Source organism: Capra hircus, chromosome 22 (assembly GCF_001704415.2).
Source record: "Capra hircus breed San Clemente chromosome 22, ASM170441v1, whole genome shotgun sequence".
NCBI classification, from domain to species: Eukaryota; Metazoa; Chordata; class Mammalia; order Artiodactyla; family Bovidae; genus Capra; species Capra hircus.
Window position 1 is genome coordinate 49,033,127 of NC_030829.1, and position 136,127 is coordinate 49,169,253.

The following is a 136,127-nucleotide window of genomic DNA, read 5'->3' on the forward strand; positions in this document are numbered from 1 at the left end:
GTGCATAGCATGGCAGGCCAATGGCTCCCGATCATGGTTCCCTTTAGCCCCCAAAATGGTCCCCTCAGATCACAGCCCAAACTCTTCATCCTTGTCATTGGCTCCTCCCTTGCCCTTCAGCTGGGATTCTGCCCTGGACCCATCCCCACAGCAGCTCCATGGGTACTGCACGGCCGTCATCCACCTCTGAGTCTGCCTCCCCATCCGGCTATGGCTCCCTGCTCACTGCTCACTCTGCCAGTGTCAAAACAACCCGGCAACAAGTCCTCAGCGTGTGTCACTGATCACTTTCTAGGAGCTGTGAAAGCTACTGCCAGCTAAAGCCACACAGTGGGGCAGCCTGGTTCCTTTAAAGCTGTCACAGCCTCCTTTGCCAGCCCCTACCATGTGTGCTTCCCTTTCTCAAGGTGTGAGAGTCAAAAACCTTCTCTTCTAGGAATTCCCTGGCAGTCCAGTGCTTAAGACTCAGTGCTGAGGGTGTGGCTTCAATCCCGGGTCAGGGAATAAAGATCCCACAAGAGGTGCAGTTCAGTTCAGTTCAGTTCAGTCGCTCAGTCATGTCCGACTCTTTGCGACCCCATGAATCACAGCACGCCAAGCCTCCCTGTTCATCACCAACTCCTGGAGTTCACTGCACAAGAGGTGCAGTGTGACCAAAAAACCCCCCAAAACCAGAAAAACCCTTCCCCTCTTTGCCCCAACTTCTGGCCCCACCTCTCCCACACCCTGGGGCCTTGCACCACTCCCACCTCCTATCGTCCCCACCTCTTCCCACCAGCTCCGTCCGCCTGTTCTCAGCACCCCTCAAGGACTTAGCTGCTGTAGAGACACCTTTCTTCCTGGCCTCAACTGATTTTTTTTCTTTCTCTAAAAAAAAAAAAAAGTTTGGCCACACCATACAGCGTGTGAGATCTTAGTTCCCCAACCAGGGATTGAACCCGTGCCCCCTGCAGTGGAAGGGGGGGTCTCAACCACTGGACAGCTAGGAAAAACCCTCAATTGTTTCTTTGTTGGCACTCGGTCACCCCTGGAGCATCTGAGCCTGCTCTTCATTCCCCTAACTCAACCTGCCAGATTTCTCTCCCTTTTCTCAGGAATGCTTCAGTAAGGAGTCACCTGTGTGTCCAGCCCCCACACCCTCCTTTCCCTTTCACTCCCCAACTCTCTGCAACATGTGTCCATCAGTCTATGAACTTGCCTGCCAAGGAGTGCAAGGAGTATCCATTCAGGGTGGTGGTGGTGGGGGAACAGGGGTGGAGGGTTCTTAATCTCCTGTTCTACATCAAGTGCTGTGCCAGGCAATGGAAAATGACAGTGACCAAACTAGTCCTGAACTCATGGTGCTTGAGCCAATGAACACATACACAAGTAAATAAAACAGGTAATTAGAGGCTGGGCAAGTTCTATGAAGGAAGCAAACAGAATAAGACGACACAGCGTAACTGCGGAGATGGGGCAGAGATCTCTGTTCTAGGGGCAGTCTAGGACACCATCCAAAGAGCAGGAAGAAGGCAGTCCACGTGGAGTGGATAGCAAGTGCCAAGGCCCTGAAGCAGAAACAAGTATTTGTGCTTGGCAGGAAAGAAAGAAGTCCATAGGGGTGGAGAGAAGTGAATGATGAGTTGCCAGCATTAGGGGAGGTAAAGAATTCATCTCTAATGCAAGGGGAAGCGCTTGCAGACTTTAAGTGACAAGATCTGATTTGTATCTTAAAAAGTACACTCAGGGACTTCCCTGGCAGTCCGGCTAGGCCTCCATGCTCCCAGTACAGAGGACAGGGGTTCAACCCTTGGTTTGGGGGAAGATCCCACATGCCACATGGTGTGGCCAGAAAAAATAAAGAAAAGTGCCCTCAGACCCCACCGCTGTGTGGGAAAACAATAAAATGTAGGGGTAAGACTTTACAGGGCAATAGAGTTATCAGGAGGCAAGGTTTACTCATTTTGGGTATCAACAGACATATCACATTTAATGCATCTAAAAAGAAAACATCCAGGATAAACGTATAGGTATAGCTGAGTCACTTCGCTGGGCACCTGCAACTCTCACAAAACTGTTAATCAGCTGTACTCCAATATAAATTAAAAGTTTTTTTTTTTTTTTTTTTTAAGTAAAGAAACACCGGAGCCATTGGCTCCCTCAGAATAAAGCAACCAAGACCCCTATCTTCACCCGCTTGTTCAAGCCAGAAACTGAAGCGCTACACTGGCCTTCTTTCCTCCCCAACCTTCTGCATCCCAAGCCCAGTCTAGTGTGTTTCTTTATCCACTCCGATCCACCCCTCGTGTCCCCACTCAGCTCCAGGTCAAGTCCTGTCCCAGATTCCTCCCAGCTCTGCCTCCTCTCCTCTGCTCCCTACAGTTCACTCTCCACACAGTAGCCAGGGGTACTTTTTTCGGCACACTAATTTCCTGTCACTTCCCGCCTCACGTGTGTTCCTCAAGGACCCCCGTCGCCTTCAAGACCTTTAATGAGACCTGAGACTCAAGTCCAGGAAAAATAGGAGGCAAAACCTGAACGAGCCGGCCCGGCTTGTTAGCCTTGCCTTCCTGTCTGGATTGTATCCTCCGGGCTTAGGAACCTTTCTTCACAGCGTTGGGGGAAGCTTTTCCAGTAGTGCCTTCCTGCTGCGACGAGCCTATTTCCCGTGCTGCACCGCGGCCTTCCTCTTTCTTTTCCGGTCCCATGCGCTTCGGCATCTGAGGGCCCGGGTGAGTGCTACCCGCGCGGTATCCAGAGCCATCCGTGACTCCTGGATGGCTGTGGGGCGCGAGGCCTGGGAAGGACTGGGAGACCGGCGCCTGGCTGTGGGGAGCGGAGGCCGCGGGGCGGGGGCGGTGCTCATGGGTTTTCACCGGGTGGATACCAGTAGGGAGAATTCAGATTTAGGGGGAGAGCGCAATCTTGCGGCTGGGGGTTGGTTTCAAGGTACCCTAACCTGAGTTTGGAAGGGGGAGACTGGCGTCGGGTCTTGCAGAGTGAATCGAGGCACATGCCTCTGTTTCAGCCTCGTTCTGGCTGCACGATCTTCTAGATCAGGGCGAAAAGGTAGACCCAGTCTGGCGAGCCCCCAGCTCTGATCTCCGCTCTCGTTCTCCAGGTGCAGACATGGCCAAGTCCAAGAACCACACCACGCACAACCAGTGTAAGTTCCCTGGCCCAGCCTTCATCGAATGCTCCGGGTCCTAGCAAGGATTAGGGATACTTGCCAGGGAAGGAAGGCACATTTTCTACTATGGGCATGAGACTGATGTTACTTTCAGCATTACCTTTGGGGTTTAGATTTAATAAGCCTCGAGATACCCATTTGCATTCAGTGATAAAGGGTTTCTTAAACAAGTATTAAATAATGGGAAGTTATCGTTCTCCCCGGGTTGCCAGCTGTGATGGTTGTCATATTAGAGGAAATCTCTTTCTTTGGTCTAATTCCTTCCCTGTCCCGCAGCCCGAAAATGGCATAGAAACGGCATCAAGAAACCCCGATCACAACGATACGAATCTCTTAAGGGGGTGAGTGTGTGCACCAAATCACATGAGTGTGTTTGTTTGGCTCCAGTTGCATAGACAGGGTCTTTCATTCATTCATGTGCTTAACTGTCCTTCGCTTTACTTGGACTTCAAGCTTTGCCAGGCCTGTAATAAAGTTTTACTTGGCCTTTATCGGCTTGGAGTATAACCCCCTGGTCAAGTGGTAACCTGCTACCTGAGGGCAGTCTGATCATCTCCCTTGGTCACCCAGAGCCTTTCCAGGGAAAGGATGGCCTTGCCTGTGGGTACCTGGTACCTTGTGAGCACTCCATTCCACTTTGACCACCCATATGACTTGATCTGACTCTGTGCTAGGAAGGCTGATGCCATGGGGTCTGAGCAGAACTGTGCCCTCTCTCCACTTTGCTTCTCCCCTGTACCATTGGTCTCTCCCCCTCCCCCTTTTCCCTCCCTTAGTCTCTTACACCTTGTTTGCTGTGAATCTGTTGTACCAACCTTGGAATTTGACATTTTTTGAGGAGGAGGAGGGGGTGGGTGTCCCTGAAGGGGTTTTCAGGGAAGACTCAACCAAAATCCTGCTGTAGGAATTTCCTCTTTCTTTCTGCACCTGCATTTGAACTCTCCTGGGCTCTGGGCATGTAGCCCTGAAAATGTGTTTTGTGTATAGCATTAGCAGGGTGGCATTACTGACTTTTGGCGTGGTGGTACGCATTTGGCTGCCGGTAGTTTCTAAGGCTCAGGTTATTTCTGCATTTAAGGTTGACTTGATGCTGTCTCGACTCCCAATAGGCCTGATAGTCTCTAAGGTGCTGCTATAGAGAGGGGGACCAAGGGTGACTTGGCCCTTACATGCTGCACTCACAGCTCTCAGTACATTTCTTGCCTACCAGGTAGACCCCAAGTTCCTGAGGAACATGCGCTTTGCCAAGAAGCACAACAAGAGGGGCCTGAAGAAGATGCAGGCCAACAACGCGAAGGCCATGAGTGCACGTGCCGAGGCTGTCAAGGCCCTCGTCAAGCCCAAGGAGGTCAAGCCCAAGATGCCCACAGGCGGCAGCCGCAAGCTCAGCCGACTTGCCTACATCGCCCACCCCAAGCTCGGGAAGCGCGCCCGTGCTCGCATCGCCAAGGGCCTCAGGCTCTGCCGGCCAAAGTCCCAGGCCAAGGCTCCGGCCAAGGCTCCAGCCAAGGCCAAGCCACCTGCGGCTGCGGCTCCAGCTGCCAAGGGTGCCCAGGCCCCCACCAAAGCTCCGGAGTAGGGACCTTCATCTGCCGGTGTGAGGACAGAAGGACTGGTGTGACCCCCTGGGCTGCTGTCTGCGTGGGGCTGGTGTCCTCCTGTGCTATTTGTACAAATAAATCTGAGACAGGATCTGTCGGTCAGCCTGTGTCTGTGATCCCAGGGCTGGAACTAGGGTTTGGGTCAGGTGGGTACCAATGTTTTGTGGGGGAGTAGAGTTTTAGCCTTCCTGGATTGGTGCCGTGTGTGAGTCGGGAAATACGGCCTTGAAGTGCAAGAATGGGACCCGGTGAGTGAGTGGGTGGGTGCTTCTGGGATACTGGGACGCACAGGTTGCTGGACTGGGCAGGATGGTGAGGAGAGAAAAAAACCTGAACACCTTCGTCAGGTCTTCAGGCTTACCCAGAAGAAGGGAATTCTGCACTCTGGCCTGAGGATTTCCAGGTTCCTAGCAGGCTTGGGCAGCATTCACTACTCTGAGGTGAACGGGCCCCCAGGAGGCCAAGCAGTGGTGGCACTATCTTTCTTGTATGACAGTGCCGTCTTCTCTGCCCCCTGGATCAGCTGTTCAGCCCACTGTCTTAGTCCTCAGAGCAGCCAGTGAAGCACCATTCAGTCACACCAGATCCTCAAGACTGGCCTTTGAGTATGGTGGTCATTTGTAGTCCACCATTTGGGGCATTGGGAGGCTCAAAAGGAGTTAACTGATATACCGGGGCAACGGGTATGGTGTATGGTCCCTCATCTCTGAAGTAGTTATCTTTGAAACCGGTAAAGCATATCTTTGATGCTCCATGAACATCCTTGCTGTTAGTACTTCGGAAGTGGCCCTAGTCCACAGAACTTTATTGTAGGGCAGGAGGGAAGAGGGCTCCTTGGCAGTGGTCCAGGGTGGAGGTTGGACTGCACAGGGCTCAGCTCTCACTGGGCAGAACCGGCACACTGGCCAGGGCAGGCAGCAGCCGAGTGTATATGTCTACCCCACGGAGGAATACAGCCTCGTGCAGCCGTTCATCGTGGTCATGGAGCAGTATGGGTGTGCGGTTCATGGGTGAGAAGCCCAGAGCCGGGACCCCTACCTGCAGGGAATGAGGGGAGCTATTAGCGGGAAGGCCAGCACCCAGGAACCACTCCAGTGCCCACCCTCCTGCGAGCGGCTCACCGCGCGAAGATAGCGGCTGTCCGTGGCAGCGGGGAAGATCTCTGGCTCCAGAGTGAGGTTCCTGTAGAGGGCGAATGTGAATGTTCCTGGTCAATGTGGAAGCAGGGAGGGCAAGGGAAGGATTGAAGGAGCAAAGGAAGGTGGAAGAGAGGGGAAGGGGAGAGGAGGGCTGGCCAGCGTGCTCACATGTCTCTGCAGGCCCCGCTAAATGCTGCCCACCAAGGGTCTGAGTCATCAGTAGGTGTCACTTGGGGCTCTGTCCACTTCTGTGGGGAGAAGGATGGCAGGATTAGGACAGAGTCTGGGCATCTTGCCCTATTCATAGAGTAGGCTGTGCCTAGCACAGGACACACCCCTACCCACCTACCCAGACATCCAGCTGGCCAGTCTAGCAATAGGCCCTTTTTCAGTCCTTCAAAGGCCACAGGCCAAGGACCTCTGTCCTCCACTTCCCATCCGTCCTCAGATCCTAGCCCGAGTGCCCCTTCCTTAAGAAGGTGGTCCCAGACCTCAGTCTGGTTCAAGACTCCAATTACCAGTCCACACAGTATAAGGTCCCACCCTTTACTGGATCACGTGTGTTCATACTTATATAATTATTTGACTCATGTCTATTCCTCTCTTCATGCTGTAAGAACTGAGGGCAAAAATTGTTTAATTCCACTCCCCAGTGTTCCCCAGCACCCACAGTGGCCTCTACAACTAATGCTTGTTGGTTAATAAAACTCTCACAGCTAAAGAAATGTTAGGATGTATGCAGGCATACCAAGTATACAGCAACACGCAGCAAACCCAGTCTCCCCAGCTCCTATGACTCCCCCATTGTAGGCACCCCCGTCCATACCTGAGCAAACTCGAAGGTGACCCCCTCGCCAGCTGCCTGGCACCAGTCCTGCAGCTGCCCCTCGAAAGCCTAAGAGAAGGGAGGTGAGCTGACCCCGAGGACTGGGCTGAGGATCCAGGCTCCCTCCTCCAACCCAGGTGGAGGTGGCACCTTCAGGTCCACATCCGGGGCCACGCGGAAGTCAAAGCTGGCACTCATGGTGGCAGGTACCACGTTATAAGCCACGCCGCCCTCTAGGATAGTCAGGTTCACGGAGGTCACAGCCCCCTCCTTCAGTTGTGGGTCTGACTGCAGCCTGTGGTGAGGGGGCAGGGGCAGCCGGCAGCAAGGAGGAGGAACAGATGGAAAAAGATGGCTCAACCCCACCTCCTCCCTTGCATGCCCTCCCAGAGCCCCGTGCCCTTTTCCAGGCTGCCTCACCTCTGCCTCTCCTTCTCCCGAAAAGCCAGGATGGAGCTCACAACCTTGTGCTAGGAGAGTGTGAGATGACATGTGACAGGGGCCCCAGGACAGAGCCTCAGGAACCCCCACACTCCCTCCCCATGGGCCACACACCAGCTTCTCTGCTGCTGTGTCCTCGATGAATCGCGAGCCGTGGCCCGGCTTCCCAGTGCTGGTGACCCGCACCCCTGGGAGAGGCAGGGGGAAGGGGGTGGCTTCAGAATGGGACAGGTTGGAAAAGCAACCAGCCCCAAGATGGGCCCATGGCCTTCCCCTCCTTCCAAACTCCTCAGGCAGGGCTCTGCCACCCTCAGAATGCACAGGTTAGAGCTGGTTTCTGCCCACAGTTAGGGCCTCCACTCAAGCTAAGGAAAGACACGCCGGGGTAGGAAGGGGCTGGGAGGCAGAGGCCCTGGGTTCAAGGCCTACTCAGGCGCCAACGTGCTGGGGAGCCCTGGGTGGATGGACCCCATCCCTTCTGGCCCAGCCTCCCATCTGCACAGTGATCCCCACCCTCCAAGTGCATACTCACACCAGGGACTCCGCTCACTGTAAAAGACAGTGAAGGCGTCAGTGGGGTTGGCCAGGCCTGAGGAGGAAAAGGCGGTTCAGAGGGTGGAGTGGCCCAGCCTCCACTAGCAGCCTCCCTAACCTCTGCTGGCTGCCCAGTGGCCTGCCACCCTGCTCACCCTCATCCAGGGCGAAGCCAGCCCTCAGGGCCTGGAACTCAGGCCGCTTCACAAACAGCTCCATGCCTTGATGACCCCCAATCTCCTCATCTGTAAAGGCAGCAAGAATGTGAGACAGGGTGGGCCCCAACACACTCTCCCTGCCCCTGAAGGTGGCCCCCACCAGCCACTCCTACCTGGCACAAAGGTCAAGTGGATGGTTCTGGGGAAATGGTGGCCTTCAGCCTTCAGCCTCCTCACAGCCTCCAGGTATCTGAGGGGCAGGGAGAGGGTGTAAGCTGGGTGCTGGGGGGAGCCCTGAGATGCTTGAGCAGGCAGGCTGGAGCCTTGGGCCCTGCTCCGCCACAGCCTAGCAGGTGACTCCAGCAAGTCTCTGTCCCCATCTCCCCATCCAGGCAATGGTCACAGCAGGAATTCCTGCCCAAGGTAAGGGGTCAAGATGTTCCTTGGCCTTGAGGCTCCCCAGTCACGCCTGGGCCCTGCGAGGAAACCGGGAATGAAGGGCACTCACTGGATGCTGACACACTTCATGTCCTGGGCGCCCCTGCCATAGATGTAGCCGTCTGCATCCTTGAAGGCCTCAAAGGGATCGTGGCTCCAATATTCCTGGGGGCATGGGCAGGAAGGGGGACCCAAGCCCCAAATTAGCCTACTTTGCCCAACTGTGGTCCCGCCCTGAAGAGGGCTGCTGACAGCCGTCATCCCTCATCTCTGCCTCCCACCTCCACCACCCCCAACCCACCCTGGCATGGAATGGCTACTGGGCAGAGGCTGCCAGAGTGGAGTAATGCTCTATGCGGTCAAGTTTGTGCCAGGACCAGCACTGTGGGCACCCTGCAGTTGAACGGGAGGGTCTGTACTTTGCCCACAAGGGTTGCTCCATTGTGGGACATTGTGTTCCCACACCCCCAAGACACCTGGAAGACAGGAACCACATCCGTATGGGAGTTGAGCAAGACGGAGGAGAGTTTGGGGTTGGTGCCTGGCCAGGTTAACACAGTCACTACACGGCCAGGTGCCACCTAGAGAGGGCCAGGAGGAGGGGTCGTCAGTGCAGGGCGAGAAGCTGCTTCAGGTCCACCTCCCCCTTCCCATGCAGCGCCGCATGCTCACCTCCACTTTCTGACAGCCCAGGCCCAGCTGGAGGGCTCTCTCTTCAAAGAAGGCCACAGCTGCCCCTGGGGACACAGAGAGCCTAGCTGCCACTTCTGCCTCCCCACCCAGCCTCACCTCCCACGGGCCCAGGCAGAGATGGGGCGGACATCCAGAGAGGCGAGCAGACACCTGCCTCCACACAATTCCTCATCCATAAGAGACCTTTGCACCTCGGTCCCCAAGGAAGAAGATGTTTCTTGGCCAGTGACCCTTTGTGGAAGGCCAGGTGGCAAGTCCAGAGTGAGAAGCAGGTGTCATCGTTACCCTCCTTAAAGATGAGAAAACTGGGACTTTCCTGGTGGTCCAGTGGTTAAGACTCCAGGCTCCCAATGCAGGGGGCACGGATTCCATCCCTGGTAGGGGAACTAGATCCCCACATGCTGCAATGAAAGCTCCCACACATACCAAGTAAGACCTGGCACAGCTAAATAAATACTTTTTTTTTTTTTTTTAATTTGGGGAAACTGACTCCGAGACACAAGGCTCGCCAGCTGGGATTTGTACTGGACCTAGGTACACAGTTCTCTGGCACCAAGCCTGATTCCTTAAGGACTGTGGCCTTTGTTCAACCCCAGGAGACTTCTGGGAGCCTGTGCTTCCCCTCCCCAGCCGCAAGTCCTGGGGAGTGAGGGGGAAGATTTCCTTATCTAAACGCCGGTTGTAACTTTTGGAGCAGCACAGACTGGAGGGGCTGCTGAGAAGTCTGTTGGCCCAGGGAACGACGCAGAGCAGCGGAGGAGCCATCTGAGGCAGCAGATTAGGCTCAGCTGGGTGACAGAGGTTGCTGCCTGGTTTAGAGCACAGTCCCCGCCCCCGAAGCCCCGCCACACATCCTGAAACCGCCGAGTTCTCACCATAGTCCGGCTCGGGCTGGAGGGTGCGGATGCGCAGGTACTGACGGAAGAGCGTCACGGATGGGTGCTCGTCCTCGCTACCCTCGCTGGCCATGGCGCTGCCCTGCCGTGGTGAGCTGGGGGCAAATCGAGTGGCTGCCTACTCCTCCCCGCACCTGGCGCAGGTGGACTCCATCTGCATGCCGCCCCTCCCCAGGGCGGTTCCCCGGGCGTCCCCCGTTACAGAGCCCCCATTCTGTTTCAGGCGCTGTGCTGACCACTCCTTATTTTTAATCCCCCAAGGAGCCCCATGAAGTTCGTGCCTCTGAATGCATACATTACAGAGGAAAACGCAAAGAAGCTGAGACAGCTAGAAAGTAACTGAGCCACGTTTGAACCCACAAGTTGACTCCCGCCGCCCTTCCCCAAAAGAAATTTCCCCATTGCCTAGATTTCACTTCAGGGAGCTCCAGATCCCGCTACCCCTCACCAAGGCCCCCCACCTCGCTCTCGGCTGGTCTTGGCCCGCGCTCGCCGCTCGGCGTCCGCCCTGGACTCTGGGCGGGACTCGGGGTCCTGTGAGGTCTCAGGATCAAAACTGCCCTGGTCCGCCCACCACGTGGCCGGACCTCGCAGGGCGGAACCGAAGCCTGCGAATCAGGACCGTCCCAGACTCTAAGGCCCAGTCGGCGAGGGCGTCCCCGCCCGCCAGTGGTTGCAGCCTCCACCAGTTACCTGAGGCTGGGATTCAGGAGCCCGCCCAGGGGCAGCTGCCTCTGCCACCAGCTCCGCCCCGCACCCGGAGGCGAGCTTCTGGCTGACCCCGCCCCCGCAGGCCCAGTCCCGCCCAGCAGGGCACGCCCCCGGCCCCGCCCTTGGTTCTGGATAGCCCGTCCCACCTCCTGCAACCTCCCGATTGGGCGAGAAAAGAAGAGGGCGGGCACCGACTGGAAAAGTCGCGGCTGCCCGCTTGGGCGCCCCCTCGCTCTCAGGGTTCAGGCCCGCTAAATCCTGCTGGAGCTGGTCCCCACCTGCTCCACCACCCCCACCGGCGAGTCTCTACTTCTCCCCTTTTCACGCTTCAACTCCTTAGGGACGGCCTCCCTGACGGCTTCCACGCTCCCTGTGTGGAGAGGTTTACTGGTTAACAATCTGTGAGCGCCAGGAGGCTGGTCCAGGTACCCTCAGGATCTTGTTCCTGGCAGGGCACGGAGCAGACGGACGGCGTGCCAGGCACGGAGAAGTGAACGAATGAGCGCCTGTGTGATCGCGCCGCTGTGTGGGCAAAGCTGTGTGTCAGTGGGTGACTGTGTATGACCACGTGAGTGTGAGATGGATGTGACAGATGGCACGCTGAGAGGATGTAATCGTGACGCTGTAGACAGAAGGAGAGATAGGAGACTGCACAGAAGCATACGTGTGACACGTTCTTTGCTGATCCTGGGCCAGGTTCCTTGGCTCTTCTGCAGCCACCGGAGAAGGACGATAAGAGGCACAGGTGTCCCACTGGCCACCCACAGGCTGCACACAGTTATAGCTGCCCATTTGTGTGCCCGGCTGTCCTCTGTACTCTCAGCCAGTTCTACCCTCTGTTCCAGAGGGTGACTCAGCTTGGGGAGGGGCGGGGTTGAAGACTTCAACCTCTGGGCACAGGGGAGGCAGGCTAGGAAGGTAGGGTAAGGTCCATCCAACCCTTCTGGGGTTTAAGTTCAGCTGCTGACCCACATATTCCCAGACAGAAGCAGGCTTGCTGGTTCACCAGCAATGCTATTGTTGGCATGTTGATTATTTTGAATTAAAGTCACTTAAGAAATGTCCAATGCAGGAGGGACATTCAGACCCTCCTCTCTGTCTCCCTGAAAGCAGGAAAGAAATCTCTGTGAAAGGTACACTCCTTGAATCTGGAGATAGGACACCCTTATCTCCAGGGATAGGGAATGTAGGCCGAGAAGCCTCTATAAACCAGCTTTGTTACTTCTTTTAATTTACTACCCCCAAGCCCAAACTCTGTTTAATAGACTCTTTACTAATTGAGCATCCAAAATATGTTTTTGTCCTGTCAAGTCCTCACAAATTTATTCTTTGTCTAAAAAGTATAAAAGCTGCCTGCTTTGGTCACTTCTTAGGTCTCATTTCTATGAGACCTCCTTGCACACAGCTAAAATTTCTTTTTCTCCTGTTAATCTGTTTTGTGTCAGTTTTATTGTTAATCCAGCCAAGAACTCAAGATGGGGAGAGGGGGAAATTTCCCCCTCCCCAATACTATGTTACAAGATAAACCACATTCGCCATCCCCTCCTCTACACATCCCGCCCCTTTTGGCCATGGAACCTACATCCTGATTCACTCAGCTCAGCCACCAGACCCTGGATTTCCCATCAATCCCAGTGATCATTTAGCAGGAGTAATGACCCCTCTCAATGACAGTCCCACCTGCTGGCCCTGTGTGTCCAAGTGCTCTGCTTACCCAGACTCATTCAATCCTAAAACCAAGTGCTCTGCTTACCCAGACTCATTCAATCCTAAAACCACTTTCTGAACTAGGTGTTACATCGTGCCCATTTTACTGATGAGGAAACTGAGTCACAGATTAGCCACTCAGCGGCCATCTAGTAAGTAGCCTATGTCCTCAGCCTTCTCAGGCTGCTGGAGCACTCCCTCCAGCTCTCTGTCCCGAGCAGTCCCACACTTGGCTCCAACTCTCACCTCACCTGCAGCAATGCCAGCAAACAGGACCTGTCACTCCCCAGGTATGACAAAAATGCTTTTTTTTTTTTATTGTGCCTCTGAGATAAAATGAAAGGTCCCAACTGGGTCTAGCCCTCTGGCCTCTGCCCTCTAAGCACAGGGGCTGCTGCCCTGGTACGGATTTGTCCAGACTCTCCAAGTTCCAGCCAGGCCTGGGGCCTGGACAGTGGGTGAGCTCACAGTAGATGGTCAAGGAAAGCAAGAAGTTCGAGGTGGAAGTCTTGTGGCTTGTGGAGGTAGCAGGCGTGGCCTGCATTGCGCAACTTCACCGTGGAATGGTTGGGCAGATGGCGGAGCTGCCGCAGTGACTCCCGAGCCAGGGTGCGGTCCAGCTCCCCATACAGGATGAGAGTCGGGGTCTGCAGGGTAAGGCAAGGGGCCATGATCCTGGGGCCTGAGGGGGACTGACCCTCAAGCCACCTCCTTAGGATATCTTCCCGATACACCCCATCTCTTCCATCCAGATCAAGGATGGGGCCATGTGTCCTCCAAGTACAACCTATGTCTTTTCCCCCCATGACCCAAGCCAGGGACAGGAAGCCAGGACTTTCAGAGACCCTCCTCCCAATACCTTCACAGCCTGGAATTGTTCCTGGGTGTAGTTCTGGGTGGAGGCAGGTGCAATGGGCACAAATCCACGCAGCTGGTGGTGGCCTCGCATCAGGAAAGGCAGGGCATAGCGGCCACTCAGTGAAGGGCTCACCAACACGGCGTTCTGCACGTGTAGGTCCTGCAGCACTCGCTCCAACAGCTCTGCCCGCCCTGCCTCTGTGCTTGCCTCCTTTGAAGGTGCCGAGTTCCCAAAACCTGGGAACAGCAGAAGGCACCAGCTGAGGGAGGCTGGGAAGGTGGTCAGGACTTCCTGCTCACCATAGTGGTCAAAGAGATGGGGACCAGTGGCACATAACATCTGCTACCCCCAAATCCCCAGAAGTTATGTTTTTGTAAGGTGATAGGGCTGTTAAGAAAACCATCTTTCATTCATTATATTGGCAAAACTAAAGATTGATAGGGACCTCCCTGGTGGTCCAGTGGCTAAGACCTTATGCTCCCAATGTAAGGGGCCTGGGTTCAATGCCTGGTCAGAGAACTAGATCCTGTGTGCCGCAACTAAGACCCAGCACAGTCAAATTAAAAAAAAAAAAAAATTGATAATACAGTGTTAGAGAAGACGAGGGAAAATGGATACTTTCATGCATGACTGATTGGAGAGTAAATCCATATAGCATTTTTGGAGGGTAAGATAATATTTGTCAAGAAATTTTAAATGTGTGTCTTCTGACAAATCAATTGTCCCTGATGGCTACCCTACAGAAATTATTGCCCATATGCTCAAAGAAGCATGTTCAGGGGCCTCCCTGGTGATCCAGTGCTAAACACTCTGTGTTTCCAATGCAGGGGCATAGATTCCATCCCTGGTTAGGGACCTAAGATCCCACATGCTGTGTGGCGTGGTGAAAAAATAAAATAAGCAATGACAAAAAAAAAAAAGAAAAGAAGAGGCATGCGCAAAGATGCTTCAGCTTCCTTACTTGAGCATTTTGACTGACACTGAAAACTCTAAACCAGCCTACACAGCCACTGGTAGAGGAGTGGCTAAGTGAAATCTGTTCATCCCTCCAACAACACACATTAGGATAAGGGAGGGTTACAGTGCCTGGCATGACCCATGAGACACGGCAGAGGGGAAGAAAACCAGGTTGCGGAGAGATTCGCTAAGCAGGCAGGACACCAGTCATGTTTACAACCCCCTGCATCTCTAGGTCTAAAAGCCCCCCCCGAGGATCTGGCACCCTCAAACTGCTTAGAGAAGTGACAGGGAAAGAGAAGTGGCATGGGTCTCTGAGAAGGGTCACTCTTGGTTGATTTTTTAATGACAAGAATAACAGCAAGAAATCATTTGTATAGCTGAAAAAACATAAAGCTGCCTAGTTTGTCATAACAAATACAGTGAGATCTCCCCGTGTGATCTTTTGTGAGGCAGGTCATGTTTCTAAGTGCTCTGTGACATACAACAATCCACACTGTAGCTTTCAAGGTAGAAAATAAAAACAGCTTTTCGTGTTGCCCCTTTGTGTTGTGACTTGCCACTGCCTGTCTAGACCCTGGGGTGCAGATGCTCCCCAGCCACACCTTAGGGCTTTCCTACCCCTCCAGTTCTACCCTCTGACATTCTGTCCCTTTGTCCCTGCTGCATGTTACCTCCCTGGACCCAGGGGCGGGGGCTCACCTGGAAGGTCAAGGGCCACGGCCCGGTAGCCTCTCTGCGCCAGCAGCTGCAGTGTGCCCAGCTGCTCCCACGTCCGAGAGCTAAAGGCCTTTCCATGGAGCAGCACCACATCCGCCCTGTGGGCACACCAGGGAGTGCGTGTGTCCTGGGAGTTGTTTCTTCCAAGGTTTCTCCCACCGCCCTCCCAGGCCCTGAGCACTTTGAGTTGAGTCCCACACGGGGACTCTCCTTGGGCCTAGTCCTTCCACTACACCCTAGGGTAAGCACCTACCTGTGGGCCCGGTGGAATGGGAGCACCTCACGGTAAAAAATGGGGGAGCTGCCAGGGGTGAGACCAGCCAGGATTGTGACATTGGAGTCTCCCCAGAGCCAGGAGGTCTGCTCAGGGGGTCCTGGCAGCCCCACATATAGCAGCAGCATGAATAGCAGGCCCAGGCCCAGGCCCAGCAGGGCAACCTGGGACCGGCTCATGGAGGTCTGTACCGCAGTCTGGAGGAGAAGAGGAGATGGAGAAGAGGGTAGAGCTGAGTCCCCATAAAACCCCCTCAAACCCCACCCAGGAGTTTCCAGCAGAGGCAAAGCTCAGCCCTTGCCCTTTCCTCTGCTCTGGGCAAGTGTCTGCGGGTTCACACCCGAGTATTCCACATGCCAGGGTAAGGGCTCAGATACCCCATAAGTGTGAGGAGCATCTGAGATGTCCCCCTGGCATCAGTGGCCACCACCATCCTTGTGCCAGCTAAAACCACTTCCACTCATCAAGGACTTATGACAGCCAAGCCCTGTGCTAGGCCCTTCACATGTAATGACTCATGAATCCACACAAGAATGCTAGGGAACAGATATGATTATAGGTTTCTTGATAAATGAGCAAACTGAAGCTCAGAGAGGTAGATTCTCTTGCCCGATGTGCAGAGTAGCAAGTAGCAGAACTGATGCTTGAGCCCAGGGCCGGCCTCCCACTGCCAGGCCACACTAACTTTGCCAGGAAGGAAACTGGCGCTGGGAGGTGATGGATGAACTGGTGGTTGGAGGGGTGAGGGTCATCAAAGGCGAAAGAGCAAAGGGCAAAGCAATGTCCCACTAAGGGCATGTTTGCAAACAGTTCTGTTTATCAGACTGCATCCAATAATGCTAAAATCAGAATGTGATGGCAATATTTAATGTTCTACCCCAACTGATATTAAGTGGGAAGAGAACTCGTGGAGAATATCCCTGATGGAGAAAGTGCCTAGGCCTGAGTATGGGGCTAGCAGGAAGCATGGCACACTTACAAATGGAAAGGGCAGCAGGAGGCTGGAGCGACAAATGCCTCCTACCCCCCAGCTTTTACGCCAAGTGACCTGTTTCATGGACTCCTCCAGTCTGAGTCTTTGCCAGCCCAGAAGACAGGTCTCAGGACCCACACCCAGAGCAGTCAGCCCTGACTTTGAGACTCCTCTGCCAATTCCTGGCTGTGTACCTTGTTTGTCAGTAAAATGGAGAAAATGACCTTGCAGCTGCTCTCCCAAGCCTTCTATGAGGTTTCAGTAATACAGGGGGCCTGACCAAGGGCTAGCCTATCATCATTATTTGGGTCTAGGAATCCTTGTTCCTGGATTCCAGTGAACATGTCTTTGAGTGCCTGCTGGGCACTGGCCCTAGATCTGAGCTGGGGAATCGCCTTGGACCTTACCCACCTCTCCCAGAAGTTTTGGGGATGTTTCCCAAGCCCCCAGCCCCAGTCTCCAGGGTCAGGTGGTGACTGGGCAGTGGCAGCCCCTCTGGAGCAGAACCAGGAGCTTCGTGGAGGCAGAATACACTCCTCTCTTCTTTCTGCCCACCACCAGCCTCGGATGCAAGCATCCAACACATCAGCCTAGGTTCCCACCAAGCAGAGTATCCATGCTGAACCTCTCCTGTGGTGGGCCTGGGGCACCTCTCCAGGTAGGGAGGAATGGGACGGCAGCCGTTGCTATGGCAACGCAGGTAGCTGGGGCAATAAACAACAGTATGCTACACAGATGGAAGAGGGGGAGGGGAGGCACTGTACCCACATGAGGTCCTCGGCATCCGTTTCAACAATGACACACAGGTGTACAGACATGCACACAAACTCTTGTCCCCAAACACTTTTCCTTTGTACAGGCTAGTCTCTGCATGGACACACAGCCTCCTTGCACATGCACGGGCCTGTGTACAATCGATACCTTGAAATACACCCTCAAAATCACACATACATCAGTTATCAGGAAGGCAGACGCACAGGTACACACACACACACACACACACACACGCTTTTAAAACCATATGCAGACCCTCATATCTCAAGCACACAATCATACACACAATCCTAAAACTACACACGTACACAAGAACATGTATTTGGAGGTACAGGCAGGCAGACACCCAAACACAGAGCTTCAGAAATACACATACATACAGGTAGATATACACCCTTAAAGCCACACAGTAGACATACACAGACACAAGCGGGCAGACAGACTGACATACTGCCCCCCAGCGCAGACACACAGAGAAACGGACACACATCACACACACACCCCCAGGCCCACAAGAACACACTGCCAACAACTGAGCGGGTGCACACACGTGACAAAGGGACACAAACAAGCACACTGGCTGCCCTAGCGCGGCCCCTCCGGCAGGACTCTGCCCCAGGCTCCGCGGACAAGGGGCAAGGGGCGGGGCAAGAGTGGCCGCCCCGGGCAACCTGCTGGCCTCACTCGCCGGGGACACTTACCGGGCCAACCGGGATGACTGGACCCGCCACCGCTGGGCGGGCTCTGCTCGGATGCAACCAGCGGTCAAACGGCGCCGCGAGGTTGGCGCTGCTTCCACCACTCTGGGCCGCTGCGGTCACTAGGTGGCGGAGAGCCTCAGTGCGCTTGCGCAGTCCGCGCTCTCAGTCCCGCGCCTGGCAGCCAAGTTGTAAGGGACACTGGGGGGAGGCACCCCCAAAGCACAGAGGCCCGGCCCCACTTCCCACTGCCCAGATTTTCCAGGTTGTTTTTCGGCCTGAGAGCTGGGGCATAAAGAGAAGTCACCCGACTTCTTCCCGCCAGCGTGTCTCCACCCTTAGTCTCCGGTCTGTATGGCAGGATAAGGGTTGTCTTTAGGCCCACAAAGGGTTGTCACCCGCAGAGGGTTGTCTTAAGGACCTAACGTCTGGAATGAAAGCTTCACTGTGTAACTGCCAGATATTAGTATTGTTTTGAAGCAGCCCCGGGCCTCTCTGGTCAGCCACTTCCCTGACCCCTGCAACACACACACACACACACACACACACACACACACACACACACACACACACGCAGAGACACGCATGCACTCAGCCAGGGCCCTGGTGGCCTCTAGGCTCCTTCATGTCTCTATAAGTCATCTATCCTGGTTAGTGACATGTGACCAGCTCCGACCTGTCCCTAGCCTGTGTGGCCAGGCCTGGAACAGGGAGGATGGGAGGAACAGGCAGCATTCCCTCATTAGCACTCTGTGAAGCAGGCAGCACCACTCCCACTCTACAGGCAAGGAAATATGCTCAGGGCAGTTGGGAAATCGATCAAGGCCAGACATTGGCAAAACTTCGCATTCTAATCAGTCTGGCTTCCGCTGTGCTCCAGATTGAAAACTCTGGGCTTGGGCAGCTCAGTGAGGGGATGAGAGGGGGCGGGGGAGTGGGGAGGGAGCAGGAGCGATGAGACCCCAAAGGAACCCTTCTTCTCAAGATAAACCATATGCACCTGGGGCAGGTTGCTCAGGGTCTCTGGGTCCGACCCAGTCTGGGGTACATGGGGTCGAGGGGCATGGGGAAACCGAGACAGCTGTGAGAAGATGGGTCTAGCATAGCAGCACCCACCTCCCTGCGACGGATTGCCGCCACAAGCGGGCGCCCTGGAGCACGGCCCAGCCCCCGCCCTCTGGCGGGCCACCTCCCTCCTTCCCCGCACCAGCCCCTTCCCTGCTTCCCCGCCCCGGCCCCAGTCGCCGCCTTCTCGCCTGCCTCCTCGCGCAGCTCCCCAGGTACCTATCCTCCGCCCTCCGACCCTTTCTTCCTTTCTCTAGTTAGACCCCACCCGCACCCACCGCAAAGTTTCTCCCCTTCTTATCTTGGCTCCCGAGGCCCCCTTACTAGGGTCTGCCCTCCTCGGCTTTGGCGTGCACCTTACCAGACCCTGCGATCCACAGCCGAGGTCCTCGGAGGGGAGAGAGCCAGAGGTGGCGGTGCCGGAGAGCGCGCCTGGCCTCGGCGACAGTGTTTTGGGCCTCAGCGGGCAGCGCGCTGAGCACCTCGCGGGCTTCGTCGGCCGGAACTCCAAAGCTTTTCCCCGCTCAGCGCTCCGGTTTCCGCCTCCGGAAAATAGATTATTTTTTTTTTCCACTCCAGCCCCGACTCCTTTGGGACTGCGGTGCCAATCCATGACCTATAGCAATTCCTGGAGGAGGAAAATGCTGATAAGCAGAATAGTCAGCTACTTACTGTTGATACGTTTACTATGCTTACTGTGTGCTAGGCACAGGGAGTGTTTTACACGCCTGGCTTCATTTAATCCTTTCTACCACCTAGGAGCTAAGTTCTATTGTATTATCCCCAAAGGTAGGAAAGGATAATAACAATGGGAACAATAATTGTAATGGGAGCCCCATGTATTGAGTTCTTCCCAAAGGCAGGCCCAGTCAATTATCAGGTTTTTTTTTTTTTTTAGCTCATACATTCTTGAGGTGGACGTTCACGTCCCATAGTTCAGATGAGGAGACTAAGGCACTTAGGCAGTGGCAGAGGCAGAAATAACACCTATGTTTTCCTCACCCAAGGCGTGCGCCTAGAGTTCTGGGAGCCTCGTTTGCTGCTACAGGAGAGACCCCTGCCCTCTCTAGGGCAGCCTCCCTGCTCCACGTGGGCAGGGCGTTCTGTGGCACCAGCACAGCAGCAGGTATGGCGGGCGTGGAGCAGCGCGAGGGCGCCATCCAGGTGCAGGGCCAGAGCCTCTTCTTCCGAGAGGCTCTCCCCGGCGGTGGGCAGGCCGCCCGCTTCTCCGTGCTGCTGTTGCATGGCATACGCTTCTCCTCCGAAACCTGGCAGAACCTGGGCACGCTGCACAGGCTGGCCCAGGCTGGCTATCGGGCTGTGGCCATTGACCTGCCAGGTAACTCAGGGGGCGGGGGCAGGCTTCTGGACAGGGGTTGTGGGGGCCTCACTGGGCACCCGGGGCTGGGGGAGTGGGGGAATGTAGCCAGGCTGATCCCGGAGCTAGACAGGTCAGAGCGCACACTACAGGGCCTTCAAGCTTCTCTAGTCCATCCAGATGCGGTCTGGACACTACTCAGCTGCATCTGTGTTGCCTGGTACAGTGTCTCAGTGTCTCTGAGCCTGTTTCCTTATCTGTAATGAGGGATAACCACACCCATTCTGGAGGATGGTTTTAATGGGAAAGGACTGAGATGCTCCATGTGAGTATGTGACCAGTACATAACACAGAATAATTAGCAATCAGCAGATGGCAAGTAAAATGTTTTGAAAGAGCTGTAACCACCGGCCCTGTTGGAAGCCCTAAGAAGTGTCCACTGGCACCTTTGGGGGTGGCTAAGCCCATGGTCATGATCCCACCTACAAAGCCCTAAGTTAGGTCCCGAGGGAGGGAAGGGCAGCGCCAGACTGCCAGTCATAACCTCAACTGGCAGGCTCCAGCCCACAGTGCCAAGTATGAAAGGGGCAGCATGGCCGACCTGCTTCCATCTCTGGCCATGGCTGGTATGGTTTCAGTGCCCAAGGGCGGGCCTCCAGGACGGGACAGGATTGGTTCTGACAGTGGGTTGGGCCGAACTTCCAAGCCAAGGCCATGAACTAATCCTTCTGCAGAAGGTAGGGACTGACTAACCACAGGGGAGATATGTGTGCAGAGACCACCCCTCGTCCCCTGTCCTGGAGGGCATTTACCCTACCAGCCCTGGGACAGGTGCCTCTGAAGCAATTAACTCACTTAATTTTCACAACAATCTCAAACAGCAGATACTTTTGTTACCTCCCAGGTGGGGAAACTGAACAGTGGAGAGAGGGCTAAGGGCACTTTCCCAGGGTTACATAGTAAGTGGATCACCGGGACTTGGATCCAGCCATGTGGGGCTTCAGAGCCTGATTCTTTGAGGACACTGTTCTGGTGGAGGTGGGCACAAACATGGAGGGAAATGCCTTATGCTTGCCACAGGTACAACAGACCTAGGTTTCTGTAGGAATAACTACATGCATGTTGCAGGAACCTGACACAGAGCTTGACCCAGGAGGGCTTTCTGGAGGAAGGGACCATCTCTCTGCTGTCTTACTCACCACCTTTGTCTCTCCCACACCTGAATCCCTGCAGGTCTGGGGCGCTCCAAGGAAGCCAAAGCACCTGCCCCTATCGGGGAGCTGGTCCCCAGCAGCTTCCTGGCAGCTGTGGTGGATGCTTTGGATCTGGGCCCCCCGGTCGTGATCAGCCCATCGCTGAGTGGCATGTACTCCCTGCCCTTCCTCACGGCCCCAGGCTCCCAGCTCCGGGGCTATGTGCCAGTGGCCCCCATCTGCACTGACAAAATCAATGCTGCCGACTATGCCAGAGTGAAGGTACCCCTGTGTGGGAGGCTGAGATGCCCCTGCCAGGAGCAAGGATGAGTCCATCCTGGGGCCCTGGGGGGGACTGGGTAACCAAAGGGGTAGTTTCTGAGACGAGTTGAACCACCAATCTCTACCCTTGGGGTAAGCTGACAGCAGATTACTATGCCAAGCCCTATGCTGTGTACTGGGGCAGACACAAATTTATGCCTTTCCATACAACCCCTTCACTGGGCCAGCTTGTCTCCCATCATTTGCAGTGACCCCAGGGAGAGACCAAAGTGATGGGGAGGGCTGCAGTTGATCTCCAGGAGGCTGGGTCTGGAATGGTAGGTCCCTGTTGACTCTGCCTCCTTTTTCTTTCTCTAGGCATCAGTTCTTATCGTTTATGGAGACCAAGACCCCATGGGTCAAACCAGCTTTGAGCACCTGAAGCAGCTGCCCAACCACCGGGTGTTGGTCATGGAGGGGGCGGGGCACCCCTGTTACCTTGACAAACCCGAGGAGTGGCACACAGGGCTGCTAGATTTCCTGCGGGGGCTAGCATGAGGAGCAGCCCTGCTGATGGGGATGGGCCGCTTGCCTGCCCTGGTCTCGCTCTTGCTCATTCCCTCTCCTCTTTGTGGGTTCCTTCTCATCCTGTACATTGCCACAGGTATGTTTATCTGGGTTCTTTTCTTTTAGGGTCTGTCGTTTCCTCTTCCTTCTCTTGCAGGGACAGGCTGAAGAGGTGAAATCAAGAGGAAAAAATTTTCAGGAATCAAGGGACATAATCTGGTGGAGGGTAATCCATGAGATGAACTTCTATAAGTTTTCCTGCTCAGCTTTCATTCCTCTGCTCTGCCCAGCCTCTCCCCACCTACCACCTCCTCCTTTGGCTGCTCTGCTGGGTAGCACAGCCCCTAACTCCGCCTCTTAGGCCACAAAAATATACATACCCACATGCATGCTTACACATTAGAGTCATGTATGTTCCCAAATATGACCCTTCACTGGGCCATACACACAGCTCTGAGCTGACACTCACAGCAGCGTTGCACTGCACGCACAGACACACACTACTCTGCCACCACACAAGTACTTACACAGGCACATTCTGCCCTCCCCACCCAGGCAGCACCCCATGTCTGGGAAGGCAGGGATGCCATGAGACCAGGCCTTGCAGGAGACCCTCTACCAGGGTTAGGGTATGGCTAGCTCTGAACTTCACTAACCCACAGGTTGCAGCTGGCCCCAGATCACAAATGCTCCCAAAGGAGGGGGCTCACCACTTAACCCTCAGATCAGCTCCCCAGGCCTGGGTCTTCTCGGCCTCGCTAGTTTCCCGCTCTGACGTTTGCTTGGTGGGGAGACCGAGAGTGAAGGTCTGTGAAATAAAGTGATGCAACTAGACCCGCAGGCTCTCGCTGTCTCCAGAGCGCCGCCCCTCCCCCGTCCCTTGGGGACCGCCACTGCGAGCCCCTCCCCCACCCTGGCGGGACCAGATGGTCCCCCTGCCCTTTGTCCACCGGGCCAGATGGAGGGGAAGGGAGATTGGATTCCCCTCCCCACCCCCACACACCCAGGTGCCAAGAGACTCAGCTGTAGGGGAGGTGGAGGTCAGTGGGACCAGGCTGAGCCGATTACAGACAAGGGGAGGTAGATTTGAGTCCCAGGGGGCGCGTCGGCCTGGGGCGTCGTGCGGGGAAAGCGAGAGCTTGGGAACCGCCCAGCTCCCCCCGCCTACTCTTATCCCGTCCCTAGTCGAGTACTCAACTACGCCGCGACCCTGGCCCGAAAAGGAATTCCGGGGGTAGCTTTGGGGGGAGTCACGGGGCGGGCGCCCCGGGTCACACCGCTCTCAGGCCCCTCCTCCAGCTGGTCCGGTAACCTGTCCTGGACGCACGAGGGCCGGGCCTGGCGGAAGCTGGGGGTGGCTGAGGGGTGTGGGGCTTGGTGGTGGGCGAGAGCCCCGCGCGGGGATGGATGGCGCAGAAGCCAGGAGCGCCGGAAACTCGGCCCCGCAATGGGTCGAAACCTGAGCTCCGAGGGATCCGAGCGGGAGCTGGGCAGAGGCCGAGATGGGGGTGCAGGGGACTCGGGACGGAAGGACCAGCTGGCCGAGAGCGAAGGGACTGGGAGCGGGGCGCGGCGCGGGCAGAACCGTGACCGGGACCGCGCTTCAAGCCGGATGCCCCCTCGCTCCCCACTCCCGGGGCTGGAGGAGCTGCCGGGGGAGGGTCGCGCTAGCCCTCCCGGAAGCGGCCGCCGCTCGGGGCGCACCGCGGCGCGCGGGGCGGGGCGGGCGGCTGCGGCACTGGGGCGGCTGGGGCGGGCCCGCCGCGCTGTAATCGGATCCGGGGAGGGGGCGGGGAGGGGCCGGGCCGGGCGGGCCGGGGGTGGGGGGGGCGCGGAGCCGGGCTCCGGGCCGGCCGGGCTCCGCGCCTGTCAAACCCCTCATTGTTCGCAGCTGATGTCACTCGCAGTTGTGAGCGGCCGCCTCTCCCGGGGACAATGTGGGACTGAGCGGCCCAGCCGCCGCGCCGCCGCCGCCGCCGCCGCAGGACAGCCCCAGCGAGGTAGGGCGCGGGCCGGGCGGGGCACCACCGGTCGCGAAGTTTGGGGGTTCGGCCGGGGGGTGGGGAGCCCGCGCCAGAGTCCACAGGCCAGGGTCCCGGGTTTGGGAGACCGGGAGACTGCGAGGAACACGTTCCCTGTCCCACACGGGCCCAGGCCTGCACAGGTGGGGGGCGCTGGTCGGCCAGAGGAGCCCCCAGCTACCAGGGAGGGGCTTTCTGGACCCGACACCCCAGATTTGAGGCCCTCATCCCACCTGCTGTTTCTGTCCTTTGGACCTGTTCTCTAGACCTCCTGCCCTGGCTTCTGGTTCTGCTCCACCTCTGTCCCCATCAGCCACTCCCCTGCGGTTCCTGGCTCAGCACACACCCCTTCCCATTCTCTGCAGTCCCTGGGGGCGCCAGACACAGACCTCCAGGCCAGGGGTGTGTGGAGATGTCAGTTTGGTGGCTCAGAATGGTCCCTGGTGCCCTGTGGCTCTTGAGCCCCTCAGCTCTGACCTAGCTTCTTAGCTGGAGTCTTAGGAGGTGCCGGGGCTCTGGCTACTCACTTGAGCCTGGCCCTGGAGCCTGCCTGGCCAGGAGAGGGAGGTGCCCGCCTCCTCACTCCCCTATCCTAGGCCCGCCATCTTGGGACCTGTGGCACCCAGTGCCCCGCCCGGCTCCAGCGCCCTGGGGAGTGGTCTTCAAAGGGATGCACTTAGGACCAGGTGCATTCCCTCCTCCCAGAATTGGGCTCTTAGTCCCCCACCAAGCCCAGGATGATCACCTTCACGTGGGTCCAACAGAGCATGTGTCGCTAGGGGCTCTTCTTCTCCCACAAAGAGTTTTTAGACCCCAGGGACTCCCCAGGACCTTAAACATCAACTCCAGTCTTCACTCTTCCCTGGGATTACCCCCGCTGCTTCAGAGCCAGCACCTGGGACCCTATTGTTTTCCCATCAGACAGTCCCCTAGCCCCTTTGGGCCTTGGAACCCCCTCAAACTCCAAGGCGCCCCCATCCCTGCCCCCACCCCCTAGCCTTCATCAGCATGCAGGCTCAGGCCGCCCAAACACAAGGGGATTGTTCTTCTTGCATGCTCAGGGTGGGGGGCTGGGAGCAGGCGGCCCACACACCCTGGCAGGCCCAGGCCACAGGGAGGCTGGCTTTGCCCCGCCCTGTGTCCCCAGACAGGCTCTGTCCACCCTCCCTACTCCCATCAGCGCCCCCCCCACACACACACCCCCAGCCTCCATCACCGTTGCTTGGTGGCACTGACCTCTTGAGGAAAGAGCTCTGAGCCACACAGGTGGACCCCGGGGTTCCGCCAGCTCTGCCAGTTGCCTCATTCTCATGTAGCTTTGCAGACAAGCCCCTTTTTCTCAGGGCCTCAGGTTCCTGTCTGGCAAGGCCCTTTCAGCTAAGACAGGTTGAGCCCGACTTTGTGAAACCTATCCCACACCGCAGCTCTTCCTTCAGCCTCCCTTCTCCACGGGGAAACTCACTCAGGGCCCCCCAGAAGTCTCAAAGCAAAGCGCAAATCCCCCACCCCCCAGTGATATGCCCGGGGACCACCTAGACTCAAAGACAGTAGGAGCAAGGGCTGGGGTGCTGAGGAATGGGAACTAGGAGTCCTGCCCAGGCAGATCCTGATTCTCCCATGCGGCTGGTCCCCTGCACCCTGAGTCTTCTCACCCTGCTCTCACAGTTTTCTCTGGGATCCTTAGCCTCATCGCTGGTCTCGAATGCCTCCGAGCCCTGAGTCCTTTCTTCTCCCTTCATACTGAGCCTGGTCCTGACTCTTGGAACTCTGCAGAGTGGAAAGGCAGACTCAGAATTGCCCAAATGGGGCTCTTAGTGACAGGCATCTTTGAGGAGCAAAGAGGCCTGAGTGATTGGAAGCTTTGGGGAGGGCTTCATAGAGGAGGTGGCATTTGAGAAGGATTTGGACAGAGAGTGGGGAGGATGGGCAGTTGAAGCTGGGATCAGCCTGGGCAAAGGCCCAGAGGCCTGGAGGTGCTAGGCATGTTTTGTAGTCTGGTGTGTGTGGGGGATGGGGTAGAGATGAGACAAGAGAAGTTGGCAGAAGCCGGATCATGAAGGGCCTTGACGGGCTGTCTGGAGATCAGGCTTTATTCCTTGGAGACTGGGGAACCAAGGATGGTTGTTGGGCAGCAGAGTGACCCAGTCTTCAGCGTGGAGTAGAAGCTAGAGAGACCTTTCTCAACTGGGGTGAGACAGTGAGGGGATGGGTACCAGTGGGGCTGTACCATGAAGTTGTGCCCGTTCTCCTGGAGTCCAATCTGGCCCTGGGCCTGCCTTGCTTCCCTTGGCCCTGAGGACTCTTGGGAGCGGGTAGGGTGGGGTGCATTGCCTAATGGTGCTCTAAGGAAGACTGTAGCATTTCTGGTACCAGCCAGCTTGTCAGAGATTCCTTCTCTGCCTGGTACTGAGTCTACAGGACAGTTCTAGGTCAAGAAACCAGAGGCTGGAGCTCAAGGACCCCAGGCTGCTCCCCTGCAGGCCCCTCCTCCCTGGACTCTCCCATAAAGTAGGTATGAATGGCCATCCTGGGAGGCTGTAAGACTGAGAGGATGGGCGTGTGGATCCGAGGATGTTGGGGCAATTCTTGTAGAGGCCTAGCTAATCAGAAAGGCTGAGTGTGCCCAGAGAAAAGGATGGGCAGGGGAGTCAGGGTCCCTCAGTACTGATCCCCTCTAGGCCCAGTGTTGACCCCCCCCACCACACCCTGCTTCACCTGATGCCCCAAGCCATTCCCCAGCATCACTGGGTGTGGCCAGCATGGCTGCTTTTGGAGTGGGTATAGAAGAAGGCTGTTAGGTTGGGGGCTGGAAGGGGATGTTGGGATATGAAGTGGGGATGAACTTGGAGACTGAACCCTTCTCTCTCTTCCCAGCCCAGGTGGGTCTACAAGCCCCAGTTGGGACAGACACTCTGGCTAACACAGACAAGGGAATCCCCCAAGGGGCGGGCCAGTCCACTTGAGTTGCTTGGCCCCAGGAGCCCTCCCTTCCCCTGGATTGTTCTTGCTCCAGAACAAAGCCAGGGTGGACACTTGATCCCTGCATGTGAGGGGGGAGCTGGCTAAGCCCCCGGCCCTTTGATTGGGCAGCTGTCATGAGAGAGACAGCTGTGGGGGGAGGGGCAGGAAGGGGCAGCCGCCATGGCTTACACAGCTGTCACCCCCCGCTCCGCCCTCTGCAGCCTGAGTGGCAGGAAGCCAGGGACAGAAGGAGTGGGCACTGGATCTGGGGCGGGGGTCTGGGGAGCAGGAGGGAACGCCCAAGGTCAGAGGCCTGGTCTGAGCTTGGTATGTTCTGCCAGGGAGCCCTGCTGACCAGAGGGGGCTGGGCACCCCCAGAGGTGAGCTGGAGGTCAGTGTGGCATGGTGCGTAGCTGCCATGTGGGTGGCCCAGCAGGGACCTAGGGCCCACCAGGCTGGAGCAGCAAACAATTCCCTAGAGCCCCTGTAAGGGCAGAAGGGGAGCCAGTATGTAGCTGCTTGTTTTCAGAGCTCCTGGGAGAAGAATTAGAGACCTGTATCAAGACCCTTCTTCTCCCCAAAAGACAGGAAAGACCTTGAGGGTCCATCAGAGCAGGAAGGACACAGAGAGACCAGCCATTCCCCTGTCCCCCCAGCCCCCACAAACACACATGTAGCACAGATGGGTAAACTGAGGTCCGTCAGGTGCAGGCCTGGCCAAGGTCACTTGAACTTGGGGCAGTGGGGCTCTGCTGTAGACCCAGTATCTTTTTCAGGGCGAGAGCCCTAGTTTTGGCCACATCTCAGCCCTCCTGCCCTGTTTCCCCAGGAGCCTTTACTCACAAGAGGTGATGTGGAGATGTCAGGTCTCCCACTGGTTATCACCCCAAAGGGGTGCGTGAGCCCCAGAAAATTCTAGAGCTTAAGATGTGGCTCTGGACAAGTACAGTCTTTTTCAAACACAGCCCATGTCTACTAACCAGGCAGGGATCTCAGGGACTACTAAAGCCTGCTCCCCACCTTTGAAGAGCTGCCCCTGCAACCTTCCCCCAACCCCAAAGAGGACAGCCAGACAGAGGAGGCAGGCAGGACCCTGCTAGTCTCAGCAGACCCCACCTTTCTTGTGACCTTGGGCAGGTTACAGACCCTCTCTGGGCACCAAGCTCCCCTTCTGTTTGGTGAAGTCTTCCATTCAGATAACCAGTGTGTTCTGAGTAACTTCTCCGGCCTGCTCTGGAACACAAGGAGAAGGTGGCGGTCTTGGCTTCTGCTCTAAGGGGCTCCCAGGCTGGCCAGGGTAACCGAAACGAAGCACGTCATCACGAATGCTTTACTGGGGGAAGTGCTGGCAGCTGCGGGAGTGTTAGCAAGGGCAGCCAGCGTGATGCTGGCCAGGATGCTCAGAGAGCACCGGCCCTGCATCCACTGTTGCCCTCTGAACTCTGGAAAGCCTACTGACAGAACTCGAGCAGAGGAAGGAACAGGTTCTGGGGAGGCAACAGCTACTGGCTGTTTGGGGGGTCAGGGTATCACCCCCTTAGCACGGATGAAGAAACAGAGGTCTCGGCCATGCAGTGGCTTCCTGAGTCAGCCAGGCTGGGAGACCCACCCCTCCTCCTCCGTGCCCAACCTCAGGCTAGTGGTGTGTGGGGCGGAGGGCGGGTTTCTGAAGGGGACACTGGACAGAAGAGCTCTATACTCTTGATGCTGGAGGCAGGATAGGGCAGGAGGCTGGGGAGGAAGGTGCCTAGAGGTCTCTGGGGGCACTCGAGCCCCCGCCCCTCCTGGTGGCAGGGATTTTTAGGGTCAGGGCCTGCTCTTGGCTCAGACTGGGCACCAGGTGGTCCCCTCCCTGTCTTCCTGCTCGGGCTCTGGTCCCCCATGAGCTCCCCATCAAGGCTGAGCCTCGGCGGGAGACAGCCGCTGAAGGAGAGGGATTTCCAAGCAGGATTAAGGTCCAGGATTAAGTCGGGGCATGAAAAGGGGTCGGGTGGGGAGGGCTGGCGGCCGGGCTAATCCCAGCAGCTAATCTCTGGCTCCTCCTTCCTCCATCAGTTAACAGCCTTGACGTTCTCCCACCGGCCCCCAGTCCTGTTCTTACCCATCACCCAGTCCCACAGGGGAAGCCGTCCCTCCATTTTACGGGTGAGAACACTGAGACTTAGCGTCCAAGTAATTTGTTTCTGGAGCAAAAAGTGCTCCAGGCTGGGAACACCGCCAGCTTGGACACTTAACCTCCCCGGGACTTAGGAGAGGGCTCAGAAAGCCACTGTGCACGCTGCTGGTCCCCAGACACCCCACGCCCACCCCCAGTGCTGAGTGAACCCTGCTCACAGCTGTCGCAGAAGCCTCTGCTCTCGACTCCTAGCGGACAGGCACAGCCCACCCTCCCGGAGTCTTGCTACCTCCATTTCCACCCACCTTTGGAGACCGCCCATGGATGCTCCGGCTCCCTCTCCACCTGCTCCAACCAGGCTCTAGCCAGCGGGGGCTCTGCTTCCTGGACGCGAGTGCCTCTTGTTTGAAGTAACCTTTCAATCTGAACCCAACCTTCAAGGCCCAGTCCACAGGGGTCCCCTCTCCCAGGAGGTCAGGGAGGAGGCTACCTCTCTCTGGATTCCCACAGGCCTCCGAGTTCTTTTTTTTTTTTTTTCGATGTACCAGGAAAAGGGAAGAATACTTGTGGAGACACAGGCACCCAACTCATTTTAATTTTTGTGAACTCTGGGGGTTGGACTTGGTATCCCCTTTGTACAGTTGGGGAAGCTGAGGCTCAGAAGGGTTATAGACGCTGGCCAGGCTTACACAGCTGGTGAGTCGCATACAGCAAACTGGTCAGTGTGACACTTGAAATTTGTGGTCCACGCTGTCTCCCTGCTCTGGAAGTTTGTGTAGCTTGGCTTTGGGATTCCCATGTAAGGGCAGGGGACCTGAAAGAGAGTGGAGCTCTTCTCTAACCCTCTCCCACTGCCCCCGCAGAGCCGGCCAGGCCACAGTGTGGACGCATTCCCAGGCGGCCTCAGCCCCAGCCCCGCCTGACAGGATGAGCGGCTCAGATGCGGGGCTGGAGGAGGAGCCAGAGCTCAGCATCACCCTCACACTGCGGATGCTGATGCACGGGAAGGTGAGGCGGTGGGGGCGTGGTGAGGGGGCTTCCCTGTGGCTCAGGAGGGGGCAAAGGGGAAGGTGAAGCAAGAGCTGGCCAGCTTGTGGCGGGGAGTCTGATCTTGGGTATCCTGTCTCCTGTGGAGTCCAACCCACCACCACCCTCAGTGGGGGAAAGGGCGGTGCCTGGGGTGTGCGTATGCTGCTGACTGCACTCTTGTCTGGTTTGCAGGAGGTGGGCAGCATAATTGGGAAGGTAGGTGCCTCGTTCTATCCTGTGTGTCCCCTTCAACCCGAGACCTCAGCCTAGGAAAGGAAGCAACAACCGCTTGGCCTAAGAGCCATTCTCTGTTTTGTGTCCTGCAGAAAGGAGAGACTGTAAAGCGAATCCGGGAACAGGTGAGGATGCAGTTTGGGAGGGGAGCCCAGGGTACCTGGTTTGGAGGGGAGGGGAGATGCCTGCCCCACCCTGTCCCTGAATCCACCGTCTAGGACCACCACTCAGTGCCCCTAGAAGGTGGCCACTTCCAACCTTGGCTGGGGCCTGGTGAGTGGCGGGCAGGCAGGTTCCTGGCCAGGAAGCAGAGGAGCCCCGCTGCCCGGCGCTCGTCCTATACCCGCAGAGCAGCGCCCGGATCACCATCTCTGAGGGCTCCTGCCCTGAGCGCATCACCACCATCACTGGGTCTACAGCAGCCGTCTTCCACGCGGTCTCCATGATCGCCTTCAAGCTGGATGAGGTCTGTGGCTGGCTGGAGGGAGGCCCAGGGTGGTCCCCTAGGAGGAAGGGGACTCAGACCCACAGAGTGGCTACGGGCGGGATGGAAGGCCAAGTGGGATGTGGGTGGGCTCCCCTCCTTGGCCCCCTGGCAGGAAGGTGTCCCAGGGGTGGGGGAGCAGCAGAGGCACGCACGGCCAACCACGTCTTCCTGGCCAGGACCTCTGCGCTGCTCCTGCAAACGGAGGGAATGTCTCCAGGCCTCCAGTGACCCTGCGCCTTGTCATCCCTGCAAGCCAGTGTGGCTCGCTGATTGGGAAGGCGGGCACCAAGATCAAGGAGATCAGAGAGGTGAGGGGAGGGGGTCTCGAGGAGAGAGCTGGGCTTACGGCTTCCTATCCCCTGGGGAGCTAGGAGCCCGGGCACTCTGCTCTGGGTTATGGGAGTAGCCGGAAGTGGCCCCGTTCTTTGCCCACAGACTACAGGTGCCCAGGTGCAGGTGGCAGGGGACCTGCTCCCCAACTCCACAGAGCGCGCCGTCACCGTGTCCGGGGTGCCTGATGCCATCATCCTCTGTGTGCGCCAGATCTGTGCTGTCATCCTGGAGGTGGGCCCGGGAGCAGGGCGAGAGGGCAGGGGCTGGGCCCTGGGGCTGCCTTGTCATGCCCCCCAGACCTATGCCTGTGGCACCAGGTGGGGGTAGGGCGGGGCTGCGGGGGTGCATGTGAGACGCTCAAGGACATCGAGCTGTATTTATCTGGGGCTTATGGGGAGGGCCCTTGGGGAGGCCGGGGGGCCTGAGAAGGTCCTGACCGAGCCTCCCCATGTGTGCCTTCCAGTCCCCACCCAAAGGAGCCACTATCCCGTACCATCCAAGCCTCTCCTTAGGTACTGTGCTTCTCTCCACCAACCAGGTGAGGGGGAACAGCAGGAGTGGGACGTGTTACTGGAGAAGCAGGGGGGGGCGGAGGAAGGAATGGGGGGGTCCAGGGAGAGGTGGGGAGGGGTGACTCTGCCCACACTGCCCTATGACAGTGACCCCCTTTGACCCACTCTGTCCTCACAGGGGTTCTCTGTCCAGGGTCAGTATGGCGCTGTGACTCCAGCTGAGGTGAGTGCCCAAAGCCCACGGCACCCCTTCCAGAACAGAGCCCCCTCTGACTCCTGACCCCTCTTCTTGGCACAGGTCACCAAGCTCCAGCAGCTCTCGGGCCACGCAGTCCCCTTCGCCTCACCCAGCATGGTGCCAGGTGAGCGGTCCCTGCGGAAACAAGCAGGGGCAGATCCCAGGGGGCCGGGCAGCCCCCTCTGGAAAGGATGAGGGGAGGCAGGAAGGACCCAGACTCACGCCCAGTCCCTCTTCTTCCCGCCTGCAGGACTGGATCCTAGCACACAGACCAGCTCACAGGAGTTCTTGGTTCCCAACGACGTGAGCATGGGATTGGGGTGGTTTGAGGGGGAGAATAGGGGAGCCCAGCGGGGTGGGGGGGTCTGGGCCTCACCTAGGGTTGAATCCCACCCTCTCCCCAGCTGATCGGCTGCGTGATCGGGCGCCAGGGCAGCAAGATCAGTGAGATCCGGCAGATGTCAGGGGCACATATCAAGATCGGGAACCAAGCCGAGGGTGCTGGTGAGCGGCACGTGACCATCACTGGTTCACCCGTCTCCATCGCCCTGGCCCAGTACCTCATCACTGCCTGGTGAGTGTGGGGTGGGGGTGTCATAGGTCAGGGGGCGTCTCTGCCTGAGAAAGGCAGCGGTTGGGTGGAGAGAGTGGACTTCCCTTCTCCCGGGCCTGTCCTCTGCCTCCCTAACCCTGCTGCACTCATCCACGTTGCGCCATTCTCCCCTGCGTCTGTCCCTCGTGCCCTCTGTCCATCCCTGTCTCTCCTCCCTGGCACTTGGGTCTCCCCATTTCTCCCCTTACCCTATGCTGTCTGCTTGTCCTTATCTGCTGTGTCCCGTCCCCATCCTTCCGACCTGTCCCATCTTTTCCCCAAACACACCCATCCACGTCATTGTTTTCAATTCCTGTTTTTCATCTAATCTCATCCCTTGTATCTGCCCTCATTGCCCCCTGTCTCGCCGCCCCCACCTTCCCTTCATCTCCCCCCTCTGCCCCTCTTTCCAGTCTAGAAACGGCCAAGTCTACCTCTGGGGGAACACCCGGCTCGGCCCCCACAGACCTGCCTGCCCCTTTCTCGCCACCCCTGACGGCCCTGCCCACCGCTCCCCCAGGCCTGCTGGGCACACCCTATGCCATCTCCCTCTCCAACTTCATCGGCCTCAAGCCCGTACCCTTCTTGGCTCTACCACCTGCCTCCCCAGGGCCACCGCCGGGCTTGGCGGCCTACACTGCCAAGATGGCAGCGGCCAATGGGAGCAAGAAAGCTGAGCGGCAGAAATTCTCCCCCTACTGAGGCTGGCTGAGGCACAGGTGCGGGGGCAGGCAGGACCGCCGGCAGGGGGCTGCCTCTGCTACCTGCCCAAGGACTCCACCCCGGGAGGGGGTCCCAAACGCCGCTAATGCCCAGACGCATGGATGCACCCCCCCCCACCCTGACCCGGTCTGTGGGAGTTCCTGCTCTCAGAGTGGGGGTGGTTTCCGGCCCAGGGTTTTGGGAGCTGTGGCAGCCCCAGGATAGGGGGCTTGACCCCCCTCTAGTTCTGTGCTTGGATGCAGGGAGCATCCTAAGTGCCCCCACTTTGGGGGGGTCACTCATGCACTCCCCATCCCTCAGGGCTTCCCTTCTACTGTCCCCCGCGTGGGGATCGGGGGGAGGCCTGGGGGTGGCTGGGGGCCTTGCTTCTCTCCCCACCTCCCTGCAGATTCCTGCTGCTTCCACTGATACCCTTTTGACTGGAATGGACTGGCTGGGCTTGGCAGAGGGCAGCCTGAAGAGGGGGCACTGCCAGGCAGCTGGGGGAGTGGCATGGGGGCAGGGGCCGAGTTCTCAGCAGCAGATACTCTGTACAGTTTTTTCAATTCCTGTTTTTGAATAAATATTCTCAGAGACCAGGAAGCTGTGAAACATTGTGGGTGTTGGCAAAACCTACAGAATATGGGTGCAGCCGAGGCCCCAGAGGACCCCATCTATGACTCCATCAGCCCCCCTGGGTCTCAGCCCCTTCCACATGTCAGTTCTGGGGCTTTAGGGCTCTTTGGGGGTCATGTTGTCCAGCCTCCTGTCTCTGGCACCAAAATGATCCAGTTTTTTTCTGGGCATTTTTAGAAGCTGATGGAGGAGCCTCAGTAGTTCTGTCCAGCCTCTTCTTGGTGCATATGTCGCAGAGGTCTTTCCGAATGTCCCTCCACTCGTTCTTCCTGCTGTGGCTGTACCCCAGACCCTGCCCTGCTTGGCCCACTCCCTTTGGCTGTGAGCCCTTAGGGCCCTCTTCTCTGTGATCCTGCCCACCTCTGCTTCTTCCTTGGCCTGGGGACCATCTGTGAGCGTCCAGATCTATCCAGATCACTCAAGCTGGAGGGGCCCTTAGACACAGTCCCGGGTACAGCTGGGAAAACTGAGGCCTGGGGAAGGGTAGGTGTGTGTACAAGGCCATGCAGAGTTGGGCCCAGCACTCAGGATTGCTCCCAGAAAAACGTGGGCCTCACCAGGCTACAGGCCCCCTTCTTCCCATTCCAGGGTCAGAACTCCAGGCAGGGCACCGGGCGCAAGCTGTGCTGGAGGCTGGACGGGCCCTTTCCGATACCACCCTGCTTTCTCCAGTCCCGCTCACCTGGGAGACATCTCTCACGTGGCCTCTGACATGCTCAGGCTTTCCCTTTCTGTCAAATCCCGGCCTTGATCAGGTGCCTCAGAAGGGCCAAGGGCAGGGCCCTCCGGAGGTCTCCGGAGGTGCTGCAGGAGGGCCCGCGGGTGCCAGGCCCGTGAAGCGCAGGCTCGCGGGGACCGCGGCAGCGCTCGGCGGGCAAGGCGGCCCAGCGTCCGGCGTACAGGGCGCTGCAGCAGGCCGTACAGGAAGGGGTGAGCCGCGAAGGCCGAGTAGGCTATCCAGGTGACGGCCGCCTCGGCCGCTGCGGCCTGGGCAGCAGGCGCCAAGCACGCACAGCCATAAGGCAGCCAGCAGGCTGCGAACTGGCCCACGGCCAGCGCCGGAGCCAGGGCTGCTTTGCCCCAGGGCGGGCGAGGCCGGAGGGGCGGCAAGATGGAGAGGCGACTGTCCAGAGAGTCGGAGCGCGGCCGGGAGCCGCGTGCGGGTCGTGGGGGCCGCAGGGCGGCCCGGCGCGCTACGAGGAAGATGCTGCCGTAGGCGCCGAGCAGCAGGAGGGCGGGCAGCGCGAAGGCCAGCAGCGCCCAGAGCGGCCGGAAGGGCCCGAGCCCCCCCGCCAGGACCGAGCAGCGAGCCGGGGCCGGGGGCGGTGCGGGCGGCGGCCCGAGCAAGGAGAGCGCGCCCAGCAGCCCGGCGGCCGCCCACACGGCCGTGAGCACGAGGCTGGGCGGAGGCCGCGCGCCGGGCCGCAGCGGATGAACTATGAGGCGGTAGCGCGCCAGGCCGAGCGCCGCCACGCCGAGCGTGCAGGCGGGCAGCAGCGCCGCCGAGAGGAAGCGCGCCGCGCGGCAGGGTGCGGGGCCCAGGCGCACGCGGCCCAGCCCCGGCGGCGGAGCGGCCAGCAGGCCCAGCGGCATGATGGAGGCGGCCGCCAGCAGGTCCACGACGCACAGGTGCACGAGGTAGAGAGCGTCGCGCAGTCCCGGCGTGCGCAACACCAGCACCAGCAGCGCGCCGTTGCCCAGCAGTGCCGCCGCCTCCACGAGAGCCGCCAGGATCAGTCCCATCGAGGCTGCGACTTCTGGGGCGCTCAGCCCTGTGGCGTTGGCCATTCGAGCGCTTAGGCTTCGCCCTGTGCTGGGAGGCAGAGAGAGAGAGATGGAGCTTTCCCTTCCCCGTCCCCCATTACCTTCATTCCCATCGCCCACCATCCATCCCTCGCTCCCCTGGCCTCTCACCTCACAGGCTGCCCAGGCGCTGGCTCAGACGCCCGGGCTGCCATCCTTCTGGGGGCTTGCCTGGCCCCATGGAAGGGTGCAAGCCGGGGACTGTGGCTCTCTCTTCCACACCAGCGACTCAGCCCCTGCTGGAGATGGTACCGGCTGTCACTCTGATGCTGCCCTTTAGAGACACACAGAGCTGGCAAGGGAGGGGCAGGGCCTGGCACCGGCCCCCTGGGTCCTAGCAGCTGCCAGCTTGAGGCTGGAGACTGTGCTGTGGAAATGCTGGGGGTGCCTGGGGAAGGAGGCCCGGAGCAGCCATAGGCTTGAGTGCAGACTGAGGACGTTGGAGTGTAGGCTTTGGAGTCAGCCAGGTCCTATTCTGCTTTTTCCAGGCAGAAAGTCTGCTCTCTTATGCCATCCTCCTCAATGAGGGTAATTGGATCATTCAGCCTTGGTACTGAGGGGAACCTGAGGTACCAGGGACAAAAGAGCTGGGAGACCCCTAAGTACCCTCTGGTCCTCAGGAGGGCTAGTTCTGTAGGTAAAGTGAGGGGGGAAGCACAGGACTTGGCACATAGTAGGCTGCTTTGCTGGTATTAGCTTGGCACAGAATAGGTGCTTCAAGACACTGTGGAATTAATGAGAGGAAGCCTTAGAGGCAACTAAAGGCTTTTTTTGGTTGTTTTTGCTGTTAGCAAATGAGTCCACTTCTGCTAAGAACACCCTGAGTTTTCTTTAGGAAGCTACCTTCCCCAACTCTCAGGACATGTGGTTTGGGTAAGATCCTAACCTTTCATATCATACTCCAGGCACAAAAACCCAGCCCTAGCCATGATGTGGCACCTCCCGAACAAGGTATTGGCTCAGGGAAAGATGTGACTCCAATGGGGATATGTCGTCCAGTCCCATGGCAAAACCCCATCTATACCCTGATAGCTTGCTTTGAAGCTCCTTCCTCTCCTTGAAGCCCGGTCTGGATGCCCAGGTGCCTCTTCAACCTCACTCCCGTACAGAAACTACTGGGCATCTCAAAAGTTCTACACCCCAAAATAGGGCCTGACTCACGGCCCCAACCCCAACTTTCTCCACAGAATCTTCCCCTTCTAAGTAAATGCCGTCTCAGAAGTTTCCAACGACACCTCCCTTTCCCACTCACCCCACATCCAAATGATCAACCTGTCTAAATTCAGCCACGTCTCATCGCCATTATGTTCCCAGGCACTGCCAACCCTCACCTGGACCATTGCAGCGTCTTCCTCACTGATCTCCTGATCTTCGTTCCTGCACCTCATGATGGTCATTTGTCTGTTTGCCCTTAGATCCACTCCCATATTCCCCAGCACTCCTCTGCCTTCCAAGAAACTGATTTCCCAGGCTCCTCTGTCAGTTGGTTTTGGGGTAGATTCAGCCAATGGAAGTTACCAGCAGAACTGGAGGGTGGCAGGAGGGAAGAAGCCAGGGTATTTTTCCTCTCATGCTCAGCCTGGATCTGTCTCTGTGGAAGACTTCATCTCCCTCCATAGCCCTGGCTCCCTTCAGGCAGCCCCCTATGGGATTCTGGCACCTGCTGGAGGAGCCCAGTCTTGGGCATTGGAATTCCATTATCCTTCCAACCTAAGAATGGTAGCAACTTCCTGCTCTTGCTAATCCCGGGATTGACTCACCAGCCCCTCTGGTAGTTCAGCTCCTTCTTTGTATCAAATTCTTCTTGTCTGGAATACATAGAGTGATTTGTGTTTTGTTGATTGGATCTTGACTGACAACATAGATCCACCCTCTATGCAGCTGGCCAAAGTGGATCTCTTTAAAGACAAATCGGCTTTAAAAAAGAGATCAGGTGGTGATTCTGCACTCATCTCTCCAAGAGCTTCCTATCATCAAAACAGAATCTCAGCTCCTCTGTGCTGAGATTGCCTGCTCACCTTTCTGACCTCACCCGCCTCCTCCTTGCCTCCCATACTTCCAGCCATGCAGTCTTTGTGCTGGTCCCACATGTCAAACTCCTTTTCCCTTGAGGAAGTTTGCATGTGCTGTTTCTTCCGTCAGAACACCCTTCCCCCAGATCTCTTCATCGCTCGGTCTCTCACCTAATTCAGGTCTCTGCCTTCAGTGACCATCTTTCCTAAAATTGTTCCGCTTTCGCATCAATACTTCTTTAACCCAGTTTTATTTTTCTTACTGGCCCTTTTCCTACTTGAAATTGCATTTCATATCTACGCACATGCTGCTTACAGCCTGTTTTACTAGAATGCAAGCCCCTTGGTAGCAGGCACCTTATCTGTGCCTTGCTTGTGCCTGTGTCTTGCAGGCACACAGTCCGCACCGGCACAGATCTGGGTGGCAGACAACAGGGCATGGATCTCTGGGTTTAACTCACCTACTGCCGGAATTTGAAGGGCCCTGGTCCAGTTCTCTGTTAGTTGGATGAGACTGGTGCTCAGAGAGGGAAGGAGTGTGTTCTAGATTACCCAGCTGAGTTGTACCTGGAATCTGGGTCACCTGCTTCCTATGTTCCGTCCACACAGTCACTACTTCCCGTACCTGACCACAACTTTGATGTGCGTATTTGCCTCTAGGAGGTGAATCTGAGGACCTGGTTCAGAGGAAAGAGAGAGCATTGGCTTTCCCACTGCCCAGTTAGGCCTGTAGGGCCTAGGGAGGACTCAGCAGGACTAGATGGGAAAGAAAATGAGAACAGGTGCCTGGGGAAGGCAATAGGCAGGGATGGGGACTATGGTGGGTTAGGGAGTGCATTCTCCCTCCAAAATTGTTCAACTAAATTAACAGTGAAAACATTTGGTAGTTTATCATCTTTTTTTTTTTTTTTCAAAAAGAAATGCAGGGAGGATAAATCAGAAACTACAGTAGGTTGGTGGGCATGGAGCATGGAGTCAGAGGGCTAGGACAAGAACACTCTTCTGAGCACAGATTTGGACGTTGGAGGACCATATTAATGGTCTATGTGTTGAAAAAAAAATGAATAAAGATGAGAAAGCCCCCAAGTGAATATATACAGAAACAAATAAACCTGCCTGCATTTCAAATGAATAACCACCACGATGAAGGGAAATTAACTAATACAAGTAATATTTGAACCTGTGTTCAAATTGTTGCTTTGACCATTGACCTTCAGTCTAAAGGCAAAAAAGTTAGCTTGAATAAGGTTTGACAAATCTTGAACTCTACTTAGCAAGTTTGTTTTTCACAATGGTTATGGGTACAGCAATTCTGAAACTGCTTTTGTGTGGAATTAAGCCAGTAGGTAAATGATTTGAGGTTGATGTGAACCAAGGTTCTGACTATAGGAGAAGGGAGTATAATTATAGATTTGGGAAACAATGGAAGGACACATTGGAATTGGAGAAACAGAGATGATGTGTTTATTTACATGCACATATTTCCTAGTCCTCTTTGCTACCAGGACTTAAAAGCAATGGCACACAGTTCCAAAGAGCATACCTCTGCCTGGATCTTGGATTCTCAATATCATCTCCTGCTCTAGGGAACCCCTGTGGCCAGAGTGGATGGCCTGGGTGGATGTGGGACCCACCCACTCTCAGTTTGTGCCCCTCTAACTACACAGCCTTGAATAGGCTGCTGTATTCATGTTGCAGTCCATCACACCCATCACCTTAGGAGGTGAGACAGAGGCCACAGGCACGCCAGAACCAACAAGGATCAGAGGGAGAGGGAATCACTGGAACACAGGAGGGAGATGTGAGAGCCGGAGGTTGCTATGGGATTGAGGGTGATAGTCGAGCTCCTGCCCGGGGGTGGGAGGGTTGGGCGCGCAGCTCAGAGGTGAATCTCTAGCAGGTAGCGCAGGCGGCACTGGCTCTCCTGATAGATGAGATATTCGCTCTGGAGAAACCTGGAACTTCTGAACTCTGGGCGAAGCATGGGCTGGCCCTGGGGCACCACTACTCGCTGGCCATCTAGCTCCAGCTCGGTGTCCTGGGTTGGATCTGCAGGGCACAGCAAGGGCCATGGGTGACTCAAAGGCCACTGGTCCTTGGCTTTACCAGTTAGCCCTACCCCCTATGCTCTTCTGTCACAGGGAGTGCCCACTCATTCCCCCCTGGCCAACCTCCCAACTGCTGCACAGGGTGGGCCTTCTGCCTGGAATCTCCTCCCGCATTTCTCTGCCTGGGAAATGCTGGCTCATCTTTCCATGCTCAGCCAATGGACACCTCCTCTTTGAAGCCCTCCTGGATGCCCAGAAATGATTTGTTGAATCAGTGAGCATATGTTCAATGACAAAGTGAAGGACTACGGTGAGGAAGCCGGCTTCTTCTTATCCTTCTTCACAGTCCCTTTCCTGCTCACCTTCTCCCTGAAAGCGTCCTGCTTCATCTCAGCCTCACCTCTATGCTTAGGCCTGTCCAGCTTCCTGAGACTCACCAGGCTCTGTGTGGCCACGGGCAATGACACTGTCGAAGCCAGAGGGTGGCTGCTTCAAGCTGGGCTTGTCGACGGTGATCTGGTACTCTCTGCCCAGTGCCACCTCACCCAGGAACATGTAGCCAACGCAATGGGCCCCGCAGGACATGCCAGTAACTGGGGACACAGGAAGGCTCAGGGTAGGCAGACTGGCCTCTGCCTGACTCCTGAGGCCCCTCTCTGCTGCACTATCATCTCCTTTGGCTTTGCTGCCCGGGCCTTCTTCCATCCTTCCTCCCACCATTTCTCCAGGCTCCTTGTCCCTGCCTGCCTCTTTTCTCCTCTCAGCTCCCTGAGGCCAGGCCTCTGCCACCATCACCAAGGTCAGTAATGGCCTTTCAGTGACCCTATCTGGGGCGGGGGCTCTTCTGGCCTGCTCTGCTGATTTTGCCACTGGCTTCCTTCAGCCTCTATCCTGGGATCCTCTTGCAAAGATCTCCTGAGGCCACCCTCCTCTCCTTAGGTTCTTCTGCCCTCCTAGTGGGCTCCCAGGCCTTGAGCAACCTTCAGCCCCATCTGTTCTAAGACGACTCCTCTGACCTTGCTCTCCTGAGTGGGGGCAGGTGGTGGTCTCCAATAACACGGTCAACCTGGCCCAAGGAGCCAGGATAGGGAGATCACCTCAGTGAGGACACCTCTGGACAGAAACTTGGGGGGCATCAGAGACACCCTCCACCCTTTCCCACACGCTGCCCATCCCACCTCTCACATACTCATCTCCTGGCTTCTCTCCTCCTCCAGCTCCACTGCCCTGGACTGGGTGCCCATCATAGTTGGCCTGGATGGGAACACAGCCTCCCAGCAGCCTCTGACCTTAACCACCCTCCCTGTGGCTGCAGCCAGGTTCAACTGTACTCCCCATCTTTCTCTGAATAGGTTCCTTTGATCGTCCTGGGCCCCAAGCCCCCTTCCACACCAGGCATTTTCTCTAAGCTTTGTTTCAGGCTGTGCTCAGAGATGCTAACCTGCTGCAGCCTCCCAGGCTTTGTGCCACCCCCGGGCTACTTTACCTCAAAGGCTCCTCTTTCACCATCCCCCTCCCCAGAGCAGGTTGGCATCTTCATCTTATCCATATTGCCTCCCTCAGGAAGCTGTCCTGACCACCGGATGTCTCCTGAGTCCCCCAACCGCCAGGATTCCCCACTGCGCTCTCGTGTCAGTAAGCATCCAAGAGATCCTCTCCTGGGTCCACCACCAACTGGACAAGCACCAGGCCCCATTCTCCTTAGTGTCCCCATGCCCACCCAGGACTTGGCTCTGAGGGACGCCTCACCATAGCCAGCCGACTTGCTGTTCTCTGAGGCGAAGTAGATGCCCTTGCCGACCCGGCCTCCAGAATGTGGCATAATGTGGAGCCCACTGGTGAGGATGGCGGCCACCACAGCCACATTGGTGCCATGCCACAGTAGCTTCCGATTGCCCAGCTTAGCGTGGACCTGGAACTGATCTGCCTGGGGTCGGAGGAGGTGGGAACCAGGAGAGTCACGCCCCCAAGCTCAGGTGCTTCTGGCTGCCATCAGAGGAGATAACCAAGGCCAAGGGCCCCCTGGCCACTCACACACTCATGCACACAGGCACAAGGCCTAGGCCTGGTGGAAACCGGTCAGAGCGGCTCAGCCTGCTCCCTAAGGAGTGGGTAAGCCAAGGGCTTCTCCCTCAGGGAGAAGGTAGTGGTGATGGGGGAGCTCTCCCTTACCTCCCCTTCTCGGTCCACTTTCCAAACATGTTGAAGAGCAGGGGGCCTGTAGCTGTTGCTAGTGTTTTAAGTAGGCATGTATCACCTGCAGAGACAGCAGAAGTTGGGTGTCAAGAGCAAGAGGCATGTGGACCAACCTCCTCTCGTCCCCCAGTCCCAGGGCTCTCCTCAGGGTCTGGAGACAGTGAGATAAGGCCCAGGGCGAGGGACCCCTCTGGGCACCTGGAGGGCAGACAGGCAGAGGAACAGTGCCCACTGCTAGCCTGGCTCCGCTGTGGGGCCCGGCCCACCTTGTACTCAGGCGTCTCTGGGTCCAGCAGCTGGAGCTGGCACTTGAGGAGCTGGTATTCTCGGTCCAGTGGGTGCGGCACCTCCTCCACTTTCTTTGTCTCCTCGGGGGTGGCCTGCAGGGTCTGGGCCAGCTCGATGTCCGCCAGGACCTAAGGTGATGGGCACTGGCAGCTGGGCTGTCCCCTTGACCCTCCCGCCCCCTCCCATCTGACTAGGGCTGTGGCTCCCCACCTGTGTATCCACCTACTCAGCTGCACCCCATCTATCTGCCTGGCTTTCCCCTCCTCTGTCCTTTGGCCTGCTCGTCACAGTCCATCTCTCTGTCCCCCATCTCCCTTGCCCCGTCTGTCTGCTTTGTGACCTGCCAGCCCTCACCAGCAACATGTCCTTCTTGGCCTGCAGAAGCTTGGGGGAGTTGATGGGCAGGGGCCGGCTGTGGCTGAAGTTGTGGGGAATGACGGTGTAGAAGTGGGAGGACAGCTCCTCCAGGCTGTGCCCACTGTCTGCGGGGGCTTTCAAGGCCGCCTCCACTGCCTCCAAGGCCTCGAAACCCCGGGCGATCTGCTGCTTGCTCAGCTTCCCCAGGGGCATCTTCTTCACATCTGGGGGGATGGGGAGCGTGAGGAGACCATCCCGCAGCCTTGCCACCCCCAGGCCCCTGCTACCCTGCCCGCCCCCAACTCCTCACCCAGGTCCATGAGCGCCATGGCATTCTGGAACATGTCCTTGCTGAAGATGTTGGTGATGAGCTTCTGTGTGGCTGCGTCCAAGGAGCAGGGCCGCACCCGCTGAACCACAGCCCTCACTGGGCCTCCGTCCGCCTAGGGGTAGAGGACGCACATGGGCAGGAGTAGCTGGGCTGGGCACCTGCAGCCAGAGCAGGTCGAGGCTACAGAGTGAGGCCTGTCCTGAGGGCGCACAGCCAAGCAGTAGTGTCCCCTCTCGGCCCAGGCCCACCCTTCCTCCCTGGCCACTTCACCTGCACCACGGCTTCCTGGGCCTCGTCCTCTCTCTGCACTTCGATAAGTGTATACTTGCCGGGGTGGGCCACAAAGCGGTCCCGCTCTGCCCAGCTGTTCTTGGTCTTGTCCCGAAATTTCTTCTCAAAATCCTTCTTTGCATCCTCCAGTGACACGAAGCGGTTGAGCTTTGACTGGCCCACCTCTCCCTGTAAGCAACACAGACACAGTGCCTGCCATCAATGCTTGCTGGCCTCTGTTGTGCCAGCCTGTGCCAAGTGCTCCTGGGCATCAGAGATGGGGCAGGGCCACAGTCAGTGGCTGTGGACTTTCGGCCTGCATAAGCTGTGGGGACCCTTGGGGGCAGGAGGCATGCACTGAGCAGGGAGAGGTGGGGAGGAGGTGGGCACAGGATGGGTAGGTGGCACTCACCACACATCCCCAGCGGGTCCAGCAGAAGAAGCAGCCAGCTTCTTCCAGGAGCTGGATGATGTAGAACTTGTTGTTGTTGCTCCCAATGTTGGTTTGGTTCAGAGTACAGTCGTGGTCTTCATGCACCTGTGGCCAGAGGGGGTGCAGGGAGGGCAGGCTGGCTCAGGCCACCCCAGGGGTACCTGGCTGGACGCTGACAGAAACCAGACTGCACTGGGGCGTCAGAGACCAGACTGCACTGGGGCGTCAGGTTCCCTGTCTGGGAACCCTGCCTTAAATGTGGTAGGGGAATGCCTGAGCAGCTCAGGGGCTTGCCCTGTGGTCTGAAGATCAGACACTGCCTGGATCTGCCTGACCTGCCTGGATCTGATGGGCTATAGCCCTGCCTGACCTCTGGGGTCTCAGGAGAACACAGCTTTCTTGGGAGCCTGGAACCACCTGGCCAGAGCCAAGGCAGTGGGGAGCAGGTCTGAGTGTCCTTGTACCCAGGAGGGAACAGGCATTGGGACTGGCTGGGGACTACAGCTTACCTGGGTTCCAGGGTTGCAGCTGAGTGGACATGAGGGATCTACTCGGGCTATGAACTTCTCTGCGGGCGCGGCCTTAAGGGCCTCAGCAGTGGAACGAAAACTGTCCTCTTCTTCTGCTCCCTGTCGCCCTTTCTTCTCAGGACCCTCATGCTGCACTTGGAGCTTGCGCTTTGGAGCCATGGCTGTTCTGTGGCACAGAGGAGTCCCTCAGACCTCCACGGCCTTTGTACCTGACCAGGCTGGCACAGCACCAACTTGCCCCACCCTGAGTTTGCCTTTGGTAACCTCCCTCTGCCTCCATTTCCTCCCCTTGCCTCCATTTCCTCCCCTCTCCCATCAGTTCAGTTCAGTCGCTCAGTCGTGTCTGACTCTGCAACCCCATGAATCGCAGCACGCCAGGCCTCCCTGTCCATCACCATCTCCCGGAGTTCACTCAGACTCACGTTCATCGAGTCAGTGATGCCATCCAGCCATCTCATCCTCTGTCATCCCCTTCTCCTCCTGACCCCAATCCCTCCCACCATCAGAGTCTTTTCCAATGAGTCAACTCTTCCCATGAGGTGGCCAAAGTACTGGAGCTTCAGCTTTAGCATCATTCCTTCCAAAGAAATCCCAGGGTTGATCTCCTTCAGAATGGACTGGTTGGATCTCCTTGCAGTCCAAGGGACTCTCAAGAGTCTTCTCCAACACCACAGTTCAAAAGCATCAATTCTTCGCCACTCAGCTTCTTCACAGTCCAACTCTCACATCCATACATGACCACTGGAAAAACCATAGCCTTGACTAGACGGACCTTAGTCGGCAAAGTAATGTCTCTGCTTTTGAATATGCCATCTAGGTTGGTCATAACTTTTCTTCCAAGGACTAAGTGTCTTTTAATTTCATGGCTGCAATCACAATCTGCAGTGATTTTGGAGCCCCCCAAAATAAAGTCTGACACTGTTTCCACAGTTTCCCCATCTATTTCCCATGAAGTGATGGGACCAGATGCCATGATCTTCGTTTTCTGAATGTTGAGCTTTAAGCCAACTTTTTCACTCTCCTCTTTCACTTTCATTAAGAGGCTTTTTAGTTCCTCTTCACTTTCTACATAAGGGTGGTGTCATCTGCATATCTGAGGTTATTGATATTTCTCCTGGCAATCTTGATTCCAGCTTGTGTTTCTTCCAGCCCTGTGTTTCTCATGATGTACTCTGCATAGAAGTTAAATAAGCAGGGTGACAATACACAGCCTTGACATACTCCTTTTCCTATTTGGAACCAGTCTGTTGTTCCATGTCCAGTTCTAACTGTTGCTTCCTGACCTGCATATAGGTTTCTCAAGAGGCAGGTCAGGTGGTCTGGTATTCCCATCTCTTTCAGAATTGTCCACAGTTTATTGTGATCCACACAGTCAAAGGCTTTAGCATAGTCAAGAAAGCAGAAATAGATGTTTTTCTGGAACTCTCTTGCTTTTTCGATGATCCAGCGGATGTTGGCAATTTGATCTCTGGTTCCTCTGCCTTTTCTAAAACCAGCTTGAACATCAGGAATTTCATGGTTCATGTATTGCTGAAGCCTGGCTTGGAGAATTTTGAGCATTACTTTACTAGCATGTGAGATGAGTGCAATTGTGTGGTAGTTTGAGCATTCTTTGGCATTGCCTTTCTTTGGGATTGGAATGAAAACTGACCTTTTCCAGTCCTGTGGCCACTGCTGAGTTTTCCAAATTTGCTGGCATACTGAGTACAGCACTTTCACAGCATCATCGTTCAGGATTTGAAATAGCTCAACTGGAATTCCATTACCTTCACTAGCTTTGTTTGTAGTGATGCTAAGGCCCACTTGACTTCACATTCCAGGATGTCTGCCTCTAGATGAGTGATCACACCATCGTGATTATCTGGGTCATGAAGATCTTTTTTGTACAGTTCTTCCGTGTATTCTTGCCACCTCTTCTTAATATCTTCTGCTTCTGTTAGGTCCATACTATTTCTGTCCTTTATCGAGCCCATCTTTGCATGAAATGTTCCCTTGCTGCTGCTGCTGCTAAGTCGTTTCAGTCGTGTCCGACTCTGTGCGACCCCATAGACGGCAGCCCACCAGGCTCCCCTATCCCTGGGATTCTCCAGACAAGAACACTGGAGTGGGTTGCCATTTCCTTCTCCAATGCATGAAAGTGAAAAGTGAAAGTGAAATTGCTCAGTCATGTCCGACTCTTAGCGATCCCATGGACTGCAGCCCACCAGGCTTCTCCATCCATGGGATTTTCCAGGCAAGTACTCTTTCCAGGCAAGAGTACTGGAGTGGGGTGCCATTGCCTTCCCTTGGTAACTCTAATTTTCTTGAAGAGATCTCTAGTCTTTCCCATTTTGTTCTTTTCGTGTATTTCTTTGCATTGATCACTGAAGAAGGCTTTCTTATCTCTTCTTGCTATTCTTTGGAACTCTGCATTCAGATGCTTATATCTTTCCTTTTCTCCTTGGTTTTTCACCTCTCTTCTTTTCACAGCTATTTGTAAGGCCTCCCCAGACAGCCATTTTGCTTTTTTGCATTTCTTTTCCATGGGGATGGTCTTGATCTCTGTGTTCTGTACAATGTCACGAACCTCATTCCATAGTTCATCAAGCCCAGATCTCTGCACCCCGGACAGACCCCTTTCTCTAGTCACTGGGGCCAGGCCCGGCCTCTGAACAATTTTCCCAGTTTGGTTAAGGAAGAGGGGCTCTCCACCCTCCCTAGCTCTCCTGTGTGTACTGAGGTGGAAGGGAAAGTGAAAGGAAAATCTCCCCCCTCCCACTTCTGGGCTCCTCCTCACAGAGCACTCTCTGTTCCTCCCCTCTCTCAGCTGACTTGGACCTGGCATGGTTGCTGGGCTGAGTCACCCCAGCTATGGAGGAGAGAGGGCAGCGGCTCCCGGGGGCAGCACTCCTGAGGCCAACTCTATCTCTCCAGAGCTTGAGACCCAGTAGCACAGAAACTCTTCCCATCAGACTCAAGACTTCTGGGATGCCAGTCCAGGTTCTAGACCAGTGGCACTGAACTGCCAGAGGGTAAAAGCCAGTCACACCCACCCTGCCCTGCCTTGCCCTGTGGAGGGCTGTGGGCAGGGCCATAGGGCACTCACCTAAGAGAAGTGCGGACCTGGGAGACGTGGTGGCCACCGGGTCTACCTCCCAGGCAGTCAGTTCTAACAACCCTCTGTAAGCCTTAGGGGAGCAGGGATGAACTGGGTGTGGATAGGTTTCCCGTTATTTGGTCACCAGCCTGATGAGTCAGAGGCTGGGCAGGTCGAGCCGGGGCAGCCTGTCCCATGGATGGGTGGACACTTGATCTGGACACAGCTAAGGCCCAGGGGACTGACGCACCCTTAGCGGTGCACATCTCGCCTGAGGCATGCAATACGTGTCCACCGGTTTGTCAAGTGACCTTGGCCGCAGGTGCAGGCATTGCCTGCCTCTCCCAGGGACTGCCTGGCTCCCTCTCCCCGGGTTACTAGGGAGTCAGACTCTCACCCTGGTCCCCGCCCCTGACGGGGAGGAGTCACGGTCCAGGGAAAGGAACCCTGCATCTCTGTCGCCCCCCAGCGTCCAAGGGGCACAAACACAGAGAAGGCGTCGGAGTCCGACCCCTCTTCCGACGTCCGTCAGCGGCGGGGCGCATGCGCCACAGTCATTGGCCGGAAGCGCCGGGAAGAGGCTTGCTTCCTTTACCGTCTGAGCCAGGGCGCGGGAGCCTATAGGAGCTTTAGGAGGCGGGGCCACAGGCATTTACCCTATGGGAGCTTGGGGGCGAGGCAGAACCTATCCAAGGACCCAATAGAGCTGTGGGAGGCGGGACCTATAGGGCGGTGGGAGCCTATCACAGCGGGGAGTCTGGTGGGACTGCCAGGGTTTAGCCGCCACGTGAGTTCTCCGGTGCTGCGGCAACACGCACCAGGGACAGCATGTTGGCGATAGGGGCAGCTCGTAAGAGGGGAAAGCCGGCCTCAGGGGCCGGGGCTGGTGCGGGGGCCGGCAAGCGGCGGCGAAAGGTGAGCATGGCGCTTTGGCAGGCGGGGGTCTATCCCTCCTATTGGGACCACCCTAATCCCATCCGGGGGTCTCGCCCCCGGGACCCAGGTTGGAGTCAGCTTCGTCCCTTTCTCCGTGCGTCAAATCCTGAAAAGCCTTTCACTTGAGCCAGGGGCCACTGCCTTTCCCAGTGGCTCTCGAGGGACCCTAAGGGACTCTTGGTCAGAGCCCGAGTGGTCGGGACCCCTGACCAAAAACGTATTATGTAATTCCCAGGGCGACTCCTCTGGGGACAAGGTCAAGTCCAAGGGTGGCGGCAAGATGAATGAGGAGATCTCGAGCGACTCGGAGAGTGAGAGGTGAGCTCTTTTTTTCCACCTAGTGGAAAGGAACCCTGGAACCCATGGTGTATGGAAGGAATCCTCAGTTGAAGGGGTGCTAGAACTGGGCCAGAACCCAGGATCTCAGGTCTTAACTCTTTCCTCCACTTTCTGACCCTGAGAACTGTCATTTCCTTCTCTGCAGGGTCTCTGTGTGGGGAGGACCCCCAGTCCCAATGGGAGGCCTGCTGACCCTTCCTGGCTGGTGACAGGGAGTTGAACTCCAGGCAAGGGGAGGATGCAAGAAATGCTCGTTAGTTCTTCACAATTTCAGTTACGGAGAGTGTCAGGCACTAGTTTCATTGTTTTGAGAACAGAGATAAGCAGGCAGGTGAAGACAGAGTGTGTTGTGATGGGAGGCGTATCTTAGAGCTGTGTGTTGTGGGAACAGAGAACGGGAGTTTAAATAGGGCTTGGAGAGATCAGGAGGGCTTCCTTATGGAGAGGTAGGGAAGGCATTCAGGGATCAGAGAAAAGTCTAGGGGTTAAACGGGCCAGATGGAAGATGGAGAGGGTGGAAGGGCAGGTGGTGCGTGCATCCAGATTGTGAAGGGCTTTGTGTACCTCCTTCATTCCTCAGGTGATGGGGGTGGAACATACTGCGGAGTTCAAAGGGGGCTAAGCAAGGTGTCAAGCCTGACCTTGTGGAACGGAAGCTGTCACACCAGGAAATCCTGGTGCCTTCCTTCACAGTTGGCTTTAGAGGACTTTTCTGGCGGTCCAGTGGCTAAGAATCCACCTGCTAATATGGGTTCAATCCCTGGTCTGGGAAGATTACACATGCCACAGGGCAGCCATGCACCACAGCTAGAGAATAGTGCCAGCTTGCCACAAGTAGAAAAAGCCCGGGCACAGCAACAAAGACCTAGCAGAGCCAACAAATAAATAAATACAAATGTTAAATTGTTATTTTTTTAAAGTTGGCTTTAGAAATCCTGCCTCTAAATATTGAGTACGTGTTGGTCTTAACCTGCTTGCAGAAGGACTTAATGTACTTTTTGTAGTCCTGAGGTTACTGCGGGTGAGTGTGTGCCAGGCCCTGTGTGAAACACTTTTTAAATATTTTTAAAATGTGTTGTGGAATGTATTAGCTGCAGAAGAGTTAATGAAATGTAATTGTGCCATAGACAGTAATGATGAAATGATGGACCTCTGTGCACCCACCAGAACTAGACCTGTGCAGAAACGTGGAAGACCCAGCTGCCATTCCTGAGTTAATAGTTTCTTTGGTTTCCTTCCTTCCTTTTTATCTCTCTTTTTTTTTTTTTCTTTTCTGATTCAGGTGTAATTTACACACAGTGATATTTGTTTCCTGGTGTACCTTTCTGTGAGTTGTAACAGACTCATATAAACTGCCACCACTATGAAGATATAGAAGGGTTTTACCACCCTCCAAAATTCCCCCTGGCTCCTTTGTAGTCAGTTCCTCTCTCTCTCTCTCTCCCTTGGTAACTGCTATTCCTAGAATTTTGCCTTTTCCAGAATGTTATATGGATGGAATTATAATGGTGTATGCTTCTCTTGATTTTCTTTAGAGTTCTGTCTCCTATGTGTGAACACTAAACAAAAATTCATTCGTTTGAGTAAACTGAGTGGAAGTGTAGTCCTTGGTTATATGAGGGAAGGGCAGCAACTCTGTCGGCTGAAGACTTGCTTGGTGCTGGGTACTAACTGGTCTCAAGAGCATGAGGCCTTGGCTTCCTTGAGAATTTCCAATGTCCCTTCTGGGGAAGCTGTGGGCAAGGTCATGGATGAGTCTTGGAAACAGTTGGGGTACCTGACAGGGACTAGATATCTGCAGGCACGTGGTCAGAGGGAACAGGCGGCCCTGGGCTTTCTGCTTCTGAGTTCCCATGACCTACCTCCAGCTCCCAGGAGCAAGTCAGTGTAGGACTCTTCTTAAGTGAGGGGTGTGGAGGGGAAATCAAGATCTTCACAAGGTCCAGCCAGACCCAGTTAAGCTTCACCTGGAATCCCATCCTCAGGGTAGAGGATGGGGCTTCGGCAGTGAGGATGGGGCGGTGACAGTCCCAATACGTCTGCCTCTTGGTTCTTCACGTCAGATCCGGGTTGGCGGCTCCCTTGTGTCTGGGGGTGGTTGTTGTTTTGAGATCTATCTTTTCCACTTTCCATGTTGGATCTTCTGTTTCCTGTCTCCCATGCCTGGCTCAGGAAGTAAAGAATCAGCCTGTAATGCAGGAGACCCAGGTTCTATCCCTGGGTCAGAAAGCTCCCCTGGAGAAGGGAATGGCAGCCCACTTCAGTATTCTTCAGTATTCCCAGCCCACTTTGGTATCCCTTCAGAAGGGAATGGCAACCCACTCTCAGTATTCACGGAGAATGCTATGAACAGAGGAGCCTGGGGGGCTACAGTCCGTGAGGTTGCAAAGAGTCGAGCATGACTGAGCAACTAACACTTCCACACCTGCCCCATTCTTACGTCAGTCTTCTTGTTCGGGAAGCACACCCTCCATCCTTAAAAGGAGGAGAAGGGGCCAGTTCTGTGGCACCTTGTACCCCTGAAAATATCTTCACTCATCATGGATGGTTCAACTTGGCGCCATCCCAGTGCTTAGCATTTTACTCCGAATTTTGTGTGTGCAGTTCCTTTGTGTCCTGCTCTGAGGGATGTCTGGAGTCATTTTGATTCTTGACCCTTTGAACATGATCTGATTTTTCTTGGACCTATAGAACCTTGTCTTTCCCTCCAGAGTTGAGAGACTTCACAGTTGTGTCTTTGGGTTTGGGGTCTGTTTTCACCCTTATGTTGGTCCCTGGATGGGCCCTTTCAGTTTGGTAAGTCACCTCTTTTTTTTTTCAGTTTTCTGTGTGTGTGGTCACTGGCTATGAGGGCTGGCAGGGATGGAGGTGGTCAAGTGGCAGGGAAAGCAGTGAGGGGCAGAGTCCTAATGGCCAGAGGAGTGGGCCGAACCTCCTCAAACCCAGGCCACTCCTGCCCACAGTCTAGTGCCCAGGAGGACTGAGGAGGAGGAGGAGGAGGAGCTGGAGGAGACTGCACAGGAGAAGAAGCTGCGCTTGGCCAAGGTCTACCTGGAGCAGCTCAGGCAGCAAGGTGAGCCCGTGGGCTGGGCAGGTGAGGGACACGGCCTGTGCCCCCTGGTGGGTGACTGATGCAGGTACCTGGTGGGCAGCTGGGGCTGCAGGTGCTGGCTGCCCTAGGCGAGGGTGCTCTGATGGACCTCCCTGGGCGGGCCAGGCTTCATGGGGCTTTAGACTGATTTGCTAAGCAAAGCTAGAGGGTGGGCAGGAGGAGATCATCCAGCCCTCCCTGCCCCACCCCCCCACCCCCCCTCCCCCCCCGCTGCCTTTGCCCAAGGTGGCCGGAACTTCCATGGGACACAGCCCAAGTGTTCAGGGCCTAGGACTGAGGTGGCAGGTTGGGACAGGAAGGGAGAAGTGGGGTCTTGGCCTGGGTTTACTTGGGCTCTTCTGTCCTCCACAGAGGAGGAGAAGGCTGAGGCCCGCGAATTTGAGGAGGACCAGGTGGCAGGGAGGCTGAAGGAGGATGTGGTGAGTGTGGAGGGAGAGGGGTGGCAGGGAAGGGATGGGATTTGTCTGCTTCTGGGATCTCATTCCTTTGCTCTCCACACAGCTCGAGCAGAGGGGCAGGCTGCAGAAGTCAGTGGCAAAGGAGGTGAGTGGGCAAGGCACTTTGGTGTCAGATTGGAGGGAAGCACCTGGGGCAGTGGGCAAATGGCCCAACTGGGGACTCAGGCTGTGGGGTCTTCGCTGTGAAACGTAGTGGGCACCTGGCCAGACAGGATCAGTCCTTGCAACCTTGGGTTTGGCTTTCCTTCTTGGCAGCGTGGTGGGAAAGGGTGGCATGTGTGTGTGTGTGTCTGTGTGGAGGGGGGCCTTCCTGCCCCCAGTCGCAGTGACCCAGCCCCTGCCTGCCTAGATCCAGGCCCCAGACCCGGCTGACATTCGAATCTTACGGGGCCACCAGCTGTCTATCACGTGTCTGGTTGTCACCCCTGATGACCTGGCCATCTTTTCTGCTGCCAAAGACTGCACCATTATTAAGTGTGAGTGAGTGCCTGGGTGGGGGCACAGCCCCGAGGGATCGTCTGGGAGGGCTGGTCTGGGGAGGAGGGAATAAGCAGGGAAGACGGAGGCCTGATGGGGAAAGCTTCTGGAAGCAGGTTTGCTCCGAGAGGTATTTTCTGGGTGACGGTGGAAGTGTCTGCCCAGGAGTGGGGCTTTGTGAGCTCCCTGTCACTGTCATCAGAGATGATGGAGGAGAGGCGAGCTGGTGATTTAACAGGACTGATGCTGCAGGTGGGCAGTTGGACCAGAGGATGCTTGAGGCTCTGCACAGCCCTGGGATTGAGTTCCTGGTCCTCCTGGGTTCCCAGCCTTTGACTGCTGAGGGCTGGCCTCCTCCACCCAAGTAGTAGCAGGAAGAGCTCGCACCATCAGCCCCAAGCACTTTACTGTCCCTTCTCTTCCGGGCTTCCTGGCTGCCGTTGGGGATTACTGGCACCACTTGACAGATGGGGAAACTGAGGTGATTTGTCCAAGGGCTCCCAGTGGCTGAGCCAGGTCTTCTGACCTGAGGCCAGGACTTTCCACGGTCCCATGGGGCCCTTGAGGGGGCTACCAGATGCCTACCCCAGTCCTAGCAGCATCTGTCTTCCCCTTGGTGCCAGGGAGCGTGGAGAGTGGACGGAAACTTCATGTGATCCCTCGAGCCAAGAAGGGCGCCGAGGGGCAACCCCCCGGCCACAGCACCCATGTCCTCTGCATGGCCATCTCCTCCGATGGCAAGTACTTGGTAAGGCTGCGTTGGCCCCGGGGGAGGGGGGTGAGAGGTGTGGGCACACAGTGGGTGCCTCTGTCCCCATAGGTGGACATGTCCTTGTCCCCATAGGCTTCAGGCGACCGCAGCAAGCTCATTCTCATTTGGGAGGCCCAGAGCTGCCAGCACCTGTACACCTTCACAGGTCACCGGGACGCTGTGTCGGTAAGGAGCTGGGCCTCCTTTAGTGGACATTTCTCAAGCACCTGAGTGGGCCAGGCTTGGTGCTGGGCTCCAGGGAATGGCGTGAATGAGGCAGAGGGTGCTCATCATAGAACCTGCACGTTGGTATATAGGACAGAAACGGGAAGCGATGGGGAAGAGCTGGGGGAGATTGAGGCGAGCTTGCCTAGGGAGGAGGCCGCCTCCGAGGAGTCTGTACCTGCTTGACAAGGGCAAGAGAGTGTGCCTCTGGCTCCACGTAGAGCCCCACAGAGCGCTCTTGAGGGGGGCTCCCTGTGCCACGTGACATGCTTTTCAGACGTCCTCCCTGGGCCTGACCTCTGTCTTCCTGCTGCAGCTCAGGTCCCCTTCTTCCCTCTTTCCATGAACCCCCAGGGGCTGGCGTTCCGCAGAGGCACCCACCAGCTCTACAGCACGTCCCACGACCGTTCTGTGAAGGTGTGGAATGTGGCAGAGAACTCCTACGTGGAGACGCTGTGAGTGTGCCCGGGGGTAGGGCATACACACGTGTGTGTCCAGGTTCACGGGTGACCTCGTCCTCCGTCTGTCCCCCGCTCCAGCTTCGGGCACCAGGACGCCGTGGCCGCGCTGGATGCTCTAAGCAGGGAGTGCTGCGTGACCGCCGGGGGCCGGGACGGGACCGTGCGCGTGTGGAAGATCCCCGAGGAAACCCAGCTTGTCTTCTGCGGCCACCAGTAAGGCGTCCTGCTGTGCCCAGCGTTGGGGGCAGCGTGGGCTGGGGGGGAGGCTGGGCCATGCCCCTCACGGCTCCTTTCTCAGGGGCTCCATCGACAGCGTCCAGCTCATCAACGAGGAGCACATGGTGTCAGGCGCAGATGATGGGTAAGAGCTGCCTCCCGCCCCTGCCCCGGCTTGCTGCAGAGAAAATCCGCTTCCGGAGCTGGAGCAGCCACTTTCCGTAGGTGGGGACATTGAGGCAGAGCACGCAGGTCGCCCTGTCTGCCTCGAGTGGCTGGTGTGCACTTGGTCCCTTCCTGCCATGTGGCCTCTGCCCTGCCCCTGACCTCTCACCCTGCTCCCTGTCCACAGCTCTGTGGCCCTGTGGGGCCTCTCCAAGAAGCGGCCACTTGCCCTGCAGCGTGAGGCCCACGGGCTGCGGGGGGAGCCGGGCTTGGAGCAGCCCTTCTGGGTGTCGTCAGTGGCAGCCCTGCTCAACACAGACCTTGTGGCCACAGGTGGGCTCCCTGTGTGGCAGGGAGGGGGCATCCCCTCCTGGGACAGGGTGGGCATCCCCTCCTGGGTTGAGGCGGGTGTCCCCTCCTGGGATGGGGTCGCATCCCCTCCTGGGACAGGGTGGGCATCCCCTCCTGGGATAGGGGGGCATCCCCTCCAGTGATAGGGGGGTATCCCCTCCTGGGTAGGGTGGGTATCCCCTCCTGGGATAGGGGGGCATCCCCTCCAGGGATAGGGTAGGTATCCCCTCCTGGGATAGGGGGGCATCCCATCCTGGGTAGGGTGGGTATCCCCTCCTGGGTAGGGGGGCATCCCCTCCTGGGATAGGGGGGCATCCCCTCCTGGGTAGGGTGGGCATCCCCTCCTGGGATAGGGGGGCATCCCCTCCTGGGATGGGGGGGCATCCCCTCCTGGGATAGGGGGGGCATCCCCTCCTGAGATAGGGGGCGCATCCCAGGGTAGGGTGCTGAGGGGCTTGCTCACTGTCTCCCTGTCTCCCAGGCTCCCACAACAATTCTGTGCGGCTCTGGCAATGTGGAGAGGGCTTCCGGCAGCTTGACCTTCTCTACGACATCCCCCTGGTGAGTGGGGCTTGAATACCAGCCTGTCTTTACCACTCTCCCAAAGCCCCTTACCAGTCTTTTCCTGCCAGAAGGGTGGTTCCTCAGGGCAGGGCCAGCTGTGACTTCCCTTTGTAGCCCCAGCTCCTACAGGGCCTGCAGAAACTCTCCCTTCTTCCTCTCCCTTCTCTGCCTCCACTCCCCTCCTAAAGGAGTCCCAGGCCCTGTCCTGGGTACTGGGGTAGTGTGCGCAGAGCACAGACGGCCTGGCCCTGTGATGGGTTCTGCATGACTGGTGCCGGGCTGAATGCCAGGCTAGCGTGTGGACTTAGGGCAGCCTAGGGCAGAGTGGCAGTTCAGGGCTTGGTCATGGAGTCTCCTGAGCCAGGATCCAGGCTGTACTTGGTGCACAGTGTCTCCCTAATCCCCACAAACTCTCTGCAAGGCCTGCGATATACTTTCCCCATCTCACAGATGTGGAGGCTTAGGCCCAGGTGGCAGAGGGCAGAGCAGGGTGGACCTTTAACTGTGATGCTGGGGCTGTGGTGCAGGGTCTCTTCTCATATCTCACTATGTTGTCCTTCCCTCTCCTCAGGTGGGCTTTGTCAATAGCCTCAAGTTCTCCAGTGCTGGGGACTTCCTGGTGGCTGGGGTGGGGCAGGAGCACAGGTATGAGGCATGCCTCGGGGGGAGAGGGAGGGACAGGTGGCACTGGCTGGGTGGGAAGAGAGGTGGACACTGCAGGGGGCTGGGCCTGGCCTCAGCGGCACCTCTCCCTCCCGCAGGCTTGGCCGGTGGTGGCGGATCAAAGAGGCCCGGAACTCTGTCTGCATCATCCCTCTCCGCAGGGCCCCCAGACCCCCGGCCGCTGGCTCCTGACACTCACATCCCCTTTATTTAAGTTCTCCCCAAGTCACCCCCTGCTTTCTTTGTATTAAAAGTCTTCCCTTTTGGGCCTTGTCTCCTCCAGCTTCTTGGGTGGGGAGGGCAGAGATGGCTTAGTAAAGGCCTGGGGGCTTTAGCCTTTCCAGGGAATTTGAGGATGGGGCCCTCAGCTGGCTTCTGGCTCCTGGACCCTGAGTGTCCTCTGTGACCTCATTAGGCCAGCTTCCTACGCCCTGCTCTGCGCTGATTGGGGTCGGAAGCTGCTGACCCCTCGGCTAAGAAGCTGTGGCTGTCCAGTGTGTGTAAAGGCCTGGCTGTGGGGTCTGAGGACTGAAAGGAAGATAGTCAGGGGGCTTCCCTGGTGGTTCAGTGGTAAAGAATCCGCCTGCCAATTGCAAGAGACGGGTTCGGTCCCCAGTCCGGGAAGATCCCACGTGCTGCAGAGCAGCTGAGCCTGCGCGTGCGTGCGTGCTTAGTCGCTGCAGTCGTGTCCGACTCTGCAGTCGTGTGGACCGTGGCCTGCCAGGCCCCTCTGTCCATGGGGTTCTCCAAGCAAGAATCCTGGAGTGGGTTGCCATTTCCTTCTCCAGCCTGTGTACCTCAGCTGTTGAGCCTGTGGTCTGGAGTCTGGGAACCGCAACTGCTGAAGCCTGCTCACCCGAGAGCCTGTGCTCCACAAGAGAAGCCAGTGCAGGGAAGGGCCTGAGCATCGCAGCTGGAGAGCAGCCCCTGCTTGGCGCAGCCAGAGAAAAGCCCACACAGTAACGAAGACGCAGCACGGCCGAAAGGAAATGGAAATTAAAGTGTTGCCCCAACGGACCGTCATGGACCTGTTCCTACAAGTCAGGCTGATCGGCCCCACCCAGGAAGCTTTAGGAGCCAGACTGCCCTTGGGGTGGGGGTCGGGCTGGAGGTGGGACCCTGCATTGCTCACTGCTTGGGGACAAGGGTCAGAGGTGGGAATAGCTCTGCCCTTGGTCCAGGTGACAGCCAGGCTGCGTGAGTCCTGTGAGCACTGCCCCTGCCAGGTAAACATGTCAAAAGAATGTTCATTCTCCTGATTTCACTGGGTAATTCAGCTCCTGCCATGGGGTGGAGCAAAGAGGTGGAGAGCCTTGACTGGAGAGCTAGCAGGGCAGTGAAGCCGCCTCTCCTCTGGAAACTCAGTGGAAAATGGGAATGTTAAGGATTCTGCCATACCTTTCCTCTAATGCCTTGAGTTCAACAGCTGAGCCTGTGGTTCTCAAGCAGCAGAGGCTTTCCCCTGGCCACCCCCAGGCCTCCCCCTTGGACAGAGCTGCTCCTTTCATTCTCTTGGGGCCTGAAGGGTCAGGTTCAGACCAAATCCCTGAAAATCTTGTTAGGATCAGAGGATGTTAATAGAATTCACTCCCTATGTCCCTGCCTTAAATTGAGCTTAACGATGGGATACACATACCTTCTGAACAATATTGCAAGTAATATGGAGATGCCCCTTAATCCACAAACCCCTTTTCCATTAGCACATTGCCAGGGAGAACGAAAATAAATGCCCTTGGAATTGAAACTGGAAATAATCCCTCCTATGGCTTCTATTCTTGGCCTTGGTCAGCTGAGACTCTGTAGTTAGGCTCTCCCTCTCTTTCTCCCTCACTCCCTTCCTTCCAGGCAATGGGAAGCCATGAGAGGGTTGAAAGCAAAAACGTAAAATGAGCTGGTTCACAGTAAAGAGAAAATACAACTGGCTGCTGTGTGGGGAATTAATTAGTAGAGCTTTGGGGGAAGGAAGGGTGGCCACTTAGGAAGCTATAGTAATAGCAGGTAAGAGGTGATGGAGGTGTGAGAGGGCCCAGCGGCAGGAATGGGGAGACAGGGCTGTGTTTGGGATGTGTTTGGAGAAGTCAGCAGACCTTGTTGATGTGTTGATTGTGCAACATAGCAGTCAGTGGTGACATTTACGAAGATGAGGAAGACCCAGGGGAAAGCAGGATCGAGGAGGAGGATGGAGACTTCAGTCTGCAGTGTCCGGTAGATGCAGGGAAGCTGAGCAGGCAGTGAGCTCACTGCTCTGTTTTATAACAAATACGAAGCCGTGTGACTTGGGTGCTGCACTATGCTTCCCACCGCCCACTCCAATGGGCTCAAGAGAGGTGAGCCACTGTAGAGACTCTTAGCTCTGTTTGTAGCTCTGAACCAGGCAAAAGACACCAGGTGGGGCCCTTCCTGGCTCTGCCTGTTTCTGTCCTCTGCAGACCCACCAGGTCATCATGAGGCCCTGGGACTTCCTCAGATCACAGCCCCAGGGTCACTGAAGTGTGCGTTTCTCATTCCTAAAACACAGGTAAGCAGCTTGACCGAAGGGTGGGGAGGGGCTGAAAGAACAGCAGGTAGGGGTTGCTGCTGCTGCTGCTAAGTCGCTTTAGTCGTGTCCGACTCTGTGCAACCCCATGGACTACAGCCTACCAGACTCCTCCATCCATGGGATTTTCCAGGGAAGAGTACTGGAGTGGGGTGCCATTGCCTTCTCCGCAGGTAGAGCTTAAAACTTATCAAACGGATGCAGATCCCACTAACCACTTCACAGGTTCCATCAGGAAGCCTGCCCATGTCACTGAGGATGCCTCACCTCCGGATCCCCCAAATGGCCTACAGGCACCCCCAGTCTACCCAAAAAAATACAGGAATAAGGAAATTGTGCATGTATCTGTGAATATACTAAAAAACCATCGAATACAGACTTCCCTGGTGATCCAGTGGTTAAGAATCCGCCTTTCAGTCTTTTCTCCATCCTATCTCATGTTCGGTTGAGTTTGCTCCTTGCAGTCTTCTCACAAGACTTGCAGGATCAAGTGATTCCTGGCCAGGAAACAAAAACGGAATCATCCTATTCCCTAGTGGATTTGAATGAAAACTGGTAATAAAATCAGGCAAAGCTCCAAGAGAGGACGCTGGAGAAGATCCAAGCTGGGGATACAAGTAGTCTCACATATGAAGTGGCAAACATTTATGCTGTGTCAAGATCACGCACATCTTAAGGGAATCACGGCAATGAGAACATCACCACTGTCTGAACAGCTCACGAGCATTTTATGGGAGCAATGGAATGTTTGGCTAAGGGTGTTTCCTCACTAGGGATCCGTTTGCTCAGTAATAAGTATGTGAAACATTAAAAGAAAAAAGAAAAGAATCTACCTTCCAATGCAGGGGATGTGGGTCTGATCCCTGGTCAGGGAACAAAGATCCCGCATGTGGTGGGGCAATAAGCCCACAACACAGCTACCGAGCTGGTGAGCCACAACTGGAGAGAGGCCCCATGCCACAACAAAGTTCCCGTGTGCCACAAAGACTCGACGCAGACAAACCATTAAAAAGATAAAAACCCACCAAACCAAGTACTTTAAGGGGATGAACTGTAGAGCATCTGCATTATTATACATTCTAACAAAGCTGTTAACAAATAAAACTTAAGAGCACACCTGAAATGGAAAGATTCAAGGGTTATAGTATACAAAGATCAACTGTGTGAGCAGTTGTGAAATTCTTGATACCGAATTGCAAAGTTGAAGGAGATACATTTATCTAATTTCAAGACTTATTGTCTTGAAAAACTATAAAGTTACAGTAATCAGGACAGGTAAGAATGTAAGAAGAGACAGACAGATCAATGATACAGAGTAGAGAAGCCAGAAATAGACTCACATTTACACAGTCTATTGATTTTTTTATGTACCAAGCTAAGTCTATGCAGGAAGGAAATGTATTCAATGGAACAGAAAACTTGACCCGTATCTAACACAGCCAAAAATAAATTAATTCAAGATGGATCATAGACCTAAACAAAAACTAAAGCAAAGCTTATCCAAAGCTTCTGGAAGAAAACCCATGAGAAATATTTTGTGACCCTGGAGTTGACAAAGATTTCTTAGGGCAGAGAAAGCACTCAGTATAAAATACTGATAGAAGTGGACTTCATCCAGATTAAAACCATCTGTTCATGAAGAGACAGCACTTAAAGTCACACACGGGGAAAAAGAACATGTACAATACAGGTATCTGACAAAGGGCTCACATCCAGAGTATAGGAACTTCTATGACTCAGTGATGAAGACAAACAGCCCAATACAAGTGGAGTAAATGCTTAAACCAATACTTCATAAAAGAAGATAAACAAATGGCCACTAAACACGTGCTCCTCGTAGCTGGACCCCTGAGCATCTGAGGAGCGAGGGGAGAAATTAAAGTCCCTGCACTCCAGGGGCACAGGCAGGGTTGCACAGATGGAGCCCCAGTAACGAGGGGGCTGAGTCCCAGGGTGGAGGGAGACTTGAGCAGGAGAGGCCAGGGCGCGGGCTGTTGGTGAATGGGGTGACCCTAGGGGCAGGGAGGATACTGGTGCTTTGAATGCCACCAGGACTGACTCACTCAATCCAGTGGGCAGGGAGGAGCTGCCCCAGCGGCCAAGGAGCAGAGGGGGACACTATTCAAGCAAGGGGCCTGGGGCGAGCGTGAGGGGGGTGAACTTCCTTCTCCAGCCCCCATCTTCTCTATCATTCTTCTCCATTAGCTTTGCGCAGTGGCAGTATCGTAGCCAATGAGGTTTATCCGAGGTGCGATTATTGCTAATTGAAAACTTTTCATTCTTCTCCACCTCTACCAGAAGTCCTAAGGAGACCTCTTCAGGGGAGAGCGGAAAGAAGAGAAGAAAGGAGGGGGTCTGTGAGGGTGTCAATGGGATCAAACCCCTGAATATGCTCCCAGCCCCAGAGCCTGAGGAGGAAGGAAAGAAGGTCTGCTGGTCCTGAGCGGCCTCACAGGGTTCTGCCGTATTGTGTGAATGGGTCAGCAATTCAACTCTTCTCTCCTAAGGTAATCACTGGTAGCTGTTTGTGTGCATACCTTTCTCCCTCTTTATCTGCCTTCATAGCTGCTGCTGCTGCGTCACTTCAGTCGTGTCGGACTCTGTGTGACCCCACAGACGGCAGCCCACCAGGCTCTGCCGTCCCTGGGATTTTCCAGGCAAGAACACTGGAGTGGGTTGCCATTTCCTTCGCCTTTATAGCATATATGTATAATTATACATCTTGTTTTTTTTACCATCCCATCCAGTGATAGTTTTATATCTCATCTAATGGGATCATAATGATATTCAGCTTTTTTCACTTACAAATACATCTTGGATACACTTTCTCATCAGTACATATAGATAAAATTATTTCTCAACAGTTATGTTATAGGCTATAGTATAAACGGACTATAAACCACTAGATCAATGCCCAATTTTACCAACTGGGGATGTCACCAATGACTGTCCTTATACACCTTTATATCGGTGGGCCACTCTTTCCAGTGTCTTGCTTTTGGCCATTTCCAGCAGAAGAGAACGGACACCACTGTTGCCTCTTCCTTGGACGGGGCTCGACTCTTGGGAGCCATCCTGGTGCTTGCGTCATAGCTGCCCTTATGACATCACAGGTCTGCCCCTGACTCTTTTCTCCCATGCCATGACTAGAGGAACACAGACCTGAGGGGATTTGAACCATCTACACCCAATCCATGTGGAACCAATGGTGAGTACGACAGAGGCTGACACACTAGGCATTTTGGGGATGTCCCCATAAATCTCAGGGTGAGAGAACTCCCCCTAACTTCTGACTACTCTGGGAAGCCCTGTACAGTACGGCTGTGTGGCTTGGTTATTGGAGAGAGAGGGAGAGCAGCCTCACTCTTGCCTTTCCTCTCTCTGCTGATTGCAGGAGACAGACCAGCTTAAGACAGTTGATGAAAACGCTGAAAATAAGCCTCAGGAGAATAAGGGGCTTATGGAGAAAAGTTTACCCTCAGAACCATCGCCGACATTAAAGAAGGCAGAGGTAAGAGGAGCCCTGACTTGGATGTCTCTGGGCTTTGTGTCCTGATGCTGTGGCTAGTGTCTTTGGTATGTTCCAGAGCCAAGGACAGGAATAAACTCTTTCTTATCTGCCCCCTTTTCCCACTTTTTTTAAAAAAGGCTAAACAAGAGGATGAAGCAGCAACAAAGGGAGTGGATGATGCTGATAAGAGATCAGGAGGAGTGTGATCCCCTCACCCCGATGACAGGGGCTGGAGTGCGGATGTGGGAGTTGCGTTTGTGGAATGGAATGGCCAATATTCTACTTAGAAGCTGGGTTTAATCAATGGTGTGCATGTGTGTGTGTGTGCATGTGCATGTGTGTGCGTGCACACGTGTGTGCATGTGTGTACATACGTGCACGCATGTGTGCATGCATGCGTGTGTGCGTGAGCGTACGCACATGCACATGTGTGTGCGTGTGTGTATGTGTCTGTTTGAGCATGTGCGTATCTATGTTTGCTTGCTAATTAAGATTTAAAGTTTGAAAGTCAAGAGAAGTGAAGATGAGGAAGAGATGAGAGGCAGCATTTTATGGGATGGGGGAAAACTTTAAACACTGTGATATTACAGAGGAAGAGAAAAGGTTGTGAATTGGAGCTGCAACCAAGCATGGAAGGGCAGGGTAGCAGAGGAAGCCATTTCTCCAGTAGATGTGTGGGGTCTGAAGGGAAGAGTCATGGATCCTGGTTGGGTGGGCAGTCTCAGGTGGACTTTGATAACATGCTGATTATGGAATTCTGGCCTGAGGTTGGCCAACTTGACCCATGTAATACTGGGTAGGCAGAACAAACACATGAAAAGATGCTCAACATCACTCATTTTCAGAGAAATGCAAATCAAAACCACTCATTTTCAGAGAAATGCAAATCAAACCACAATGGCTGCGATCCAAAAGTCTACAACGATAAATGCTGGGGAGGGTGTGGAGAAAAGGGAACCCTCCTACACTGCTGGTGGGAATGCAAACTAGCACGGCCACTATGGAGAACAGCGTGGAGAGTCCTTAAAAAACTGGAAATAGAACTCCCATACGACCCAGCAATCCCACTTCTGGGCATGCACACCGAGGAAACCATGATTGAAAGAGTCATGGGTACCCCAATGTTCATCACAGCACTGTTTGTAATAGCCAGGACATGGAAGCAACCTAGATGTCCATCAGCAGACGAATGGATAAGAAAGCTGTGGTACATATACACAATGGAGTATTACTCAGCCATTAAAAAGAATGCCTTTGAGTCAGTTCTAATGAGGTGGATGAAACTGGAGACTATTATACAGCAAGTCAGTCAGAAAGAAAAACAATAATACAGTATACTAATGCATATGTATGGGATTTAGAAAGATGGTAATGATGACCCTATATGCGAGACAGCAAAAGAGACACAGATGTAAAGAACAGTCTTTTGGACTCTGTGAGAGAAGGCGAGGCTGGGATGATCTGAGAGAATAGCACTGAAACATGTATATTATCATATGTGAAACAGATCGCAAGTCCAGGTTTGATGCATGGGACAGGGTGCTCAGGGCTGGTGCGCTGGGATGACCCTGAGGGATGGGATGGGGAGGGAGGTGGGAGGGGGGTTCAGGATGGGGAAGACATGCACACCCGTGGCAAAAACCACTGCAAAAATTAATTAATTAATTTAAAAAATAACAGGTAGCCAGGACACATATACTCCCGTTTTACAGATGGGTGCTCTGAGATTCAGAGGTCAGTGTGATGTATCCATGCCCAGTAACCAAAGGGGAACAGAGAAAGGACACCTACTTGGCCTGCGGGTCCAGCCAGCATCCTGCACAGTGCTCCTGGGGATCAGAGGAGGAGTGGTTGCTCATAGGGCATCAGGGACCCTTCGTGGCACACCCTGGGGCTGAAGTGGGTGGGGAATATCCTCTCAATGTATCATTTCTTTTTCTCATTAGGTCACAAAACCCCAAAAGAAGCCTCCCGTGAGTGATCCAGAAGCAGTAAAGATCCAGGCCTGGTGGCGGGGCACCCTGGTGCGCAGGACGCTGCTGCACGCGGCGCTCAGAGTGTGGATCATTCAGGCCTGGTGGAGGGTCAAGCTGACGCAGCTGCAAGAGAGCAGGCGGCGGGCCGCTCTGGAGACCTTTACACGGAAGGAGTGGGCCGCAGTCAGGCTGCAGGCCTGGGTCCGCATGTGGCGCATCCGTCGGCGCTACTGCCGTCTGCTCAGTGCCGCCCGCATCATCCAGGCCTACTGGAGGTGCCGCCCCTGCACTTCCCGGGGTTTCATCAAGGGCTACTACAGGGTCACAGCCAACCAGCTACATCTTGAACTTGAGATCTTGCTGGGCTCAGGGCCTTGCATTGTGACGGAGTGTATTCCCCTTCCAATAAAGCAGTGAAGTGGTCTTTACCCAGCCTCTCTCTGCTTGATAAACGCCAGGATGTTGGGGCCAAGGGTGGCAAATGGTTAGCATCTCACATGCTAGCTCTGAGGAGTTGGCACGGGTTGTCTGAGGTGCTGAGCTTTTCTGAGGAAGAGGATTCTGAGCCCTAGTCCAGACTGAGCAGTTCAGTTCAGTTCAGTCGCTCAGTCGTGTCCGAGTATTTGCAACCCCATGAATCACAGCACGCCAGGCCTCCCTGTCCAGCACCAACTCCTGGAGTTCACTCAGACTCACGTCCATCGAGTTAGTGATGCCATCCAGCCATCTCATCCTCTGTCGTCTCCTTTTCCTCCTGCCCCCAATCCTTCCCAGCATCAGAGTCTTTTCCAATGAGTCAACTCTTCTCATGAGGTGGCCAAAGTACTGGAGTTTCAGCTTTAGCATCATTGCTTCTAAAGAACACCCAGGGCTGATCTCCTTTAGAACGGACTGTTTGGATCTCCTTGCAGTCCAGGGGACTCTAGATTGTGATTGATTAGCAATGTCTGACATAGGCAGGGAAGTTGGGAGTACAGATCTGCCATGTCGCCAACTCAGAGAGCACCACTCATGTTTGGTCAATGGAAATGGTGCCTCTCCCAAAGGCTGGGTATAATGGAAGCCTGGGGAAGGGATGGGGTGGTCCCACACAGCAGCACATTTGCCAGGAATTCATTCACCCCAGTCTATTTGCTCCGGGCCTGATCTCCCATCCTCATGACTGAGGGGAGCCCACCTACCCCAAGGTCTTGATCCTGGTTCCTATTGTTTCATAAACTGTGCCCCCCACCCAACCCCCTGTAAATGGAGGATGAGAAAAGATGGAAGAGGCAGACCACCTCAGATCAGTAGGTGGCAGGTTTAGTAAGTAAGGGAACATTTACAAGGCTCGTCTTGGGCAGCTGCAGACTAGATCTCTGTTCTGCACTTGCGTGCCAGCATTTTGAAAGTTTATATAGAGGCCTTAATGGGGTTCAGCCACATATACCATCCAGATATTCTCAACAACACATGACTCTCAAGGCTGCATCCTTGAAAATGCCTCTCACTGTGGGAATGGTGGGTAGATCATACATTTCAAGGACAAGAGAGGCAGTGTTCTGTTCAGTTCAGTCACTCAGTTGTGTCTGACTCTTGGCGACCCCATGGACGCATGTCAGGGTTCCCTGTCCATCACCAACTCCTGGAGCTTGCTCAAACGCATGTCCATTGAGTCAGTGATGCCATCCAACCATCTCATCTTCTGTCGTCCCCTTCTCCTCCTGCCTTCAATCTTTCCCAGCATTAGGGTCTTTTCCAATGAGTCAGTTTTTTGCATCAGGTGGCCAAAGTACTGGAATTTCAGCTTCAGTATCAGTCCTTCCAGTGAATATTCAGGACTGATTTCCTGGAGGATTATTGACTGGTTTAATCTCCTTGCAGTCCAAGGGACTCTCAAGAGTCTTCTCCAACACCACAGTTCAAAAGCATCAATTCTTCAGCACTCAGCTTTCTTTATAGTCCAACTCTCACATCCATACATGACCACTGGAAAAACCATAGCTTTGACTAGACGGACCTTTGTTGGCAAAGTAACATCTCTGCTTTTTACTGTGCTGTCTGGATTGGTCACAGCTTTTCTTCCAAGGAGAGGGAGGGGGTGACAGGCATCCAATTGCCCAAGTCTCTCTCGTGTGTCAGCGGCAGCATGTCTTTTCAACGACCCCTTCCAATAACTTGCTGCTCACTTTAGGGGCTGTAACTTCACACTTGGCCTCCGAGTTAGAATCTGAACCCCAAAGTGAAAATGGTTAGAGTGCATGGCCCTTGTCCTCATTCCTACCTCAAACTCTGTCCCTCACTCATTGACCCTGAATGGAGGCTTAGACTCATTCTCTTCCAGACCTTACTGATGTGGGAGGTTCCATAGGCTTGGGGTTGGGGATGGGGAAAGAAGGCATTCCACTTCTAGATGAACCTTCTGGTGAGTGTCATCCTCTAGGTGATCACAGACCCAGAGCTGAGAAGGCAGAAGCTGGGTCTTCCTCACCCTCTCCCCAGTTTCTGCAAGAACTGGTCCTCTGACAGTCCCTTCTTGTGACAAGGTGCCACCTGGGATTAGACTGGGGCCTAAGTGATGATAAAGGGCCGATTAAGAGGTTAAGCCTAGGCTGTCCTTCTGCCCATCCAGGCACTGCTGTTTCACGGTTCTCTGCAGAGAGAGGTGGTCTGAGGTCTTGCATTATTCCCCATCCAAGCTGCAAGCCCAGAAGCCCTACCTGACCGGGCTCCATCTCCTCTTTCCTGGCAAGTGGGTCCCTCCGCTCACATTTCCCAGAGGCCTCCTGCTCCAGCTCTCTGTCTTGCACTGGGGCTTGAGCTGTGTCTCTCCTATTTTTTATCCCTCTGTGTCCTGGCCCTGTGTCTCGCTCAGGTTCTGGTCTTTCTCTCTTGCTCTGAAGGATTTCTGTCCCCTCTCCCCTCATTTCCCTCTCTTGTGTTCAGTGACTCAGAGTTAAGAGCAAGGACTTTGGAACCAAACCGAGCTAAGTCACACCAACGTGGCTTCCCCACTCACTGCTGCGTGGCCATGGATATGTCATTTTTCCTATCTGAGCCCCAGTTCCCTGAGCTGTGAAGTGGGGCTAATAATCCTCATTGTTCAGTGTGACTGTCAAGCAGCATAAAAATTCAGCCTTAGCAAAAGAACGAGGAAAGAAGGTTACATATACACACCTTAAAAACCGGCAGTCAGAGTGGGAGGGGACTCATGTTTAGTCCAATTAAGAACACCAAAGGCTCCCTACCATCAAAATCAACTGCAAACGCTTGGGGCTTCCCTGGTAGCGCAGTGGTAAAGAAGCCACTTGCCAGTGCAGAAGACATGGGTTCCATCTGTGGTCTGGGAAGATCCCACACGCCATGGAGCAACTAGGCCCGCGCACCACACCTACTGTGATGGTGCCCTAGAGCCCAGGAGCTGCAACTACAGAGCCCTGACGTCACAGCTACTGAAGCCCGAGTGCCCTGGAGCCCGTGCTTTGCAACGAGAGAAGCCGCCGCAACTAAAGAGAAACCCATGCAGCAACGAAGACCCAGCGCAGCTGTAAATAAATACATGACATTACAACGTTTTTTAAAAAGAAGGATAAAAGGTTATATACATGAAACTACTACCAATAATTACATTAGGAGTGCGAGGGTGCGTGCTGAGTCACTTCAGTCGTGTCTGGCTCTTTGCAGCCCTATGGACTGTAGCCCTCCAGGCTCCCCTGTTCATGGGATTCTGGAGGCAAGAATACTGGAGTGGGTTGCCATGCCCTTCTCCAGGGGATCTTCCTGACCAGGGATCAAACCCACGTCTCTTATGTCTTCTGTGAGAAGAGTTGAATTGCTGATCCGCTTATATAATACCAGGGACCTCTGTGAGGCCCCTAGGACCAGCAAACCTGCTTTCCTTCCCCTTCAGGCTCGGGGCTGGGAGTATATTCAAGGGGCTGATCCCATTGACACTCACTGACTCCTCCTTATTTCTTTCTGCCCCTCCCAGAAGCGATCTACTGAGAACCTCTAGGAGGAAACTCTGGTAGAGGTGGCAGAGAATGGTGGGGATAGGGTAGGAGAATGGGGACAGACCCCAGAATGCTGGCCCTTCTGTGGGTCTCCCGCAGTGGTCCTGAGGGCTGCCTGTGTTTGGTTTCCTGTGCTGTGCCCCTTACCCCGGCCCCAGGAGATGTACCCTCATCATGATCAAGCCAGCACACCTGCAAAAGCTCCCCTTGGATGATGTTAACCCTATGCTCCTCCGCCCCTGAGGAGGCCCCTCCCTGCCCACTGGCTTGAGTCTGAGCAGGTCCTGGTGGCATTCAAAACCCCAACACCCTCCTTGCTTCTAGGCTCACCACATCCACCAACACCCCAGTCCCTGGCCTCCTCCCTAATCAGTGGTAAGGTCTCCTCACCTCAGTTTCCTCATCTGTGAAGTGGGGTGAACGTCATCAGCGTCAGCGGTGACTAGGGGCTAGGCTACGGCAGCAGGCTAATGGGGGCGTTACACTGATGTGGGTCTCCGAGGGGTCTGGCCAGCACCTCTGTCTTCAGACGGATGCTTCCTGTGCCTTCTCTGTCCCGTGCATTGTACTCCGCTATTGCCCCCTTCTCCAGTAATCTTGTTCCTTCCACTCGCCCACTCATTAACCTCACACTGACACTCCCTTTCAGCCTTCATCCTCCTCTTCTCTTCAACTGCTCTCCCCCGAGCCCCACACTGGCTTTCTCCACACTCCCTCTTCACACCACAGTGCAGTTCTCAGTGACCCCCGGGGCTGTGACCCTGAGGGGACCAGGGCCTCACTGTAGCCAAGTGGGTCTTCAGAGGCCAAGAGCAGACAGAGGTGGGGCCCTGCTTGTGCGGTGTCTGACTGACCCCCCGTCTCCTCACTGTGACCTCGAGGTCCTCAGGGAAAGAAGAAGAAGATAGAAAACTGCTTGAGGCCACTTGAGCCTGAGATGTGGGTCCTGGCTGGTCCTGAGGTCTTAGGGGTTTTCTGGCCTGTGTGGTTCTTGCTTTCCCAGGGACCTAATAACCAGAAGACTTACAGATAGGTAAGTTTAGCCACAGGAAGGGAGTTTACTTTGTTCCCCCAATTCTGATATCCTCATCAGACATGATCATTGTTAATTTTTGTAGATATCTTCCTAATTTCTACCACCTTTTAAAATGATACCTTTACAAGATATATGTATATAAATCTATGCTTTTATTTAGTTCATTTTGATTTGATGAACTTGCTAATCCTGCTAAATCTTGTACACGCTTCTATATCAGTACATAGAGGGCACACTCATTGCTTCTAACTGTTATTTGGTATACCATTGTTTAAATGAATTGAAATCAGGACTGCCCTGGTGGTCCACTAGCTAAGACTCTGCACTCCCAACACAAGGGGCCCAGTTCCACCCCTGGTCGGAGACCCAGAACCCACATGCCACAGTTAGAAGATCCCAAATGCTGCAATGAAGATCAAAGATCCTAAGGGCGACAGCTACCACCCGGCACAGCCAAACGAACAAACAAATATAACCATGAAATTAAATGAATTGAATTTTATCATACTCAGTGAAGTAAGTCAGAAACAGAAAGACAAATACCATATGATACTCATATGTAGGATCTAAAATATGACACAGATGAACTTATCTATGGAATAGAAACACACTCACATAGATAACAAACTTGTGGTTGCCAAAGAGGAGGAAGAGACGGACTGGGAGTTTGGGATTAGCAGACACAAACTATTATGTATAACATGGATAAACAACAAGGTCCTACTGTGTAGTGCAGGGAACTATATCATATATGCTATGATAATCCATAATGGAAAAGACTATGAAAAAGAATGTGTATATATTATATATAACTGAACCACTTTGCTGTATAGCAGACATTAACACAGCATTATAAGTCAATTACTTCAATAAAATAAATTTTAAAAATAAATGAACCGAAACCCTCTTAACGAATACCAGGCAGGCTTTAATGAGCAGCATTATATACCTTTGCATCAGTGGGTCAGTATTTGAGGTGTTCTTCTTTGTAACCAGAACTGTGTTCGTTTAGGTAGGAAAGAAAGGACAGGTTCTTAAGTTTTCCTTAGAAGAGGCTCAGCTGTTGGGAGTCATTCTGGTGCCTGAGTCATAGGAGCCCTTATGACATCACCCTCTCTCCTTCCTCCCCTCCATCTCTTCCGGCCAGAGCACTGGCTGGACAGCAGACCTGAAAGCGATGGGAACATCCAGCCCCTAACCATGGGTAATTTCGTAGAGTTAAGACCTAAGGCGGTTTGACTATCCAACCCGAACAATGGGCATTTAATGTCTTATGAGGTAGATCTACCCAGGCTTCCTGGAGCTGGGTACATCTCCCATAGTTACCTCAGGATGGGACCCCTTCTCATGTCTGAGATCCTAGGAAAGTCCAGGAAGCCTCGTGTGTGGCTGGCTTGGCACCTAGTGGTGGGGAGAGCATCCTTACCTTCATGTTTTTCTCTCTAACCTCTGATAAGGACAGCAAACCTTCCAACTTATAACCACAGGTTATGATGAAGTCTCATTGATAGAACAGATCTTGAAGGAGCAAAGGAGAGGAGAGCAAGGGATTCCACTTCCAACACCCTACACACCAGTGCCACTGCCCTCCCACCCCTCCCTGGGTAGAGGGATCTGGGATATTGTGTTGGGGACAGCCTTGACTTATTGCATCTCTGGCCCTTGTGGCCCAGTGGAGTGACTCAAAGGTCTGTGACCATGTAACTTATTTTCCAAAGACAGATGCTTCAGGGAGTGAAAGGGCCACTTACCAACATCACACCAGGACGACAGGCATAGACCTAGGATATGCTAGGCAAACTGGGACGAATGGCCACCACACACAGAGTAGGAAATGGAGAGGGGTTGACTCCTCCTTGGCTGTCTTTTCCCCCTATTTCTTCCTTAGGTTGAGAGTCTAGCCAAGGCGTGCGCTGAGGAGGAGGGCAGAGAGGGTGAATCCAGGCCTCACAGGGTTGAGCGTCTCAGAGTGGGGATTGTGTTTGGGCAATGCAAAGGGCAAAGTACAGGAAGACTGGGGGGTGTGTGTGCACATATGTGCATGCATCTTTGTAGTGAGGTATGTGTTGACTGGTGTTAAGGGCCTAAAGTGTGTGAGGTGCAGGAATCTTTTAACATTTTGGTGAGGCAGAGGGAGGCAGCAGGCAGGTTTAACCTGAAGTCAGAGGTGAGATGGCAGGGAGAGCCAAAATGCCACTCTTCCCGCAGACGATAGGTGGCTGAAGGCAAGAGTCCTGGTTCTCAGGTAGGTGGTCAGGTCCAGGCGACATATCTGTCTCTTTCACTTCTCGATCAGGGTGTTCCTGCTGTAGACGGTCAACCAGGTCCGTGCAGAACTGGGCAAGGTTGCAAGTGTGGGTGCACCTCCATTTTATAGATAGGGACCCTGAGACCCCGCGGACAAGATGAGGTTCCCATGTCCATTAACCGGAAGTGGCAGAAGCAGGACACTTAGTCGATATCGAGGTGCAGCTGCTGCTCACAACAGAGCTCCCTAACGGCAGGGAAATGGGCCCCTTTCTGCCACAACTTAGGGCCAAAATGTATGCGTTTCTCAAGTGTCCCCTGTTTTCTCTTTTAAGGCCCCAAAGTAAGAATCGTGATAAATGAAGAACACAAGGCGGTTGTTGCCATTCAGGCCTGGTGGCGGGGCACTCTGGTGCGCAGGACGCTGCTGCATGCGGCTCTCAAAGCGTGGATCATTCAATGCTGGTGGAAACAGAAGCTGGTGCAGCTGATGGAGAGCAGGCGACGGGTGGCCCTAGACGCCTTTGCAAGGCAAGAATGGGCAGTGGTCAAGCTACAATCCTGGGTCCGCATGTGGTGCATCCGCCTCCGTTATTTACGTTTGCTCCATGCCGTCCGCATCATCCAGGTCTATTGGCGCTGGCATAGTTGTCACACCCGTGGTTTTATTCAGGGCCATTACAACCTCAAAGAAAACCAACTGAATCTTCAACTTGAAATCTCTTTGGGTTCACAAGCTTGTAGAGTACAACAATGCATACCACTTCCAATAAAGGAATGACCAGGTCTGCTATATCTGTGTCCCCAGCTCTTTTGTCAGACATACCTCAAGAAGTTCATTAGGGTAAGGATGGCAAATACTTGGCATCTCATAAATCAGCTCTAAGGAAGTGACAGCGGTTGCCTGGGGTTCGGTGTGGAGGATATTGAGAGTCTGGTGCTGGATGAGTGGGGTCTGTGGTTGATTAGCAATGTCTGCTGCCATGGCTAGGAAAGTTGAGGTCGCAGGGCTGCCAAGTCGGCCAGTTCCAGGGAGGCTCCTTCAGTGTGTGGTCTGTGTAAACGGTGCGTCAATGTAATCGTGCAACATGGAGGCCTGTGTCATCTTTTGCTCTTTTCCCCAAAGTCTTTTAAAAACTACTATTTAAAAATGGTGGTAAATACATACATCATAAAGTTTCCCATTTTAACCATTTTTGAGTAAAGAGCTCAGTAACATTAAGCATATCCACATTGTTGTACAGCTATCACAACTGTCTCCAGAACTTTATCTGCAAAATTGAAACTGTACCCACAACCTCCGGCAACCACTGTTATACTTTTTTGTCTCTATGAATTAGATTGCTGTAAATGCCTTGTATGAGTGGAATCATACAATATTTGTCCTTTTGTGATTATTTCACTTAGCATAAGGTCTTAAAGGCTCAGTTGTTTAGAGTATTTTTATATTAATGCTACCCTCTTGCCTTTCTCAGGGACTGTTTCTGTTGATTTACTTTTTTCCTTTGAATAGGCCATAATTTTCCCTTTCTCGGTATGCCTTATAGTTTTTTTTTTTTTTTTGCTGTTGTTGTTCTTGTTGAAGATTGGACAATTGAGGGAGCTTCCCCGATGGCCTTGTGGCTACCACTCCATGCACCCAAAGCAGGGAGCCTGGCCTCAGTCCCTGGTTAGGAAACTAGATCCCAGATGCCACAGCTAAGAGTTTGCATGACACAGTTAATCCCCAGTGCACCCAATAAATACATGAAATGAATGTTAAAAAAAAGGCTGGACATTTGATCTCACAATGTGGTTCTTCTAGAGGTCAGATTTTCACTCTTCCCCTGATTTTGCTGTTTTTGTTGGTTTGTTGTAGGGAGTTTCTGTGATGAGGATCAAAGGGAAAGTGAAGTCGCTCAGTCGTGTCCGACTCTTTGCGACCCCGTGGACTGTAGCCCACCAGGCTCCCCCGTCCATGGGATTCTCCAGGCAAGAGTACTGGAGTGGGTTGCCATTTCTGTGTAAACTTAAGGTCATCTTTGGGTTTTTCTGGGCCTGCACATTTCCCTGGGCATACATGGCAACTTTTAAAATTCTCCTTTATATGTGGTTGCTTTTAAGTGTCCTAGTCCTTGATTGTCTGGCTTCCAAAAAGGGAAAAAAAGAAAGGAGGAGGAGGAAGAAAAGGTTCCCTTTAAATCCCCTGGAAGTCACTTCAGGTGGAGGGTTACGGCGTTGCAACAATTGTCTGTGGGACTTGAAACCGTGGCCCCTGCCTCTGTTTCTGTACCTCTGTGATAACAAGCAGCCATCAGCAGTCTGAGCACAGATCCCCAATACTGAAGCACAGACTCTTTATTGCTCACCTTGGATTCTGCAAGATTCGTACACATTTCTGTAGAACTCATTTACGGCTGCCTGCCATAGTCTTGGGGGGGTCAGGGGGTCCGGGATGGATGGCCTGTACCATGAGAAAAGCTGAAATTAACCAAAATTAGCCACAATTTACTGTCTAAGTTTCTGGAATTATGCCTTCAACTAGACCCTAAAGACTCTACTAGTAAACTGAACTAATAAATTCAGTAAAGTTGCAGGATACAAAAATCAATGTACAAAAGTCGGTTGCATTTCTATATACTAAAAATAACCTATCTGAAAAAGAAATTAAGTCTCATTTACAACTGTATCAAAGACAATAAAATACCTAGGAATACATTTAACCAAGGAGGTAAAAGATCTATATATTGAAAACTAACGGAATGGAAGAAGATATAAATAAATGGAAAGATATCCCATGTTCAGGGCTCAGAAGAGTTGATATTGTTAAAATATCCTTACCACACAAAGTGATCCACAGACTCAGAGCAGTCCCCATCATAATTACAACGGCATTTTTCACATAAATAGAAAAAAAGATCCTACAATTTGCATATAACCATAAAAGATCTTGAGCCAGTCCAAGTATTGTTGAGAAAAGAGAACAAATCTGGAGGCATCACATTTCCTGATTACAAATTATATTATAAAACCATAATAATCAGAGCAGAATGGTATTGGAGAAAAAAAACCAGACACATAGACCAATGGGACAGGATTGAGAGTCCAATAATGAACACATACATATATGTACGGTAAAGTAATATTTGACAAGGGTGTCAAGAAAATACTATTGATAAAGAATTGTCTTTTTCAGTAACTGGTGGGAAAACTGGATATCCACATGCAAAAGAATGAAATAGAACCACGCTTTTACATCACATGCAACCAACTCAAAGTGGATCAAAGACTTAAGTGTAAGACCTAAAACCACAAAACCTCTAGAAGAAAAGAGGGGAAAAACTGCTTGACATTGGTCTTGGCAATTATTTTTTTTATATGTGACATCAAAAGCACAGGCAATAAAAGCAAAAATAAACCCAAGTGAGACACAGCAAATTAAAAAGCTTCTGCACAGCAAAGGAAACAATCAGTAATAAGAAAAGGCACCTTACGGAACAAGAGAAAATATTTGTAAAACATGTGTCTGATAAGGGGTTAATAGCTAATATATATATATACAAGGAACTCAAATAACCCAATAGTGAAGAAAAGCAAAAAACAAACAACAACAAAAGTAAACCTGATTTAAAAACGGCCAGTGACCTGATTAGACGTTTTCCAAAGAAGACCTACAAATGGCTAACAGATGAAAAAATACTCAACACCACTAATAATGGACATGCAAATCAAAGCCATGCGAAACATAACCTCATACTTGTTAGAATGGCTATTATCAAAAACATAAATGGTATGTGCTGACGAGGGTGTGGAGATGCTGGAATCCTTGTACATTGCTAGTGGGACTTAGAAGTAAAAATCCACAACAAAACGTTAGTGGATCAAACCCAAAAATGTACAAAAGAAATTATGCACCAGGACCAAGTGGAAATTTATATCAGGTGAGCAAAGCTTCTTCACTTTTATTTATTATTTTTGGAGAGTGAAGGAGGCTTTTTAAACAATTAATTAATCAGGCTGCATTAGGTCTCAGCTGTGGCACGTGGGGTCTTTCAGTGCAGCACGTTGTGTTCTTTATTGTGGCGCAAGGGCGTCTCTCCAGTTGTGGCCTGTTGGCTTTTCTCTGTAGTTGTGATGTGGGCTCCAGAATGCACGGGCTCAGTAGTTGTGGTTCAGGCTTAGTGGCTGCGGTGTGGCAGGCTTAGATGTTCCCTAGCATGTAGGATCTTGATTCTCTGACCAGGGATCGAATCTGTGTCCCCCGCACTGAAAGGCAGATTATTAACCATTGGATCACCAGGGAAGTCCCAAGGCTACTTTGAACATTCAAAAATTAATTGATCCACCATATCAATGGGCCAGAGAAATCATATGACTATTTAATATAGACAGAAAAACCATTTGACAAAATCCAATGCCTATTCATGATAAAAAGGAAATTCTTAGTGAGTTAGGAATACAGGGAACTACCTTAACTTGATAAAAAGAAATTATATCTAACATCATACTTTTACTGTTTCTTGGTATGGTGAGTGATTTTCTACTGTATGATGGACATTTGGGGTATTAGGAGGCTCTTGATGCTATTTAAATCTTCTGTTCTAGAAGGCAGCATCCTGTTTAGGTTTACCATGTAGATGCTGGCCTACTTTTGTGGACCCTATTTCCAATGAGAACATTCTTTTCTGGGTTCCTTCAATGCAGTTCTGGTCTGCTTTATTCTTTTGGTTCCACTGGATCCCTTCTGGTGCCCCCTGCAAGGTTGAAGGCATTTTTCTAGGTTTCTTCTTGTCATTAGATGGAGGGTTTAGGATGTTGGACTTCTGAAGTAGAGAGCAATACTCTGGCCTGTTCTCTGACCAGCTGATGCCAAACGGGTTTCCTACCCTGTCTCTGTTGGTGCTGCTGGATGAAAGAAGGGCCTACTTGGACTGCACTTTGCTGTTGGGTAGAGGGCCAGGAGGCTCCTGTTCTGGATCTTCTGTGGCTGGACAGACAGCCAGGGGCTGCTGGCTCTGGATTGCCTTCTGCCACTTAGTCAAAAGCGAGGAGATTCTAGGCCTTTTGGAGCTGGGGTACAGGAGGATGCCACTCCCTCTTCCCATCCAGTTTGTGGTGGGAGATGCATTGGCCTACTGAGGTTCTGCTGTTACTGTTATGGGCAGATCAAGCCTGCTTCTGTTAGCAGATGAGAAATACAGTGGGTTAGCCCATGTAGGTTGTGCTGTTACTCCTGCTGAGGACAGACTACGTCATCACTGCTAGCAGATACGGGGTGTGGTGTGGGTGGATAAGCCTGGGTTCACTGTTGCTGTGAGCAGATTATGCCTACTGCTACCAGTGAGTGTGGGGCAGGGGATGGGTTGGCTTATATGGGTACTGGACTCACTTCTGTAGGCAATTCAGTCTGCTGCTGCCACTGGGCATGGATCTCCCTGCTGAGTCTCTGCTGGGCTTCTCTTATTTTGACCAGAGGGAGCATGCTTCTCACTTTGTTTTGTTTTGCTCTCCCTATGCCTGTTGTTGGTACTAGGTTGCAGACATATCTGACGGGCAGTCTGAGATGTATGGCAGAGAAAACAAAATTCATCGAGGTGCACCTTTAAAAATCTTGAGATTCCTAGATAATCTGCCATCTTTCCACATTTCAGAGTCCTTTTATGATTGTCTGTTGAATTATTTCCAGAGTGTTTAGTTTGTATTCAGAGGAGAGGAAAGGGGGAAAAATGAGTTACACCATCTTGTAGAAATGGAAGCTCTCACTCCTAGGTTTTTAGCCAAATAGAGTGCAGAACTTGTTTACACACACACACAAAGCCAAATATGTATAGCAGATTAATTTGTAACCACTCAAACTGGAAGAAACTCAAAATCCTTCAACTGGTAAAAACTTCTGATAACATTCTTAAAATGGAATACCACTCAGCAATTAAAACAAATGAGTACACACAATAGGAGAGAGAAGTCTCAGACACACTATGCTAAATGAAAGGAAGCCAGACTCAAAAGGCTACAAAATATTCCTTTTATGATGTCCTGGAAAAGGGAAAACAATAGGTACAGATCAGTGGTTACTAGAGTCTGGTGGAGAGTAGTGGGCAAGTACAAAGGGGTACAGAAGAATCTTACTTTATGTATCTAGAAGCTCAGTTATTGGGTACATATATATTCTATCAAGGAATTGTTGTGACTGTTGAAAGATATAATACTGATGTTATATTTTTTACAAAGTTCTCCTATTAAGGACATATATTAAAGCACTTATGGATTGAGTGGTATGATTTTTATTGTTTGCCTTTAAAAATTATTTTAACAAGAATGGAGTAGCTAACTCTGCAGCCTGATGTAGAGAGAATGCATAAGGGCAGAGAAATGACCACTGGATTTGGTCAGCTCGAATGCTGGTGATGTCCATCAGTGCAGTCTCAGTGAAGTGAGCTGGGCACAAGCCTGATTGGAATGGGTTGAAGAGAAAATAGTGGGAACAGAAATGGAAACAGTGATGGCATGTTTTGCTGCTAGGAGAAACAGAGAACTGGAAAGAAATTAAGATGGCATGTTTAAAAGATGGAAGAGGTAGACATTGATACTTTGGACAATAGGGTTATGAATGTAGGATCAAACACCTCGAGATGGCAGCAGGATAGTGGAGAGGTTAGCCTTTGATGGGATCAAAGACTCTTCATTTATTTCAACTGGAGGTAAGGCAGCATGTGTGGTCCATATGGAGCTGGGCTGGAGAATAAGGTGGTAAGAAGATGGGGGTCCAGTCTGCTCCCATTTCATCAGTTAAGTATGCTGCTGCTGCTGCTAAGTTGCTTCAGTCGTGTCCGACTCTGTGCGGCCCCATAGATGGCAGCCCACCAGGCTCCCCAATCCCTGGGATTCTCCAGGCAAGAACACTGGGGTGGGTTGCCATTTCCTTCTCCAATGCATGAAAGTGAAAAGTGAAAGTGAAGTCACTCAGTCGTGTCCGACTCTTAGCGACCCCATGGACTGCAGCCTACCAGGCTCCTCCGTCCATGGGATTTTCCAGGCAAGAGTACTGGAGTGGGGTGCCATTGCCTTCTATGTCAGTTAAGTATGTGGTAACATATATCATCATTTTGGAGTTCAAGGGGAGAAGTAGAATTGGGCATTCAGAGAGGAGGTACTATGAATTATTCAATTCAGAAAAAATGAAATGCAAACACACCAGAGAAATTTATTGGGAAATCTGTCCAGTGGAGGCCTGCAGTCATGAGTATGAACTGGGACCACGCGTCATGGTTGAGTGCGAGCTGCATGTCATTCTACTCTTCTGCAGGCACAAAGCAGGTAGATGATTAAGTTCACTCCACACACCTTTGCAGAGATTACAATAATTAAATATAGAATCTGAACTGGATAAAGTAGATACAAGGGCTTGTCAGGGATGATGGCTATAAAAAAATGGTAGAGTAAATGGATTGGAAGATCTTGTCACATCTGAAGAAACATTCTATTAGTGATATTTGAAAAGTGAAGAAGAGAATAAAAAAAAAGAATGAAATGAAAAAGCAATTTGGACAACAGTACAATTATTGGTAATGGTAAGGTCTAGAGCCACACTAGTCAATGGAATAGCCACTAGCCATGTGTGGTTATTTAAGCTTAAATTAATTTAAATAAAATTTTAAACTCAATTCTTTAATTGCACCAGGCACATTTCAAGTCCTTCATAACTACGTGTGGCTCGTGGCTACTACACTGAACAGCACTGATACAGAACATTTCCATCATCACAGAAATTTTTATTGAGTAGCACTGGATTAGTAGGACAGGAGTGAGAATGGAGACAAGACTAGGGATGGGGGTAAAATCAGTGGGAACCCTGTTTGTTGTATAGCCCTCAGGGAGAGGAGTTCTGGTAAGGGAATTGTGAAGACGGAGTTGAAGTGTCATGAACTCCTGTTTTCTGCCAGTCCCCAGGGTCATCACCGGGTCATCAGCATGCCCAGCCTCATCGACACTAAGGCTGGCCTCCTGTCCTTCACCTGGGGCTGCACTACACTCCTCCCAGGAGAGTCAGCCTTTCACAGTCAGTCACATGTTGGCCTTTCTACTAGGTGATTGCCAAAGACACCTTGTCTAAGGCATCTGAGGCCACCCCCGCCAACCTCAGGAGGACAGAGAAAAGCCTCAGTGTCCATTCTCACGTGCAAAGGTACCCAGAGTCTTCAGGAAGATGCAGCTTACCTGAGTCTCAGATTCCCAGTGAGAAGAAAGGAATGGGGTTGGGAATTGGGAGCTGGGACTTCTGACCCTGTTATATATATAGGTAGACTAGGACCTCAGTTTCTGTTTTGACAACTAAGTACGTGGCATATGGAACTGTCAGTCCAGAACAGGGTTTGTGGGCACAAAGGGAGAACCTCCCTGAAGTTCTTTCCCAGGGAGAAGAGGAGGCAGCATAGCTTAAGTCCTAAAATTTCCATTAGCAGAGGGGAAACCATGAGACATACTTTATGTCCGGTTAGACCTTTACTCTGGGACGGGAGACACAGTGCCCTCTCTTGCCATCCCTTAGGGGTTAATGATCTCAATGTGAAACTGCAGGTGAGTGGCTGTGACTACACAGTGGCCCCGGAGGAGGGCACAGGTCTGGCAGTTGTGGCACTGCCAGTGGTGTTGGATGACATAGATGGCATTGAGCACTTGGCAGTATCGCCAGTGGATGCGCCACATACGAACGAAAGACTGGAGCTTGACCACCGCCCTCTCTCTGTGTGCATAGGCGATCAGGGCTGCCCTCCGCTTCTTCTGCAGCAGCCTGTCCATCGTCAGTCTCCACCAGCTCTGAATGATCCAAGTGCTCAGGGCTGCATGCAACAGTGTCCGGCGCACCAGGGTGCCACGCCACCAGGCCTGGATCTTCTTGGCTGCTCTTTCTCTTCTTCCATTTTTAGTGTTCTAGGCAGAGATAAGAGAGACCACTCAGAGAACTGCCTGCCACCAACTTGTAGGATATTTCTGGAAAGGGCCTGGTTCTCTTCATTTCCCTACTTTGGAGAGTTCAGGACAGTAGCAGGACACTGATCAAGAGGCCCTAGGTGCTGAGTTCTCCTCTGCCACTAAAGACACATCTCCTTGCCCTCAGAGTCACAGCAGCCTCCTCCTGACTACCTCTCAGGTGCATGGATCAAGGCAAAAACCATTAGTAACTAGAAGCAAGCATTAGGGGTATGAGGGACTTTGTTAGTCATATTCTACCCCATCAGTGCTTATTGGGTTTTGGAGGTTTGGCTTCATAGTGCTTTTGCCTGGTATTCTCTGCTAATTCTAGTCCTACTGATTGATTGCTTTCTGCCACAACAGTGTATTTCAATATGGTTGTTGGCTTTTAACACCCTCATCATGTATTCTACTCCCAGCTTCTACATGTTGAGAACATTCTTTCTAATTCAGGGTCTTCACATTCTCATCTCCCGGCTCGTGTGTTTCTTGATGGCTTTCCTTTTCTCCATTCACTCGTCATGTTGCAGTCAAACCCAGACCCAGAGTTCTTGCTGAGAATGGAGTGGAGGGAAAAGGAGCCAATGTTGAGTTGACTCCTGACTATCTTAAACTCAAAGATAACTGTGGCCTAAGAGGCACAATTCCACATCCTCGTGACACTAACATAAATGTCCTGGATATCTGTACATTATACAGAGATTTTACCTACCTCTCTTTTCTTCTGCTGCTCTTTCTTCCTCATCACAGTTATTTCTTCATAGTCCTCAATGACAATTTGAATTAAATGGCCCTCTTTCTGTTTTCAGAAATAAATGGGAAATGAATGGAAGAGTGAAAGCTACTGTTTCTCTCTATGGCTCTGCACAAAAGCTACCTACTGCCTCACATCCCCCCTTTTTCCCAAACCCATAAAGTCTTTGGTGAGTCCTACCCACCCTCAAGCCTGCTTGAAGTATCTGAACACGTCTCTTACACAAAACCGAACCCCCATGGCTTCTCTCTTGATGGTTCCTTCGTTCGTCTACTTCCCAAGGTCTGGCACAAGTCATATGAGGGGGAAAGCCCTGAGTTAACAATGGCTTTATGACATGAGGATTAGGATATCTGCACATAGGCTGAGTCTTCCTCAGAAGCAAGATCCATGGGAACTTGTATTACCTGTCCACTTCCCTTCTGTCAGAAACGTATCAGAGCTCAGAGTAGAAAGATAGGGCATTCAGGTACCATTCCTCCAGTGAGGCCCGTCCACATCCTCTCTTAAAACTAGTCACACAGGAGGGCAAGACGGACCATGGCAGTATAGCTCCATTCAGCTCTCTTGTGTCTCCTCAGACTTAGCACTTCCTGTCTTCCCTGGATTCAGGTTTTGGTAACTCAGTGCACCATCAGTCAGCTCAGTTGAGTTCAGTTCAGTCGCCCAGTCGTGTTCGACTCTGCGACCCCATGAGTCGCAGCACGCCAGGCCTCCCTGTCCATCACCAACTCCCAGAGTTCACTCAGACTCACGTCCATCGAGTCCGTGATGCCATCCAGCCATCTCATCCTCTGTCGTCCCCTTCTCCTCCTGACCCCAATCCCTCCCAGCATCAGAGTCTTTTCCAATGAGTCAACTCTTCACATGAGGTGGCCAAAGTATTGGAGTTTCAGCTTTAGCATCATTCCTTCCAAAGAAATCCCAGGGCTGATCTCCTTCAGAATGGACTGGTTGGATCTCCTTGCAGTCCAAGGGACTCTCAAGAGTCTTCTCCAACACCACAGTTCAAAAGCATCAATTCTTCGGCACTCAGTTTTCTTCACAGTCCAACTCTCACATCCATACATGACCACTGGAAAAACCATAGCCTTGACTAGACGGACCTTAGTTGGCAAAGTAATGTCTCTACTTTTGAATATACTATCTAGGTTGGTCATAACTTTTCTTCCAAGGACTAAGCGTCTTAATTTCATGGCTGCAATCACAATCTGCAGTGATTTTGGAGGCCCCAAAAATGAAGTCAGCCACTGTTTCCACTGTTTCCCCATCTATATCCCATGAGGTGATGGGACTGGATGCCATGATCTTCGTTTTCTGAATGTTGAGCTTTAAGCCAACTTTTTCACTCTCCTCTCACTTTCATCAAGAGGCTTTTTAGTTCCTCTTCACTTTCTGCCATAAGGGTGGTGTCATCTGCATATCTGAGGTTATTGATATTTCTCCTGGCAATCTTGATTCCAGCTTGTGTTTCTTCCAGTCCAGCGTTTCTCATTATGTAGTCTGCATATAAGTTAAATAAGCAGAGTGACAATATACAGCCTCGACGTACTCCTTTTCCTATTTGGAACCAGTCTGTTGTTCCATTCCAGTTCTAACTGTTGCTTCCTGACCTGCATACAGACTTCTCAAGAGGCAGGTCAGGTGGTCTGGTATTCCCATCTCTTTCAGAATTTTCCACAGTTGATTGTGATCCACACAGTCAAAGGCTTTGGCATAGTCAAGAAAGCAGAAATAGATGTTTTTCTGGAACTCTCTTGCTTTTTCCATGATCCAGCATATGTTGGCAATTTGAGCTCTGGTTCCTCCGCCTTTTCTAAAACCAGCTTGAATATCAGGAATTTCATGGTTCACGTATCGCTGAAGCCTGGCTTGAAGAATTTTGAGCATTACTTCACTAGCATGTGAACCATAGGAAACTAGAAAGAGAGACCAGCTGGATCTAGAAAGCAGTAGAATAAAAGCAACAATATAAAACTAATTAAATAGAAAACAATAATGAGTAGTGCGAGGTAGATTTTGAAGGTGATATCTTTCAAATTGCAGCTTCCCTGGTGACTCAGTGGTAAAGAACTGACCTGCCAGTGCAGGAGACCTAAGAGAGGCGGGTTCGACCCCTGGGTTGGGAAGATCCCCTGGAGGAGGGCACAGCAACCCACTCTAGTTTTCTTGCCTGCAAAATCCCCTGGACAGAGGAGCCTGGTGGGCTACAGTCCACGGGGTTGCAAAGAGTCAGACACGACTGAAGGGACTGAGCACACACACACAGAGTATATATGTCAGTGTCAAACTCTCACTTTATCCTCCCCCTCATGGCCTCATAACCATAAGTTTGTTTTCTACATCCATGACTCTACGTCTATTTTGTAAAAAGTTAATTTGTTTAATTAGGTCCTATTTGTTTATTTTTGCTTCTATTTCCAATATTCTGGGAGGTGGGTCATAGAGGATCCTGCTGTGATGTATGTCAGAGAGTGTTTTGCTTATGTTCTCTTCTAGAAGTTTTATAGTTTCTGATCTTACATTTAGATCTTTAATCCATTTTGAGTTTATTTTTGTGTATGGTGTTAGAAAGTGTTCTAGTTTCATTCTTTTACAAGTAGTTGACCAATTTTCCCAGAACCACTTGTTAAAGAGATTGTTTTTAATCCAGTGTATATTCTTGCCTCCTTTGTCAAAGATAAGGTGCCCATAGGTGTGTGGATTTATCTCTAGGCTTTCTATTTTGTTCCACTGATCTATATATCTGTCTTTGTGCCAGTACCATACTGTCTTGACTGTGGCTTTGTAGTAGAGCCTGAAGTCAGGCAGGTTGATTCCTCCAGCTCCATTCTTCTTTCTCAAGATTGCCTTGGCTATTCGAAGTTTTTTGTATTTCCATACAAATTGTGAAATTATTTGTTCTAGCTCTGTGAAAAATACTGTAGATAGCTTGATAAGGAATTGCACTGAATCTATAAATTGCTTTGGGTAGTATACTCATTTTCACTATATTGATTCTTCCAATCCATGAACATGGTATATTTCTCCATCTATTAGTGTCCTCTTTGATTTCTTTCACCAGTGTTTTATAGTTTTCTATATATAGGTCTTTAGTTTCTTTAGGTAGATATATTCCTAAGTATTTTATTCTTTTCATTGCAATGGTGAGTGGAATTGTTCCCTTAATTTCTCTTTCTATTTTCTCATTATTAGTGTATAGGAATGCAAGGGATTTCTGTGTGCTGACTTTATATCCTGCAACTTTACTATATTCATTGATTAGCTCTAGTAATTAAACTTAGAAGCTTCTGCACAACAAAGGAGGTTTCACTATAAGCAGGTGAAAAGACAGCCTTCAGAATGGGAGAAATAATAGCAAATGAAACAACTGACAAACAACTAATCTCAAAAATATACAAGCAACTCCTGCAGCTCAATTCCAGAAAAATAAATGGCCCAATCAAAAAATGGGCCAAAGAACTAAATAGACATTTCTCCAAAGAAGACATACAGATGGCTAACAAACACATGAAAAGATGCTCAACATCACTCATTATCAGAGAAATGCAAATCAAAACCACAATGAGGTACGATTTCACGCCAGTCAGAATGGCTGCAATCCAAAAGTCTACAAGCAATAAATGCTGGAAAGGGTGTGGAGAAAAGGGAACCCTTTTACACTGTTGGTGGGAATGCAAACTAGCACAGCCACTATGGAGAACAGTGTGGTGATTCCTTAAAAAACTGGAAATATGCTGCAGAGTAGAAATTAACACCAAAAAAAAAAAAAAAACAAACTGGAAATAGAACTGCCTTATGACCCAGCAATCCCACTTCTGGGCATACACACTGAGGAAACCAGAATTGAAAGAGACACATGTACCCCAATGTTCATTGCAGCACTGTTTATAATAGCCAGGACATGGAAACAACCTAGATGTCCATCAGCAGATGAATGGATAAGAAAGCTGTGGTACATATACACAATGGAGTATTACTCAGCCATTAAAAAGAATACATTTGAATCAGTTCTAATGAGGTGGATGAAATTGGAAACTATTATACAGAGTGAAGTAAGCCAGAAAGAAAAACACCAATACAGTATACTAACACATATATATGGAATTTAGAAAGATGGTAATGATAACCCTGTATGTGAGACAGCAAAAGAGACACAGATGTATAGAACAGTCTTTTGGACTCTGTGGGAGAGGGAGAGGGTGGGATGATTTGGGGGAATGGCATTGAAACATGTATAATATCATATATGAAATGAGTCACCAGCCCAGGTTCAATGCATGATACTGGATGCTTGGGGCTGGTGCACTGGGATGACCCAGAGGGAAGGTACGGGGAGGGAGGAGGGAAGGGGGTTCAGGATGGGGAACATGTGTATACCTGTGGTGGATACATGTTGATGTATGGCAAAACCAATATGATATTGTAAAGTAATTAACCTCCAATTAAAATAAATAAATTTATATTTAAAAATATGAAAAAAAAAAAAAAGGAACTACCGGTCCTTGGCCTGGAGGTTGGGAACCTCTGCTGTAGCAGATCCAAAAAAAAAAAAAAAATTAATTTGTACCTTTAAAAAAAAAGATTTCACATGTAACTGCTATCATATGATATTTGTCTTTCTGTGTCTGACTTACTTCACTTAATATGACAATCTCCAGGTCTATCCCTATTGCTGCAAATGGCATTATTTTATTATTTTTATGGCTGAGTAATAGTCCATTGTATAAATGTATGATACCTCCTTTACCCATTCCTCTGTTGATGGACACTTAGGTTGCTCCATCTCCTGGCTACTGTAAACAGTGCTTCAGGGAACATTGGGGTGTATGTATATTTTTGAATTAAAGTTTTCTCCAAGTATATGCCTAGGAGTGGGATTGCTGGGTCATATGGTAGTTCTATTTTCAGTGTTTTAAGGAACCTCCATACTGTTCTCCACAGTGGCTATATCAAATTACATTCCCAACAACAGTGCAAGAGGGTTCCCTTTTCTTCACACCCTTGCAGCATTTATTGTTTGTAGATTTCTTGATGAAGGCCATTCTGAAGGTATCAAGTGATACTTCATTGTAGTTTTGATTTGCATTTCTTTAATAATTAGTGATACTGAGCATTTTTTCATGTGCTTTTTGGCCATCTGTATGTCTTCTTTGGAGAAATGTCTTTTGTAAATTTTCTGCTCAGTTTTTGACAGGGTTGTTTGTTTTTTGATATTAAGCTTCATGAGCTGTTTATATATTTTGGAAAGTAATCCATTGTCAGCTGCTTTGCTTGCAAACATTTTCTCACATTCTTAAGTTTGTCTTTTTGTTTTGTTTATGGTTTCCTTGAATTCCGGGAGTTGGTGATGGACAGGGAGGCTTGGAGTGCTGCGATTCATGGGGTCGCAAAGAGTCGGACACAACTGAGCGACTGAACTGAACTGAACTTGCTGCACAAAAGATTTTAAGTTTAATTAGACCTCATTTATTTTTGTTTTTATTTTCATCACTATAGGAAATGAATTTAAAAAAATCTTGCTGGAAATCATGTCAGGAGCATTCTATGTTTTCCTCTAAGAATTTTGTTGTGTCCAGCCTTACATTTAGGTCTTTGATCTATTTTGAGTTTATTTCTGTGTATGGTGTTAGGGAGTGTTGTATTTTCATTCTTTTACACGCAGTTGTCCAGTTTTCCCAGCGCCATTTATTGAAGGGACTCTTTTTCTTCATTGTATATTCTTGCCTCCTTTGTCATAGATTATGTGACCATGGGAGTGACAGTTTATCTCCAGACTTTCTGTCTTGTTCCATTGATCTATATTTCTGTTTTTGTGCCAGTACCGTGCTGTTTTGATTACTGTAGCTTTGTAGTATGTCTGAAGTCAGGAAGCCTGATTCCTCCAGCTTCACTTTTCTTTCTCAGGATTGCTTTGCTGGGATTTCCCTGGTGTCCAGTTGTTAAGAATTCACCTGCCAATGCAGGGGACATGGATTCTATCCCTGGTCCAGGAAGATTCCACATGCCACAGGGCAAGAAAGCCCATGTGCCACAACCACTGAGTCTGCCCTCTAGAGCCTGAAAGCTGCAACTGCTGAGCCTGAGTGCCCTAGAACCCATGCTTATGCCCGAGAGTGTGTGCTCCACAACAAGAGAAGCCATGGCAATAAGAAGCCCGTGCACCATAATTAGAGTAGCCATTGCTCGCCACAAGTAGAGAAAGCCTGCCAGCAGTGATGAAGACCCAGCGCAGCCAAAAATAAATAAACAAATATTTTAAAAATCAGCTGCTCAAAAATATATGTATTAATTATAATAAATAGAGATGGCATGCTGACTCTAGAGTGGGCAGGCTTCAGTAGTTATAACATGTGGACTCAGTATTTGCAGTTTGCAGGCTCCATAGTGTGTGAACTTCAGTATGGTTCATAGGCTTTAGAGCATAGGCTCAGTAGTTGTGGTGCATAGGCTTAGTTGCCCCATGGCATGTGGAATCTTCCCAGACCAGGGATCGAACCCACGTCCCGTGCATTGGCAGGCAGATTCCTAACCACTGAACCACTGGGGAGTTCACCCATGAGCTTCTTACAGACACCAGAAAATGTTTCAACTTTGTGTTCCACATTGTTCTGCTGTGTTTTATCCAAATGAACCTTTATGAGCCAGCTGCCATTCAGTTTCTTGCAGATTCTCTTGCCTGTAATCTCACTTGGGGAAACCAAATCTTCCAGGATCACCTCATGCACGGTTGTCAGACTGCAGCTCCTGGGATGCTTTTGCTTATTTTTTTGTATGGCTTTTTTGAGTTGGCTTAGGCAGAATTCTCCTCTGAGCAACAGATGACGTGTTTCCTGCAGGACTTCTCCAAGTCATGCAATAGTCAGACCTGGAATTTTTGGAAATATTTCATTTGAGGAATAAGAAAAAAGATTAAAAGAGCTTTTTGACCAACACTAACTTCAGTGGCCTTGGCAGCTGTGATTGTTCAACTCCCGCAGCTGGGTTTTCAGGTCTGAGTTCATCTCCAACTCCAGGAGGGTGTAGAAGATTTCAGACTGGAACTTGTCCAGCTTCTCACCATTGGGCTTCATGATCTTTGCCCTGGAATGAACATGGCTTTGATCTTGCCAATGTGGCTGACACTGTTTTCCCCCAACACTTGGAGGCCTAGGCCTCAGGAGAGCTTGTTAAATCCAGGAGGCAGAGGGGAAGAGGCAGGAATAGCGTGAGTGGAGAAACAAGAAGAACCACAGAGAAATGGTAGAAGCCTAGAGTCCTAGGAAGCACTCTCATAATTTCTTAAGTGATAAGAGCACGAAGAGTATCTTTTGTTCTAATATTTGGTCTTTGAACTGGATTTTGATACAGAGTTCCTGAAATTCTTATGATTTCCTGGGTGTTAGAAGTATCCTTTGTTCCATTGTGGTGACTCTGGGAGAGCTCCTGGATGGACTAACGCTGAGGCTGGTCATCAAAAAGATCAAAACAGGATTAAAACACGGAATTTTTAGTTTAAAACCCTTTTTCTTGAGAAGGGAAAGGCCAGAAATAAGGTTTTCCTCAAGTGTCAAATTTAAAGTATTTTTTATGAGCAGTAAAGGAGACACATAGAAGACTCACAGGAGGCAGAAAGTGACCTTTCCCATTCAGAAGGGTAAGAATCGTAGATTTTTCTACTGTAGTGGTGTTCCCTAGATAAGTTGCCACAGCATCACTTGGAAATATGTTAGAAATACTCATTCTTGGGAACATGATATGCTTAGCCAGAAATGATGGGTGGGGTTCACAGTCTGCTTTAATTAAACCTTCCATGTCATTGGGACCATTGATGAAATTTGAAAAATATTGCCTTGACAATTTCCCTGTAGACCCATAATAGGATCTTTTCATGGTGAGACTACCCACTTTCTTTAGAAGGTAGAGTGCAGAGGTTATTCTTTTTTTTTAATATAAATTTATTTATTTTAATTGGAGGTTAATTACTTTACACTATTGTATTGGTTTTGCCATACATCAACATGAATCCACCACAGGTATACACGTGTTCCCCATCCTGAACTCCCCTCCCTCAGAGGTTATTCTTGAGTGAAGACTGACAGGCACATGCTTTGCCTGAGTAGAGTAGAGGGCAAGAGAAGAACCTGACCAGTTCATCTATTCCTCATGCAGCTGTTTCATGAACGGCTGATGATTGCCCATGGCTTCCTCCTGCTGACTAGTTGAACTAGGCAAGTCATAACACTCCACTTCTGGCTCTCAGGTGACCAATCCATGATTAGATTCACTCTCAGATCATTCAAATTCTAGATGAGGCAACAAGAGAAACACACTGAGATGGGGGCATACTGGGTTTATTTGGTGTTACCAGAGCCACCAGGAAGGGCAATGAGAGAGTGAGGTAGGAAAGGCCATGCTGTGCAGGCTTATGTAGCCCAAGGCAGGTAGGGGGACTTTTGGAATTCAGTTCAGTTCAGTTCAGTCACTCAGTCGTGTCCAACTCTTTGTGACCCCATGGACTGCAGCACGCCAGGCCTCCCTGTCCATCACCGACTCCTGGAGTTTACTCAAACTCATGTCTATTGAGTCGGTGATGCCATCCAACCATCTCATCCTCTGTCGTCCCCTTCTCCTTCTGCCTTCAATCTTTCCAAGCATCAGGGTCTTTTCAAATGAGTCAGCTCTTTGCATCAGGTGGCCAAAGTATTGGAGTTTCAGCATCAGTCCTTCCAAGGAATATTCAGGAATGACTTCCTTTAGGACTGACTGGTTGGATCCCTTTGCAGTCCAAGGGACTCTCAAGATTCTTCTCCAATACCACAGTTCAAAAGCATCAATTCTTCAGCGTTCAGCAGGCAGATTCCTAAGCAAATACATAGTTTCGTTAAGATAGCTTAAGAAAAACATTTCCATGAGAAAAACACATTGGTTAAATCAAGGCAGAACCAGGTGTCTCTTTTAATTTTTTTGTAGAGAAGGAAAAAAATGTATGCCACTTGCAGTTAATTTCCTCCTACTGCTTGGGGACTTCTTGCCTTCCTACCTATTACCCTCTCATAACCATTGATTTACATGGGGTTGTCCAACTCTCCCAACACCACTTGCTGAATAGATGTCTTTTCCCCATTATATATTCTTGTCTCCTTTGTTGAAGATTTTTTAAAAGATTTATTTTATTTTTAGCTGTACTGTGTCTTTGTTGTGCAAGGGCCTTCTCTAGTTGTAGCAAACTCCCTGGTTGTGGTGTGCAGACTCCTCACTTATTGTGGTGGTCTCTCTTATTGTGGAGCTCGGGTCTAGGCACACAGGCTGCAGTATTGTGGATCCTGGGCTGTAAAGCACAGACTCAGTAGTTGTGGTACACAGGCTTGGTTGCTCCACAACATGTGGAGACCAGGGCTCAATCCACTGTCCCCTGAATTTCAGGGTGGATTCTTAACCACTGGACTACTGGGGAAGCCCCTGCTGAAGACTAACTGACCATTGGTGTATGGGTTTATTTCTGGGTTCTCTATTCTGTCCCATTGATCTATAGGTCTGTTTTTGTGCCATATTGTTTTGACTACTGTAGCTTTGTAGTATTGTCTGAAGTCTGGAAGGGTCGTGTCTCCTGCTTTGTTCTTTTTCCTCAGGATTGCTTTGCCAATTCTGGGTCTTTCTGGGTTCCATATAAATTTTAGGATTTTTTTTGTTTCAGTTTTATGATAAATGTCATGAATAATTTGATAGGGATTGTGTTAAATCTGCAGATTGCTTTGGATAACATGACCATTTTAACTTAATTCTTCTAACCCAAGAGCATTCCCATTTAATTTAGGCCAATTCCAAAAGCTGGAATCAAGATTGCTGGGAGAAATATCAATAACCTCAGATATGCAGATGACACCACTCTTATGGCAGAAAGTGAAGAACTAAAGAGCCTCTTGATGAAAGTGAAAGAGGGGAGTGAAAAAGTTGGCTTCAAACTCAATATCCAGAAAACTAAGATCATGGCATCTGGTCCCACTACTTCACGGCAAATAATGGGGAAACAGTGGAAACAGTGACAGACTTTATTTTTGGGGGCTCCAAAATCACTGCAGATGGTGACTGCAGCCATGAAATTAAAAGATGCTTGCTCCTTGGAAGGACAGTTATGATCAACATAGCATATTAAAAAGCAGAGACATTACTTTACCAACAAAGGTCGTCTAGTCAAAGCTATGGTTTTTCCAGTAGTCATGTATGGATGTGAGTTGGACTATAAAGAAAGCTGAGCACCAAAGAACTGATGCTTTTGAACTGTGGTTTTGGAGAAGACTCTTGAGAGTCCCTTGGACTGCAAGGAGATCCAACCAGTCCATCCTAAAGGAAATCAGTCCTGAATATTCATTGGAAGGATTGATGCTGAAGCTGAAACTCCAATACTTTGGCCACCTGATGTGAAGAGCTGACTCATTTTAAAAGACCCTTAAGATTGAGGGCAGGAGAAGGGGATGACAGAGGATGAAATGGCTGGATGGCATCACTGACTCAATGGACATGAGTTTGAGTAAACTCCAGGAATTGGAGATGGACAGGGAGGCCTGGTGTGCTGCAGTCCATGGGGTCGCAAAGACTGAGCAACTGAACTGAACGGAACTGAAGCTTGTCTGACAGAGACCTTGTGACAGTGTTGGAGCCGACCAGATCAGTTCTTTATTGGGAAGGGGATACAGTCCGTAATCCGACAGATGTGTGATTCCAGACAGATCTCAAGCTCAAGTCCTAGCTGGCTCGCTGTGAGTTCATAGCTGCCCCTAAAAATGCCACGGGTATGGCAATTATGCCAGCGCCAGTAGGCTTGGATGATGCGGACAGCATGGAGCAAACGGCAATAACGAACCCGGACGCGCCACATGCGAACCCACGACTGTAGCTTGATCACTGCCCATTTTTCCCGAGCATAATACTCCAGCACAGACAATCGCTTCTTCTCCAGTAGCCCTTCCAGCCTCTGTCTCCACCAGTACTGAATGATACACGCTCTGAGTGCTGCATGCAGCAGTGTCCTGCGCACCAGGGTGCCCCGCCACCAGGCCTGAATCTTTATAGTTTTCTGTTCTTCACCTTCCTTTTTAGGGAGGGCCTGCAAGGAAAAAGAAGGGACACTCAGCTCTGGCATGAGCCAGGAAGGGGTCCTGATACTTCGTCAACAATGGCCAATTCCTCAGTAGTTCCTGAGCACTGGGCAGGCCACTGGCTGGAGCCAGAAGACCAGACAAGTTCCCCATCTCTGCCAGTCTTGATTAACAGACATATCACAGCTGAACTTGGAGTCTCACAGTCCTCATATGTTGCTTGGGGGCACACCTGCCCTAGCTGTCACCTGGTTCCTTGGGCTTGTTTGGCCAGTCTAGAACAAGAACACCATGGTCTATGAGTCAAAGGGTTATTCTGTTGCACCTCGGGCCTGATACCTACCTGGGAAGCATGTCACTTCCCTTCAGACTGCATCCACAGGCTGGAGAAGGGGCATCCTTCACTCTCCTTTCATGCCTGACACCAGCTCCGATGCACAACCTGCTGGCTTCTCTGTCAAATCACGGGATTAGATGCTTGCCTGTCCTGCACACTTTGGAGCCCTGTTCATTTATTCCTCACTTTCACTTCTTTTGGTTCTCACATCTTGAACTTCAGTTAACACATATATATACACTCATGTAAACACACAGGCACTCCCACACAATTCTAGACTTGGGTTTCCCTGTAGTTGACTATGTATCCCCCAAACACAGCCCTCACCAACCCACTCCCCAACTTGGCATAGCCTGGGGTTCCCACTTTGCAGGGTTTCTTCTCCCTGTAATCCATGTCTACATGTCTGTCACCCACCTTTTCAAACCTAGAAGAAACTAGGACAAAAGAACAACTGAGGATGAGTCCATTTTTATTCATTCCAACTCTGGACAGGACAACCACTCATCTTGGTTGGACTGGGACACTGTCAGTTTATGACTGTTGTTCCTGAACAATAATCCCTAGCACTATCTTTCACTCACAAATAGAGTTTGCTTTGGGTGACAAATTCCCTGCTCATCCCATGCTATCGGTCACAGAGAAGACAACTGTCACTCCTGGGTGACTTTAGACACATTGCAGGTTGGGGTCCCCCTCAACTTTGAGGGGCTCTGTTGACTTACTTTTGGTTTAGAGGGTGAAGTTTTTGGTTTGGAGGGTGGAGGTTTTTCTGTCTTTTCCTTTTCTACTTTCATGTTCATCAGTGCATTTTCCTGTAATCAGAGTTCAAAGGGGAAAGATAAGGGTAGGTTGTTCTCTGTAAATTCTATGCTGAGTCCACCACATGCTCCACCTCCTGCCTTGCCCAGAGACCCCAGATATAGGACTTGAATCCTTAACAACTGTGGAAATTCACCTTCCCCTGCCTGCAACTTTGGGTAGACTTGACTCTCTCTCTTATACAACATCGAATGCCCATGACTTGGGAGTATTGGTTCAAACCCCTCAGGCCTGCGATCCCTTAGATTTCCCCATAGCTGGAAGGCAGATGGTTCTATCAGTGTCAGGTCCGTACTTTTCCTTGAGGTCCATGCAAGTTGAGTGTAGCAGCTGTTCATTTCTATTGCTGTGTAGTATACCATTCTATGAATGTACTATGATTTATTTAGTCACTCACTCATTCTGGTTGTTTCTGAGTTTTTAGCTGTTATCTAACTACAAAATTTTGAAGCTTTTGTTTGAACATATGTTTTCAGTTCTCTTGGGTATATATCTAGGTGCTGGGTTATTCATAATTCCACAATTAACTTTCTGAGAGACTACCAAACTGTTTTCCACAGCAGTTACTCCATTTTATATTTCCATGAGCAATGTGTGATAGATCTAGTTTTTCTAATCTTCATTCATCTCTTATATTGCAGATACTGTTGTTATTGCAGAGATGGAGCCAACAGCATTTCATGATGGACTGATGTGGAGGGAATGAATGGAGGAAACTAAAAGTAAATATTCAGAGAGGATTCCTCTGAATCAAGCAGACTAGGTGAATGGTTAAGGGAGGTATTCTTTTTTTTTTTTTTGGCAGCACCGTGTGGTATGTGGGTTCTTAGTTCCCTAACCAGGGATTGAACTTGTGCCCCCTGTGGTGGAAGTGCAGATTCTTAGCAACTGGACCACCAGGGAAGTCCCTAATTTTGGTCATTTTTGCCAACAGTCTCTCTCATTGAGTACTTTTGATGAGTATTGTTTCTATGGAGTTGGGGGTAAGGAAAGCCCAATTGGAGTGAGTTTAGGAGAGAATGGGAACAATAGAAGGGGAGGCAGTGACAACATATTTTGCTTTGAGGAGATGTAAAACCTGGAATATGAGATAGCCAAGCATGGACTTTTTAATTATGGGGGATAGTTTGTAGGCTGATGGGAATGACTTGGTGAAAAGGTGGAAACTGATTCAGAGAAATGAAATTACAGGATGACATCATTGCAAAGGTAAGAGGTGACAGTGAACAAAAGATAAAAAAAAGAGTACAGGAAGAAGAAAGTGCAGGGGGTAGCCTCAGATAGGGCGAAGACAGTTCATTTCAACTCAGGGAAGGCAAAAAGTGTGGTGCAAATGATGCTGAGATAGAAGATGAGATGATAGATAGCAAGATGGGTTCCTGTCTGCTGCTGCTTCCTCTGTTAAGTGTGGTAATATCATCGTTTGAGGTTAAGAAGAAAAGAGGGAGAACCGACCATTTGAAGAGACAGGAAATAATGTAAAATCTTCAGGTCAGGAAGCAAGATTATAACCTATTTACAAAACCAAAATAGTCACAGATGTAGAAAACAAACATGTGGTTACCAAAAGGTAATGGGGGGAGGGATAAATTAGATCAGGATTGACATATTCACATTAGTATATATAAAAAAGATGAACCTTTTGTATAGCACAGAGAACTCTGTTCAATATTCTATAATGACCTATATGTGAAAAGAATCTAAAAAGAGTGGATATATGTATATGTATAACTGATTCACCTCGCTGTACAGCAGAAACTATTACATTGTAAATGTATGATCCATCAGAGGGCAGACAGAATGAAAACCATAATCACAGAAAACTAACCAAACTGATCACATGGATCACAGCTTTTTCTACTCAATGAAACTACAAGCCATGCTGTGCAGGGTCAAAGCTAGTGGAGGTGATGGAATTCCAGATGAGCTATTTCAAATCCTCAAAGATAATGCTGTGAAAGTGCTGCACTCAATATGCCAGCAAATTTGGAAAACTCGGCAGTGGCCATAGGACTGGAAAAGGTCCAGTTTTCATTCCAATCCCAAAGAAGGGCAATGCCAAAGAATGTTCAGACTACCTCACAATTGCACTCATTTCACATGCTAGCAAGGTCATGCTCAAAATCCTCCAAGCTACACTTCAACAGTACATGAACCGTGAATTTCCAGGTGTACAAGCTGGTTTTAGAAAAGGCAGAGGAACCAGAGATCAAATTGCCAACATCCGTTGGATTATCAAAAAAGCAAGAGAATTCTAAAAGAACACCTACTTCTGCTTCACTGACTATGCTAAAGCCTTCAACTGTGTGGATCACAACAAACTGGAAAATTCTGAGAGAGATGGGAATACCAGACCACCTGACCTCCCTCTTGAGAAACCTGTATGCAGGTCAAGAAGCAACAGTTAGAACTGGACATGGAACAACAGACTGGTTCCAAATAGGAAAAGGAGTATGTCAAGGCTGTGTATTGTCACCCTGCTTATTTAACTTATATGCAGAGTACATCATGAGAAACGCTGGGCTGGAGGAAGCACAAGCTGGAATCAAGATTGCTGGGAGAAATATCAGTAACCTCAGATATGCAGATGACACCACCCTTATGGCAGAAAGTGAAGAAGAACTAAAGAGCCTCTTGATGAAAGAGGAGAGTGAAAAAGTTGGCTTAAAGCTCAACATTCAGAAAACGAAGATCATGGCATCTGGTCCCATCACTTCATGGCAAATAGATAGAGAAACAGTGGAAACAGTGACAGACTTTATATTTTTGGGCTCCAAAATCACTGCAGATGGTGACTGCAGCCATGAAATTAAAAGACGCTTACTCCTTGGAAGGAAAGTTATGACCAACCAAGACAGCATATTGAAAAGCAGAGACATTACTTTGCCAACAAAGTCTAGTCAAGGCTATGGTTTTTCCAGTAGTCATGTATGGATGTGAGTTGGACTATAAAGAAAACTGAGCGCCAAAGAATTGATGCTTTTGAACTGTGGTGTTGGAGAAGACTCTTGAGAGTCACTTGGACTGCAAGGAGATCCAACCAGTCCATCCTAAAGGAAATCAGTCCCAGGTGTTCATTGGAAGGACTGATGTTGAAGCTGAAACTCCAATACTTTGGCCACCTGATGCGAAGAGCTGACTCATTTTAAAAGACCCTGATGTTGGGAAAGATTGAGGGCAGAAGAAGGGGATGACAGAGGATGAGATGGTTGGATGGCATCACCGACTCAATGGACATGGGTTTGGGTGAACTCCAGGAGTTGGTGATGGACAGGGAGGCCTGGTGTGCTGCGGTTCATGGGGTTGCAAAGAGTTGGACATGACTGAATTGAACTGAACTGAACTGAACTGAAAGCAATTTGAAATAGTAATTTTATGTATGTTCTAATAATTAAAAACAAGCCTTGTATTCTATATGCTTTTCCATTTATTTTCATCAAAATTTGATTGTTTTACAAAATAATTGGCCTATGATGGATTGAACATTTAAAAAAATGGTCCTTCCCCATAGACAGCCTCAGAAACAATGGTCTTTAGTGCAATCACAGGAGTGAATGACTAAGCTAGGGTGGAAGTCAAAATCACAGGGGGTGAGAGGCAAGAAGCATGGGGGCATCATCCAGTCAATGTGGACGTCACTAAGAATGGTGTCATACATAGAGCGGAGGTGTCTGATATCAGTGGGAGCCTTATTTGTGTTTAGCACCCTTGAGAAGCTTGCAATGATGGGGGAGGGAAGAGGCAATACTGAGGTTCCTTAAGATCATGGTATCTGCTATTTCCCGAAGAAAATAGCATCCAGATACAACAAAGACCCCATAATATGCTGCAACTAAGACCCAACACAGCCAAATAAATTAATTTTTAAAAAGAAAATTGAATCTAAATTAGCATGAAGCTTGCAAAACCTTGTGTCAGTCATCACTCAGGCCAGCCTCCTGTGGTTTCTTTGGGCTGCTCTGTTCCCAGGAGAGCCAGCCAAGTGGCTGACTTCTGTCTGAGGCTTGCTAAACACAAAGCCAGTGGGTGCAATCCTCGCTGGGTCCTAGTGGCAGGCTGAGAGTGTGTGGCATGTCTTCACTCTCATATGAGCAGGTACCCAGAGTCTTCAGAAATACGAAGCCCAATGCCTCCCAATTGCGAGTTTAGGAGACAAGGCTGATGATGGAGATGTGGAATGGGACAGCTGGCTCTGCATATATGAGGTCACCCTCAGGCAGCAGTTGCTGATTTGGATAGAGTGGCACATGGCTACTGTGGGTCCAAACAGGGGCCACAGGCACTGAGGGGAGGGAGTTGGGGTAGGAGGGAGAGATACCTATATTGAAGTATTCTCTGAGTAGAAGACGGCAGGGCCTGAACCTTTGGGGTCCCCATCCTGAGAGAGTCACTGAAACACACAAAACCTGGTCAGACATTTATTGGGGTGGTGGAGCCAGTTCTCCACCCTATAGTATTCTCTTAGATTGATAGGATTTCAATATGGAACTCTGGCTGGTTGAAAGCACCCCCGTATTGTGCCTGTGAAACATCACTGGTCTGAAAGGTGAAACAGCTCTTTGGAGCTTGTAGTATGCATACAGCATTGCACACTTGGCAGTAACGTTGATGGCACTGCCACATGCGAACCCAGGACTGGAGCTTGACTGCTGCCTGCTCCTGGATTATATAAACCTTCAGTGAGTTCTGCCGTCGCTTATACAACTTCCTCCACAGGACTGTTCTCCACCAGCACTGAATCATCCAGGCCCTGAGGGCAGCTGCCAGCAGGGTCCTACGCACCAGGGTTCCACGCCACCAGGCCTGTATCTTCCCAGCCGCCTTCATCCTTGCTATCTGACGTTGTTTTGCAAGAAGCAACTAACCAAGCAAAGCAGAAGACTCCCAGTGAATTTGTCACCATCAACCACAGCTGCGGTGTCTGCCACAAAGGACCTCTGATTGTCTCTCTGAACAATCAGCCTTTCTCCTGGTGGTTCTCAGGGCCCAGGAACCTTGGGTGGGGTTCTGGCTCTACATCTGTCTTGTCTATGCCCGCAAACACATCTGCTTACCCTCTGAGTCAGTGTCTTTGTCTGTATGAGGATATGCTTGCCCTGTGGTCTTCACAGGTTCATGGAATCAGTGGAAACCCTTTCTGATACAGAAGACCAGACATGGATGTGAGGAACCAAAGGGTCCTCAAGAGGATTAAACTCCTGAGTTTGTAGCTTGCATCTCAGCCCAGATTCCAGCCTGTAACGCTACCTCCATCACAGCCCCTCGTAGCTTCCTCCACTTCATTTCTTTTGACTTCCACTACTCTTTCCTGGGGGCTCAGATGACAAAGAATCTGCCTGAAATGCGGGAGACTGGCTTGGATCCCTGTGTCGGGAAGATCCCCTGGAAAATGGAATGGCAACCCACTCCAGTATTCTTACCTGGAGAATCCTGTAGATGGAGGAAACTGGAGGGCTACAGTCCATGGGGTTGCAAAGAGTCGAATATGACTGAGCAACTAACACTTTCACTATCTCTCAATCACTCTCATATCCTGCTAGGCCCAGGACGCCCTTTCTCCAGCTCTCCAGTTTTCACTGTGCTGTGTCTCACCTTCCATATGGCCTGTGAGTATCCTGATTCCTTGCTTCTCTAATGTCTCCCTCCTTTCCTCACCCAGAATATGGAAGGAATATACCAGGACAGGAAGGCACCACTGAGCTGATTCCTGTGAGACTAGAGATGAAGCCTTTACTTCCAGGGACCCTGGGGTCAGAAGGCCAATGGTCTGAGGTTCCCACATGCTCCTGGGCCCCACCTACCTTCCTTTTCCTCTCTTTCTCTAGATCGTCATTATCAGGTTCAGTCTTCTGCAATCAGAACGTAGGGAGAAAACATGAGTGAGGACCAGTCTCTGTGCAAAGTTCCCAAAGCCCCAGCTCCCTGTTCTTTTCCAGGGTCCTTGAAGTCATCTAGTGCTTCTCTCAGCCATGGGGCAACTCCCCACCCTTGGGGAAGGGAGTGTCTAAGTCTTACAGAGCATTTACTGCCCATGGTTTTGGGGCAGTGGTTCAGGTGTTCATATCCCTCTCTGGTCGCTGCTCCATTGGTCTTGGCAGAGGCAGGGAGGATGGTAGATGAGGAGATGGCCATGATGTCACAAGGGCAACTATGACCCAAGGACTATGTTGCCTTCTCCAGGCTCAAACTTGTTGGATAAAGTGGAAACACTTGCATTTCCCTCCTACTAGGGATGCACCAGGGTCTTTGGTAGAACCACATCCCCTGAGAGTGTGTCTTGTCCCAAGAATGACTTCTGGTTTGGTCCACCCACAAGATCATCCTGTCCTCGGCTACAAACAGAGCAGCTCCCATAATGCAGAGGGAGGTGCACAGGCTCAGGCTGCTCTCCACACCCTCCCATTTGCTCTGCAATGGTGCCCTTCTTCAGCAGGTGAGAAAGTCCCTCTTCTAATGGGGAAGAGAGTGGGTATGGATGGTGAGCAGAAGGGGCCAAGGAAGGCTTGGGATGGATGCACCTCAGTCAATTTCTGTTCCCTCTCTCCAGCTGCTGTCCTTCTGTAGCTGTTGAGCTGCACTTGGCAGGCCAATGTTACATTCCTTATAACAAAAGAAGCCCTTTCATCCTGTCTGAAATATAGTGGGCAGGAGGAATTTCCCAAATGATCATTACCTAGGAGACAGGTAATATCTCAGACTCCTCCTGTAGTGGCAGTGGTCATTTAAGGTTAATTAGGTATTCAGGCTTGCTTCAAAAGCCATCAGTCTTCTGATTGTCTCCACAGTCACTTCCCAGCCATGTTCACACTCTTTCTCCCCAGATCTCAGTTAACAGGCTGACATGGCCTCTTCATTTCAAAGCATTATCTATCAACTTTCCACCAAAGAAGATGATTTAGTTTTTCTGCCCCATTCCAAACAACCCCACATTTTCCTCCCCTCATTTTCCCTATGAGGTTATTTGCAACTTAGGTCTAATCATGACTTAGTGTTTACATTATCATGACAAGAGAGTGCTATTGACAGCCATACCATGAAGTACACTCTTGATTCCCTTTCCCTTCCCACGCAGCTTCACAGAAACTATTATGAAAATGTTTATATATATATATATATATATATATGATTTGATAACAGTGTCTCTATATGTACTCATGACCCAGAATAATGTTTTTATCCTCTGAATTAATTTCCAAGTGACCTCCAAGGATTCTCTACAACAGACAATGCTCCAAGGAGCATCTTCCTATCGCTCAGCAGCTGTGGGAGGCATTCTCCAGGGTTACACACAGGGTGACTTGCTGAGTCATAGAACATGTGGCTCCTCCACACCACAAAATCCCGACAAACTGCTCTCCACAGTGGCAGATCCGACCTAACTTCTGTCAATCACTAATTTTTCTTAAACTGAAAGATGCAAAGTGGTGTCGCCTTGCTGTTTCACTTTGCATTTCTCTGACTAGAGACTTGTGTGAGACAGTCTGTGAGACTTCTGTGAGACACAGTGTGACTCAAGGGTAAGTATCTAGGTTCCAGTCTTGATATAGATTTTTTCTGGCTGTGTGAACTTGAGGCAGGAGATAGGTGGGCTCCAGGCTGAGCAGCTGAAGTTTGTCCCCTGTGGACAGATACTCCCAGGATGAAGATAATAGCAGGAACAAGAGAGGAGCTGAGCCCTGCCTAGACAAAAGATAAAGAGACCACATATTTCTCATTCTCGAGGTCAAAGAGATGTTTCTGACTACACATGAGGAGAAAGGCCAGAAAGAGAGGAGGCACCACCCCATAGTAGATGATGTCAACCTATCCTTGGCCTCTTCACTAGAATCCATCTTGGCTAAGAGATGCACGCACACACATAGGAGGACCCTGAGTTAAACCAAATACAGACTCAGAGCCAGGAAAGGGCAAGATGACTGGCTAGAAGAAACCTGTAAGAAATGCCCCATATAAGTGATTCCAACTACCATGAGCATAGGACTCTTTCTGAGCCTGCCTATGTGATTCATTTGTACTTTTTCCTTCTAATAAACATTTTACTTGTTTCAATACTTTCTGTGGAAATTTCTTCATGGAAATTTACCTTCTACAAAGCTGACAGGCCAGGGCCTTGTCACTGGCCACTAGCTTTTAATACTTACACAAATCTTATTAGTCAGATCATAGAGCAATCCTCTAATTTTTCAATATTTTCTACATTATCTTCCAACTCTCTCTTTCCTGTGTTACTTTTGAGAAGATTTTTTCCATTTTTTTAAGAGTCAACTTTCAGGTGCTCTTTCCTGTTCTCTGAATATTCTTTAAATGGCACACCATTCCTTTTTTTAAATTAATTCATTTTAATTGGAGGCTAATTACTTTGCAATATTGTGGTGGTTTTTTTCCATACATCGACATGAATCAGCCATGGGTATACATGTGTCCCACCATCCTGAACCCCCTGCCATCTCCCTCTCCACCCCATCCCTCTGGGTTGTCCCAGAGCACCAGCTTTGTGCTCTGCTTCATGCAGCTAACTTGCACTGGTCATCTGTTTTACATACAATAATATACATGTTTCAATGCTTTTCTCTCATATCGTCCCACTCTTACCTTCTCCCATATGGTCCAAAAGTCTATTCTTTACATTTGTGTCTCTTTTGCTGTCTTGCATATAGGGTCGTTGTTCCCATCTTTCTAAATTCCATATATATGCATTAATATACTGTATTGGTGTTTCTCTCTCTGGCTTGCTTCACTCTGTATAACAGGCTCCAGTTTCATCCACCCCATTAGAACTGACTCAAATGCATTCTTTTTTTATAGCTGAGTAATATTCCATTGTGTTTATGTACCACAACTTCCTTACCCATTCGTCTGCCAATGGACATCTAGGTTGCTTCCATGTCCTAGCTATTGTAAACAGTGCTGCAATGAACACTGGGGTACATGTCTCTTTCAATTATGGTTTCCTTGGTGTTATGCCCAGCAGTGGAATTGCTAGGTTGTATGGCAGTTCTATTTCCAATTTTTTAAGGAATTTCCACACTGTTCTCCATAGTGGCTGTGCTAGTTTGCATTCCCACCAACAGTGTAAGAAGGTTTCCTTTTCTCCACACCCTCTCCAGCATTTATTGTTTGTAGACTTTTTGATGGAAGCCATTCTGACCGGTGTGAGATGGTACCTCATTGTGGTTTTGATTTGAATTTCTCTGATAATAAGTGATGAGGATCTTTCCATGTGTTTGTTAGTCATCTGTATGTCTTCTTTGGAGAAATGTCTGTTTAGTTCTTTGGCCCATTTTTTGATTGGGTCGTTTATTTTTATGGTATTGAGCTGCATGAGCTGCTTGTATATTTTAGAGATTAATTCTTTGTCAGTTGCTTTATTTGCTATTATTTTCTCGCATTCTGAAGGCTGGCACATCATTCTTATTTCACGGATTTATCATCTCTTATCAGTCTATAAAACTATGGTTGCTAGCTTGAGTTTTTTTTTTAACCTTTTTCTTCTGTTCCCAGTACTGGCTCTATTTCTTTTAAGCCCTTTTTCCTGTTTGTGTTTTTGTCTTAGTCTTTCATGTGAGCAGCCTTATGAAAATATCAATGATTTATGTTAAGTTGCCTATTTATGTATAACAAGAGAATGCTACTGAGTGTCCACGGTGGGGCTTAGGATGCCATTCAGTAAGGGCTAATAAGGCAGAGTTGGGTTTCATTTCAAACATCAGTAATCATTTGTTTTATTCTTTGGAGCCTGTGGTAGATTGCATTAGAGGCCTTATATTCACACCTTTTGCTATGGGACTTTGAAGTTTCTTTGCATAAGGGAATGGAATCTGTCCTCCTGTGTGTTGGGTCTGGCTATGTGACTTGCTTTGGCCAGTAGAATAAAGGCAGCATGACATGAAAGTTTGACTTTGGCTTTGAAAGGTTTTGTCCATTAATGTTTGCTATTTCACATTTTTGCCATTGCCAAGACAAGGAAATGCCTAGGTAGCTTGCTGGTATGAGGAGAAGGATGAGAAATGTGGAGCAGAGCTTCCCCAGTCAAACCACCCCAGCTGAACGCAGCCTAGGTCAACACGCTTTACTGCTGCATGCAACCGAGGCTTGTGGCAGCTTGCTATTCAAGCAACAATAATGGACTGATTCCCCAGAGAAGAATCCCAAACTTTGAGTCAGAGAGTAGGAAATGAAAGTTGACCACAGGCCTTTAGGTAGCTGAGTTGGCACAGATGGCTTGAGGCTTCACTATTCAGCCTACACACTTCCAATCAGTCCCTCCATGTTAGTATGGCACCTCACCTCTGCCTTCAGCAATGCGTGAAATCCTCGAGTCTGGATGTTCTTTGCTTTAAATTATCCAGAAAATAAAACTCTCTCTTGCTAGGGGAGAAGAGGGGCTATCACCCAACGATACACATGAAGGAGGGGAATGGCATGAAGGGGAAATTCTACAAATCCTTGAATAAATGTTTAATCCTCACCTTAGACTCTTAACAGCTGGTGCCTAAACTTGTTATTATTACAAGTTTATAATGTATTTTATGTGACTGATCATTTTCCCAGTCTCTTTTTCTGTGGATATTTATTTATTCTTCAAAATGATACTTTTTCCTCAGTTTGGTAATTTCCCCAAAACTTCTAACGAGATTTTTACTGGAACTGAGGTTAATTTACAGATTAACTTAGAGATAACTGACAACTTTACAGCTTTAAGTCGCCTTATCAATGACTGTTACTTTTCCTATTTTAGATCTTCTTTTATATCCTTCTGAGCTGTGCACAACAGCAGCATATGTAAATTCAAGGATATGCCCTTAAAGAGAAGTAGCATGCCTTTCTCCTTCTCTTTCATCTCTATTGGCTAGATTGCAGATCTAATTATTGATCTTGAAGCTCCCATTTTGGATCATGAAGTGACCTGGGGATGAGAGGCCATATATAGCATAGTAACAGATTGTAAGGGGAAAAGATTTCTTACCCTGTGGGTACTGTACCAGGCTTGGAATACCTGTTTGTAAACTTAAACCTCTTTTTGTTTAAACTGTTACTTTAGTTCTGCTTTCATCTACAGCCACGACATAGTTAAACTCTACCCCAGTGATATGGATAATGGAGTTTCCTAAAAGAGTACTCACAGCATCACCTGAAAACTTGTTAGAAACACTCATTCTTGGGAACATGATATGATGAATCAGAAATGACATGTTGGGCCCAACAATCTGCTTTAATGAGACCCTCCATGTCATTGGGACCATTGGTAAAGTTTGGAAAACATTGCCCTATTTCCTGTAGATCCAGCATACATAATAGGATCTCTTCATGGTAAGACTGCCCACTTTCTCTAGGAGGCAGAGCTCAGAGGTTATTCTTGAGTGAAGGCTGACATACACAAGCTTTGCCTAACTGGAGTAGAGGGCAAGAGAAGGACCTGACCAGTTCATCTACTCCTCATGCAGTTGTTTCAGGAATGGATGATGACCGCCTATGGCTTTGTTCTGCTGACCAGCTGAACTAGGCAAAGGATAAAATTCCACATCTGGCTCTCAGGAGACCAATCCATGATTAGATTTTCACTCAGACCATTCAAATTCTAGATGAGGCAACAAGAGCAAAGCACTGAGATGGGAGGATGCTGGGTTTATTTGATAGTAACAGAGCCACCAGGGAAGGTACTGAGAGAGTGAGAAGGCCAAGGCCAGGCTGTGTGGGCTTCTGTTGTCCCCAGGTGGGTGGTGGGGGGGTAGTTTGGGAATTGGTCTAAATTGAAGGGAAATGCTCTTTGATTGACAGAAATAACACTGTTAAAATGGCCATGCTACCCAAAGAAAACCACAGATTTAATGGATTCTTTATGGAACTGAGCCACCAGGGAAGCCCAGATTTAACTTACCCACGTAATTTTTCACAGAACTGGAATATATAATCCTAAAATTTATATGGAACCATAAAAGACTGAGAATAAATCCTGAGGAAAAAGAACAAAGCAGGAAGCATAACCCTGCCAGACCTCAGATAATACTATGAAGCTACAGTAATCCAAACAACATGGTACTGAGACAAAAACAGACTTATGGGAAGAAAAAAAAAAACACCAGACTTATGGATCAAGAGAACCAAACAGATAGCCCATGATCAATTAATCACCTATGGTCAATTAATCTTCAACAAAGGAGGTGAGAATACATAATGGGGAAAAGACAGTCTCTTCAGCAAGTGCTGTTGGGAAGTTGTACAGCCCCATGTAAATTAATGAAGTTAGAATACACCCTCTCACCTACACACACACAAAAACCTACAAATGGCTTAAAGATGTAAATACAAGACAAGACACCATAAAACTCCTAGAATGGAATATAGGCAAAATATCTCCAACATAAATCATATCAATGTTTTCATAAACAAAAGGGACCTAATCATCTACAAGCTTTTGCACAGCAAAGGAAACCATTAACAAAATGAAAACAGAAAACTATAGACCACATTATGAAGGAGTTTCCCTGGAGTTGGCTGACTTGGCAGCCCTGCAACCCCATCTCTCCTACTCATGGCAGCCACTGCTAATTAATCACAGACCCCACCCATCCGGTCCTCGGCTCTTAGAATCCTCCTTCATATGGGACCCCAGATAACCTCAGAGCTGACGTGTGAGATACCCAGTACCTGCCATCATTTACTTTGACCCTTCACTGAGACAGGACCTCCGGAAGCTTGTCTGACAGAGACCTTGTGACAGTGTTGGAGCCGACCTGATCAGTTCTTTATTGGGAAGGGGATGCAGTCCGTAATCCGACAGATGTGTGATCCCAGAAAGATCTCAAGCTCAAGTCCTAGCTGGCTTGCTGTGAGTTCATAGCTGCCCCTAAAAATGCCACGGGTATGGCAATTATGCCAGCGCCAGTAGACTTGGATGATGCGGACAGCGTGGAGCAAACGGCAGTAACGAACCCGGACGCGCCACATGCGAACCCAGGACTGTAGCCTGACCACTGCCCATTTTTCCCGAGCATAATACTGCAGCATAGCCCGTCGTTTCTTCTCCAGCAGCTCTGCCAGCTTCTGTTTCCACCAGTATTGAATAACACATGCTCTGAGAGCCGCATGCAGTAGCGTCCTGCGTACCAGGGTGCCCCGCCACCAGGCCTGGATTTTTATTGCTTGCAGCTCATTGCTTATAACCACCTTTTCGGGTGGTTTTGGCTTTTTTGTCCGGGGCGGAGGCTACAAGGAAAAAGAAAGGACACTCAGAAAATGTTCCCAACCCACCTCAGCCCTGGCATGAGCTAGGAAGGGGTCTTGATATTTTGTCAACAATGGTCAATTCCCCAGCAGTTCCTGAGCATTGAGCAGGCCACTGGCTGGAGCCAGAAGACCAGACAGGTACCCTGTCTCCACCACTCTTGATTAACAGACACATCACAGCTGAACATGGAGTCTCACAGTCCTCATATGTTGCTTGGGGGCTCACCTGCCCTAGCTGTCACCTGGTTCCTTGGGCTTGTTTGGCCAGTCTAGAACAAGAACACCACCATCTATGGGTCAATGGGTTATTCTGTTGCACCTCGGGCCTGATACCTACCTGGGAAGCATATCACTCCCCTTCAGACCGCACCCACAGGCTGGGAAAGGGGCATCCTTCGCTTTTCTTTCATACCTGGCACCAGCTCCAATGCACAACCTGCTGGCTTCTCTGTCAAATCACGGGATTAGATGCTAGCCTGTCCTGCACACTTTGGAGCCCTGCTCATTTATTCCTCACTTTCATTTCTTTTGGTTCTCACATCTTGAACTTAAGTTAACACATATATATGCACTCATGTAAACATACACGCACTCCCACACAATTCTAGACTTGGGTTTCTAACACCCAGTTGCGGATGTGACTGGTGATGGAAGTAAAGTCTGATGCTGTAAAGAACAATATTGCATAGGAACCTGGAATGTTAGGTCCATGAATCAAGGAAAATTGGAAGTGGTCAAACAGGAGATGGCAAGGGTGAACATCGATCGACATTATAGGAATCAGTGAACTAAAATGGACTGGAATGTGCGAATTTAATTCAGATGACCATTATATCTACTGTGGGCAAGAATCCCTTAGAAGAAATGGGTAGACCTCATAGTCAACAAGAGTCCAAAATGCAGTACTTAGGTGCAATCTCAAAAATGATCGAATGATCTCTGTTCGTTTCCAAGGCAAACCATTCAATATCACAGTAATCCAAGTCTATGCCTCAACCACTAATGCCGATGAAGCTGAAGTTGAACGGTTCTATGATGACCTACAAGACCTTCTAGAACTAACACCCAAAAAAGATGTCCTTTTCATCATAGGGGACTGGAATGCATAATTAGGAAGTCAAGAGATACCTGGAGTAAAAGGCAAGTTTGACTTTGGAGCACAAAATGAAGCAGGGCAAAGGCTAACAGAGTTTTGCCAAGAAAAAGCACTGGTCATAGCAAACACCCTCTTCCAACAGCACATGAGAAGACTCTACACATGAATATCACCAGATAGTCAATACAGAAATCAGACTGAGAAGTGAAAGGCAAAGGAGAAAAAGAAAGAGATATCCGTATGAATTCAGAGTTCCAAAGAACAGCAAGGAGAGATAAGAAAGCCTTCCTCAGGGATCAACGCAAAGAAATAGAGGAAAACAATAGAATGTGAAAGACTAGAGAGCTCTTCAAGAAAATTAGAGATAGCAAGGGAACATTTCATGCAAAGATGGGCTCAATAAAGGACAGAAATGGTAGGGACCTAACAGAAGCAAAAAATATTAAGAGGTGACAAGAATACACAGAAGACCTATACAAAAAAGATCTTCACGACCCAGATAACCATGATGGTGTGATCACTCACTTACAGCCAGACATCCTGGAATCCAAAGTCAGGTGGGCCTTAGGAAGCATCACTAGGAACAAAGCTAGTGGAGGTGATGGAATACCAGCTGAGCTATTTTAAGTCCTAAAAGATGATGCTATGAAAGTGCTGCACTCAATATGTCAGCAAATTTGGAAAACCCAGCAGTGGCCATAGGACTGGAAATGGTCAGTTTTCATTCTAATCCCAAAGAGGGGCAATGCCAAAGAATGCTCAACTACCCCACAATTGCACTCATCTCACACGCTAGCAAAGTAATGCTCAAAATTCTCCAAGCCAGGTTTCAATAGTACATGAACCAAGAACTTTCAGATGTTCAAGCTGGATTTAGAAAAGGCAGAGGAACCAGACATCAAATTGCCAATTTGTTTGATCATAGAAAAAGCAAGAGAATCCCAGAAAAAACAACTACTTCTGCTTTACTGACTATGCCAAAGCCTTTGACTGTGTGGATCATAACAAACTGTGGAACATTCTTAAAGAGATGGGAATACCAGACCACGTTGCTTGCCTCCTGAGAAATTTTTATGCAGGTCAAGAAGCAACCGCTAGAACCAGACACAAACAACAGACTGGTTCCAAATTGGGAAATGAGTACATGAAGGCTATATATTGTCACCCTGATATTTAACTTCCATGCAGAGTATATCATGTGAAATGCCGGGCTGGATAAAGCATAAGCTGGAATCAAGATTGCCAGGAAAATATCAATAACCTCAGATATGCAGATGACACCACCCTTATGACAGAATGCAAAGAGGAACTGAAGAGCCTCTGATGAAAGTGAAAGGGGAAAGTGAAAAAGCTGACTTAAAACTCAACCTTCAGAAAACTAAGATCATGGCATCTAGTCCCATCACTTCATGGGAAATAGATGGGGAAACAGTGGAAACAGAGACAGACTTAATTTTCTTGGGCTCCAAAATCACTGCAGATGGTGACTGCAGCCATAAAATTAGAAGACGTTTGCTCCAAAGAAAAGCTATGACCGATCTAGACAGCATATTAAAAAGCAGACATTACTTTGCTGACAAAGGTCCTTCTAGTCAAAGCTATGCTTTTTCCAGTAGTCATGTATGGACGTAAGAATGAAAGTGAAAGTTGCTCAGTCATGTCCAACTCTTTATGACCCCATGGATTATTCAATGCATGGAATTCTCCAGGTCAGAATACTGGAATGGGTAGCCCTTCCCTTCTCCAGGGAATCTTCCCAACCCAGGGATCAAATCCAGGTTTCCCGCATCACAGGCAGATTCTTTACCAGCTGTGCTACAAGGGTGACAAATTCCCTGACCATCCCATGCTATGGGCCCAGAGAAAGACAACTGTCACCCCTGGGTGACTTTAGTTAGATGTAGTGCAGGTTTGGTTCCCCTTCAACTTTGAGAACCTCTATTGGCCTACCTGTTCTGGAGGTGATTCAGGTTTTTCGTTCTCCTCTTCCTGCCTCGCTTCACGTAGTAATACGGTTTCATCAACGTTTTCTATTACAATTTGACAAACGTGGCCATCCTTCTGTAATCAGAGTTTAGAGGGGAAAGATAAGAGTAGGTTGCTCTCTGTAAATTCAGTTCTGAGTCTACCACATGCTCAACCTCTTGCCTTGCCCAGAAACCCTACATGTAGGACTTGTATCCTTAACAACTGTGAAATCCACCTTTCCCTGACTGAAACTTCAGGTAGACTGGCACTCTCTCTTACACAAAATCGAATGCCCATGACTTGGAAATAGATGGTTCAAATCCCTCAAGTCTGCAATCCCTTAAGTTTCCCATAGTTAGGAGTTAGATGGTTCCATTGCTCTCAGGTCTGTACTCTTCCAGCCACATCTCAGGCTGGAAGAAGGGAAGATAGGAATGATGTCATAAGGGCACCTATGACTCAGGCATCAAAATGGTTCCCAACCATTGAGCCCTTTTTGTGAAAACATGTAAGTTCTGTCCATTCTTAATGCTATAAATGGCCAAAATGGCAGAATACTGAAAATATTGGCCCACTGGCACACAAAGCTGTACAAAGTCCATCATTTCATGCCCGTTGATAAAAACATACATTTGAGACAATTTAAATATTCATCAACAGGGAATTCAATTGCATGGATTTCAGTTCAATCAAACAATGGAAGCAAATAATATACAGAAAGAATGAGTTTGGAGCAAAATCTTAAGTGTTTTACAAAAGCTGTACTATGACTAAGAAGCACATGAAATGATGCCCAGTATCATTATTCATGATGGAAATAAATTTAGAAGCACAATGAGATATTTTTTAGACACTCTAGAGAATGGCTAAAGTAAAAGACTGCTGCTGCTGCTGCTAAGTCGCTTCAGTTGTGTCCGACTCTGTGCAACCCAATAGACGGCAGCCCACCAGGCTCCCCCAGTCCCTGGGACTCTCCAGACAAGAACACTGGAGTGAGCTGCCATTTCCTTCTCCAATGCATGAAAGTGAAAAGTGAAAGTGAAGTCGCTCAGTCGTGTCCGAAAGTGAAAGACAGTGACAATCAAATATTGATGAGAATGTACAGTAGTTGAATCTCTTATATACTGTTGGTGCTTACGTATAAAACAGTATAAATACTATGGAAAATGGTCTGGCAGTTTCTAATATATTTAAACATATCTCCACTCTATAACTCAGCAATTCCACACCCAGGTATTTACACAAGAAAAATGCAAACATGTTTTCTACAAAGGATTTGTGCAAGAATGTTCATAGCAAGTTTATTCAAATAGGTCAAAATTGGAAACTATTGAAATGTTTACCAAAACTGACTAGAGAAAGCAACTTTAGTATATTTATATAATGAAATACACAGTGTTAAAAGTGAACAAATCACTGAAACACACAATAACATAGGTGAATCTCAAAAACATGCTAAATGAAAGAAGCCAGACAAACTATTTACAGGATGATTCATTTATTCAAAATTTTAAAATAACCAAACTTAAACTATAGGTGAAATAATTCCAGATAAAGATTATACCTAGAGTAGAGTTATAAGATGTATTGCTTGCAAACAACACACACACACACACACAAAACAAACAAAGAAAAATATGCTCTGTCTTATTCTCGGTGGTGCTTACTGGGGAATACAGAACTGTGAAAACTTACCCAAATCATCTATTAAGAAGTGCTTAAGAGGAAAGATCAAGATGGTGAAAGAGTAGAATGTGGAGTTCACCTTCTCCCCACAGATACATCAAAAATATATATACATGTGGAACAACTCTTTTGGAACATCTACTAAACACTGACAGAAGACCTCAGACCTCCAAAAGGGCAAGATAATCTCAACATAACTGCACTGGACAAAAGAAAAAAGAAGAAAAGAGAAAGGAATCTAGACAGGATCTGTACCCTTGGGAGGGGGTTGTGAAAGCGGAAAGATTTTCAAACACTGGTAAGTCCCCCTCACTAGCAGGGGGATCAGCCATGACAGAGGAGCTTTGGAGCTTCAGGGGAGAGGGTGGCAACAGGTTTGCAGAGAGAAACTCACACAGACCATCAGTGCTGACAGGGGGTGTGCAGGTACATAGCCCACATGCATGCTTCCAGGAAGGAGGGGCAGTGGTTGGCTCCTGGTCTCAGGTCACTTGGCAGAGGTGGCTGACCACTCCTACCACAGGGGATAATGGCCAGCACACCCTGAGGAGAGACAATAAGCATCCAAACCAAAACTAGCCCTCTGCCAAAAAAAAAAAAAAAAAATTAAATTCAAACAAGCTATGCAGGGACACTCTTGCATATAAACAGCCCTCCAAGAGTACAGGAGAGGTTTTTGAGGTTTGATATAGTAATATATATATGTACAAGATTGTTTTAAATTGCTGGTCTCTTCCTTGCCTGGAGGAGTTCCTTTAGCATTTGTTGAAAAGCTGGTTTGGTAGTACTGAATTCTCTTAGCTTTTCCTTGTCTATAAAGCTTTTGATTTCTCTGTCAAATCTGAATGGAGCTTTGCTTGGTAGAGTATTCTTGGTAGAGTTCTTCCCTTTCATTACTCTAAATATATTATGCCACTCTCTTCTGGCTTGCAGAGTTTCTGCTGAGAAGTCAGCAGATAACTGTACAGAAGTTCCTTTGCATGTTATTTGTTGTTTTTCCCCATGTTCCTTCAAAAATTTTTTCCATTGTCTTTTAATTCCCACGTTAGGGAAGTTTTCAGCTATTATCTCTTCAAATATTTTCTCAGGTCCTTTCTCTCTCTCTCTTTTCTCCTTCTAGGACCCCTATAATGCAAATGTTGGTGTGTTTAATGTTTTCCCTGAGGTCTCTTAGGCTGTCTTCATTGATTTTTAAAAATAATTAATTTATTTGGCTGTGCTGAGTTTTTATTGCTTTGGAGGGATGCTTTTCTCTGGTTGTGGAGAGTGGGGACTACTCTCTAGTTGCAGTGTGAGGGCTTCGCAGTGTGGTGGCTTCTCTTGTTGCAGAGCATGGGCTCGAGGGCACGTGGGCTCATAGATGTGGCCTCCTGGTTTTAGAGCACAGGCTCAATAGTTGTAGCACATGGGCTTAGCTGCTCTGCAGCATGTGGGATGTTCCACCAGGGATCAGACCCATGTCTCCTGCAATGGCAAGCAGATTCTTTACCACTGAGCCACGAGGGAAGCCCCTAGAGGTCTCTTAAAGTATCCTCACTTTTAAAAATTCTTTTTCCATATTTGAACAAACTCTAGTGTATTTTGTCATTTAGTCATTTATTCATCAGTTCCGTTTGGTTCTTCTTTATATTTTCTCTTTGTTGAAATTCTAACTGTGGCTATCTAAATGGTCTGAGGAGGCTGGGTCCCTGGTGTTAACAGGCTAGAGAAAGGATTCCAAAATGGTGCTTACCATTGCAAATTATTATCATAGTTGAAAGAGCTTCCCAAAATGGCTGGTGTCATAACCTCTATCCACAGGAAGATCCCCAGTTGCATTCTGCCCCTCCAGAAGGGTTTCCAAGATGAGCAAGTGGGTCTGACTCAAGCTCTTTTCAAGCTACTGCTTCTGTACCTGGACTTGGAATCTTTTGAGATTTTGCATTCACCCTTTCAGAGTCAAGTTTGTTTCCCATAGCCCTCTGGCTCTTCTCAAAATAAGCCCCTCTGGTTTTAGAAGCCAGATGTTCTGAAGGGTCACCTTCCCAGTGCAGGATCCTGGGCTGCAGAGTCTCAGACCCCTCAATCCTTGGGCAGGACTTCTGCGGTTGTGCTCATTCCTTCCATCTGTGGGTCACCCTCCCAAAGGTTTGTCCTGACTATATTGCATTTCTGGCCCCCTGCTCATTTTGTTGTGGTTTCCCTTTATGTCTTTAGTTGTGGAAAATACTTTCTACTGCTCTTCAGGTCATTATCATAGACAGTTTCTCTGTAACTACTTGTAATTCTGGTGTGCCTGTAGTAGGAGGTGAATTCAAGGTCTTCTGATTCTGCTCTCTTGGCCACTACCCATCTCTCAGGTTGTAATTTTGATAGCTATGCTGTTCCTCTCCAAGATCCATAAGTGGCTCTTTCAAATAATGTGTTATTCCTTTTTTAAGGCTAAGTGGTCTTCTCCTGTCAAAATATGAACATTGAACTTTCCTGGTGGTCTAATGGTTGACTCTGTGCTTCCACTGCAGCAGGGGACTTGGGTTCAATCTCTGGCTGGGGAACTTAAGATCCCATATTCCATGTGGTGAGGCAAAAAAAGTGTAATTATATATATATTTTATACTAATGTATACATTAACTTAATTCCTTTAAACTATCTTAAATCTTCCCTTTAGTTACTGTGTTTCTGCTTGTTGGGTTTAGGGAGGTTTTTTCATGCTGTTGGTCTCCCCTAAAGCTTGATTCCTGGTTGGGTGTTCATCTTTGAGATTTCCTTTAACTTACTGATGAGTGCTTAGTCCCAGATTCCACAGATTACATGGGAGATGTGGTTTAAACTGTTTGGGTGAGATGTAAGTGGGAAGACCCCCAGGAAGGAGTCTTCTTGTACAAGAATGTTAGATGGTACCAGGCTCTGCCTCTTCTTCCCAGGCCAGTCAGTTCCTCCCTGAAGACAGGTCCTATCTTGCCAACTGCATGTCACAGCAGCAAAGTTGGCTGCTCCTACTACAGATATATTCCAACTATATTCCTATGATAGTGCACAGCTTCTGCTGCCCCCTGCACAAGCTGCCTCCTACCTTGCAGAAACTGGATGGCCATTCTCCACTTATATATGAAATCTTTTTTAGATATTTGGTTCATTTTCTTTAAGTCTTTTCATATTTGCCTCTGTTCTTTAAAGTATCCATATAATTTCTGTTCAAAGACGCTTACTCTTTGGAAGAAAAGTTATGACCAACCTAGATAGCATATTCAAAAGCAGAGACATTACTTTGCCGACTAAGGTCCATCTAGTCAAGGCTATGGTTTTTCCAGTAGTCATGTATGGATGTGAGAGTTGGACTGTGAAGAAGGCTGAGCGCTGAAGAATTGATGCTTTTGAACTGTGGTGTTGGAGAAGACTCTTGAGAGTCCCTTGGACTGCAAGGAGATCCAACCAGTCCACTCTGAAAGAGATCAACCCTGAGATTTCTTTGGAAGGAATGATGCTAAAGCTGAAACTCCAGTACTTTGGCCACCTCATGCAAAGAGCTGACTCATTGGAAAAGACTCTGATGCTGGGAGGGATTGGGGGCAGGAGGAGAAGGGGATGATTGAGGATGAGGTGGCTGGATGGCATCACTGACTCGATGGACGTGAGTCTGAGTGAACTCTGGGAGTTGTTGATGGACAGGGAGTCCTGGCGTGCTGCGATTCATGGGGTTGCAAAGAGTCGGACACGACTGAGTGACTGAACTGGACTGAACTGAACTGAAGATCTCTATTTTTTTAAGGTACTATGGTTTAATTGCTAAGTTGTGTGCAACGCTTGCCACCCCATGGACTGTAGCCCACCAGGCTCCTCTGGCCACGGGATTTTCCAGGCAAGAATACCGGAGTGGGTTGCCATATTTTTCTCCAGGGGATCTTCCCAAACCAGGGATTGAACCCGGGTCTCCTGAACTGCAGGCAGATTCTTTACCGATTGAGCTACCAGGGAATTTCCAAGGTACTATTAGAGGTTTTTTAAAAAAAAGGTATAGCTTTTCCGTTATTCCCAGGAATTTGCAGTGGGAGAGGAAGGTCTGAACCTGTGCTCAAATATTTCAATCTATTTTCTCAAGGACATTTTCTGAGTTTGCTTTGTGGTCATGTTTCCTTAACGTTTGGGGTAAAAATACTGAAGCAGATTTTAGCCAGTGACTAAGAATTTCCTTATGATTATACAGTGGAAGTGAGAAATAGATTTAAGGGACTAGATCTGATAGACAGAGTGCCTGATGAACTATGGATGGAGGTTTGTGACATTGTACAGGAAACAGGGATCAAGACCATCCTCAAGAAAAGGAAATGCAAACAAGCAAAATGGCTGTCTGAGGAGGCCTTACAAATAGCTGTGAAAAGAAGAGAAGTGAAAAGCAAAGGAGAAAAGGATAGATATACCCATTTGAATGCAGAGTTCCAAAGAATAGCAAGGAGAGATAAGAAAGACTTCCTCAGCGATCAATGCAAAGAAATAAAGGAAAACAACAGAATAAGAAAGACTAGAGATCTCTTCAGGAAAATTAGAGATACCAAGGGAACATTTCATGCAAAGATGGGCTCAATAAAGGACTGAAATGGTATGGATCTAACAGAAGCAGAAGATATTAAGAAGAGGTGGCAAGAATACACAGAAGAACTATACAAAAAAGATCTTCATGACCCAGATAGTCATGATGGTGTGATCACTCACCTAGAGCCAGACATCCTGGAATGCGAAGTCAAGTGGGCCTTAGGAAGCATCATGAACAAAAGTAGTGGAGATGATGGAATTCCAGTTGAGCTATTTCAAATCCTAAAAGATGATGCTGTGAAAGTGCTGCACTTAATATGTCAGCTAATTTGGAAAACTCAGCAGTGGCCACAGGACTGGAAAAGGTCAGTTTTCATTTCAATCCCTAAGAAAGGCAATGCCAAAGAATGCTCAAACTACCACATAATTGCACTCATCTCACTAGCTAGTAAAGTGATGCTCAAAATCCTCCAAGCCAGGCATCAGCAATATGTGAACTGTGAACTTCCAGGTGTACAAGCTCATTTTAGAAAAGGCAGAGGAACCAGAGATCAAATTGCCAACATCTGCTGGATCATTAAAAAAGCAAGAGAGTTCCAGAAAAACATCTATTTCTGCTTTATTGACTATGCCAAAGCCTTTGACTGTGTGGATCACAATAAACTGTGAACAATTCTGAAAGAGATGGGAATACCAGACCACCTGACCTCCCTCTTAAGAAACCTATATGCAGGTCAGGAAGCAACAGTTAGAACTGGACATGGAACAACAGACTGGTTCCAAATAGGAAAAGGAGTACGTCAGGCTATCTATTATCACCCTGCTTATTTAACTTATATGCAGAGTACATCATGAGAAACACAGGGCTGGAAGAAGCACAAGCTGGAATCAAGATTGCTGGGAGAAATATCAATAACCTCAGATATGCAGATGACACCACCCTTATGGCAGAAAGTGAAGAAGAACGAAAGAGCCTCTTGATGAAAGTGAAAGAGTGAAAAAGTTGGCTTAAGCTCAACATTCAGAAAACGAAGATCATGGCATCCAGTCCCATCACTTCATGGGAAATAGATGGGGAAACAGTGTCAGACTTTATTTTGGGGGGCTCCAAAATCACTGCAGATGGTGACTGCAGCCATGAAATTAAAAGACGCTTACTCCTTGGAAGGAAAGTTATGACCAACCTAGACAGCATATTAAAAAGCAGAGACATTACTTTGTTAACAAAGGTCCATCAAGTCAAGGCTATGGTTTTTCCAGTGGTCATGTATGGATGTGAGAGTTGGACTTTATAAGAAAGCTGAGTGGCGAAGAATTGATGCTTTTGAATTGCGGTGTTGGAGAAGACTCTTGAGAGTCCCTTGGACTGCAAGGAGATCCAAGCAGACCATCCTAAAGGAGATCAGTCCTGAATATTCATTGAAAGGACTGATGTTGAAGCTGAAACTCCAATACTTTGGCCACCTGATGCGAAGAGCTGACTCATTTGAAAAGATCCTGATGCTGGGGAAAATTGAGGGCAGGAGCAGAAGGGGATGACAGAGGATAAGATGGCTGGATGGCATCACCAACTCAATGGACATGGGTTTGGGTGGATTTCAGGAGTTGGTGATGGACAGGGAGGCCTGGCGTGCTGCGGTTCATGGTGTCGCAAAGAGTTGGACATGACTGAGCAACTGAACTGAACTGTGCTTCAATGGATGTATTTTTTCTTGATTTTTCTGTTCATTAATTCTCTCTTCATCTTCGTGTAATCTTGTTAAACTCACCCATTGAATTTTCTAGTTGGTTGTTGTGCTTTTCTGTTCTAAAATTCTCCACTTGACACTTAAAGTAAGTCTCAGTTTTCTGCTGAATTCTCCTTTTGTCTTCTGTTTTCATTTACACATTAAGAATATTTATTTAAAAATTATATCTGTGCTGCTGCTGCTGCTGCTAAGTCACTTCAGTCGTGTCCGACTCTGTGTGACCCCAGAGACGGCAGCCCACCAGGCTCCCCCGTCCCTGGGATTCTCCAGGCAAGAACACTGGAGTGGGTTGCCATTTCCTTCTCCAATGCATGAAAGTGAAAAGTGAAAGTGAAGTCGCTCAGTCATGTCCGACCCTCAGTGACCCCATGGACTGCAGTCTTCCAGGCTCCTCCATACATGGGATTTTCCAGGCAAGAACACTGGAGTGGGGTGTCATTTCCTTCTCCAATGCATGAAAGTGAAAAGTGAAAGTGAAGTCGCTCAGTCGTATCCGACCCTCAGCGACTCCATGGACTGCAGTCTTCCAGGCTACTCTGACCTTGGGATTTTCCAGGCAAGAGTACTGGAGTGGGGTGCCATTGCACCTTCATTATTTGTCTACACTTGTGAGTCTAATTCTCCTGTCAGTTATTTCTCTTATTTTCAAATTTTTTTTTTTTTGGTCTTGAGTTTGGTTATTTTTTATTGAGCGATGGACGCTGTATAAGAAAAATTTTCAAAAATAAAATCTCTTTCTTCAGAGATGATTAACATTTGCTCTGGTACGTGACTGGAGCATTAAAAATCCTGGGTTGCCTTAAACCAGTTTCTGAGATGATGTGAAACTGACTTTTCATCATTGGAAATGTTAGTGTATTTCGAATTCACTTTTCTCCTGGTATGTAAGTCTTCTTGGCTTCCAACACGAAACACTGGGGATTTACCAGGATGTCCTCATTCATGGCAGTCCTGGTCTACAAATTCTGTGCCTCCTCACAAAGAAACTGTCAAAAATTCTGCTCAAAAATTCAACTTGTTGGGACTTCCCTGATGGTCCACTGATTAAGAATCTGTGCTTCCACTTCAGGAGGCACAGGTTTGATTCCTGGTCAGGGAACTAGGATACCACATGCCATGGAATTCAGCAAAAGAAAAAAAACCATCTTGTTGAGTTTTCAACAAGTCACCATACTCCCCACCACGTCTACCACTAACCAGAAAAGTGAATAAGAGACCAATGTTGAGTTCACCTTTTTATTTTTTGAATTGTGTCCAGAATATTGAACACTTGTGACATCAACAATCTAGATTTCTCTTATTTATATGGAACATCCATCTATTTTCTGCTTCCCTAAAAGTGCTTCAACTTTTTCAGCTTTAATTCTAGTTACCATTTACTTTTTTTATTGTCATAGGATACATGTAATACAAAATTTACCATCTTAACCATTTTAAGTGTACAGTTCAGTGGTATTATATATGTTCATCCTTGGAGAGCAAGGAGGTCAATCCTGTCAATCCTAAAGGAAATCAACCCTGAATATTCATTGGAAGGTCTGATGCTGAAGCTGAAGCTCCAATACTTTGGCCACCTGATATGACTCACTGGAAAAGACTTTGATGCTGGGGAAGACAGAGGGAAAGAGGAGAAGAGGGTAACAGAGGATGAGATGGTTGGATGGCATCACCGACTCAATGCACATGAGTTTGAGCAGACTCCGGGAGATAGTGAAGTACAGGGAAGCCTGGCGTGCTGCAGTCCATGGGGTGGCAAAGAGTCAGACACAACTTAGCGACTAAATAACAATGTTGTACACTGTCACCACCATTCCTCCTCATAACTCTTTTCTTCTTGTAAAATTGAAACTCGATACCCATTCAACAATAACCACCCATTCCTCCACCCCCAGCCCCAGGTAACCACAATTCTATTCTGTAGAAGTTGTCTTTCTTTACGACTTTTAACTACTACAAGTATCTCTAGGATTTTAACTGCTCCAAACACCGTCTATAAAGTGAAGTCATTCAGTATTTGCTGTTTTGTGACTGACTTACTTCACTTAGCATAATGTCCTCAAGTTTCATCTATATTGTGGCGTAAGTCAGAATTACCTTCTGTTTTAAGGCTAAATAATATTCCATTATATGTATATACCACATTTTGCTTATTCATTTATCCACTGATGGACACATGGGGGCTTTGATATTTTAGCTGTTGTGAAAAATGCTGCTATGAACATATGTAAACAAATATTCTTCAAGACTCTGGGATGGAACTGCCACATCATAATTTCATCTTTAATTTTTTTTTATACAGCAGCTTTGTCACCTTACATTCCCATCAACAGGGTACAACAGTTCCAGTTTCTCCACATTCTCATCTCCGTTTGTTATTTTACATTAAAAAAAATAGTATCCATCCAAATAGACGTAAGGTGGTATCTCACTGTAATTTTGACTTGCAACTCCTTAATAATCAGAAATGTTGAACATTTTTACCTGTATTTATCGGTCATTTACATATCTCCTTTGGACAAATGTCTATTCAAGTCCTTTGTTCATTTTAAATTGGGTTTTGTTGTTGAGATTTAAAAGCTTCTATGTGTTCTGGATATTAATTTCTTACCAGATATATGATTTCAAATATCTTTTCCCATTCCATGGATTACCTTTTTACTCTGTCAACAGTGTCTTTTGACGCATAAAAATTTTAAATTTTCATGCAGTCCAATTTGTTTTTTTCTTTGTTGCCTGTGCCTTCAGTGTCATATCCAAGAAATCATTGTCAAATCCAATATTGTACAATTTTTGACCTCTTTTCCTCTAAGAGTTTTAGAACTCTGATCCACTTTATTTTTTATATGGTGTTGGATATGGGTACAATTTCACACATATGCATGTAGATATCTGGTTTTCTCCATACCAGTTGTAGAAAGTGAGTGGTCTTGGCATTCTAGAAAAAAATATTTGAATACATATGTAAAGGTTTATTTCTGAGCTCTCTTTTCTATTCCATCAGTCTTAATGCCAGTACCATACTATTTTGATTACTGTAATGTTGTAGTAAGTTCTGAAACTACAAAGTGTAGGCCCTTCAGCTTTATTTTTCTTTTTCAAGATTTTTTTTTGGATATTCAGGGTTTCTGAGATTCCATATGTTTTTAGGTCAGGTATTCCTATTTCTGCAAAAAAAATGTCATCAGGATTTTGATAGGGATTGCACTGAATCTATAGATTATTTTGGATAGTACTGATAACTTGCTAAGTCTTTTGATATATTAACAGTATATTTCTATTTGTTTATATTTTCTTTAGTTATTTTCGGCAATGCTCTGTAGTTTTCATTGTATGAGTCTCTCACTTTCTTAGTTAAATTTGTTCCTAAGTATTTTATTCTTTGTGATGCTATTGTAAATGGATTTTCAGGGATAATTTTCTTTTAGGATTGTTCATTGTTAGCAACTGATTTTTGTCTTCAATTTTGTAGCCTGCTACCTTGCTGAATTAATTTAACACTGTTATAACAGTATTTGGGGGACTTCCCACATGGCACTAATGGTAAAGAATTCCTGCCAATGAAGGAGAATAAGAGACTAGGGTTTGATCCCTGGGTTGGGAAGATCCCCTGGAGGCGGGCATGGCAACCCACTCCAATATTCTTGCCTGGAGAATTACATGGACAGAGGAGCTTGGTGGGCTACAGTCCATAGGGTCACAAAAAGTCAGATACGACTGAGGCGACTTAGCATGCATACATGCATAACAGTATACTGTTGCTTGTTCAGTCACTCAGTCGTGTCTGACTTTTTGTGACCCCGTGGACTGCAGCATGCCAGGCTTCCCTGTATTTCACCATCTCCCAGAGCTTGCTCAAACTCATATCCATTGAGTTGGCGATGCCATCCAACCATCTCATCCTCTGGCATCTCCTTTTCCTCCTGGCCTTCAATTTTCCCAGCATCAGGGTCTTTTCTAATGAGTCAGCTCTTCACATCAGGTGGCCAAAGTATTGGAGCTCCAGCTTCAGCATCAGTCCTTCCAATGAATATTCAGGATTGATTTTCTTTAGGATTGACTGGTTGGATCTCCTTGCAGTTCAAGGGACTCTCAAGAGTCTTCTCCAACACCACAGTTCAAAAGCATCAATTCTTCAGCGTTCAGCTTTCTTTATGGTCCAACTCTCACATCCATACATGACCACTGGAAAAACCATAGCCTTGACTAGACGGACCTTTGTTGACTAGTAATGTCTCTGCTTTTTAAGACACTGTCTAGGTTTGTCATGAGTGAGTGAGTGAAGTCGCTCAGTCGTGTCTGACTCTGTGACCCCATGGACTGTAGCCCGCCAGGCTCCGCTGTCCATGGGATTCTCCAGGCAAGAATACTGGAGTGGGTTGCCATTTCCTTATCCAGGGGATCTTTCCGACCCAGGGATCAAACCCAGGTCTCCAGCATTAGGCAGATGCTTTACCCTCTGAGCCACCAGGGAATCCCTGCTGCTGCTAAGTCGCTTCAGTCGTGTCCGACTCTGTGTGACCCCATAGACAGCAGCCCACCAGGCTCCGCCGCCCCTGGGATTCTCCAGGCAAGAACACTGGAGTGGGTGGCCATTTCCTTCTCCAATGCATGAAAGTGAAACGTGAAAGTGAAGTAGCTCAGTCGTGTCTGACTCTTCACGACCCCATGGACGGCAGCCCACCAGGCTCCTCCGTCCATGGGATTTGCCAGGCAAGAGTACTGGAGTGGAGTGCCTGGTTTGTCATAACAGTGCGTTAATGGAACCAAAAGAAACTCTGGTGCTGATATTTTTCCTGCCTCCAGAGGGAGCTCATCAGCCAAAATAAAATGCCATGGAAAATACTTTAAGAAGGCATGCTTTGAAAGGTTTTTCTTCATGTGATTTGGTTGTGAAAAGGAAAGGGGTTCCCTCATAAAAATTCTTGGAGCTTAACACTTAAAATTATGGAAATAAAATTTCCTCACCTACTTTTCACTTACTTATCCTCTCCTTCCCCTGCCAAAAAAACTGTATTGGTTTGGGATCTATTTATTAAAATATTAAAATGCAATACCTGATTTGTTTTTAGGATAGTTGACTGTCATTAGGAAATATAGTCTTTTTAAGCCAATAAAATCTTTGTATAAGTAGTGGATACAGCCGAAAAGTGTATTGAGTTAGGAGGCAGAAACTACAATGCCAAATTCCCTTCAAGTGAGGGTCTTTTCCAGTTTCAGCACCCATTAAAATCAACATCAGAGGGAACTAAGCTTCCAGACCAGAAGATCACTGCAGGACAAAAGGGTACACCAGAATTTTGCTCAAGTAAGAAAAACCAGTAGTTCATAGAAAAGGAAACAGCAGGAGGGAAACGATTCTGAACATATGCAAAGATGCTCAATTCACACATTAAAAAAAAGAAAAAGGTTAACTGGTAATGACAGGTCCTCCAAGTTGGTAAGAGTGAAGAGAAACAGGCAGTATTATATGTTGTTGGTCACAATATAAATTGGCAAAACCTCTTTGAGTAACTATTTGATAAAATCCATCAAAATGAAAAATGCACACACCCCTTGATCCAGCAACTCTACTCTGGGAATTTTTTCTTCAGAAATATTCCCAGAAGTCAGCATCTATTTGACATTAAAATCAGGTTAGGTAAGCATAGGAAGATTATAGGACAATCTGGCTTGTGAACCTACATGCAAATATTAACAAGTTGAATCCAATGATCATTTCAAATAATACTTAAATGAGTAAAATTTACCTTATGAATGCAAGCGTATTTATCATTTTCTTAACTATAGACAATATAAGCTGATTCATATTTATTTAAGCAGAAAATAAAAGTATTGAAACAATATTTATTTGCTCACCAAATTTTCAAGAAGCATGAAGGGTAGTCTCACAAACAAACAGCAGGTAATTCCCTGGCCGTCCAGTGGTTAGGACTCCATGCTCCCGTTGCTGAGAGCTGGGGTTTGATTCTGGTTGGAGAAATAAAATCCCACTGTGTGGCCAAAAAAAAAGAAAAAGAGAGAGAGAGAAACAAATAGACCAAAGAAAAGCTACATATCCAGTACCAGAGAAACACCACAGCCTAGAACTACCCTGATGAAGATTCCACCATAGGCACAAAGGATGCTCTCTTCGTTCTCCACATCCCAAGCTGCAAGTTGAAAAATCCTAGTGGGTTTGACTGGCCAAACCTGTTGTATGTTTGCCCAGCAGCCAGGGAAGCTGGAAAAGCAAGAAATTGGCATTTACATCTCTATAATTAGAGGCAAGCTGTCTTCCACCAAGACAGATAACACAGGTAGTCTCCAAACACAGGGCTCAGATGCCAGGTAGTCTTAAACATGGCCAAGGCCCACCACTGTGAGGAAATTGCTAGAGTGGAAAAAAAAAAAATCTATTGATGTAATTCACAATGTTAACAGATATAAGAGGGAGATCATTTAATTCTCTCTATAGTTGTAAAAAGAAAAACATTTAATAAAATTCTTCATTAAAAAAATTAGCAAACAACCTAGCTTAAAAATGGGCCAAAAACCTTACCAGACACCTCACCAAAGAAGATACACAAACAACAAATAAGCACATGAAAACATGTATCACACCACACATCATCAGAAACATGCAAATTAAAAAATAATGAGAAACCACTACACACATACCAGAATTGCCAAAATCCAGAACATTGGTAACACCAAATGTTAGTGGGAATATGGAGCAACAGGAACTCTCATTCATTGCTAGTGACTGGGAATACAAACTGTTACAGCCAACTTGAAAGACAGTTCAGTAGCCTCTTACAAAAATAAGCACACTCTTCCCATATGATCCAGCAAACTTGTTCCTTGATATATACCCAAAGGAGCTAGAAATTTATGTTCCCACAAAAATCTGCACACAGATGATTACAGAATATATATTCATGATTGCCAAAACTTGGAAGCAATCAAGATGTCTTTCAGTAGGTGAATAAATAGATAAACTGTGACTCACCTAGATAATGGAATATTAACCAATGTTAAAAAAAAAAGACAGCCATCAAGCCATGAAAAGACACAGTGGCTCAATAAATGCACATTACCATGTGAAAGATGCCGATCAGAAAAGGCCACACACTATGATTTCAACTATATGACATTCTAGAAAGGCCAAAACTATGGAAATGGCGAAAAGATCAGTCGTTGCCTGGGGCTAGAGGAGAGAGGGATAAATATGTGAAGCACAGAGGACTTCTAGGGCAGTAAAAATACTCTGTATGATACTATAATGGTGGATACATGTCATTCATTACACATTTACCTATATCCCTGGAATGGACAAGAAGAAGAAAAGTGAAAATGGCTCAGTTGTGTCCAGCTCTTTGCAACCCCATGGACTATGCAGTCCCTGGAATTCTCTAGGCCAGAATACTGGAGTAGATAGCCATTCCTTTCTCCAGGGGAATCATCCCAACCCAGGAATCAAACCCAGGTCTCCCACATTGCAGGCAGATTCTTTACCAGCTGAGCCACCAGGGAAGCCCACAAGAAGAAGAGTGAACTCTAACGTAAACTATAAATTTTGGGGGTCAATGTAGGTTCAACAGTTTTAATAAATGCACCGCTTTGGTGAACAATGTTGACAATGGAGGAGGTTATACATGTGTAGGTCCAGGAAGTAAATGGGAATTCCCTGTACCTTCTGCTCAATTTTGCTGTGAACCTAAAACTGCTCTAGAAAATAAAATATTTTCAGAGAAAGACAAATACTGTATGATCTCACTTATAAGTGGAATCCTTACAAAAAAAAAAAAAAACAAACACAACCAAAAAACTCATTGAAATAGAGATCAGACTTGTGGTTACCAGAGGCAGAGAGAGGGGAGGAGGAATTGGAGGAAGGTAATCAAAAGGTACAAACTTCACTTATAAGATGATTAAGTACTAGAGATGTGGTATACAACGTGATGACTATAGCTATCACTATATGATATATAGCAAAGTTGTTAAGAGAATAAATCCTAAGAGTTCTCATCACAAGGAGAAAAATTCTTTTTATTTTATCTATATGAGAGGATGGATGTTAGCTGTGGTAATCATTTCACAATATATGTAAAGCAAACCATCATGCAGTATGCCTTAAACTTTTACAATGATGTATAAATTCTCAATAAAACTGGAAATAATAAAGTATAATCTTAAAAAATAAAGCCTAAAACCATGAGTATATTAGAATAGGAAGAAACATAATTAATTTGAAAAGTTTAGCTAAGAGAAACCTCCCACCAATACTCTTATTAGTGGTAAAGCACAAAAAGTATTAAAGTCAGAGAGAAAAGTGGTATCGCTTCCCTCAAATCCTTTTCAACACTGTATAGGAGTTCTTGAGTAACAACAACAATAAACTCAAATTATTAAAACCAAGAGCAAGTAGGAACCTTATAAAATAAAAAAGAATCAGAAGAGAATACTATGAATAATTGTATGCCAACAAATAAAATAACCTAAGGCAATGGCAACCCAGCCTAGTAGTTCTGCCTGGAAAATCCCATGGACAGAGGAGCCTGGTGGGCTGCAGTCCATGGGGTCATGAAGAATCGGACACGACTGAGCAACTTCACTTTCACTTTTCACTTTCATGCATTGGAGAAGGAAATGGCATCCCACTCCAGTGGTCTTGCCTGGAGAATCCCAGGGACGGGGGAGCCTGGTGGGCTGCCATCTATGGGGTTGCAGAGAGTCGGACATGACTGAAGCGAGTTAGCAGCAGCAGCAGCAGAACACATGCCTAGAAATACAAACTACCCAAGTGACTGAAGAAGGTCTGAACAGACCTATAACAAGCAAAGAAATGAGTAAGTAACCCAAAACTTCCAATAAAGAAAGTCCAGGGCTGGTTGACTTCATTGGTGAATTTTATAAAACATGAAAGAACTGACACAAATTCTTCTAACATTCTTTCCACAAAAAGAAGGAAAGGAAACTCTTCCTAACTCATTCTTTGAGGTCAGCATTACCATGACACCAAAGCCAGACAAAGACACTATAATAAAACAAAAGACAAATACCAGTTATGAGTACAGATGTAAAAATCTTCAGCAAAATACTTGGAAATCAAAGCTAAAAGCATACTGATAGGGTTACACATCATCACCTAACAGGATTAACACCACGAATTCAAGGCAGGTTCAATATACCAAGACCAATGTAGTAATATACCATATTAATAGAATAAAGGGGGAAAAGTCATAGGATTATCTCAACTGATACCGAAAAAGAATTTTACAAAATCTAACATCTTTTTGTGATTAAAAAGAAAACCATTCATAAACTAGGAATAGAAGGGAACTTCTCAAACTAATCAAGGGCAGCTATGAAAAAACTACAGTTAATATTATCATACTTAATGGTGAAAGGCTGAAAGTTTTTTCTCTAAGATGAAGAATAAAACAAAGATACCTTCTCTCACCACTGCTACTCAACACTGTACTGAAAGTTTCAGCTCAGTTCAGTCACTCAGTCGTGTCCAACTCTTTGCGACCCCATGAACCGCGGCACACCAGGCCTCCCTGTTCATCACCAACTCCTGGAGTCTACCCAAACCCATGTCCATTGAGTCAGTGATGCCATCCAACCATCTCATCTTCTGTCATCCCCTTTTCCTCCTGCCCTCAATCTTTCCCAGCATCAGGGTCTTTTCAAATAAGTCAGCTCTTCACATCAGGTAGCCAAAGTATTGGAGTTTCAGTTTCAACATCAGTCCTTCCAATGAACACCCAGGACTGATCTCCTTTAGGATGGACTAGTTGGATCTCCTTGCAGTCCAAGGGACTCTCAAGAGTCTTCTCCAACACCACAGTTCAAAAGCATCAATTCTTCGCCACTCAGCTTTCTTCACAGTCCAACTCTCACATCCATACATGACCACTGGAAAAACCATAGTCTTGACTAGATGGACCTTTGTTAACAAAGTAATGTCTCTGCTTTTTAATATGCTGTCTAGGTTAGTTATAACGTTCCTTCCAAGGAGTAAGCGTCTTTTAATTTCATGGCTGCAGTCACCATCTGCAGTGATTTTGGAGCCCCCCAAAATAAAGTCAGCCACTGTTTCCACTGTTTCCCCATCTATTTGCCATGAAGTGATGGGACCAGATGCCATGATCTTCGTTTTCTGAATGTTGAGCTTTAAAGTTTTAGTCACGGCAATTAAGCAAGAAAGGCAACTAAAATTCATCCAGAGTGGAAAGGAACAAGTTAAACTATCTCTGTTTGCAGATTACATGAGTTTACATAGAGAAAATCCTAAAAAATCCACCAAATGCTCATAATAGTACTATTCACAATCACCAAAGAGTGAAAACAATCCAAATCCCTGTTAGCTTATGAATATATAAACAAAATGTATCTATACAATGGGATATTATTTACCATAGAAAAGAATGAAGTACTGATACATTCTACACGGAACCCTGAAAACATGCTAAGTGAAAGAACCCCAGACGCAAAAGGCCATATAGTATATGATTTTATTTATATGAAATGTCCACAGTAGGCAAATCCATAGAGAGTATAAGCAGATTACTGGTTGCTAGAGTGTGGGGTGAAGGAAAGATAATGGCAAGTAACTACTTAATGGGTACAGGGTTTCTTTTGGGGATGATGAAATTAGAATTAAAATGATGAAATTAGAAACTGGACTTAGATAGTAGTGATGGTTGCATAGGGGCTTCCCTGATAGCTCAGTTGGTGAAGAATCTGCCTGTAAGGTAGGAGACCCTGGTTCAATTCCTGGGTTGGGAAGATCCACTGGAGAAGGGATAGGCTACCCAATCCAGTATTCTTGGGTTGTATATAACACTGCGAATGCACTAAAAGCAACTGAATCATAAACTTTAAAATGGTTAAAATGGTCAATTTATGTTATATGATTTTTACCTCAATTACTTTAAAAAAATACACAGAAACACATAAAGCAGTTTTCTATTTCTTAAGGTACATGGATGTTCTGTGTCCATAAATGCATAGCTAATTGTCCAAGATACTCTCCAAACTAGGAGCACTAATAATATAAGGCAGAAACTTATTTTTAAATGTATGAATTAAAAATAAATTACTTAAACTATCATGGAAAAGAATCTGAGAGTCCGTATATATGTATGGATAAAACTCAATTTGCTATATACCAAAAACTAACAGAGCATTGTACATCAACTGTACTTCAATAAAAAATTAATTATTCTTAATACCAAATTTTAAGTCTGTGCATGGCATAAGGTCTGAAACACTATCGCTGGGAGTAAATTTAAAGGAAATTCACTTTCTGCCTTATATGTCTGCATTTTTCTGTATTTTAGAAACAGACATAGTGTGTTTATAATCCAAGGGAGAAGAGAAGGCAGAATCTGGAGAAGGGAGCAGTGAGGAAACAGAGACCAAGGAATGTGGTCTGTGAACACTTTGTAGGATAGGATCCTTTCGGGGGGGTGCATCTTCCTGGCTTTGGCCTCATACCCTGCCACTTTGTGAATAACTACAAAAGCGTGAACGTAAAAGGGGCTGACAGGTTTTTCCAGAGACTTCTAAGAAGATAAAGCCAGGACATTCTGGCAATAAACAACCAGGCCAGAGTTGGGTAGGGGAGAGAGCCACAAGGAACAGTGAGATCTAGTGTTCTGACCATGGCAATCTGACCTGCATAGACTGAGCCTGAGTGCTGGCCACAACCACAGCCCCTTTATAAGTGATCCCTTCAGAATCCAGCATATTGGACTGGAAGTAGATGCCTGACACCAGGACCGATGGTTCATTGCAGTGATGTAGGCCTTTGAATGGCCGATACCAGCGTTCCACTCACTCAGATTGACAGACATTAATGGAGGCAACAGGGTCCACTCTTGAGGACTTTTCAGTTCAGTTCAGTTCAGTCGCTCAGTCGTGTCTGACTCTGCGAGCCCATGAATCGCAGCACGCCAGGCCTACCTGTCCATCACCAATTCCCGGAGTTCACTCAAACTCACGTCCATCAAGCCGGTGATGCCATCCAGCCATCTCATTTTCTGTCGTCCCCTTCTCCTCCTGACCCCAATCCCTCCCAGTATCACAGTCTTTTTCAATGAGTCAACTCTTCGCATGAGGTGGCCAAAGTATTGGAGTTTCAGCTTTAGCATCATTCCTTCCAAAGAACACCCAGGACTGATCTCCTTTAGAATGGACTGGTTGGATCTCCTTGCAGTCCAAGGGACTCTCAAGAGTCTTCTCCAACACCACAATTCAAAAGCATCAATTCTTTGGCACTCTGCTATCTTCACAGTCCAACTCTCACATCCATATATGACCACTGGAAAAACCATAGCCTTGACTAGATGGACCTTTGTTGACAAAGTAATGTCTCTGCTTTTGAATATGCTGTCTAGGTTGGTCATAACTTTCCTTCCAAGGACTAAGTGTCTTTTAATTTCATGGCTGCAATCACAATCTGCAGTGATTTTGGAGCCCCCTCCAAAATAAAGTCAGCCACTGTTTCCACTGTTTCCCCATCTATTTCCCATGAAGTGATGGGACCGGATGCCATGATCTTCGTTTTCTGAATATTGAGCTTTAAGCCAACGTTTTCACTCTCCACTTTCACTTTCATCAAGAGGCTTTTTAGTTCCTCTTCACTTTCTGCCATAAGGGTGGTGTCATCTGCATATCTGAGGTTATTGACATTTCTCCCAGCAGTCTTGATTCCAACTTCTGCTTCTTCTAGCCCAGAATTTCTCATGATGTACTCTGCATATAAGTTAAATAAGCAGAGTGACAATATACAGCCTTGACGTACTCCTTTTCCTATTTGGAACCAGTCTGTTGTTCCATGTCCAGTTCTAACTGTTGCTTCCTGACCGGCATATAGGTTTCTCAAGAGGCAGGTCAGGTGGTCTGGTATTCCCATCTCCTTCAAAATTGTCCAGTTTATTGTGATCCACACAGTCAAAGGCTTTGGCACAGTCAATAAAGCAGAAATAGATGTTTTTCTGGAACTCTCTTGCTTTTTCGATGATCCAGTGGATGTTGGCAATTTGATCTCTGGTTCCTCTGCCTTTTCTAAAACCAGCTTGAACATCTGGAATTTCATGGTTCACGTATTGCTGAAGCCTGGCTTGGAGAATTTTGAGCATTACTTTACTAGCTAATATGACCTAAAGAAGTTGGTTACTTGAAAATAGGGCTGGAATCTGTAAGACACGCTGATGGACAGTGCCATGGCAATTAGTACAAGTGATGGTACGAGGCCTCAAATATACATAAACAGAAGCCACAGTATGTGGCTTATGCAGAAAAATGAGGAACATCATGCATGTTAAAACTAGAGCCAGAATGGCCTTTCAAATCCCAAAGGATGCACAGCAGCTCTGCGTCATCTGTTTCTGCAGTTTCAGTCCTAACTCTGAATTCTAGAAACTCATGTGAGCTCCCATGAGCCCTGGCCACACAGCTGCATTCTTAAAGCACAGCAGGGCAGACCTAGGTTTTGTGGGAACTAAAGTTTATATACATTGGAAGGCCTACTTTAAGAAAAAGAATACAAAATTATAGACTTAAAATCAGGCCAGTGAATATTTAGGACAAGTCAAAAGACAACAAATGACACATATAAAAGAGGTGGCAGAGATCACAAATGTAACAACGTATATATTAGTTACGTGTCCTACCTCTGTGGCATTTTCCCTACATTTTTTGCTGCATAATCTTTTATTACTTCTTTATATGATGATTTTTCATATGATTTGCTATAGAAACATTGACTTTCCAGATGCATAAAACAGGATTTCTCATGCCCGCCTGTATATCATTCATAGAGTTCTGGTTGGTTCCCTGTAATCACTGTTCAGTTCAGTCCCTCAGTCGTGTCTGACTCTTTGAGACCCATGGACTGCAGCACACCAGGCCTCCCTGTCCATCACCAACTCCCAGAATTTACTCAAACCCACGTCCACTGAGACGTGGTGATGCCACCCAACCACCTCATCCTCTGTCATCCCCTTCTCCCGCCTTCAATCTTTCCCTGCATCAGGGTCTTTTCAAATGAATCAGTTCTTTGTATCAGGTGGCCAAAGTATTGGAGTTTCAGCTTCAGCAACAGTCCTTTCAATGAATATTCAGGACGGACTTCCTTCAGGATGGACTGGTTGGATCTCTGTGCTGTCCAAGGGACTCTCAAGAGTCTTCTCCAACACCACAGTTCAAAAGCATCGATTCTGGAATTCTGATAAACTCTATTTTACAAAATTTATACCAAAACAGAAAAAAAAAGCTTGGAATATTTATAACCATCTCACTGCATTGTCAAATATTATATTTCAAGACAGAACTTCAATTTTAATCAGGCATCAATGAAAACAGAATCTACTACTTAGGATTTTACATGTCTAGAAACAGTAAGAATTTTCTAGGGACCAGTTTTTGTCTTTGAACTTTTCAAACCTTGCTTTTCCTCCACTGTACCTACACTTCTGGTGCCAGGCACTGCAGGGAGTGTCCCCATCGCCACAGCTGCACTTCTGTCCCCATATCAAAACCATGACACAGGTGAATGGATGTTGTAACTGGTAGGAAAACTCCTGGAAGTCATTGCTAGCAGAATGTCTAACAAGAATTTACCTATTCCCAGGGGTGACTGTGAACCACATAAATCTATCACATTAACCCATACTAAGTATATCCCAACTCAGCTTCCCCTTAGTCACATTCCAAAAGAAACTGCAGCCATTCCATGGCACCTGACAAGAAAAGGCTGACAAAGGGGGTCAGAGAAGGGGAGACAGAAGCCCTCTCCAACTGCAGATAAAATATCTTGCTTCCACAAATTTAACAAAACACATACTAGCCCATGAACACACTACGCACATCCCTCCCAAAGACCCTGACGCTTAGGCTTCCAGAAACCCACACTGGTGACGAGTGTGTGTGTAATCCCTTACTTGAAGGAAAGCTGAATGAATCTTTCTCTCCACTGACACCAGCAGGACCAGAAATAAGTGGCTGGAAGATGTAGAAAGAGCAAGGCTTAAGACACCAGCTGAGTCTGAGAAATAAACTGGAAGCAAGAAATGATGACAGCCCCCCTAAAGTTACGGGTATCAGTAAATAAGGTGGCTAGTCAATACATTAGAAGATACAAACAAAAGAAGAGAAAGAGATGTGGGTGAAATGTGGGACCTAATGAGGGGAGACTTGTGTGCAGGTGGGTGGAGTCTAGTGATGGTGTGTCTAACAGTTGAGGGCGGGGCTACAGACTAGGGTGGCCTAACTGATAGATGAGTGGACTCTAAAGACCAGGGCCATGGACACACAAAATGTGAGTGAGGCTCATACAGAAGGGATCTGTCCAGAGGATAATGAGCAGTGTCTAAAGGTGAGTAGGGTTTGGAAATAAGATGGATGGGGCCCAGAAATAAGAGGCCAGGGCTACCTGGGCCATGCCCCCTTTCCTCCCAGCACCAGAGGTGGGGTTAGGAATGGGAGGGTACCCCACTGAGCATCTCCATGTTCTTCCTTCCCCCAATCAGTTAGAGAAGGCAGCCATAAAGATTCAGTCATGGTGGCGTGGCAACATGGTACGCCGGACGTTACTGCATGCAGCACTCAGGGCCTGGGTCATCCAGTGCTGGTGGAGGTCGATGCAGGCCAAGATGCTGGAGCAAAGACGGCGCCTGGCACTAAGACTCTACACCTGCCAGGAATGGGCAGTGGTGAAGGTGCAGGCACAGGTCCGCATGTGGCAGGCCCGCAGACGGTTTCTCCAGGCACGCCAAGCGGCCTGCATCATCCAGTCTCACTGGCGCTGGCATGCCAGCCAGACCCGAGGCCTGATCCGGGGCCGCTATGAGGTCAGGGCCAGCCGGCTAGAGCTCGACATCGAAATCCTCATGACCTAGGGTGCTGGCAGAGCCAAGGAGACTGGATCTCTCTTCCAATAAAGACATTTACTGACCATGGTCTTGCCCTTTGGAAATCAGACCCACAGAAGAGGGATCGGCCCCTTATCTTCCTGCCTTCCACCCTCCAAAAAAATTATTTCCTGGCATAGTCTAAAGCCTGTCCCAGAACAACTCACACTAGGCCCTTGCTCCTAAAGTAAACCTGACCAATCTTGTACCCAAAAGAAAGCTCAGGGCTCAGGGCTGGCTCTGACACTTGAGCCAGCCTGATCCCAGCTCCCACCACAATTTGGGCAGGCACTGGGCTTTACTCTTCTGCAGCCCCTGCCAAGCCGTTTCCGTTCAGATTAGGACTGGCTGCAGTCAGAACCAGCTGGGAAGGGCAGGATTCCACAGGCTTCTGATTGGCAGGGCCGTCAGGACTGGCACAGAGCTTGGCAGTGAGCCAGGAGGACATAGTACCCCCAGCTGAGCAGCAGCAGGACAGGTGCTGTGCCTCAATGGGGGACAGCCAGCTAAAGCCAGTCCCTGGGAAGACCAGGGCAGAAGCAGAGAGGCTGCAGCTGTGCCTGCTGCCTCCCTCCCCAGAGGCTAAGAGACATGGCTCCCTACCCCCCAACCCCACCCTGTGCTGGCCACTTCCTGGGAGAACCAAGCATGGAGTTGGTATGGCGGGGAGAGAGCCTGAGGATTGGAGTGGATAAACAAGCAGAGGAAGAATAGGGGTGAGCAGGCAGGAGGGCTATCCCTCTGCCATCAGAGGTCATTAGCTTGGGGATACAGCTTCTAAACCTTATCACATCCTCAGAAGCAGCTGAGCTTGCCTTCCCTCAAGATTCCCTCTTTCCCCAACCCTCTCACAAACTACCACACCCTCTGCTGAGCCTGCCTTGAGTGGGTGCTGATGTGTCTATGCTTTGCTGAGGCTCTTATTCTCTCTTGGAATTTATGTCTCAGTCGTCTCTGAATATGTTCTCTCAGCCTCTGCTTTGTCAAACATGCCCAAGTCCATCACTCTCACCCTATGTCAGGTGTGACACTTGTCTGAACCTGCATCCCAGGAGTCTGAGGTCCATGACCCTCCCCAGGATTTTGCAGAGGGTGGCCTTGCATAAGGGATGGGAGGACCAGCTGGGGAGGTGTACAGAAGCCAGAGGTTTCCTTGGGCCTCGCAGCTGGGTAAGGTTCTCCCTCACCCCAGGGCTCAGTGCGTGTGTGTATGTTTGGGATTCAGGGCAGGGTGTCCCTAGAATAGGTGTGACAGATGTGAGGATTCAGGGTTCAGTTCGACATCCATCACCTCCAGTAGCAGCAAGTGTCAACGATGTAGCTAGGTTCCTCACTCTTCCAAGGGGCCCTTTTTAGGAGCTTCAACACAGCTTTCTCCTCCCATACTGGCAGTGGTGAGTGGCAGGAAACTGGTTAGGTCTACAGACTGAACACGGCAGGAATTCTGCATGACTTAGCCTGTGAGGCATTCACCCCTGCAGTGAGAGGTGTTTCCAATCTATGCTAGCAAGAGTTTAACTCTCTGATTTACAGCCTACAATAGGCACTGGAATCCCCTAAGATACTGGAATGCCCTGATGCCTAGGCTCACCCAGATATTCTGCTTTATCTGGGCTGGGGAGTGGCCTGGGCACTGAAATTCAGTATGCATCCACAAGGTGAAAACTGATGAATTAAGTCCTTCCCAGCCCAGGTTACAGTCCCCTACTCAGCTCGTGTGGTCCCATCTGCAGATGGTCATGTAGAATTCCCAGCTTTACACTCAGTGGGCTCAAGGAAATCAAGGTTTTCTGCTCTCTGATGAGCTAAGCATGCAAAGTAAAACAGGGATCTAGAGGCAGAGCTACCCTGGGTTCAAAACCTGTGGAAGCAGGAAAGTCTAGCACCTCCAGACTGCTGGGGTCTGAGACGGGGAAAGTAAGCTAGGCCTCTAGTCCCAGGTAGACAGTATGCCAGGAAGGTGGCACCACACAGGTGTCAGTAATGGAGACTGTGGGGCAGTCCAAGAAGGCCAAGTTTCATCTAAAGTCTTCACCACCACTGCAAGAGTCCCTTCAAAGATCAGGGGTCTTGAGAAGCCAGGGATGGTCTAACCCTGTACGTGCTGGGCATCAGAGAGCTCCAAGCAGAGCAATGAAGCACAGAACAGGAATCAGGAGAGAAGCTCTTTTAGCAGCAAGGTCTGTGGCTAGCTGCCTGGATTAGTGGGACCATCCTTCCCTCCTTAGCAAGGATGAGACCACAGTGGGACTTCTTACAGGCAGACCTCTCAGAACCTCATAGACCCTCTCTTCTCTTCTCCACCATCACTGAGGACTGAGCTGCATAGGAACTCTTCCTGAGAATACACTGAAACAGCAGAAGCGGGAATGGGAGGAGCGTGATTGCGGCTAAGGGGCAGGTGTGCGCCGAAGAGCCTTCTGGGGGACTTGGTGTCCCCACACACGCTCCTTCCTCAGGTGCCATGGTAGCCCCAAGAGATATGTGACCCAGGCCTGATCAACAAAGAAATCTACTGACCCTCAGACTGGTCTAGCCTCCTGGGCCTCTAAGAAGGTAGTTCAGTAAGTGAAAGCCCATCCCCTACCAGTCCCCTCCTGCCCGGGAAAAGGACCCCCCACATTACAGCTAGTCTCCTTGCCCCACAATGCCCACTCCATGCTCTCCAGCCCCTCACCTGATGCATCACCAACCTCAGTCCCGATCCCATCACTGCAGGGTCTCCATCCTAAATTTTCATCTTTCTCTGTCCCACATGCGAAACCCAAAATGAGATGCCACAGCCACTGCCATGCATGCCCAGCAGCTTGAGTGGACCAACCCACATTCCCCTGATCACTCACACGCATTCACA

General features: G+C 49.3%; 15 protein-coding genes and 1 pseudogene across 25 annotated transcripts; 7 read left to right on the forward strand and 9 right to left on the reverse strand.

Moving 5' to 3' along the window:
• Positions 2,586–4,867, forward strand: RPL29 (ribosomal protein L29). The gene is made up of 4 exons (XM_018066911.1): positions 2,586–2,711; positions 3,101–3,145; positions 3,446–3,510; positions 4,380–4,867. The coding sequence occupies exons 2-4, from the start codon at positions 3,109–3,111 to the stop codon at positions 4,746–4,748; spliced, it is 471 nt and encodes a 156-aa protein (XP_017922400.1). The 5' UTR covers positions 2,586–2,711; positions 3,101–3,108; the 3' UTR covers positions 4,749–4,867.
• Positions 5,540–10,598, reverse strand: ACY1 (aminoacylase 1). Of its 2 annotated transcripts, none has more exons than XM_018066913.1 (15): positions 10,357–10,598; positions 9,875–10,029; positions 8,979–9,043; positions 8,783–8,887; positions 8,377–8,471; positions 8,042–8,118; positions 7,866–7,955; positions 7,709–7,765; positions 7,291–7,364; positions 7,156–7,205; positions 6,886–7,030; positions 6,736–6,804; positions 6,078–6,157; positions 5,892–5,952; positions 5,540–5,808 (listed from the first exon to the last, which is right to left on the reverse strand). In XM_018066913.1, the coding sequence occupies exons 2-15, from the start codon at positions 9,966–9,968 to the stop codon at positions 5,644–5,646; spliced, it is 1,227 nt and encodes a 408-aa protein (XP_017922402.1). In that variant the 5' UTR covers positions 9,969–10,029; positions 10,357–10,598; the 3' UTR covers positions 5,540–5,643. The 2 variants fall into 2 exon arrangements, with proteins under 2 accessions (XP_017922402.1, XP_017922401.1); XM_018066912.1 differs by having other exon boundaries at positions 9,875–9,990; positions 10,357–10,597.
• ABHD14A (abhydrolase domain containing 14A) lies at positions 12,037–19,256 on the reverse strand. Of its 3 annotated transcripts, none has more exons than XM_013973558.2 (6): positions 18,995–19,256; positions 17,572–17,853; positions 15,103–15,320; positions 14,832–14,947; positions 13,173–13,408; positions 12,037–12,960 (listed from the first exon to the last, which is right to left on the reverse strand). In XM_013973558.2, exons 3-6 carry the CDS (start codon positions 15,300–15,302, stop codon positions 12,778–12,780), a joined length of 735 nt encoding a protein of 244 aa, XP_013829012.2. In that variant the 5' UTR covers positions 15,303–15,320; positions 17,572–17,853; positions 18,995–19,256; the 3' UTR covers positions 12,037–12,777. The 3 variants fall into 3 exon arrangements, with proteins under 3 accessions (XP_013829012.2, XP_005695949.2, XP_017922403.1); XM_005695892.3 differs by having other exon boundaries at positions 17,572–17,745; positions 18,995–19,213; XM_018066914.1 differs by having other exon boundaries at positions 17,572–17,918; positions 18,995–19,213.
• ABHD14B (abhydrolase domain containing 14B) lies at positions 18,747–22,806 on the forward strand. Its single transcript, XM_005695891.3, has 4 exons — positions 18,747–18,848; positions 19,641–19,972; positions 21,185–21,426; positions 21,784–22,806. The coding sequence occupies exons 2-4, from the start codon at positions 19,762–19,764 to the stop codon at positions 21,961–21,963; spliced, it is 633 nt and encodes a 210-aa protein (XP_005695948.1). The 5' UTR covers positions 18,747–18,848; positions 19,641–19,761; the 3' UTR covers positions 21,964–22,806.
• PCBP4 (poly(rC) binding protein 4) lies at positions 23,786–33,800 on the forward strand. 7 transcript variants are annotated; one of them, XM_018066920.1, is made up of 15 exons: positions 23,786–23,972; positions 26,417–26,505; positions 29,010–29,099; positions 29,934–30,078; positions 30,292–30,315; positions 30,426–30,458; positions 30,683–30,799; positions 30,997–31,128; positions 31,256–31,384; positions 31,617–31,691; positions 31,844–31,888; positions 31,964–32,027; positions 32,154–32,206; positions 32,308–32,477; positions 33,016–33,800. In XM_018066920.1, exons 4-15 carry the CDS (start codon positions 29,998–30,000, stop codon positions 33,170–33,172), a joined length of 1,080 nt encoding a protein of 359 aa, XP_017922409.1. In that variant the 5' UTR covers positions 23,786–23,972; positions 26,417–26,505; positions 29,010–29,099; positions 29,934–29,997; the 3' UTR covers positions 33,173–33,800. The 7 variants fall into 7 exon arrangements, with proteins under 7 accessions (XP_017922409.1, XP_017922410.1, XP_017922404.1 ...); XM_018066921.1 differs by having other exon boundaries at positions 33,106–33,800; XM_018066915.1 differs by having other exon boundaries at positions 23,787–23,972; positions 32,909–33,800.
• Positions 33,750–40,217, reverse strand: GPR62 (G protein-coupled receptor 62). The gene is made up of 5 exons (XM_018066922.1): positions 40,134–40,217; positions 38,110–38,325; positions 37,397–37,444; positions 35,748–35,875; positions 33,750–35,646 (listed from the first exon to the last, which is right to left on the reverse strand). Exons 4-5 carry the CDS (start codon positions 35,789–35,791, stop codon positions 34,530–34,532), a joined length of 1,161 nt encoding a protein of 386 aa, XP_017922411.1. The 5' UTR covers positions 35,792–35,875; positions 37,397–37,444; positions 38,110–38,325; positions 40,134–40,217; the 3' UTR covers positions 33,750–34,529.
• Positions 40,227–47,528, reverse strand: PARP3 (poly(ADP-ribose) polymerase family member 3). The gene is made up of 10 exons (XM_018066923.1): positions 47,187–47,528; positions 44,081–44,267; positions 43,551–43,676; positions 43,139–43,327; positions 42,848–42,980; positions 42,535–42,761; positions 42,159–42,308; positions 41,869–41,953; positions 41,446–41,623; positions 40,227–40,289 (listed from the first exon to the last, which is right to left on the reverse strand). The coding sequence occupies exons 2-8, from the start codon at positions 44,258–44,260 to the stop codon at positions 41,927–41,929; spliced, it is 1,032 nt and encodes a 343-aa protein (XP_017922412.1). The 5' UTR covers positions 44,261–44,267; positions 47,187–47,528; the 3' UTR covers positions 40,227–40,289; positions 41,446–41,623; positions 41,869–41,926.
• RRP9 (ribosomal RNA processing 9, small subunit (SSU) processome component, homolog (yeast)) lies at positions 47,900–56,163 on the forward strand. Its single transcript, XM_005696096.3, has 15 exons — positions 47,900–48,092; positions 48,349–48,431; positions 51,416–51,525; positions 51,916–51,983; positions 52,066–52,107; positions 52,372–52,498; positions 53,123–53,247; positions 53,344–53,436; positions 53,830–53,930; positions 54,015–54,149; positions 54,235–54,297; positions 54,505–54,650; positions 55,150–55,229; positions 55,804–55,877; positions 55,994–56,163. The coding sequence occupies exons 1-15, from the start codon at positions 48,006–48,008 to the stop codon at positions 56,085–56,087; spliced, it is 1,428 nt and encodes a 475-aa protein (XP_005696153.3). The 5' UTR covers positions 47,900–48,005; the 3' UTR covers positions 56,088–56,163.
• IQCF1 (IQ motif containing F1) lies at positions 61,464–64,343 on the forward strand. The gene is made up of 4 exons (XM_005695899.3): positions 61,464–61,639; positions 61,826–61,942; positions 62,080–62,142; positions 63,889–64,343. The coding sequence occupies exons 1-4, from the start codon at positions 61,637–61,639 to the stop codon at positions 64,333–64,335; spliced, it is 630 nt and encodes a 209-aa protein (XP_005695956.2). The 5' UTR covers positions 61,464–61,636; the 3' UTR covers positions 64,336–64,343.
• Positions 70,074–71,986, forward strand: LOC102188448 (IQ domain-containing protein F5). The gene is made up of 2 exons (XM_005695900.3): positions 70,074–70,150; positions 71,529–71,986. The coding sequence occupies exons 1-2, from the start codon at positions 70,147–70,149 to the stop codon at positions 71,972–71,974; spliced, it is 450 nt and encodes a 149-aa protein (XP_005695957.1). The 5' UTR covers positions 70,074–70,146; the 3' UTR covers positions 71,975–71,986.
• Positions 79,656–81,165, reverse strand: IQCF2 (IQ motif containing F2). Of its 2 annotated transcripts, XM_005695902.1 has the most exons (4): positions 81,122–81,139; positions 80,858–80,944; positions 80,608–80,615; positions 79,665–80,086 (listed from the first exon to the last, which is right to left on the reverse strand). In XM_005695902.1, exons 1-4 carry the CDS (start codon positions 81,137–81,139, stop codon positions 79,717–79,719), a joined length of 483 nt encoding a protein of 160 aa, XP_005695959.1. In that variant the 3' UTR covers positions 79,665–79,716. The 2 variants fall into 2 exon arrangements, with proteins under 2 accessions (XP_005695958.1, XP_005695959.1); XM_005695901.1 differs by lacking the exon at positions 80,608–80,615 and having other exon boundaries at positions 79,656–80,103; positions 81,122–81,165.
• Positions 81,170–88,986, reverse strand: LOC102174786 (annotated as a pseudogene).
• On the reverse strand, positions 91,533–93,364 carry LOC106501729 (IQ domain-containing protein F5-like). The gene is made up of 2 exons (XM_013973690.2): positions 93,040–93,364; positions 91,533–91,985 (listed from the first exon to the last, which is right to left on the reverse strand). Exons 1-2 carry the CDS (start codon positions 93,115–93,117, stop codon positions 91,548–91,550), a joined length of 516 nt encoding a protein of 171 aa, XP_013829144.1. The 5' UTR covers positions 93,118–93,364; the 3' UTR covers positions 91,533–91,547.
• IQCF3 (IQ motif containing F3) lies at positions 97,490–99,268 on the reverse strand. The gene is made up of 3 exons (XM_005695904.3): positions 99,152–99,268; positions 98,938–98,985; positions 97,490–97,996 (listed from the first exon to the last, which is right to left on the reverse strand). The coding sequence occupies exons 1-3, from the start codon at positions 99,266–99,268 to the stop codon at positions 97,598–97,600; spliced, it is 564 nt and encodes a 187-aa protein (XP_005695961.2). The 3' UTR covers positions 97,490–97,597.
• LOC102189911 (IQ domain-containing protein F5) lies at positions 105,860–123,774 on the reverse strand. The gene is made up of 3 exons (XM_018038449.1): positions 123,228–123,774; positions 109,410–109,520; positions 105,860–106,342 (listed from the first exon to the last, which is right to left on the reverse strand). The coding sequence occupies exons 1-3, from the start codon at positions 123,243–123,245 to the stop codon at positions 105,875–105,877; spliced, it is 597 nt and encodes a 198-aa protein (XP_017893938.1). The 5' UTR covers positions 123,246–123,774; the 3' UTR covers positions 105,860–105,874.
• IQCF6 (IQ motif containing F6) lies at positions 132,895–133,320 on the forward strand. The gene has a single exon (XM_013973691.1). It carries the CDS (start codon positions 132,938–132,940, stop codon positions 133,259–133,261), a length of 324 nt encoding a protein of 107 aa, XP_013829145.1. The 5' UTR covers positions 132,895–132,937; the 3' UTR covers positions 133,262–133,320.

Bases quoted from the DNA above. Each gene is read 5' to 3' on its own strand.
- RPL29 (XM_018066911.1), top strand. From the start codon at position 3,109: ATGGCCAAGTCCAAGAACCACACCACGCACAACCAGT. The intron at 3,146-3,445 runs GTAAGTTCCCTG...CCTGTCCCGCAG, and splicing joins CCACACCACGCACAACCAGT to CCCGAAAATGGCATAGAAAC. The intron at 3,511-4,379 runs GTGAGTGTGTGC...CTTGCCTACCAG, and splicing joins GATACGAATCTCTTAAGGGG to GTAGACCCCAAGTTCCTGAG.
- ACY1 (XM_018066913.1), bottom strand. From the start codon at position 9,968: ATGGCCAGCGAGGGTAGCGAGGACGAGCACCCATCCGTGACGCTCTTC. The intron at 6,805-6,885 runs GTGCCACCTCCA...CCCTTCTCTTAG, and splicing joins CCCCGGATGTGGACCTGAAG to GCTTTCGAGGGGCAGCTGCA. The intron at 6,158-6,735 runs GTATGGACGGGG...TTCTCCCCACAG, and splicing joins TCACCTTCGAGTTTGCTCAG to AAGTGGACAGAGCCCCAAGT.
- ABHD14A (XM_013973558.2), bottom strand. From the start codon at position 15,302: ATGAGCCGGTCCCAGGTTGCCCTGCTGGGCCTGGGCCTGGGCCTGCTA. The intron at 14,948-15,102 runs GTAGGTGCTTAC...GTGTGCCCACAG, and splicing joins CCATTCCACCGGGCCCACAG to GGCGGATGTGGTGCTGCTCC. The intron at 12,961-13,172 runs GTATTGGGAGGA...CTTACCCTGCAG, and splicing joins AACAATTCCAGGCTGTGAAG to ACCCCGACTCTCATCCTGTA.
- ABHD14B (XM_005695891.3), top strand. From the start codon at position 19,762: ATGGCGGGCGTGGAGCAGCGCGAGGGCGCCATCCAGGTGCAGGGCCAG. The intron at 19,973-21,184 runs GTAACTCAGGGG...GAATCCCTGCAG, and splicing joins TGTGGCCATTGACCTGCCAG to GTCTGGGGCGCTCCAAGGAA. The intron at 21,427-21,783 runs GTACCCCTGTGT...TTCTTTCTCTAG, and splicing joins CCGACTATGCCAGAGTGAAG to GCATCAGTTCTTATCGTTTA.
- PCBP4 (XM_018066915.1), top strand. From the start codon at position 29,998: ATGAGCGGCTCAGATGCGGGGCTGGAGGAGGAGCCAGAGCTCAGCATC. The intron at 30,079-30,291 runs GTGAGGCGGTGG...TCTGGTTTGCAG, and splicing joins GGATGCTGATGCACGGGAAG to GAGGTGGGCAGCATAATTGG. The intron at 31,385-31,616 runs GTGGGCCCGGGA...TGTGCCTTCCAG, and splicing joins TCTGTGCTGTCATCCTGGAG to TCCCCACCCAAAGGAGCCAC.
- GPR62 (XM_018066922.1), bottom strand. From the start codon at position 35,791: ATGGCAGCCCGGGCGTCTGAGCCAGCGCCTGGGCAGCCTGTGAG. The intron at 35,647-35,747 runs GTGAGAGGCCAG...TCTGCCTCCCAG, and splicing joins GCGCCTGGGCAGCCTGTGAG to CACAGGGCGAAGCCTAAGCG.
- PARP3 (XM_018066923.1), bottom strand. From the start codon at position 44,260: ATGGCTCCAAAGCGCAAGCTCCAAGTGCAGCATGAGGGTCCTGAGAAG. The intron at 43,328-43,550 runs GTGAGTGCCACC...TGTTGCTTACAG, and splicing joins GGACCCGCTGGGGATGTGTG to GGAGAGGTGGGCCAGTCAAA. The intron at 42,762-42,847 runs GTGAGGAGTTGG...CCATCCCCCCAG, and splicing joins CATGGCGCTCATGGACCTGG to ATGTGAAGAAGATGCCCCTG.
- RRP9 (XM_005696096.3), top strand. From the start codon at position 48,006: ATGTTGGCGATAGGGGCAGCTCGTAAGAGGGGAAAGCCGGCCTCAGGG. The intron at 54,150-54,234 runs GTAAGGCGTCCT...CTCCTTTCTCAG, and splicing joins CTTGTCTTCTGCGGCCACCA to GGGCTCCATCGACAGCGTCC. The intron at 54,298-54,504 runs GTAAGAGCTGCC...CCCTGTCCACAG, and splicing joins GTGTCAGGCGCAGATGATGG to CTCTGTGGCCCTGTGGGGCC.
- IQCF1 (XM_005695899.3), top strand. The intron at 61,943-62,079 runs GTAAGAGGAGCC...TTTTTAAAAAAG, and splicing joins CGACATTAAAGAAGGCAGAG to GCTAAACAAGAGGATGAAGC. The intron at 62,143-63,888 runs GTGTGATCCCCT...TTTTCTCATTAG, and splicing joins CTGATAAGAGATCAGGAGGA to GTCACAAAACCCCAAAAGAA.
- IQCF2 (XM_005695901.1), bottom strand. The intron at 80,104-80,857 runs GTAGGTAAAATC...ATCTCTGCCTAG, and splicing joins AGCAGCAGAAGAAAAGAGAG to AACACTAAAAATGGAAGAAG.
- LOC106501729 (XM_013973690.2), bottom strand. From the start codon at position 93,117: ATGAACATGAAAGTAGAAAAGGAAAAGACAGAAAAACCTCCACCCTCC. The intron at 91,986-93,039 runs GTAAGTCAACAG...TTTTCCTTGCAG, and splicing joins CTTCACCCTCTAAACCAAAA to GCCCTCCCTAAAAAGGAAGG.
- IQCF3 (XM_005695904.3), bottom strand. From the start codon at position 99,268: ATGGCCATCTCCTCATCTACCATCCTCCCTGCCTCTGCCAAGACCAAT. The intron at 98,986-99,151 runs GTAAGACTTAGA...TTCTGATTGCAG, and splicing joins CCATGGGCAGTAAATGCTCT to AAGACTGAACCTGATAATGA. The intron at 97,997-98,937 runs GTAGGTGGGGCC...TTGCTTGGTTAG, and splicing joins AGAAAGAGAGGAAAAGGAAG to TTGCTTCTTGCAAAACAACG.
- LOC102189911 (XM_018038449.1), bottom strand. The intron at 106,343-109,409 runs GTAGGCCAATAG...TTTTCCTTGTAG, and splicing joins CTGAATCACCTCCAGAACAG to CCTCCGCCCCGGACAAAAAA.
- IQCF6 (XM_013973691.1), top strand. From the start codon at position 132,938: ATGGTACGCCGGACGTTACTGCATGCAGCACTCAGGGCCTGGGTCATC.